At 45.8% G+C, this 144179-nt stretch overlaps 1 protein-coding gene across 1 annotated transcript; it reads left to right on the top strand.

Annotated features, from left to right (window-relative positions):
• Positions 1–48099: 48099 nt before the first annotated feature.
• Positions 48100–113940, top strand: LOC144771791 (uncharacterized). Its single transcript, XM_078656074.1, has 4 exons — positions 48100–48123; positions 111544–111639; positions 112327–112452; positions 113419–113940. Exon 4 carries the CDS (start codon positions 113454–113456, stop codon positions 113865–113867), a length of 414 nt encoding a protein of 137 aa, XP_078512200.1. The 5' UTR covers positions 48100–48123; positions 111544–111639; positions 112327–112452; positions 113419–113453; the 3' UTR covers positions 113868–113940.
• Positions 113941–144179: the final 30239 nt, after the last annotated feature.

The raw sequence follows: 144179 nt of genomic DNA, 5'->3' as shown, positions 1-144179 counted from the left end.
CAGGCTGATCGGGAACACCAAGACTCACAAGAGAGCAGTCATCTATTGCGGTCAATTGATACCTGCATAAGCCAAATTGTGGACCTCATGGGCCAGCAAACTGCTCTGTGGAGGGACTGGCTCTCCCGCGCCACACCAACACACCCTCACCCTAGTGCCCAGCGGGACCGCTCACCAACACCACCGCCACCCACACCTAAGCCCACGGATAGGGAGGTGGCCCCTGACCAACCTGCCCCCACAGCTGTCTCCGCTCCGGCTACAAGACGGAGGGGCCATCCGAGGCAGGATGCCGGTGAGAGCAGTGGTGTTGCTCCATCTACCCGCTCTAAGAGGGGGCGCCAATGACTTCACCCTTGTCTGAGCCTGCCATTTACCCTGCAAACTCTCCTGTCACACAATGCCAACCATTGCCACACGTCTGTTGGACTAGCTGGACATCACACATTGTGGTGTCTCCACGGTGTTTTCATCTGCCATGACCTTCAACTCTCACTCCCCCACCAACACTTCTTTGTAAATATGCACCAACATCAATCCTCAACCTGTAAATAAACATCACTTAAACATGAAGGGCCAGATGTAGGAGCCCTAATACCGGTCGGTAACGCCCGAATTCGGCCGTTACCGACCGGTATTAGGGTTTTCTGATGTAGGGGGCCGATATTTTACCGGTTCTGTAAATTTACCGAATCGGTAAATTTACAGAATTGGTACAATACCAAATTGGTATATTTACCGATTCGGTAAATCCATATGTAGCTGACACTCCTAAGAGTGCCACAGGCCCTTAAGAGTTGGTATTTTACCACCCAATCCTATTGGGTGGTAAAATACCGAACTCAGGTGTGCATGCACATCTGTGCATGCACGCCTATGCAATGTGACACACAGACATGCCCTTAGGGCATGTATGTGCGCCACATGTCACACATGCCTGTACTTGGGGTGCTAGAGGGTGTCAAAGTGACACCCCCTGCACTCTTGCAGGAGTCGGTATTTACCGATTCGGTAAATACCGAATCGGTATTGCCCATTGATTCCTATGGGCTTCAAGGCCCGTAGGAATCAATGGGCAATACCGAATCGGTATTTACCAATTCGGTAAATACCGAATGTTACAGATTCGGTAATTCACGCAGAGTCGCCTAGGTGGGGTGATGACAGACACAAATTTCAGCAGTACCAGGATTTGTGGGAACACCATGCCACATATACAACACAATTGTCCTCACAACACACTGACAACACAATTGTCCTTTCAGCACACTCATTTACAAGCCGATCGTAACTAAAGCTGCCAGCTATATCAAGGACACCACTGAATTTTTGCTGAAACTGGCGAACGTTCAGATTGATGACAACAATCAATACATATTATGCACGGCGGACGTCAACTCTTTATATACATCGATCCCCCATCAGGGAGGTATTGAGGCTATTGAGCAAGCCCTTCTTAATAGCAACATTGACGAATCCTTGAAAACTTTTCTGATGGAACTCATGGTATATGCCCTATACCATAGTTATTTTCAAGTTGATAATGAATGGTACCTCCAGCTATCCGGAATGGCGATGGGAAACTGCGCTGCCCCAACGTATGCGAATATTTACATGGAAAATTTCGAAAAAGTGAATATATATGGCAACATCAGCTTCTATGGGAAAATAAAAATGTACGCTAGATACATTGACAACTTGTTCATAGTCTGGACGGACTCCAAAGAATCTCTCAATCAGTCTCTTCTTGAACTCAATTCCAAGGATGAACGGATTAAACTCACATGGCAGATCAGCGACACCGAGATTACATTTCTTGACGTCAACATCAAAATCACCCAGGATGGTTTCATCACTGATCTTCACAGAAAAGCCACTGACCGCAACAATACATTACATTATAGTAGTTTCCATCAGCCATCACTTAAAAGACACCTGCCATTCTCCCAAATGCTGCGTGTCAAACGCATAGTCTCTGATGAACAAACTAGGAGTGCCCGAACCAAAGAAATGCACAATCGCTTCCTAGATAGAGGCTACCCTGCACAGATCCTCAACGAGGCAGAAACCCGAGTGGCACAAATTACCAGACAGGAGGTTCTCACCAAAAAACCCATCAAAGAACAACAACGCATTGTTCTTGTTTCTAAATATTCTACAGCAAGCCCGACCTATAAAAAGATCATACTGAAACATTGGTCAATTCTCCAAATGGAACCTGATTTTCGGGACATGTTTGTAAATCCCCCCCTGTTCGCTTACACCAGAAGTAAGAACATCAAAGAAATATTGTCTAAACCAACTACCATTGACAAACACTACAAAGGAACTCAACCCTGTCTCAACTGTAATCATTGCAACTGTGTCATAAAGGGCAACATCATCCGCTACCCTATGAAGGGCAATGCAATTAAACTTCAAGTCAATGCCACATGTGACTCCACAAATTTGATCTATGCTTTGAAATGTCCCTGCGGCAAACTATACATAGGGAAGACAGAAAGAAAAATTAAGACACGCCTGAATGAGCACAAATCCAACATACGGCTCAAAAATGAGAAATCCAACATCGCTACACATTTCCTTGAATCTCGCCATACCATTGCTCAATTACAATTCATTGTCCTGGAAACTGTGACTAAAAGAGAAGGACTTGATAACAACAAACTGCTTCTCAAAAGAGAATTGGAATGGATGTTCCGTTTACAGACACAGGAACCGTTTGGTCTTTATGATCGGACAGAATATAGTTGCTATTTATAACTTATCGTACTGCTTTACATTGTCTCTTTATGTCCTATCACTTGTCTGACCTTCCCCTAATAGTTCCGTTTTACCTCTCCAACATGGCCCCTACTCTGCCGATTCACTTTTTTAGTTTCCCACTTTTTTAGTCCTTCTACTATTTTTTTTAGCCCCAGCCTCCATTACCCGTTCCCTGCTCACTCCTCTATAGCGTTCTTGCAATGCCCCACAACTTGTGAAGTAACGCGCTGCGTTACCACGGAAGAGAAGTAAGTTATATTTTTTGTACCAGCGTCCGTTCCACCCCGCTATCCGCACACGCCTGTTTACCATTAAGCGCACATCCTTTCTAGCCCACGCATAGATGCACACCCTTTTCATTTTGTTAAACAGCACCCATTGATCGGCACTTAATTCGTTCACTCATTGGACTTCCATTTCCCAATCCTCACTCCCTCCTGTCTTCCTTACAGCACTCCTTGAGAAAGGGCTCCTGCCCGAAATGCATCGGAGTCATCTATCTTGATTATTCCTTGTTTGAAAATACATACGACAGTCATTGAATTGATATGAAAACAATATCAACATGAACTTTGTCTCAATAAATTTCTACATTTGGATGACCTACTTATGAATCTTGTTTGAGCCCGGTGTGCCTCACTTGGGGATGTAATTTGCATAGGTTATGCATACACAACCGTATATGTCTGTGAAACATGTACATCATACAAACAGGGCAAGTGCATGCAGACCACCACACATGTCATGCCATGGGACACCAGACCTCAACGGCATGTCCTGGAACCCTCAAATACAAATCAACTGGTATGTCCACCTGGTGGACATGGGTGCTACCGCTCACTCCGCTAATGACACCAACATCCAATATATGCAAAAGATACGCACCACGGATGTCACTACTGTGTCTGAGCACGAATACATGCATGCACTCACAAGTTACAGACACATACAGTCTGCTTACCGCTAGTTTGATGTTGGTCCCCTCTCAGCCGGGCGGACAGGTCAGGATGCGTCACAGCAATTATGCGGTGCATTAGAGGTGTCATGGTGCGTCTGGCAAGGCGGCCTGTTCTTGGAATGATCCCCAGTGTCATCTCCGCAACATTCTTGCTGAGCCTGGATATGTCGTCCCAGCGCTTGTGGCAGTGTGGGTGTCGTCTATTGCACACCCCCACTGCCCGTACATCACGTGCTATGGTCCTCCACACGGCTTTGCGAAGGTGCAGCTTCACCTACCAGGATGGGAGACAAGAGGGGAACGTCAGTGGACTGTTTGACATTCATAAACATTGCAAAAAAACGTGTCTTCATGCAGACATGCGCAATACAACACATGTGAAGGTCCCACAGCACACCGCCAAGCTTGCAGAAGCAAGGAGTCAGTGACCACCTCATGCCCATCAACATGTTACCCACTTCACTTACCACCTGTCCGGGGGCACCGTAGAGCCGTTCATAGTGGCTGAGCACACCGTCCCCAAGGACATCCAGCTCCGATGCGGTGAAGGGACGAGACCGGATCTCTCGCACTCTCGACATGGCAAGGTCCAGGACTGTGGCACTACAGCAGAAGTTGTTGGATAGCTCAGGAGCAGCAGGTGGAGGTGACGGTCGCAGGCAGCAGTTGTTGGATAGCTCTGGAGCAGCAGGTGGAGGTGAGGGCGCAGGCAGCAGTGGCTGGAAGCAGTGAATGTGTGCAGAACATCTTCACACATATATAGGGACCTGAGCTCATATCAGTGGCACACGTCTGCAGCAATTGGTTTTCACTGGATGCATCATTCAAAAAGAGCCAATGACTCGCATTGGTGTGGCGGTGCACGTCTTCCGCAATTTTTGAATGCGCTTATGCGCAACGCGTAACCTCTTCCCATTGGCTACATGTGCACGGACCGTCACGTTCACACACCGGCAACCGCATGTGCGCGCTACCGCGACGGTGCATCATTTGAAAATAATCACTCACTGGCGCCGCTATGGCGGTGCACGCATTCCGCGGTGGCGGTGCAAGCAAAAAGATACATTTGATGATGCAACCTGAAATGGCAGTTGAGAAACCCCCTTTCAGTGTAATTGCGGCACCCACCGCAAGTCCAGGCCGGTCACCCACCGCGAGTCCAGGTCGGTCACCCACCGCGAGTCCAGGCCGGTCACCCACCGCCAGTCCAGGCCGGTCACCCACCGCCAGTCCAGGCCAGTCACCCACCGTGAGTCCAGGCCGGTCACCCACCGCCAGTCCAGGCCGGTCACCCACCGCGAGTCCAGGCCAGTCACCCACCGCCAGTCCAGGCCGGTCACCCACTGTGAGTCCAGGCTGGTCACCCACCGTGAGTCCAGGCCGGTCACCCACCGCGAGTCCAGGCCGGTCACCCACCGCCAGTCCTGGCACCGCCCAGTCCTGGCAGGGGGTGACCGGCCTGGACTCCCAGTGGGTGACTGGCCTGGACTGGTGGTGGGTGACCGGCCTGGACTGGCGGTGGGTGACCGGCCTGGACTGGCGGTGGGTGACTGGCCTGGACTCGCGGTGGGTGACCGGCCTGGACTTGCGGTGGGTGCCGCAATTACACTGAAAGGGGGTTTCTCAACTGCCATTTCAGGTTGCATCATCAAATGTATCTTTTTGCACATGCATTTTCCTGGGTGTAATTGGGAAGGTCATTGAGCATACAGCATATGTCATGCTTAATTGCTGTGTAATCGGTCATCTTCTGTGTTGGTGGAAGGCGTACCCAGATGGCGTATGTACACACACTGCATGTCTCCGCACACATGTAATCTTCTTAGTTGTACGTGTGTGTCAGGACATGTCCGGAATGCTGGAAGAATATTGATGTGTAGTCTATGGACCGAGTCCACGTGCGACATTCATGTCCATTTGTAGCATGTGTGCTCAGACTGTAGACCTTGCCAGTGGTTAACAAAGGCTAGTGATGTGTGTCCAAGTTGCTTCAGATGTGCATGGCGACGTGTTGACGTCTTGGTCTTGGGGACACACGTTTTCATTTCTACACATCTACACAGTACCACAAGTGTGTATACACACATTCATTACCTGTTGTGAGTGTGTGGTTTGTGTGTGCAAGTAACAATGATGTGTGTGTACATGCATTCTGTGTATGCATGTCTGTTGTTGTGTGCCCATGCATGTCAGCTGAGGGGGCATTGTAGGTGTGTTCAAGGGTGCATGAAGACAAGGAGGGTGTGTTCCAATTTCATGTTGTTTGTGGACATACCATGGAAGAGAAGTAAGTTATATTTTTTTGTACCAGCGTCCGTTCCACCCCGCTATCCGCACACGCCTGTTTACCATTAAGCGCACATCCTTTCTAGCCCACGCATAGATGCACACACTTTTCATTTTGTTAAACAGCACCCATTGATTGGCACTTAATTCGTTCACTCATTGGACTTCCAATTCCCAATCCTCACTCCCTCCTGTCTTCCTTACAGCACTCCTTGAGAAAGGGCTCCTGCCCGAAATGCATCGGAGTCGTCTATCTTGATTATTCCTTGTTTGAAAATACATACGACAGTCATTGAATTGATATGAAAACAATATCAACATGAACTTTGTCTCAATAAATTTCTACATTTGGATGACCTACTTATGAATCTTGTTTGAGCCCGGTGTGCCTCACTTGGGGATGTAATTTGCATAGGTTATGCATACACAACCGTATATGATTATTGCTGGTGTTCTGGACGGAAACACTACCCACGAGTGCACCCAAAACGTTAAAGTATAACATAGTCCCCAAGTTGGGCTATACTCGCTGTGCACCACCCTTCACCCTTTAGTATCATGTTTCACAGACACCCACGGATCTATGATGTGAGGATGCGTGGTAGGGGTGGTTCGTGTACAGGATGGGTGCTACATGTCAATCGACTGTAAGGAACGGTGTGATTTTGTAACCTTTGGTACGTGAGTGTGGCACTTAGGTTAACATCTCTTCCCTCTCTCTTCCCGCTTTGGCCGAGGGCACAGACACACAGACGACGGAGATGAGTGGTGGCAATGCATCCGGATCCGATATGACACACACGCAGACTGACACTGAAGAGGGCAGCCACGGAGAGGGGGACAGAACCGTCCCTGAGGACTCACATGTGGAGACACCATCATCCTCATCCTCAGAAAGTGTTGGTGAGTCAGCAGTGTTGTCACAGACAGGGAGTGGGCAATCGACACCTTCAGTCGGGACACATCACACATGGCCCACACTGCCACCCACTGCAACATGTACTGCTCGTGCTCGCCAGAGGAGGGGGAGCAGAGTTGCCTTCGGTGCAGGCACCGCGGAGCCTGCCCCTGTGACACAAAGTGCACTTTGTGCAGAGGCTGTTGATCTGCTGCGACAGCTGTGTGTAGGGCAGACCAACATGATCAATGCATTCCAAGACCACGATAGGAAGTTGGGGCAGGTGGTGGCATTCATGGAGGGGATGCATGGCGATGTACTGGTCTACACAGAACAGTTCAGTCATTGGCAAACACTGTGTTTTCAGCCATTGTACAGTCGCATAGACAGGGTGCTACTTCTGTACCACCATCCACACCACTTGATGTTACAATGGAGAGTGAGTTATCAGACCGGGCCTCTTATTCAGGTTATTACACTAAGAGCAGCCACAGGCAGCAAGGCAGGGCACGGAGGGCACAGACACCATCCCCTAGGACTGGGATATCTTTCTCCGAAGACGACGTGAGCTACACTGGAGTTGACACACAGGATCATCAAGGGGTGTTGGGGGAAATAGATTCACATGATACATAGGCATTCCCCACAAAAGTAACTCCCAAGGCAAGGGCACAGCCAAAGTCCAGGGAAACACCCAAAGACAAGAACACTACAAAGGAAAGGGCACCTCCCAAGTGCAGGGACACTCCCAAGGACAAGGACACTACCAAGGAAAGGGCACCTCCCAAGAGCAGGGACACTCCCAAGGACAAGGACACTACCAAGGAAAGGGCACCTCCCAAGAGCAGGGACACTCCCAAGGACAAGGACACTACAAAGGAAAGGCCACCTCCCAAGAGCAGGGACACTCCCAAGGACAAGGACACGGACACTACAAAGGAAAGGCCACCTCCCAAGAGCAGGGACACTACCAAGGGCAAGGCAGCTACAAAGGAGAAGGACACTACAGTGGACAGGTCTGCACCCAGGGACAGGGCACCTCCTACGGCCAAAGCACCTCCCAGGGCCAAGGGTTCTCCCATGGAGACGAGCACCATCAAGGACAGGCATATATCACCCCTGGCTGCACTGAGGATGATGTTTAAGGAACGTACAACACATGTGTCAGTGGTGGAGTCCCCCCATACCTCTACTCCCATCCACGCCCCGCAGAAGCAGAGGAAGGAGTACACTGTTGTTGCATCCCCCATTACACATGATGCAGAGGGCAGAAGGCAGGCCCACAGCAAACGGCAGGCAGGGTCCAGCACGTCCCCAGAGAGCACACACCAGTGACACATGACCACCTCAATGTCGCTCAAGTACAGCTTTCTCCAGCTCCCAGGGCCACCCTGCCTCCTGGCCCATACAGCCCTGTGGCTCATCATTTCAGTGGTCCTAGTGGGTCAGCTGCAGTTTACTCTCATTTGTCAGATAGTGGCACTGTGTCTATTGTACGCTGTCATGCATCATGTAGTAGCACTGTGTCGGTTGTGCCCTCTCCTGTTGCAGGTACTGGCACTGTGTGTGTCCGCCACTCTCATGTGTCAGATGCAGGCATGGTATTTGTTGGTCAGTGTACAGGGACATTTCCTGGCAGTGTGTCTGGGTCTATGGCTAATGTGTCAGTCAGTAGATCTGTGGCTGTGTCTCACACTCCTGTTTCTGGTGCTGGCGGTGTGTCTGGGTCTATGGCTCATGTGTCAGTCACTACAGCTGTGGCTCTGTCTCACACTCCTGTTCCTGGTCCTGGTGGTGTGTCTGGGTCTAGGGCTCATGTGTCAGTCAGTAGATCGGTGGCTGTGTGTCACACTCCTGTTCCTGGTGCTGACGGTGTGTCTGGGTCTAGGGCTCATGTGTCAGTCAGTAGATCGGTGGCTGTGTCTCACACTCCTGTTCCTGGTGCTGGCGGTGTGTCTGGGTCTATGGCTCATGTGTCAGTCAGTAGATCTGTAGCTGTGTCTCACACTCCAGTTTCTGGTGCTGGCGGTGTGTCCGAGGCGAGTAGTTCAAGCACTCCACCAGATTCTGTGGTGTGAGGTTTAGTTGCCATCACTCACATGTCATTTTACATTGTGTGTAGATTGACGAATGTAACCACCCTGACATTAATATTGTCCTTGTGACGGGTCGCTTGACACACATACTTGGGTAGCCAGTGATGTACCTGCTCTGTTGGGCACAATGCCCTGTTGCTGTTATGTTATGTTATGTTATTCAGTTTTTGTATAGCGTACAGCTACTCACAGGGAGTGTCCCGACGCTTTCCACCCTCAACTCATAGGAGATAACACAACACAGCTAAAAACCAACAACAAACAATGCAGAAACAGTGAGAAATTAAAAACCAGACTAAGAGTTAGAAAGCCAGGTCTTCAGGCCCCTCCTAAACTGGAGCAGATTGACAGTACTCCGAAGAGAAAAAGGAAGCAGATTCCAGAGCTGGGGGGCTCTGCAGCCAAAAGACCGCCCTCCCGCACGGGCCTTTCTCACCCGTGGGACCACCGCTTTAAAAAGAGCTTCCGAGCGGAGGGAACGAGCTGGACGATAGAAAGATAATCTCTGCTGCAAATAGCCCGCTCCTGAACCATGCAGAGCTTTATGCATCAGGGTCAAGGATTTAAACTGGATCCTCTTCCTGATGGGGAGCCAATGAAGCGTCTGGAGCAGGCCAGAAGCTCGAGCTCGTCTCACTAAGCCAAAGATCGCCCGGGCAGCAGAGTTCTGCACCACCTGTAGGCGCTGGACCAGATAGTCAGGGAGGCCGAGGAAAAGAGCGTTGGCATAATCCAGCCTCGAGCCGACCAGAGCCTGCACAGTAATCCTCCTGTGCTCCTCAGATAACAAAGGCAAAAATTTGCGGAGCATTTTCAATAATCCGTAGCAAGTGCCGGCCAGGCCAAGAATGTGAGTTCGGAGCGACAGCTGATTGTCTAGCTTGACGCCCAAATTTTTGGCCACCACGGAGGACTGTGCAGGAGGACTCATGTCGGGCGGCCACCAATGCTGCCACTCTGGATCGGCAACGCAACCAAAAAATAAAATCTCGGACTTGCCAGAGTTGGCCCTCAGACCGTTCCGTTGGAACCAGTCGAAGACCAGCGCCAGGCAGTCCCGGATTCTCTCTCCCACAAACTCTTGATCTTTCCCGCATGTGAAGAGGAGTTGCGTGTCGTCGGCATAGGAGACGATCTGGGCCCCATACGCCTCCACCAAGGCGGCCAGAGGGGACATAAAGATGTTGAATAATGTGGGGCTCAACACAGAACCCTGTGGAACCCCAACTCCCAATGGCGGCATCTCGGCGGAGCTCTGGGAAACCCAGACCGTCTGGCGGCGGCCTTCCAGGAAAGAAGTAAACCACCTGAACACCGTCCCCCTCAGGCCGATGTCATAAAGCCTGGTTAGAAGCGCCTTATGGGGAACGGTGTCGAAAGCCGCCGAAAGGTCTAACATGACCAACATGGCCCTTCCGCCGACATCCAGAGTCTCCCTAATGATCTCAGTCACCTCTATCAAGGCTGTTTCCGTACTAAAATTAGGACGGAAGCCCGACTGAGATGGATGGAGCAGATTATTGGCTTCCAAAAAACTAGAGAGAACCCCATGGGCATGCTTTTCAGTCAGCTTCGCCAGTGCAGGTAGCAACGAGATTGGCCTGTAGTTCGCCAAAACTTCGGTGTCAAGGCCCGGTTTTTTTAGGAGGGGGATCACCATCGCTCTTTTCCAAGAGCTGGGGACCCGTCCCTCCCTCAGGGAGGCATTGAGGATGACGTTGACCAAAGGGTTCACCACTGCCGCCATCCCGGCCAAAAATTTAGCAGGGCAGGGGTCAAGTGGCGAACCAGATTTAAGGTTGGCCAACAGCGTAAGAGAGGCCTCACTGGAAACAGTGGGGAAGTCGGACAGCACTGCCACCGAAATCTGCGGCAGTCCACAATCCAGCCTCACACCACTACCTCCATCCGGTACCTCCGCAAAGGTGGCCTGGATGGCCTTGATCTTATTTGTGAAGAAACCAGCGAGATCGCATGCCCAAGCATCCGCCGAAGCTGGTGGGGGCGGATGGGAGCTGGGGATCGTAAACTCCCTCACAATATTAAAGATCTCTTTGCAGGAGTTCGCAGATGCCTCTATCCTCCTAGCCAGATAATCCCTCTTGGCACCGAGAATGTCCCGATGGTAAGTCTTCAACACTGCCTTATAGGCAAGTTTAGCCTCCCCATCGTACATCAGGCGCCAGGCCCTCTCGGCCACCTTGCACTGCCTACGAGCCGCACGGAGTGCCTCCGTAAACCACGGGGCCGAAAGCTGGACCACCGAGGACCGGGGGACAACCTTGGGAGCAAGATCATCCAACCGATCGGTAAGCCAACGCTGTAGAGTCTCCGTGTCACTCTCCAGGTCGCCCGAGAGAGGACAAGGGTGCTCCAGCAGCGCCTGCTCAAGCAAGGCGGGAGTTATTCTATGAAGCGCTCTCGAGGCCGGTCTAAGCGAGGTAGGCACTCTGTGAACCGGACACGCACGTTCCAGCACCAAAAAACTAATCAACCAGTGATCAGTCCAGGGCATCTGCAGAGTAGCAACCTCCAAAAGTGGAACCGATGAAAACACCTGATCCAGGGTGTGCCCCTTCTCATGTGTAGGCCCTGTCACGCATGGAATAAGACCAAGCGGAGATGTAACATCCAGCAGTTTGGCCGCATCAGGGTCATCCGCCACATCCAGGTGGAAATTAAAATCACCGGCCACAATGCTGTGCTGGGTGGACAATGCCAACTCTGAGACGGCAGTCTGTAGATCCTCCAAAAAGGAACCCACAGGACCTGGTGGTCTATAGACCAGCAGCTCCTTCAGGGCCTGGCCCGGGGACAATCTGATCATAAAGGCAATCGACTCGGCATTCCCAATAGGATTCAAAGGAAGCACCGAGCAGGAGACGCTCTTTTTCACCACGACCGCTACACCCCCTCCCCTACCCTTCGCTCTGTCCTGACGGAAGATGTTGTATTCCGGCGGGATAGCAGAGAAGACGTCCGGATGGGAGGCCTCTCCGAGCCAGGTTTCCGTCAGTAACAGGCAGAGGGGATTTTCCCTGACCAAAAGGTCGTGAATATGCAGGGCATGACGACCTACCGACCTTGTGTTCAGCAGCATACAAAGATGCCTCGCATCAGCAGTTACCTGGCGGAAAACTGAAACACAAGACAAAGCAGGCGTCCAACCGCAGGACGGGCAGCAACGTCTGCCCCTAAACCTCCCCGGGAAAACGGAGCGGCAGGAGCTAGAGTAGCCCCGCATGTCCCGCAGTGACGCAGAGGAATAGCAGATCATCGCAGCCAGAGTCGTGCCGGTCAGAGTCCCCCGCCGCCCCGCCGCCTCCGGGTCGCTGACGGGCGCAGACGGGCAGGACTCCGGCACGACTCAGGCACAGAGAAGGCGTCACCTGCGCGTCACGCTGCGCGTATGAGAGCGACTTTAAATAGGCTCTCACGTCACCCTGCACGCGCGGAGTCCGCTCTAAGATGGCGGCCGCCGCAGGATGAAGTCCCCCAACCCAAAATGGCGCCGAGAAAGATCCCCTGAGCCCGGACCCACCAAAGTGGTGGTGATTGGAGGCACAAAGTGCACTTTTTAAATGCAGTGAGGGGGCAGGAGGCAAGCGCTGAGGCAACTTGAAGCCAGAATTTAAAACAGGGTAAGTCCCACAAATTACACACACAAAGCTAAAATAAAGCGCAAAGGTTTCAGAAACGCAGCGCTAGTGCAGCGCGAGTTAAACCTGGGTGGTAGGTGATCAAGAGCCCCGTCACACAAGAGACCGCCTTAAATAGGCTCTCACGTCACCCTGCGCGCGCGGAGTCCGCTCTAAGATGGCGGCCGCCGCAGGATGAAGTCCCCCAACCCAAAATGGCGCCGAGAAAGATCCCCTGAGCCCGGACCCACCAAAGTGGTGGTGATTGGAGGCACAAAGTGCACTTTTTAAATGCAGTGAGGGGGCAGGAGGCAAGCGCTGAGGCAACTTGAAGCCAGAATTTAAAACAGGGTAAGTCCCACAAATTACACACACAAAGCTAAAATAAAGCGCAAAGGTTTCAGAAACGCAGCGCTAGTGCAGCGCGAGTTAAACCTGGGTGGTAGGCTGTTCTGATACTGCACTCTGCCCTCTCATATACTGCCAGTGATGTACCTGCTCTGTTGGGCACAATGCCCTGTTGCTGTTCTGATACTGCATTCTGCCCTCTCATATGCTGCCTCTGATGTACCTGTTCTGTGCAATGGACTGTTGATGCACTTAGCAACTCTCACGTGCGGCCTCTGCTGTACCTTTTCTGTGCACTGGACTGTTGATGCACATTGCCCCTCTCACGTGCTACCTCTGATGTACCTGTTCTGTGCAATGGACTGTTGATGCACTTAGCCCCTCTCACGAGCTGCCTCTGCTGTACCTGTTCTGTGCAATGGACTGTTGATGCACATTGCCCCTCTCACGTGCAGCCTCTGATGTACCTGTTCTGTGCAATGGACTGTTGATGCACTTAGCCCCTCTCACGTGCTGCCTCTGCTGTACCTGTTCTGTGCACTGGACTGTGGATGCACATTGCCCCTCTCACGTGCTGCCTCTGCTGTACCTGTTCTGTGCAATGTACTGTTGATGCACTTAGCCCCTCTCACGTGCTTCCTCTGCTATACCTGTTCTGTGCACTGGACTGTTGATGCACATTGCCCCTCTCACGTGCTGCCTCTGATGTACCTGTTCTGTGCAATGGACTGTTGATGCACTTAGCCCCTCTCACGTGCTTCCTCTGCTGTATCTGTTCTGTGCAATGGACTGTTGATGCACATTGCCCCTCTCACGTGCAGCCTCTGATGTACCTGTTCTGTGCAATGGACTGTTGATGCACTTAGCCCCTCTCACGTGCTGCCTCTGATGTACCTGTTCTGTGCAATGGACTGTTGATGCACATTGCCCCTCTCACGTGCAGCCTCTGATGTACCTGTTCTGTGCAATGGACTGTTGATGCACATTGCCCCTCTCACGTGCAGTCTCTGATGTACCTGTTCTGTGCAATGGACTGTTGATGCACATTGCCCCTCTCACGTGCAGCTTCTGCTGTACCTGTTCTGTGCAATGGACTATTGATGCACTTAGCCCCTCTCATTTGCTGCCTCTGATGTACCTGCTCTGTTGGCCACTATGCCCTGTTGCTGTTCTGATACTGCATTCTGCCCTCTCATATGCTGCCAGTGATGTACCTGCTCTGTCGGGCACAATGCCCTGTTGCTGTTCTGATACTGCATTCTGCCCTCTCATATGCTGCCAATGATGTACCTGCTCTGTGCAATGGACTGTTGATGCACTTAGCCCCTCTCACGTGCTGCCTCTGATGTACCTGTTCTGTGCAATGGACTGTTGATGCACTTAGCCCCTCTCACGTGCTGCCTCTGCTGTACCTGTTCTGTGCACTTGACTGTTGATGCACATTGCCCCTCTCACGTGCAGCCTCTGCTGTACCTGTTCTGTGCAATGGACTGTTGATGCACTTAGCCCCTCTCATTTGCTGCCTCTGATGTACCTGCTCTGTTGGGCACAATGCCCTGTTGCTGTTCTGATACTGCATTCTGCCCTCTCATATGCTGCCAATGATGTACCTGCTCTGTGCAATGGACTGTTGATGCACATTGCCCCTCTCATGTGCTGCCTCTGATGTACCTGTTCTGTGCAATGGACTGTTGATGCACTTAGCTCCTCTCATTTGCTGCCTCTGATGTACCTGCTCTGTTGGCCACAATGCCCTGTTGCTGTTCTGATACTGCATTCTGCCCTCTCACGTGCTGCCAGTGATGTCCATGCTCTGTTATACCCAGTGCCCATGCTCTTGAATACTCTGATATTATACAACTATTATGTTGAATAAAGCTAGTAAATCATGTTTTGTTGTTTGTCGTTATCATTCCTGGTTGTGTACTTCATTTGTGTATATATTTGTTATGTTATAAAATATTTTGTAGCAGGCTCTATTACTCACGAGTATCCTGGCGCGAGGGGGGGGTGTGCGAGGAGCAGAGAGGAGGGCAGTGGAAGCATTTAGATAGATAGGTTAAACAGATGTGTTTTTAGAACTTTCTTAAAGTGGACTATCTTCTGCATTGTGCGTAGATGGAAAGGAAGAGCATTCCAGGCTCTGGCTACCAAAACAGATATAGATTGACCGCCCAGCCTAGCTTACTTGAATCTAGGAAGGACCATCCTGCATTGGTTGACAGATCTGAGGCAGCGATTGGGAACATACAGAGCAAAACTTTTTCTCAAGTACTCTGGTCCAAGCTCATGCGTCGCTCTGAAAGAGAGAACCAGCGCTTTAAAAAGGATTCGCTGTGCCACCGGAAGCCAATGGAGACTACGCAGGTGAGAGCGGACGCTAGACCTCCTAGGAATATTAAACAGGAGTCTAGCTGCCACATTCTGAACCACCTGGAGCCGTTTAATCAAATAAGATGGTATACCGGTAAATAGGGCATTCGCGTAATCCAGCCTAGAAAGAATAAGGGTCCGCGACACTGTCTCTTTGGCATCTCTTGGCAGTAGGGGAACAAATCTACGCAGGGCTTTGAGGGTTCCAAAACAGACACCTGTGAGTTTTTTGACGTGGTCGTCGAACTTTAAATTATCTCCAAACCACATCCCCCAAGTTTTAGCTGGGCCGCCCATAGATTTAGGACAGGAAATGTCATGAGGCCATAGAAGATCTCTGAAGTTACCGGGGAAGGTTCCATAAAAAAGGACCTCTGATTTGTCCTCGTTACACTTTATGTCAGGTGTTGAAACAGATGTGCCTACACAACTAACTTTCTTGAGGACTACATCTCCCAGCAGGCTTAGGAAATCAGGGGAGGAGCTGAACTTACTTAGGTCTGTGAGTGTGCACAGGAAGTGCGCGTAATCCTGTCTCTTCTGGCTGACAAGCTGTTTGGCGGTTCAAGCCTGCAACGACCGTGATTCTTCTGGGTCCTGGAATTATTCGTTCTGGATTTCGGTGTCTGGTGGAGTGAGGCACCGCCCTTCCTCGTAGCTGCCCGGCTGGGTAGTCTGTTCTGCAGCGCCTTTTGTTTGGACTTGGTCTGTTCTTCCCGCGTTGACGTAAGCGCTGGGAAGCCTTTGGAAAAAGCCGCGCCTTGTAGAGCGCTAGGAACTCAAATTCAAACTTTGTTTGTCATTCGCGCTGAATAGCGCAAAGGGAACTTATGGGCCATTTAGCGCTGACGTAAGCGCTGGAGAGCCCCAGTACATTTTGTATATTGATCGCGCTGGAAAGCGCAGGGGAACATTTACGCTGTTAGCGCTGACGTAAGCGCTTGGGAGATCCTGCTTCTGTTTGGATTCTGCGCTGAGGTAAGCGCTGGCATTGTGGAAGTCTGTTGACTTATAGGAATTCCAAGGAAGCCGCCTTCCTATTGACTTTGGGTTTATTATTTTATTTGTGCTCTCATTTGACTTCCTTCCATGGATCTGATTTGACGGCTGTCATATCCTGCTGGGTGGTGTGGCTTCCGGAGATTGTGTGGAATTACGGGTTGCCAGAGTGTACCCGGTTGTGGGTATGTATGAATGACTTTCATGAGATTGTTGTCATTGGTGTGTAGGGAAGAGTGGTTAATCTTTCATGTTCCTTGGTTATAGAGACATCGTGTAATTGGAGAGAAATATCTCTGTAGATGACCACAGTTGAATTCCTGGGGAGTCCATTGTCCAGCAGCTAGATTCCAGGTATTAGTTCCGCTCTAGTGAGACCTTACGAGAGTAGCAGGATTAGTGTGTTGTATTTACCCTGTGTTCTTTTTTCTGTTACAGATCTCCCTCTCCCTGCGGACCCCTCCCTACACCTTTTTTCCCTCACCTGATTGCCTCATTACTCTGTGTTACATCCAGAGTTGGGGACGTCGGGAGGTGGACCCCTTTTGTGCATCATACCGAAACAAGGAGGCAAATGTGGATCTGACAGAATTACGCGCCCACGATATACCGCTTCCTTCGTTCTGTATGAGGCATAAACATGGCGTCCTTAGACGATGTCCTACAAGCCTTAGTGTTGGTGCAGCAGGAATTAGCAGCATCCAAAGCAGAAACGGCCGCACTCAGGGAAAGGGTAGACCGACAGGCTAGGAACCCGTTTGACGCTTCACAAGCAACGTCCCAAATACAAGTGAATGTGCCTCCTCCAATTCCACTGGCAAGTCCGGAGAGGTTTTCAGGGGATCCTTTAAAGGTCCAGACCTTTTTAACACAAATAATGCTTCACTTCTCCTGTAAACCCGCCTCTTTCCCCACTAATCATTCCCGGGTGGCGTTTGCTATCTCCTATATGACGGGAGATGCAGCCAATTGGGCTGTTCCTCTGGTCAAATATGATGACTCCCTCCTTACCGTTTGGGATTCTTTTCGAAGAGAATTCGAGAGGGTATTCGATAGGAGAGCTACGACTCTATCAGCTGATCGTGAACTGTTGACGCTCAGACAAGGGAAACAGGATTTGATCTCGTATTTGACTCAGTTCAACCGTTTGATAGCTGAAACGGCATGGCCTGAAGACAAGAGGATGTCTTTGTATTATCAGGGATTGCGGGATGACATGAAAGACGTGCTTGCCCAGATAGACCCGCAGCCCACTACTTATACTGCTCTAATGAACCTGACTCTCCGTTTGGATCATAGATTAGCCGAAAGGAGGGGTGAAAGGTCTTATGCCCCTACGGAAAAGACAGAGAAAGGGAACCGAAATACATCAGCCTCCTCGGAACATCAGTCAGAACCCATGGAGGTGGGGGCCATACGGGCTCCCTTATCTCGGACAGAGAGGGAGAATCGTAGGATGCTGGGTCTTTGTATGTATTGCGGTAAAAAAGGCCATTTTGTTAAGGACTGTCCCATTAAGCCCAAGAGAACAGGAAAGTTTGGCTTTACAAAAAAGGTGGCTGTTACCGCCATTCCTGTTTCTAGTCCTTGTACTGCAGAGCCTGTAGAAAGAGAAGGTCGAGCCCTTTCTCAGGGGTTGCAGTTGCCTTCTTTGGCAGGAGTCAACGATGTGACCTCAGTGTCGCACATTGTGCTTACCATGTTTCTAACGAACCATCAACAGACACATCAGGTAGGGGTTATGGTGGATTCCTTTGCCACAGGGAATTTTATAGATAGTGGCTTGGTTCAGCGTTTAGCATTAAAACGTATACTCCGAGAGACACCCGAAACGGTGTTGGCAGTAGATGGGAAGCCCCTGAAATCTGGCCCTATCACGGAAATGACAGAGGAATTGGAGTTGGTGAAACCAGGGGAATCCATGAATCATGTGGAACGGATTTCTTTAAACATCATAGAGGCACCACAATATGAGATAATCCTTGGTATGCCTTGGTTGTGGTATCACAACCCCACGATAGACTGGACTGCTAAGGAAGTGGTTTTTGAGTCGGAGCAATGTCGCAATTCTTGCAACCATTCCTTTGGCACTCACGTACTGGCTTTGGCACATAATTATCAGGTAGCTACTGCTGTAGAAAAAGAAGTGGAAGTCCCACATGAGTACGCTCAGTTCAGTGAGGTATTCAGTGAGAGTAAGGCGGAGATCCTGCCGCCTCACCGAAGCTATGATTGTGAAATAGACCTGATACCAGGGGCGGTATTGCCCTCCTGTCGGGTCTATGCACTGTCAGAACCCGAAACACAACATCTTAGAGAGTACTTAGATCATTATGTAGAGATAGGGTTCATACGACCATCCCGATCTCCTGCGGCCTCGCCTTTGTTTTTTATCAAGAAGGCCAACGGAGAATTGAGGACGTGCATTGACTTTAGAGTATTGAACAGGAACACAGTCCGGAATCGCTACCCTCTTCCACTCATCCCTGTCTTGCTGGACCAGGTTAGAGAGGCAGTCATTTACACCCGCCTTGACTTGCGAGGGGCATATCACCTGGTAAGGATGAGAGAGGGGGATGAGTGGAAGACGGCTTTTAAGACATGCTATGGGTTGTTCGAGTACCTCGTGATGCCGTTTGGGCTGTGTAATGCCCCCGCGGCATTTCAATTCTTCTTAAATGATGCCCGGAAAGAATATGTAGACAAATTTGTGGTTGTCTACATTGACGACATCTTGATTTACTCGAATAATGAAGAATTGCATGTCCATCATGTGTCTCTCATATTGCAGCGATTATTAGAACATGGACTGTTTTGCAAATTGACTAAGTGTGTGTTTCACGTGCATGAGGTGGAATTCTTGGGAGTGATTCTGAGTCCTGCAGGATTGAGTATGTCGGAAAGAAAGGTGTTGGCTGTGCAGGAGTGGCCTATTCCCAAAAATGTAAGAGATGTACAATGTTTTCTGGGGTTCTCCAATTATTATAGGAGATTCATCTCTCACTTCTCTCAGCTGGTTTCCCCTTTAACACGTCTACTGAGGAAGGGGAATCCTTTTTGCTGGGATCAGGAGGCCATGCACGCCTTTACTTACTTGAAGAGAGCATTTACATCAGCACCGATTCTATGTCATCCGCAGAGTGATGTGCCATACATAGTTGAGGCCGACGCATCCGACATAGCAGTGGGGGCTGTTCTGTCTCAACGGGATCGTCTGACGGGACAGCTACATCCTTTAGCTTTCCTCTCCAAAAAACTGAGTCCTGCAGAGCTCAATTACACTGTGTCAGAAAAAGAACTGTTGGCCATCAAGAAGGCTTTCCAAGAGTGGAGGCAGTATCTATGGGGAGCTCACCATCCGGTGACCGTCTACACCGATCACCGGAATTTGCAATTCATGAAAACAGCTAGGCACCTCACCCAACGGCAGATGAGGTGGATGCTGTTTTTTGCTGAGTTTGACTTTGTTGTCACGTTCAGGCCGGGGTCTGAGAATAAGAAAGCCGATGCCTTATCTCGGCAGGAGGAAGATCGGGAGGCTCAGCCTGTCACCCCCGAGGCCATCATCTCACCCGAGAAGGTGTTGTGTGCCGTTACTATAGAGAACTTCCTGGAAGAGGTGCAAACACAGAAGAAACCAGAACAGTGGAGAACATGGGCAAATCAGGGCTCTCACAGAACTCTCAAACATGGAATCCCTTTTTGTCAAAACCGTTTGTATCTACCATCCTTGGAGCTTCGTCTAAAGGCGTTCAATTGGTGTCATGACTCTGTATTAGCCGGTCATACTGGAGGTAACAAAACGCTCCATTTGATGCAAAGACAGTTCTGGTGGGAACACATGACGAAAGACGTCTGTCAATGGGTGCAACAATGTGACGTCTGTGCAAGGGCCAAAAATGAACATTCCAAAGCAAAAGGCAAGCTGGTTACCATGCCGTCTCCCTCTCAGCCGTGGCACACTATAAGCATGGATTTTGTTTTGGGTCTGCCTTTGGACCATGGTTGTGATGCCATCATGGTGGTGGTTGACAGTCTCACTAAGATGGGCCATTTCATACCCTGTAAGAACCTTCCTACTGCAGGGCAAACTGCACAACTGCTGTTGACACATGTGATCAGGTTGCATGGACTCCCGAGAGTCATCATCTCGGATAGAGGACCGCAGTTCATTGCGCGGTTCTGGAAGATGTGGTGTAAGACTCTTCAGATCGAGGCTGCTACATCGACCAGTTTCCATCCGCAGACTGATGGTCAGATGGAACGCCTGAACCAAACTCTGAAGACCTATTTGCGATGCTACGCAAAGGAAGCAAGCGACTCTTGGGTGTCCATGTTATGGTTGGCGGAGCTGTCATATAACAACGCCTGGCATAGTTCTATCAAGGAGTCACCTTTTAGGGCCAACCATGGATTTCATGCTAAGGTTTTGCCGTTGTCAATACCTGAGGATGTTGTGGACCAGCCTACTGTGGCGTCTCAGATGACGGCTCTTCAGGAGATGCACCGGAAGGTTCAGAGCAATCTACGGAAGGCGAAGGCTCAGTACAAGTCTTGGGCGGATCGTCATCGTCAAGAGGGTCTCGTTTATGCAGCTGTGGATCGGGTGTGGTTATCCACCAAGAACATCCGCTTTCGCTACCGTAGTGTCTTTCATCCTCGGTTCATTGGGCCGTTTGAGGTGATTCGTCCGGTCGGTACTGTGGCATACAAATTGAAGTTGCCGGCGTCCCTGCGTATTCATCCGGTGTTTCACTGCAGTCTGTTGAAGCCGGCGGGCCGGGCCAGGAGGGTGGCGGTGCCTCCGGTGGATCGCGATGGTCAGCTGGAGTATGAGGTGCGGAAGGTGTTGGACTCCAGGATGCGTCGTGGGAGGTTGTGGTATCTCATCGCCTGGAAGGGCTATTCGGCGGAGGACGATTCGTGGGAGCCCTCGGCGAACGTTCATGCTCCCAAGGCTGTTCGAGAATTCCACACACGTCACCCGGAGAAGCCTGGTTCTAGGAGGCGCTTGGGAGGTGGGCGTACTGTCAGGTGTTGAAACAGATGCGCCTACACAACTAACTTTCTTGAGGACTACATCTCCCAGCAGGCTTAGGAAATCAGGGGAGGAGCTGAACTTACTTAGGCCTGTGAGTGTGCACAGGAAGTGCGCGTAATCCTGTCTCTTCTGGCTGACAAGCTGTTTGGCGGTTCAAGCCTGCAACAACCGTGATTCTTCTGGGTCCTGGGATTATTCCGTTCTGGATTTCGGTGTCTGGTGGAGTGAGGCGCCGCCCTTCCTCGTAGCTGCCCGGCTGGGCAGTCTGTTCTGCAGTGCCTTTTGTTTGGACTTGGTCTGTCTTCCCGCGTTGACGTAAGCGCTGGGAAGCCTTTGGAAAAAGCCGCGCCTTGTAGAGCGCTAGGAACTCAAATTCCTCCCGCGCTGACGTAAGCGCTGGGAGCTCCCAAACTTTGTTTGTCATTCGCGCTGAATAGCGCAAAGGGAACTTATGGGCCATTTAGCGCTGACGTAAGCACTGGAGAGCCCCAGTACATTTTGTATATTGATCGCGCTGGAAAGCGCAGGGGAACATTTACGCTGTTAGCGCTGACGTAAGCGCTTGGGAGATCCTGCTTCTGTTTGGATTCTGCGCTGAGGTAAGCGCTGGCATTGTGGAAGTCTGTTGACTTATAGGAATACCAAGGAAGCCGCTCTTCCTATTGACTTTGGGTTTATTATTTTATTTGTGCTCTCATTTGACTTCCTTCCATGGATCTGATTTGACGGCTGTCATATCCTGCTGGGTGGTGTGGCTTCCGGAGATTGTGTGGAATTACGGGTTGCCAGAGTGTACCCGGTTGTGGGTATGTATGAATGACTTTCATGAGATTGTTGTCATTGGTGTGTAGGGAAGAGTGGTTAATCTTTCATGTTCCTTGGTTATAGAGACATCATGTAATTGGAGAGAAATATCTCTGTAGATGACCACAGTTGAATTCCTGGGGAGTCCATTGTCCAGCAGCTAGATTCCAGGTATTAGTTCCGCTCTAGTGAGACCTTAAGAGAGTAGCAGGATTAGTGTGTTGTATTTACCTTGTATTCTTTTTTCTGTTACAGTTCTCCCTCTCCCTGCGGACCCTCCCTACACCTTTTTTCCCTCACCTGATTGCCTCATTACTCTGTGTTACATCCAGAGTTGGGGACGTCGGGAGGTGGACCCCTTTTGTGCATCATACCGAAACAAGGAGGCAAATGTGGATCTGACACTTTAGTTGTGCTAGTGCCAGCCAACGGAAGACATAAGAGAGGCAGTCATGAACAGCCGACGTATCCAAATTGTCACCCGGCCAGGTAAACAAAAGTTGGGTGTCGTCGGCGTAGGCCATAATTTTAGCCCCTAAATATTCCGCCAAATAAATCAAAGGGGTCAGGTAAACATTGAACAGCAGGGGGCTGAGTGTAGACCCCTGCGGAACTCCCGTGGAGAATGTCCTGGGCTGAGATGCATGCGGTGGCATCCAGACCTGCTGCGTCCTGTTGGTCAAAAATGATGTCAGCCAATCTAGAGCTAGACCAGAAATGCCAATAGCAGAGAGTCTGGAGAGGAGGAGCCCATGGGGTACGGTGTCGAAGGCGGCTGAGAGATCCAACAAAATCAGAACTGCTCTGCCGCCTCCATCCAGGCATTCCCGGATGGCCTCCGATACCTCCACCAAAGCCGTCTCGGTGCTATAGGCTGTCCGGAACCCTGATTGAGCAGGGTGCAAGGCATGTGAGGTCTCCACGAAGTTGTCTAATTGACAGAAAGCCATTTTTTCACAGCTTTTCGCCAGGGCCATCAGTAATGATATAGGCCGGTAGCTGGACGGGGCGGCTGGATCCAACCCGGATTTTTTTAGAAGCGGCAATAATTTAGCCTGCTTCCAGCAGGTTGGGACAGTCGCAGTAGAGAAAGAGAGATTAACAATCTTAGTAACCTCCCCACATACTGTCTCGGCCACCCCCCCAAGCACCCGAGCTGGACAAGGTTCCGTTGGACACCCCGACTTCAAGGACTTTAATACTGCCAAGATGTCCGCGTCAGCAGAGGGAGAAAAAGCCACAAACTGGTCAATAGGTATGGGCACAAGCAGGGAAGGCAGCATTAATGACGACTTATGAGAATCGCAAACAGCGATCAAGTCCTCCTGAATCTTTGCAATTTTCTCAGAAAAGAAAAAAGAGAGTTCTTCACACCATTGTTTGGAGAAGGATAACAGGGGTTGTGCGGCACAAGGCGATAAGAAACTCTGAACGATGGAGAAAATGTCTTTGCTGTTATTATTCGCCTTGGCAATTCTTCCTGCGTAGTAACTGCCCTTTGCTGTCCTAATCGCAGCGTAGTAGTCTCTCTGGGCAGCTCGCAGGGTAGTTTTTGCCTCGGGCAGGTACCCTTGTCTCCATATACGTTCAAGTTCTTTACAGCCTAGCTTCAATTTCAGTAGAGCATGTGAAAACCATGGTTTAGAGGGGGAGAAACGCATTCTACAGATACGTCCCTGATTCACGGAGGCAGCCGACCCCTGTTCCACCCATGTGTTAAAATTCCTTACAGCCTCACCCACCTCTGCGGCCAATGGAGGTCGGTCCCGGGAGAGTGTGTCCACAAGAGTGGCTAGATTGATCTTCTGGGGGTGAGCATTTGAAGAGGTAACACCGGCCCCTGCAGTTTTTTTCCATGGGCCAGGTGAACCTGATTAACTTGTGATCCGACCAAATCACGCTCTCAGGACGAGACATCGCAATATTAAAATTGGAGCATACTAAATCCAATATATGGCCCCCCACCTGAGTTGGAGATTCAACCCATTGTTTGAGTTGAGCAAGGTTCAGAGTATCGCCTAAGCGTTTGGACTCCATAGAGTCAAAAGCATCGACATGGATGTTGAAATCCCCTAGGAGAAGGAACTTCGAGAATCTCAGGGCCCGAGGCACTATAACCTCCTCCAGAGCGTCTAAGAATTGACGAGCATAACCTGGAGGCCGGTACACCAATATGCCTCCCAGCGTAAAATGTGGGTTTATCCTAAGGGCAAAATGGAGCATCTCCCCATCTCCCAAATCACCAGAGGTCTTAAAGGAAAGAAGCCATTTATCCCTATAAATCACGGCAACGCCGCCACCTCGTCCTAATAGGTGATCTGCCCTCATGATTTTAAAGCCCCTGGGCACAGCCAGCTCAACCACCGGGGCGCAGGTGTCATTAAGCCATGTCTCGGTGACGAAAAAAGATCTAACTGGTTCTCCGCCAAGATCTCAAAGACATCGGCGGTGTGCTTAACCAGGGATCTGGCATTAATAAGACCTGCTCTGATCAGGGTAGAATTGGTGCTTTCAGGACCAGAGCTGCAGGCAGTAGGGTGGAAGCGGAAGTTACAAGATGGGCAATTCCTAAAGGGACAATCAGCCACCATCCGTGGACATTCTACTCCACAACTGGGTGTGTTTAGTGCAAGCAGGTCATTGCGTGTATACCTTATCCTGACGTCCCTATGCTTCGTGTGCGGATAGGCAGAGCGTCTGGCACTAGGCACGTCCGGGACACGGACGGGCACAGACGGGCCCTCCTTTGGCGCTCGCACAGACGGGCGCTCCTCTGGCGCTCCTTCGGCGTGCAGACGGCGCGCCCACTGCGCGTCCGAAGTGCCATTACTATTTATATCTCAAGCCCCTCCCCCAGCTAGACCGATGCCTACGGTCACGCCGGGATCCGGGACTCAGGTAAGATGGCGCCCGACCCTGCCCTCCACAGCAATCGGCACGGAAAAGTCGCGGTGGAACGGGGCAAAGGGATCAAAGCAAGCACAGAAAGGAGCAGTTTAAAAAGGTACAATTATTTATAAAATACACAACACAGTACTGATTCGTTTTGAAAAATTTCCAGCTGGGGTACAATAAAAGCAGAGAAGGATTCCCTCGCAGTCTGCTCGCCACACAAGCAATAAACAAGGAGCTGCCACCACCCTGTACTATCGCATCGGCCCCCAAACTTGTGATCTATTTATATCTCAAGCCCCTCCCCCAGCTGACCGCTGCCTACGGTCACGCCGGGATCCGGGACTCAGGTAAGATGGCGCCCGACCCTGCCCTCCACAGCAATCGGCACAGAAAAGCCGCGGTGGAACGGGGCAAAGGGATCAAAGCAAGCACAGAAAGGAGCAGTTTAAAAAGGTACAATTATTTATAAAATACACAACACAGTACTGATTCGTTTTTTAAACTTTCCAGCTGGGGTACAATAAAAGCAGAGAAGGATTCCCTCGCAGTCTGCTCGCCACACAAGCAATAAACAAGGAGCTGCCACCACCCTGTACTATAGCTAATATATTGGTGCGATCGTCAATGTAGTTTCTCTAACATGACACTCCACCTTCCAATGTCACAGCACTGGCAGGTACTCCCCTTCCGCCAGCAATTGGTGGGTTGGCGTACCTGCATCGTCGTCGATGATGGTTCATGACTTGCTGGTGGTGGAGCACGAAGGGAATCGGAAATGCGTGTAGCGCTGGGTCCATGACGGCGAGCTGCTTGTGGTGGGTGTCTCTGCAATGTGTTGTATCTCCGCTGTGGTGATTCCGCCGTGTTCAGGCAGGTTGTTTTTCCGCAGCGAATATATGTGTGTTTTCCGCCATCGTGATTTGGAGGACGGTCGGAGACGTCATTCCGTATGGCGGTGTGTCTGGATTGGGTTCGTCCGCCGTGGGGTCGGGTGTACTTCCGCGGCGGTGCGTGCTCTTCCGCCGCGTACGGAAAATTGACAGTGTTTCCCATCCTAATATGGCGGACGGAAAAAAGGCTTTTTCCGCCTACTCCAGGACGGCGGTCGTCATTCCGTCCGCCATCCTAATCGACCCCTAAGCTGTCTGTGGTTACTATGTGTCCGGAGAAAGTCCTGTTGAATTGATTGGTATCGAATATGACTTTTCTCCCCTCTTGCTCCTAAAAAGAACCATCGGATTGTAATACTAGAACAGGTACAGAATCCGGCCCTTTCACTTTTAATGCTTCTGTTCCTTTGTTTGAATATTCTATTACCTTGCAGGATTTTCCCATTTAGGGACTAGTCGGGGCAGGAAGTGAAGAAAGCAGCGGCCTCCTCCTTGCCCTATCCACTCTTATGTTTTGTGAACTTTATGTCAAATTCATAGGCGTTAATTGAGGAAGTGAACTGTGCTGCCAAAAGTGGGAATTTGGTGGTCTTCAGCAGTTGCACCATTTGGGTGCACCTAAAAAATTAAAACAAACAGCTTTGCTCATTCAAATCGATCAAGGCATGGAAGGTCACAGGGACAAGGATCATTGCACTTTCATGAATTTGTTGTGCCTAATGAGGATGGGATACACATTATGTCCACTGACTTGTCGGTTGGAATTTTTGCTGTAGGTAAGACCGTATTAGGTTACTATCAACAAGTCCCACAACTTGATTAATCTCTTGTACGAGAATCACAATGTTCAGAGTTTGTTTGATTAGACACCCTGATACCAGACATGATATGTCGATCTTGTACAAGGCCTTATCTGATCTCTAGGCCCCCAATTTGTTTTAGAAACTCTGAGACACATAACAACAGGTTTTACCTTCACCGGTGGTCCATGTGGTGATACAATGTATCAATGTTATTTATTGATACCCAGGAAAAGTGAAAGTAGAATCTGCCCAGTTTTCCAATGGAGCATAGTGCTTCAAATAAGGAACATCAACCGCAGTAGTATTTCCAAGAATGTTGGGAGATGTAGTCAATGAATGAGTGAAGGGTGTGGGAAATAATATGAAACACACAAAAGGTGATGGGAGGCAGCTTGCATTATTTCTGACCACTGTCAATAGCTCAGGGTAGCACTCCAACCCATTGTTCTTTTGCTCACCATGCCTCCTCAGTTCAAACCCAGCCATTTCAAAATCAGTCTTGACCCTGTTCCATATCAGAACAGTCCAGCCTAAACTGCCAAGGCAGGTCCTGCCTGAACTGAAACACAAGCAACCCAGGCCCAGTTTTTCCCTAGTTATGGGCTCATCAGCCAGGTACAGCTTGGTTCCAGTCACACAGTGAGCATGGGATCCACGTCTGGGCATGCTCATGCCTCATCACCCCAGGCAAGATTCTTGTGTCACAGTTGATGTGACATGCACCCAGGTGACTACCTTAGGTGTTCTCGCGATAACTCTTTGGGGCATTATTTATTCTACCTGCCACACCTGATCCCGCTGCTGGTCTTCCCGTGGTCTCCCTCTGCCGCCGCGGCTCTTCGACACCTCAGCGCGGCCGCAGCACGGGAGGGGACCACAACATCCAAATGCCCTTGCGGCAGGAAGCCGCCACCATCAACTCCGCGCCAGGAGGTGCTTTAAATTGTGGTCAATCCCGGTGGAGCGGGTGTTCTCGCAGTAACTCTTTGGGGCATTATTTATTCTACCAGACACACCTGATCCCGCTGCTGGTCTTCCCGTGGTCTCCCTCTGCCGCCGCCGCTCTTTGACACCTCAGCGCGGCCACAGCACGGGAAGGGACCACAACATCTGAGTGCCCTTGCGGCAGGAAGCCGCCACCGTCAACTCCGCGCCAGGAGGCGAATTAAATTGCGGTCAATCCCGCGTCGCGGGCCCGCGCGCGGGCAGCGCCGGGCTAAGCCCCGGCCAAGTGTAGGCCCGTTTGAGCCCGTTCGAGAACGGCTCGAGGACGGGACAGGGCCATTCCCCTTTGATGTCAGAGTAAGGTTAGCTGACATCCGCTATTGGGGGCACTTAACTAAAGATTTTATCACTGGAATATAGGTGACTGGCCGCCTAAGGGTCTCTCCTTTTGATTAATATTTGCAGTAATTTTATAATTATTGTTTTTTTTGCTAAATATAAAGAATATTAAGAAGGATGTCTCTAAAGGTGGTGAAAGGACAGAAAACTGCCCTACTGGCTCTATCATGGGGACGTTGGATCAATTTATTGTACGGGCTTCATCGATTGTAGCACATGAAATCGACCGTGCAGAGAAAAGGTTGTCGATTGACCTTGCCCTTAACAAAAGGTCCTCAATAGGACCGCTGGCCAGGGTAGTGTCCCCCATCACTGCCCCAGGTCTTGATGCTCCCTCCAGCGAAGGCATTGGGGTGAACCATGTTATCCACTCCGCTCTTATTCATTCAGTCCAAGGGGAGCCTGGTTACTTATGCTCGACTCAAGAAAATTTGCAGGACGCACAAAATGGTTGCACAGAACTCAGTGTTTTGATCGACCCTGTGGAGAGTACCACAAGAGAGCGTTTAACGCGTGGTGCAAAACCTGCAGAACCAACATTGGTAACTAAAAGGAAGCGCGGGGATGCAACCCATAAGGGTAGAAAAGCCAAAATAAAGAAGACAAATGCTCCTGATCAATCTCCTGGGGCCAAAGCTATATCTTCTAACACTATTGAGGTTTTGTCCCCGATGATAGCCATGGCAGATCCAGCGTTGCCACCTAGGACGGACACTCCATTGGATTGGCCACAGGAAATATGGGACAAACTTGAACATATTTTCTATAGGTCCTGCATTCCAATCTAAAATAGACTGGATGCTATTGAAAAGAGACTTACAATTCTTGAGGGTGCAGGGGCCAAGGACAAAGACATTGGTGGGTCTGTGGCTAGCATTAAGGAGTGGTCATGAGTCCGTGGGAGTCCCTGAGGCTATTCCAAATACTAACCTTTTAATGCAGCCAATACAGGTAACGGTATCAAAAAATAATACCGCCATGATCACTAGTGATCCTGCCACCCAGTCCAGCTCTAGTGTAACTAAAGGAGTACAACTTACGGGAGGAAAAGGATCAGGGGAGGGGGGTACAAATTTGGGGCTTTTTAAACCAGGCTGTAGCAAACGGGCGAACAGTGATCCATCATTGGGCTGTCTCCCACGCATAGATCTCCCCCAGCCTCTACCCCTTATGTGTGTATTCTAACGGGGTCTCATTGCTAAGACCAGGCCAACAAGAGGATTACCCAGACCTGAAAAATAAGTTTAGTTTAGTTTAGTTTAAAGGGGCTTATAAAGCGCCTGGTGACGCCTCCCGGCATGTCCCCGCGCTGTGGATAGAGCATATTATGAGGAGATAAAAGGAGTACCATTATGCAGTAAATAGAAAGGTCTTCAGCAACTTTCTAAAAGAGGCCTCATTAGTCTCTAGCCTGATGTCCGTGGGAAGGAGGTTCCAGTGCTTGGCTGCAAGAGAACGGAAGGATCTGCCTCCCATTCTGGCTTTTTTGGGGCGAGATGTTCTGAGCAGGCCCATTCCTTTAGATCTGAGGGATCTGTTCGGTTCATACAGGGATGCCAGATCCGACATATAGGCCGGCGCTTTTTGGTGGATTATCCTATGACACCATAGTAGAGCTTTGAAAACAATCCTCTTGCTAATAGGTAGCCAATGGAGGGATGCTAAAGAGGGTCTCGAGGGGGCTCTACGAGGCAGCCTTAACACCAGGCGTGCTGCAGCGTTTTGTAGAACCTGTAATCTCTTGATGTTTTTAGCAGATGTGCCCAGGAGCAGCACATTCCCGTAATCAATACGGGATGTGATCAGTGCCTGCGTCATGGTGCGTCTGGAGTTCAGAGGCAGCAAGTCAAGGGTGCGGTTGAGCGTTTTCATTACTCCAAAACATTTGCCTACTGTTTTCTTGATGTGGCTATCAAAAGACAACTTGTTGTCTACCCAGACACCTAGATTTTTTGCTTCCCGGTTAGGAGTAGGCAGAGGACCCAAACAGTTGGGCCACCATTCATTTGTCCATTTTGCCTCATTGCCCCCGATTATAATAACCTCAGTTTTAGTGCCATTTAGTTTTAGACAGTGCTCTGTCATCCAAGTGGCAAGCTTACTCATGCAAGCATTGAAGTTATCTGCTTCCAGAGAAGGGGCTTGTGACAGTGATATAAGAAGTTGCGTGTCGTCGGCGTAAGAGACAAGCTCCACGCCGAACGATTGCACCACTTCTGCCAGGGGAGCCATGTACAAATTGAACAGGGTGGGACTCAGGGCAGAGCCCTGAGGTACCCCCTGTTCTAGCATCACACTGTCAGAGAGAAAAGTCCCTCTTTGGACTTGAAAGCTCCTGTTGATCAGAAAGGCCTTCAGCCATCCCAGTGCCTTATTGATGACTCCCGCTCTGTTTAAACACTGTAGCAGGATGGAATGCGCTACAGTGTCAAACGCGGCACTGAGATCCAGCATGATGAGAGCCATGGTCTTACCCTCATCTGCTCCTTCCCGAAGGGTTTCAGTAGCCCTCAGGAGAGCTGTCTCAGTGGAAAAATTGGATCTGAAACCCGATTGAGATCTATGAAAAATATGGTGGGTTTCTAGATGACCCATGAGTTGGGCATTAGCAATTTTCTCAGCTAACTTTGCAAGATAAGGTAGCAAAGATATTGGGCGAAGATTTTCCAATATGTCTTGGCACATGTTCGGCTTTTTTTTAATCGGTAGCACTACAGCCTGTTTCCATTCCATAGGCAAGCGAGCCGTGGAGAAGGAGACTTGCAGCAAGTGTCTAAAATGGGGTTCTAGTGCAGGGAAGGCTTCAGCTAGAATTTTAGGGGGCGCAGGGTCTCGAGGAGATCCTGATTTGATGTTCTTGCACATTTTAGCCAATGCTTCAAGGGGAGGAACGTGGAATGATCCTAGGCACTCTGAAGTACTTATGAGATTGTCATTTTCAGTAAATTCAGTAGCCGGCTTTATATTAGTGGAAAAGCAGGCATATATGTTAGCGATCTTTCCTGAGAAATACTGGGCAATATTGTTACAAGTTTCCACAGAGTCGTTTTGGGGGGAGGGATTCGCGTCCACTATGGATATTTCTTTGTATATTAGGTAAGGTTCCTTAGAGGAGTTACCTGCTTCCATAATGCGGGTGTGGTAGTGAGCTGCCTTAGCCAGGCGTATAGTTTTGTTATATACTCTTTGCGCTATTTTGTACTGGGCCTTAATTTCTGGGCAAAATTTTTGGCGCCATGCTCTTTCAAGCTTTTTACAGGCCGTCTTCATGGTTTGAAGTTCTTGACTGAACCAGGGAGCAGCTTTTTTTGTTCTCCTGGCGTTGGTCGTGGTGCGAATTGGGGCTGTGATGTCAAGGGCCTTGGTGACAAAGCTATGTATATGCTTATTAGCTGTCTCTCAATCATCCCCTCTAGGAGGGCCTTCATCCTGGATAATTTTAGTGAAAGATTCTATTGAGAAGTTCTTCCATTTTCTGCGTTTATAACGTAGAGATTGTTGACGATAGTGTTCGGTTCTGTCTAGTTGAATTGTTATGGGGATGATGTAATGATCCGACCAAGGTATAGGTTGAGGAACTGAGGTATGAACTCCCTTCCAGTTGCCGAAAACCGGGTCTAATAAGTGTCCTCGTTGATGTGACGGTTCCTTATTTTTTAATTCCAGCTGTACCGAGATTAGCTCAGCTTGAATATCAGTCGCGTCAGTATCTAAGGGGTCTTCAAAATGTGCATTGAGATCTCCTAGCACTAATAAGCGGGATTTCCTTAGTGCTAGGTGGGTTATGGCTTCCATAAGGGTGGCAGTGAAGTCAAATAGCCTACCAGGTGGTCGATATATCAGGATGCCCGATATAGAGTGATTGGGGCTGGTGTTAATCGTGAAAGAGCCAGCTTCACTATGGTCAACCAGGATGGGAGATATGGTGCATATTAGAGGGGCTTTCGTTGCGATGGCAATGCCACCACCTCTGCCGTCTTTCCTATCTAGTCTGGATAGGGCGTATCTGGGGGGAAGGGCCTGAATAATATCCGGATCAGAGTGGTCATTCAGCCAAGTTTCCGTCAGGAATAAGATGTTAAGGTTCTGGTCCTCAAGTAAATGGAAAATTTCTGTGCGGTGCTTACGTAAGGATCTGCAGTTAAGCAAGGCTGCTTTGATGGTGTGACCCGTGTTGGTGGCTGGGACATGACTGATAGGAACAAAAGTACATAAGGTGCATTTATTTAACGACAGGGCATGCAAGGAGTGTTTGCAGCCTGCTAACGTGTCAGGTTGGAGGGCAAGCAATTCCTGTCTGCCATACCTGATAGTGGTTGTAGTAAGGGTGCCAGGGGTGGTGGCCCCGCGCCCCGTCCGTCCGCGGACGGACGCAGACGGGCTTGACTTTGGCTCGACTTCGGCGCGCTTCCGGCGCGCCCGCTGCGCCAGCCCGCTGCGCCGTCTAGGGGGATGACACATGATATAGGAAGGAGGAGGGTGGGAGGCCGGCCCGACTTGAGCGCTGACCTCGCCTTCCTCACTCAAGATGGCGCCCACCGCCGAGTGATGTACAATACAAAGCGGGTTGAGCTGAAATAAAGGAAGTGAAGGTGTGTAGAGTGTCAGAGTGCCTGTCTACTCAATTCCCCTTAATGTAACAGCCCCCATAGTGAAAATGCGGCGGAATTTATAAAAACATTAAAAGCGCTCCAAATTATATTTTATAAAGGCTAAAAGCAATGCGCATAAGATCGTAGTTTCTCCTGTCTCCTCAGCAGCTCGCAGCCCCAGTTCCCCTTGCTAGGGAGAGCTTCTGTAAGTGTATACATTGGCTCAACGCTAATCGGTCCCTTCCCCCTGGGATGTCGGCCGAAATCCTATTTGCAAGAAGGGTGGATTAGGTTGGGTCGAGATGTAAAAATATAAAGGGGGATAGTATAATTATCAACTTTAGAGAATCCAGAGTTGTTGATCATATTTGTAGCTGGGATTACCAGGGTATGGACTCTTGCATTAAGCCATTCCCGCTAACTTATTTCTACCCAGTTATCTCCCAAGGTTCCTTGAACGGTCAGGGAGGAAGGAGTGGGCTTGTGCAAGGTCCTGAGGGTGGGTTTGGTGTCCATACAGAGAATAGGTACAATGTTCTATCTGGCCTAGAGGAGTGCGATTGACATCAAGCCGACCCTAGCTACCAAAGCCCAGTATGTGACAAGAAAGCTTTAACCCACTTAACTTTGGTCAAAAATCGGGTGGTCTGGGGGACGTTGTATCTAGTCCTATTAATACTCCGCTAAGTGGGTATACATTGTGTACAGTCCCTGTGGATGGGAGCCCAACATCCCCTAGTGGCACAGGGGTTAAGGGATTGCTACCGACTATGGAGCTGACCTTGAGACCTGGTCCGCCCCTTATCCAGGAAGGCTGTCTGGAGCCGGTCGACTGTGGGATTCATAGGGCCGCTAGCGCGATGCTACTATCCTGGAATGTCGCAGGATTGAGCTCTAAGGTAGTACTTCCTAAATGGTCAGATTTTATTGAAGCCCACAATATATGTCTCTTGTAAGAGACATGGGCGGTAGCACCCGTGTTTCGACTAGGGTATCTTACATTTCAAGTTCCTGCGGTAAAACAAGCAAAGGGCCGAGCAATGGGGGGCTTGACGGTTTGGGTACGGCAGACATTGTGCTGCAAAGTATCTCAGGTTCCAACCAACAATATTGATATACTTGCGATAAGAATTACCCCAGAGCAGGGCCCTAACTTGTGTATCTTTAACGTTTATGCAAGAGGCCTCAAAGGTGGGAGAAGTTCAGAGGTTGTAGCGGACTTGGAGGTGTTGCTGGATGGTGTGCCGAGGCACGCTGGTGCGATAGTCGTGGGGGACTTTAACACCACGTTTGAACCACTAGGGCTGGAGGATCAGTGCCTCACGGAGAATGAAGATGCAAAATGGCGCATACCTACCCTAGAGATTGAGCCAATTAAGAAATGGACGGAGGCGGACGTCCAATTGAAGAGGATGTGTCTAGGCCAGCAGTTGAGGGCCGTAAAAGGGCGACCATTGTCAGATAAGCGGGGGGCCGACACTTTTAATAACGGGCTCAGGTCGAGTCGTATTGATTATGTGCTTGTAAATCTACCATTGTGGCAGTTTGTAAGGGACATAGTCGTTACTACTCGTGCTGAAAGCGATCATGACCCGCTTATAGTTACGGTAACCGGTCTGTTTGGAGAAGTCATACCATCTAGGGTAGAGGTAGGGGGTAGTGAACTGGCACTAACTAATGATATGCGACATCTGAAATGGAAAAATGTTTCTGATTCCCCAGATGCTTTGTTAGCCATGAACAAGGAGGTGGACAGGGTAGTGGAAGAGTGGGGAACTGGCGAGGGCAGCCAGTCCTCGCTGTCTAAGGTTACTGAGACACACACTATCCTCTTTGACCGGTTAAAACTATTTTTTTTTAAACCCACTAATACTAACAAAGCTAAGCATACGAAAGTGGAAGGGTGGTTTAATGAGAAATGTCGCCTTGCGCGGAGGATACTAGGGACAGCACTAGGTACCACGGATTCCGCAAGAGTAAGGTTGGCGCGGAACTCCTATAGGAAGGTAGTCAAAGAAGCTAAAAAGCTCTGGGACCAGGCAAGATGGCAGGAGCTTAAGGAGGCATGTGCGTCCTGGAATCATAAAATATTTTGGGACATGTATAAGTGGGACGGGGGGGTATCCAGATCCCCTGCAAAACAATGTTGCCCATCACTCATGGGTTGAACATTTTGAACCCCAGTACGCTTCTTTGGGGGATGAGGTGAATAGTGACCCGTATGTCCATTCCTATTTTTCTTGTGGGATATTCACATTAGCGGACGTGGATAGGGCAGTAGATTCTATAACACCAGGACGTGCCCCTGGAGTGGATAGTATCCCTGCGGACTTTTTTTAAGCTATAAACCTTCTTGGCGATTGTATATTAGATACCTAGCAAATGCAATTGCCTGTGGTGCCCCAATCCTGGCCTCCTAGAAAGGGGCAGAGATAATCCCAGTATTTAAGAAGGGGGATAAATCCATAGCAGCAATTTATAGACCAATTAGTCTCATAGATTCCATCCAAAAAATTATGGGTCGACTGATTTTGCAAATCCAGGTATGGATGGAAGATGAGCAAATCCTAACTCCATTGCAGGCGTGCTTCCGACCCCTTACTAGTACCATCGACCAGGTCTTCCGTTTTATTGACATCTATTGGAAGACAATTGTTCTGGGGAAAGGGGCCCTGTACGCGGTTTTTGTGGATTTGAAGGCAGCCTTCGATCTAGTGCCTCGACATAGGCTGTGGTGTGTCTTGAGAGAAATGGGGATGTCTCCTGACTTATTATCTCTGATCGTCCGCTTACATGAGGGTAACCATGCACGGGTACGGTGGGGGGCACGGGTGGAGGTCACAGAGTCATTTCCCGTGGACAGGGGAGTGCGCCAGGGTTGTGTGCTTGCACCAACCCTGTTTTCCTCTCCGTGGTCCCCCTGGATGCCTCGATGCTGGTGGGGGAACATATTCCTATCCTCATGTTCGCGGACGATACTTTAATCATCTCCAAGACCCCCAGTGGTCTGCAGAAAGCCTTAAGTAGGTTTGAGGATTTTTGTCTTATGCGGGGTCTCACCATTAACACGGAAAAAGCAAAGTTTATGTCTTTCAATGAGCATAGGTCATTCTGGGGCAAGGTATATATGAATAACGCCCCCCCTTGAAAAGGTTGATGATTTTATTTACCTAGGAGTGATGCTGCAGGCAAATATGGGGTGGTCCAAACAAATTGATATTGCCACTTTAAAGCATAAGCAACAGGCCGGGATCCTTGCAGCTAAGTTTAGATCTTCCTTGTCCAAACCAATCATCCCACTGATGGAGATCTATGGTATGAAGGAGCTAAACTCAGCGCTGTATGGAGCAGAGCTCTGAGGGTTTACGAATTAATCAACCCTATCAGTGGCTGAAAATTCCTTTCTCCGAAAGGCTACTAGTGTCCCGAAAAGTATATCAATGTACCCACTGCTGCTAGATTTGGGTAGAAAAGCAGTAACTGATTTGGCGAAACTTCGTCCTCTTTTATACTGGCGAAGACTGTGGTGTACGGCTGAGCTTTCTCACTATGATAAGGGTCTCAAAGATGTAATGGATACTGATCGATTTCACAAGATTAGATGGCTGAGAGAGATCAGGGCGTTGCTGGAGAACCTATGTCTGAATGAACTGTGGGCCAATCCCCTTAATGCTTCATTTCCTTCTAAGAAGATCCTGAAGGAGATGTATTGGAATATGGTCATGGTCACAGCATGCACAAACGGCTCAGCAAGGCATTTGACTGGCCGGTTCCTTGAAATCAAGACAAGGCCTGCTCTAGAACAGTACTGGGATGTTATTGAGAAACCATTTGACAGGAAGTTGTATTTTCAACTGAGAGTCGGTACACTACCTGTCAGGTCATTTACCAGTAAATGGACAGGGGTCGTTGAGAAGGTGTGTCCAAAATGTTATGATAAGCAGGAAACAGTCAGTCATCTGTTGTTTTTTTGCCCCCTATATAAGAAACCCCGTGCTATGTGGGTAATACCTATTTGCAAACTACTAGGCTTTAGTAAGCATGGAGAGGCACTGAGAGTCTTAACAACGGACCCATCGCTACTAATAGCAACTGCAGTAGCCACATTTTTGGGTTGGGCCTGGTTTTTAGGGCTGTCTACTGATCTATTTTTTTTAATGTCACTCTGAATCCCATTATTTGCAATGAACTGGAGTTTCAAAATATCTGAGGATCATCGTTGAATTTATGGAGTTGTGTATTTTTTTATTAATTTTAAAAAGAGCCATTTATCCGGCAGTATCATGAGGTTTAATATTTTCTTAAATTGTTTTTAAGAGCTGTAATATTTATTGTTTTTAAATTGTGTGTATCTGTATGTTGTGCTTTTATGACAAAACTGTTGAATAAAGCTATTTGAACTGACTACCTTAGAGTTTGCCCACATGGTTGCTGCAGCCTTTCTTGTGCCCTGGCTGACCCCACAAGAGCTGCTGCTGCCAAGACAGGAATCTCACCCCTTGCCAGAAGGTGTGAACTCTCCTGAGAGAGAGAAACAGTGTCATGGACGGGAAACAGGTCACACCTCCCCCTGATAGGATCGCTAGTGAAGTTGCCCAACAAAGCAGTGAGCTTCCAAGCTATCACCACCTTTGATATGTATCCAGACTACCTACCAGAGAAGCGCAAAGCACATTTTCACCCAGGCAGGCAGGAAAATAAGGCATTCAGGAGGTGTACACCCCCGGAAGGCTAGCACCACTCCTAGTGTGGGCAACCTGGTCTGTACAGCCAAGGAAGGTTTCTGCCATTTTTTTAAATGGCAGAATAGAGGGTTCTGGGAAGAAAAGGTGCCCCCCTGAATGTGGTCACCTCTGGGCCAGATTAGCCACTGGGGCCAGTAGCCCATTTTTCACATGCACCCATTCCCCTAATGCCCCAAAATCTAGGATTTAAGGGGCATCCCTGCCACCAGAACCTCAGTTATGATTTGAATAGCAACAAAGGACAAAGGTGAGACCCGAGTCTGCGACTAAGGTAGCTGCATAAAACAAAGGCGTAATAACATGTGCCTGTGGGAACCATCCAGATACTGTACTACTGCAACTCGTTCAGGACCAAAGACCAGTTCCCACAGACAGAGGCATCCCTTTGAAAGCCAAAGTCAACTTCAGACTCTCTTGGGCACTCCTCCTCGTCAGTCCACAGGTAAAAATAGTGTCCTGGATCCAAAGAATCGCTAGCCATCTGGCCCTCTTAGGGAATCACCCAAAAGTAAATGGTCTGGTGCATTGTGGAAATGTAGTTCTGACCTTCAGTAAGTATCAGGTGGCTATTGGATTCTCCAGGACCTTTGGATGTCGAAGAATTGTCTCGCTCACCTTACTGCTGCCAAGGCTTGTTGGTGGCAAGTCGGGCTACCACTACCTTCCTTTATTGTGCAACACAAGGGAACTTGGCAGCACCTTCAACCAATCACCACAGGAGCCCCGTTGATGACTTTTTGCATGTGCTTACTCACCATATAAGTAGTAAAACCAGCTCCCACTTCAGCAAAAGGGGCAGCCAGAGTGACTTTGCACCCGGTTCCTATGAGCCAGGAAAAATTCAACTTACTGTTGTGTCTTCTCCTAGGACCCCCACCACCTTACCCCCTTGTGGGTTCCACGCAACTCGACCTGCAAGTGACCGGTTGCCACTAGTGCTTTACCATTCGCCACAATGCTAACATTTTGCAGTAATGGTTTGCACTCATTTATTTTTCCTTCTAAAATCTATAATTCCAGCTATACTTATCTAATTGTTTCAATTTTGGTGTCAAAATGTATAAAAAAATTCTCTTTTTTTGTTAAATTGGTGTCAGATTTCTTTTGAGTCATCTCAATTACCTATTGTCCATGTTGGCTCTGTGAAATGCTTAACACATGTTCCTCTAGTAAAGACTCACTCCTCTTTGCCACACTACCAGGACTGAGCTAAGGATTTATTATTGTGAATCCAACCATCATCTTTGGGGTAATGTGAGAGTATTACATAGTGAAGCCTAACCAACCTCACTGCATAATACTACACTTTCCTACATTGGTGTTAAAGCAGCGGGATCCTGAACTTGTATTTCACAGTGCCACTTGATCATGAGTGATTTTTGCACAAGAAATACACTATTGACTTTAGACCCCAATTGTTTTGGGGGGGGGGGGATTTCTTTTAATGGAACATCAGGGACATGTTTTTCCCATACAGAGAGGGCAACTCCAGACTCTCTTGGACTAGTGGTACCAGTCTGCAGGTAAAAACAACATGCCAGACCAAAGAATCACTGGCCCTCAAGCCCTTCGAGGAATTGCCCAAAAGTAGATAGTCCAGTGTATTTTAGGAAACATAGTCCTGACCTCCAGCAAGTTTCAGGTGGCTACCTGTTTCCACTGGACCTCTGAACATCATAACAACTTCTCGCTGACTGTACCACTGCCAGGGATGTTGGTGGCCAGTCCGCTACTACTATCTTTACTCGACTCTGCAACATAAAAGAACTCTGTAGCACCTTCAACTGACCAGTGCAGAAGCCCAGTTATTGACTTTTTGCAGCTGTTTCCTCGCCAGCATCATCTCCAGCTCCCCCATGTCTCCTGCTTCAACACCAGGAGCAACCAAAGCAACTCTGCACCCGGGCCCAATAAGCCAGGTGAAATGTAACTGACTATCATGGCCTTGTCCTTGGAACACAAACTCGTCTTGCCTTTTACCATTCATCTCAATGCTAAAGTTTTGCAGCATTGATTTGCACTGATTTATTTTTTCTTCTAAAATCCATAACTCTGGTTACACTTATCTGATTATCTTTATTTTGGAGTCTAATTTTGCATAAAAACCTGTTTTATTTTTTATAAATTGGGGTTGGGTTTTCTTTTGAGTGTTGTCAATTAATTATCATCTATGTTGATACCCTAAAAGTACATTTTCCTCTAGTAAAGAGGCTCTTTGTCACACTACCAGGACTGAGCTAAGGATTTTATTATTGCAAATCCGAGGACCATCTTTGGGGTATTGTGAGAGTATTACATAGTGAAGCCTAACGAGCCTCACTACATAACACTACATTTTCCTACTTTATCACTTTAAAAGTGTCTAAGACAGTCCAATGCAGAGCCTGCGTGTGTAGTTTTGAACTGCTATTTTGACATTGCCAAATTTTGGGCAGGCCTAAATCTTCCATTTTAATGCACATACATCACCCTTAGGGTTGTCCCTCGACAGCCCAGAGGGCAGGGTGCAATGTATTTAAAAAGCCAAGCATGTTCTTTCAAGTTTTACATGTCGTGGTAGTGAAAAACTCTTACATATGTTTTCATTACTGGAAGGCCTACCTCTCTTATAGGATAACATTGGATTTACCTTATTTTATTTAATAAGTGTAATGTACAAATGGGAATAGGTAATTGGTTCATATTTGGTGTTTCCCCAATCACAATTTAAAATCCTAACTTATGGTGAAGTCAGATTTTAAATTGCGATTCTGCAAATGCCACTTTTAGAAAGTTGGCATTGTCTTGCCATAGCCATTTGGTGCCTGCAGCCTGTCTCTGGGTACCATGGCTGGGTTTAGCTGACAGATTGGATGTGTGTATTCCTTCCCAGACAGCCACACACAATGGAGAGCTTAGGTGTGACTGGATGGGCCAGAGGGTAGGAGAAGCCGGGTCTAGCCCCCCTACACTCGAAAAGGCTTTATTCTGTCTTCACATAAATTGCTGCATACCCCCTATGGTTAATCTGAAATCAGTGCCAGGAAGGCAGAGTATCCTTGTACTTCAAAGGCATGCCTCTAGAAGCTTCTAACTGTGTATAAATAGTGGAACTCAGACACCAACTCTTCAGTACACTTCTGGTCCAGTGGATACTCTGCCAGGGAGAAGCTGCAACAAGGACTGCCACTCTGCTGGACTGCTGCTCTAGAGGAACTGCTGCCCTTCTGCCCTCTTGCCTGCGGAAGGATATCTAGACCTGCAACGTCATTTTGTACCCAGGACCCCAGAGTAACTCCCAAGGCTAGTCTGCTGGCCTCCTGATCTGAGCCTCAGAACTATAAAGGCTCCCCAACTTCCTGAGCCAGCCCCTAGACTTGGCTGCAGTGAGTTCCTGATCCCCAAGTGGTGCCTCTCAGGCCCTGCACCCTTAGGGTTGATTATAATGGTGGGCGGTTCGCCACCTCCGCGCCGGCGATTCGCCCGGCATCCCAACTTGATTTACCCCCACCATATTATCATGGCGGGGGTACCACGGCTGATAGAAAGTCCGGCTGCTGATTTTCCGCCGGTCGGCAATCGTTACAATTGCCGGTCGGGCGGAGCTGGGGCATACTCACCCATAATATGATGCCTGGTTGAAAAGGCCTTTCCATGGCGGTAATGCTGTCATGGAAAGGTTCATGGGGATGTGCTTTTGGGGCCCGTTAAGGGCCCCCAGGGGGCTGCACTTGGGGGGCACCCATGGTACCCCCTGGAATCCCATGCACAAGGTGGCAGGCACAGCGCAGTGCCTGCCATGTTGTGCATGGGAATGCACAACTTGTCAATTTTGCTTGCGGTGGGTGCTGCTGTAAGCAGCACCCATTGCAATGTCAAATATGTGGACTGCAACCTCCAGGGTGGCGGTCACATCCTAATCAGCGGTGCGGGACCACGGCACGTATGGCAGCAGGCCCCAGCACCGCTTGGATGGCAGGCAGATTGAAGTCCACCCACCATCCTAATGGGCCCCTTAGTGTGCCAAATGGGCACTGAAATCAATCTTTTAGGCTCTTCAGGACCGCTCACTCGTCGCTCGCAGTGCAAATCATTGCGAAGCTCCATCAGCCCAACTCTTCGCACTCCAGCATCAACCACTCATAGAGACCACCACCGCCTGCTGAGTCTTTGCTTTTCTGCAACAGTTTCCCACGACACTCTCCATGCACTTCATGGCCCTCTGCAACATGAACGGGACTCTTGACACGAACTTGAGCAGCTCAACTTTAGTGGGCCTAACCTAATGACTTTATACGACTTGAGCTCCATCACTGTCAGCCTCAAAGTGTGACTTTTGACCCGTCCATCGCGACCAGATGTCCCGCATTGGCACTTTGTGTTTTTGACACTATTTTCACTAAAGTTTTAAAAATTCATATATCCAAATGTATTGTATGGATGTTTTTCATTTTGGTGTTGTTTTAGTCATTACATTTTCACTTTACTCTATTTTTCTAATACCCCAATCAACCAGTAACCCAATTTCTTATTGGGAGCAGTATCCATTGTGAACAAAGCATTATCCTATCCACAAAAGTTGATGGTCCAAGTACAAAATTTAAGGCTGGGAGGCCAGTCCAAAACACAGTTCATCTACTAGATTCCATTACAAGCAAGGTGCCAAAACAAGCGGAAGCTGAAACATAAGTTAAAACCTATCAACCCTTCAAATACTACAGTGCAATGCAGATGAGGGCATACTTCCTTGGTTACCAGCTGCTTTCTGTGGCTACACATAATTGACATCAATGGCTTATTACAGCCGTTTCACGTAAAAAGCCAGAAACAATAACTTTTGCAGTATTCCTAGTTTTGGATTCTGAGCTGCACCCTCAGAGCAACACTTTCTGCCATTGGGAATTACTAATTTTCAACCATTCCTAAAAATACTTGGGGAATATTAATCTTTCCCCAAAAATTTCCAGGACTGGAGTTAAAATACTCAATAAGCCTCCTAGAATATTTTGTGGGGAAAGTTTCTGTTTGGCCAAATGTACTAGGACTGGAGTTAGAAGAGTAACTTTGACCTTCCAGTGTTCGCCACATCCACTGCTGCCCTGAGGGCGAGCTGATGTTGCTAAAAAACTTAAAGATCATGTCCAGTTGGATTTTCAGAATGACTCTTAGATGTGAAAATAAGCTACACTGAACATAGTAATATGTCAATTTGCCTCATGCACGTGCACTGTCGATATGCTACAAACTTGTGCTAGATTTTACTATTAGGTGGGTCCGTGAGAGCACCCTTTTCCTATGTAGAGTGTCTTGGGACTCTGACGAACAAGTGCACATTCCATCAAACCTTTGAAAAAATGTCAGTAAGAGGCGCTAGCAAGGTTGCTTACTAAAACAAAATAACCAGAAACGAAAATACTGTTCAATGAAATACGTTTTTAAGCAGGACTATTTTCTAATTGGAGTTAGAATTGCCATTTTAGATCATATTTCTCACGTAACTAGGGGCATATTACCAAGGCAGGTAAAATGAAATTATCGCCGCTTTGCGGCCGTTTTTGGCCCCAAAGCGGCGATAATTTCATTGCCCTATTAGTAAGCTGTTGCTAACATCAGTTAGCAACAGCTTTTAGGTGATAGCGAGCGGTTTGGGGCCCGTTTTGCATGTTAGCGATGTTTATCGCTAATGACATGCAAAGTGGGCGTACCAAACCTGTTAGCGACTGAAAGCAGTCGCTAACATCACTATCGCCTATTATCAACTTAGACGTAGAGATTAAAATATTCGCGCAAACATATCACCAAATCCTAATGCCTGTTCAGACCACTTCTTAGCCTGTATATCCAATGGGAGGTGGATATTCAGGTTAAGTCCCTATTAGCGATAATACCTGAATATCGCTGAATTTCCAGCGATATTGACGCATTTCGCCGCTATCACCGGATATTTTTTCGCATTGGAGATAAACGTTGCTAATAGCACGTTATCTCTGCAGTAAAATCCGGCGATGCGCGGCGATAAAAAAAATTTCGCTAAGCTTATTTAGCGATAAATATCGCTAGTTGTTGATAATATGCCCCTAGGTTAGTTTGTGTTTGGATCCCGTGTAGGACATCTGACGTTTTCAATTCATTAGATAAACATTTGCATTTGACAATGGTGCCTGCTGTGTGATGCAACTACACCTGTCCGAACAGTGTGCCCCCAAACCGACAGAAGTGTGCTAATAGCTGCGGTCGGTGTAAAAGAGTAGTCCAGTGGCCCCAGAGGAATTCCTTCTCAAACTAGATACTTTCAAATATTATAATTTGCCTAATAGCCTAATTTATTAAGCAGATCATACTTGTTTCAAATAGAGCCTCATTACAGAGAAGCAACATTGTTATGTGTTTGAAAAAGTAATTTCATTTCCATAGCATGAATATTTATACAGCAGCTCAAAGCTAAAAGCCTAGCATTTAGATGATGTAGCGATCTGATTTACTTAGTGGTGACTATTCTTTCTTAGATTTGTGTTTCGATTTGTTATCTGAGGGGAAATTCAAGAAGGATAGAAAGATGCCTTCTTTGGTAAACAAGAAAGAACAAGGGTCTCTATGATCTAAGAAAACATATTGGGCTCACCTAGAGCAGTAAACACAGGATAGAGATGATTCAATGTTGGCTGTCAGTGCAGCACCCTACTAGGCATTCTGTCTCATCCTACATTTGAAGGGTGCCAGTCTTAGGAGGGTTTGAGCCAAGACCCAACTAGGGCTCATCTGACTAGAAATATCCACCTTTGGGAACACGACAGAGGCCTGGAGTAACGACCCCAGCTAAAATGTTTGCCTGCTTAGCCGTAGAAGCAATAAGTAACATATGGATTGCGTAGTTTTTGCCCAGGTTGAAAAACTTAGTTGCTCTTCCACTTCTTTCATTGTTTAATTCGTGTATCTGTACAGCAGTAGGCAGTATTCCTGCAATTAAAACTCTTTATGCTTTCTGCCCATTCCACCACCTCTAAATCTTGTCCATTTAGCATCATTTTGGTGATTTCTCATCATCTCGCCTTGTGTATATTGCCATCTGAATTAATGTGGTTTCTCTTATTATCCTTTTTTATGTACAATTAAAAAGCACCTGCTAGGATCTTGTGTTTAGTTGTGTGTATTAGTAAGGTCCACTATCACCCACGAAGGTATCCTGGTGCTGAGCAGCTGTGTGTACCTAGATCTGCCTGGGGTAGGTTGGTTAATTGAAAAGCTGAGTCTTCAACTTCTTGTAAAATTCAAGAAGAGAGGAGGAGGCTATAATGTGGAGTGGGATATTGTTCCATGCTTTAGAAGTGAAGTAAGAAAGTGCCTGTCCTCCTAATCTGGTTCTGTGCACGTGTGGGATGTAGGCAACTAGAATTCCTGCAGAGTGGATGTGTCTGGGTAATTGGTGGGAAGAGATGTGACTCTTCAGGTAAGTGATGCCTAAGTTGTAGAGTGCCTTTTAATATGTGTGTGAGGAGTTAGAAATGAGTGTGTTCACATATCGGGAGCCAGAGAAGCTCACTGAGCAGTGGTATGATGTGAGTTCTGTGTGGGAGGTTGACAATGACTGGCTGCTTTGTTCCAGATGGTATGCAGCCATCTGGTGATTTGCCTGGAGATACCAGCATAGCGGGTGTTCTTGAAGTCTAACTTGCTTTGATTAAGATTTCGTGTTGTTTTTTCTGGTGTTGCTGATAGTCCCATGTAGCCACATGTATGTTTTATCCCACATAGTGACCCCAATCAAACTACTTACTCCTGTAATGCAGATCATCCATGTACACCTATTCCCTTTTCCCTTGCCTCTTTTGCCTCTTCTTCACCCTCAACCTGACCAGATTTTGCAAAACTTCAAAGTATGGTTGTTGAAATTGGTAGAGAGAGCATGAGCCATGAAAAAATAGCATAAGAGAAACCATGAAGTATAAAAATAACCACAAGCTAATTACAATTAGAATGTGTGTATCTACCTCTCATGCAATTTCCATCACATTGCCAGACACTGTTCCAAAAGACACGATAAGACCACCTCTCTAGTCACACATACAAGAAACCAACATTCTTTCCAAATAAGAATTAAGAACACAACAATGCAAGACTTTGTCAACCTCTCACTACCCCACAGTGTAGCGTTCTACTGTCCGATAACACTATATAAATAATACAAGACCACAAAAAGTAGGTTGGGAATCTCCACCTGTGCATCAATTAATAGCCATTTTACTGTCTACAATGCCAATGTACTTAAGATGCACTGAGACCAGAAACATCAGATGTGTCCAATGTGGGCCGTAGAGTGTTTGATCCATCTCAGATTTTCTGGGTTACCACCGACTTTGGACATGAGTTCCATTTAGATTCAGTGCATGTAAATCCAGCCTATCTGGATGTCCTCAAAATCTGGCATGGATACAGCTCTCAGGGACCCATTACTGACGTCCTAAGCTTTTGTGTTAGCAAGCTCACTATGGCCCTGTGAAATTTGTTCAGAAGAAATACTTAATAAAACTTATTTTAAAAAGTACAGACACATGCTACCTAAATTCCTTTGATAAATGCTGCGATCCCCAAAGTATGTTGCTTACCTGAAAAAAAACGCTACTTCTATATGATCTGACACTGTTGAGCAGCTACCAATGACTGATTAAAAACGTTTTATGCTGTTGACACTTGTCTCACAGGAATCGGTTGTGGGTACCCATGTATTGCAGCCTAGAATTTCTCTTTACCCAGTTGTGCATCTTTAACAATCAGCAACAACAGTGATTTAAATTGTTGCTATGTCTTAGGATGCCTGCTTGGATATTGACATGAATTGAGACATCATTGACCGGATGGTCCCTTAAAGAATGAGTGCAATATCAACGTTCATTACATTTCCATATTAAGTGCTTTGGCCTTGGTCATAACAATATTAAAATATTCAACATTGAAAAATCTCTGTACATCGATTTTAAAACAACCTTATATTGTTTTAATATATAAAATGTAACAAAAACAAAATGCAGGTACACGTTCAATCATAATACAAAGTATACATAATGGAAAGTGTCATCAATGTGTCCCTTTGCTTACAGATTATCCAGCCTATATAATACACGATTAATTTACTAAACAACACTCATTCTATATTTGTATATGGCAAACATCAGTCCCACACCCCTCTCTTTGAGATGAAAACAATTGGAATATGACATTGTCAATATAGTGCAGTCCAACATTCACCCCAGTCATTATAGTCTGCAAATATGGGACACAAAACAATTATCTTGTGTTTATGACTTTGATGTTTTAGCTGACCTGCCTATTCTATAAGATGTTTCATAGATCCCAATTAAGAATGCAAATTGGAGAAGATGGTTTGATACAGTGCTCTCAGTGGCTAAGATGTGTGCATTGAAGAAATGGAAATCATGAAAGCCACAATGACATAAAACACGCTTACAAAAGTGATGCAGATGACCTTCCATGAAAAACTCATACAGACACAAAGGCCAGATTCTGAGAGATTTTAATGTGACTTAGTCTTGTACTCCACGAGTAAACCAGATGTAAGCCATAAATACTCATGAGGCTGATGAGAAAGCGAGGAGAACTACAACAATAGGCCACACTTACTCAAACGCCAATTTTTGTGAATCGAGCTCTAAATGACGTCAGTGTTATTCAAGTCTGGGGTCATTTTGTGAGGGCGGAAGTATGCCTTCTTCCTGAAATGACAGAAATATTAAGTTACTATATACATATGTAATGATATATTTCTGTGTGCACCACACACACAGGTTTAGTCAGACACTTTGAAAGTTCTTCTAAATTATAATATGTCCTATGAAGAAAATCGTTCCCAAGCCAGGAAAATTACAGATGTGGTTTTGGATTAGCCATTATTTTATGTCGAGCAGTTCTTATTTATTCACTTTTATTCTTTCTATTTTCGTAATCTTTCTCTTCACACTAAATTTATTTTATTTAGGAGGATTCTGCACCAGACATGTTGCTCATTTTACACGCTCTCTCCCTTCCCTTTTGCAATCCTAAACCTATCAGTTGCTATTTTGATATACTTTGACTTACCTTATATTGTTATGTGTATTACACAGGTAGTGCCAGCACCTGTGTAGTTATGGGTAGGTCAGACTTTCATCTAAACAGGATTTTTTTGTTTTGCTAATACCTTAAGCAATGTTCAACGGATCTGCACAAAACTGTGTGTGCAGAAACGCAGAACTCTGCTTGTGGGAACAGCTGCGGGGGCCGCCCTGCTGAAACTGTGTGAGGGACTGTGACGGGGGTCGTAGCGCAAGAGGATGCCACCTTATCCCGCGCCCCCTGCCTTTGCAGTGAATCACTTGCCAGTAGGACTACGAGTCCCAGCATCACCCGGGAACGCCTGAAGGGAGCACCTGAGGCTCGTTAGACTCCTCCTACCATCATCATATTAACGGCGGTGGCCCACGCAACGTGGGACGCGCTCGGGCGGGGGATGGGCGAAGCCCGGGCCAAGGGTTGGCCAGTCTGAGCCCGTCCAAGACTGAACGTGGCTGGGCTGGGTCGACCCTCTTGGTTATAACTTTTATCATCCAGCCTCCATACTTGGACTAAGGGGTTAAGGAAGGGGTTAAGGAATTGAATTGTTCAAGAGCCCTGGAGGTAAGCCCCATCTGAACTCTTCCTACTTTGGATTGAACACGCAAGATATTATTATTAACTTGTGACACCGTCCTTTCATTTATTGAATGTAATTGACTACTGTGTATAGTAATTTCTAAAGCTTTATTTTTTCGTATCCTGGTAATACCTTTTAACCTTATTATTCAACATGTATTTTTTTAAATGGCACGGCGTAAGGGAAGTAAAACCCCAATAGAAGTTGTCAACTCCACTATCGACAATTACCTTGTTAGGGCTGTGAGTGCCATTAATGGGCAGATTAGTAGAACTGAACGGCGATATTCGCTTGATTTTAGCAGTCCACCTGTATTACCCCTAACGCAGTTGGCAGTTGAAGATGAAAACAGGGAAAATGCAGGTTTATACCTGTCCCCGCACATTAGTATAGTTGAACCATCCATTGTATCAATTAGTTCTCCCATTTTGTATTCCTCGGATTTACCCGCACCGAGAACTAGAAGGGGCTGTAGGAAAGTACCATGTAAGCGAGGCTCAACTACACAAGGTAAGAGTTCAAAAAGGCCAGTTGGGACTGTTCAGGGCACAGACGAGCTTCCAGGCAACACTAGCTTAGTAACATTAAATAACACTCAGTTTGAGAGTCTAGTGAACCTGTTTGTAGCTAAACTAGAAGGATCTATCAAACCTTTATCAGATAGATTGGATAACCTTTGTAGTGAGGTTAAGCGATTAGGGGGGGAGATTGCTGCACAAAAGGATTTGTCTAAAATTTGTTTGGACAAATTGGAAAAATTTGGGTGTTAAGACTGTACAAAGTGAAGTGACTAAACCTACTACTAAAAGTAATGAGGGAAAACCTCAACGACATAGTACTGAACCTCCAAGACTAACCACCGATGCAGGGGAAAAGAAGGCTGTCCCTGGAACTAGGGGGGAATTAGTACAACATAATGTCCAGCGAAGTAGGGCAATCAACTTACCACCTGATTGTGCGCCATATGTGGCAGTCTTAACCAACGTCCCCCCTGTAAGGGATAACATGCATTTAAGCCAGCCAGAGTCTCATGAATCACTTAAAAATAAAACCATTTCATGGCTAAACCGGGAGTGCTGGTTCCCGGTGGCATTTTCCGATCAGATTCTAACCACTAAGAGCCAGATGTAGGTGGCCAATTACCGGCCGGTAACGGCCGAATTCGGCCGTTACCGACCGGTAATTGGATTTTGAGATGTAGGGGGAAAAAAACAGGCATTTTCGGTAATTTTACTGAATCGGTAAATATACCGGTCGGTAAAATTACCGAAAATGCATTTTCGGTATGTAGGTGCCAAGTTGCACATTGACACGGGGCTTTGAAAATCGGTATTTTACCATGCAATACAATTGCATGGTAAAATACCGATGCAGGTGTACATGCACATCTGTGCATGTACACCTGTGCCATGTGGCACACATACATGCCACATGGCACACAAGCCTAAAACAGGGGTGCCAGAGGGTGTCAAAGTGACACCCCCTGCACCCTTGCTAAAATCGGTATTTACCGATTCTGTAATTACAGAATCGGTATTGCCCATTGATTCCTATGGGCTTCACAGCCCATAGGAATCAATAGGAAATACCAATTCGGTATTTCCAGATTCGGTAAATACCGAATCTTAACGATTCGGTATTTCCACATCTGGAAATACCTACATCTCCCCTCCTCTTTTTTACCACTTCTTAAATACCGATTCGGTATGAATCGGTATTTAAGAAGTGGTAAAAAAGATTTACCTACATCGGGCCCTAGAAGAGTTAACTGGATAGGCAGAACCCATAAAAATATTAGTGGTGATTGTGTTATCATAAAGTTCAAAAATCCACATTTCGCCACTACATCACGGATAAGAGCCTCTTAACTACCCTATAATGATCAGGGAATAACACTACGGCCTTTGGGCTATTTTTATAGCCATTTAATTCATCAGCCAAACGGTGAACCCAAAAGGGACAGAGGTAATAGCATTGATATGCCAAATCATTATGAGGTCGCAACATCCAATCGATATCAACCTCTGAGCGGCCTAGATTCTAATGATTGACTTGAACAGGACCATCTTCATATGGGTGTGGAGGCTATTCCTCTGAGGGTTGGAGCGGAGAAAGATGAATCAGGAAAGCTAGCGACCGAGTGTGGATTTGGAAATTATAACATTGTAGCTAATTTTGGGGATACTCCAGGAGATTATAGTAATGATGAGGAGGATGAGGCCAAGCCTGCTGCTACCCATAGAACTGAGAACGAGGTAACAGGGCAGACTGTATCCGGTCAAATAACTACCTTGTTCGATAGAGCTAATCAGTCCCGCCTTGCTCAATCCCCAGCTGGAATATTGCAAGCTTAGCGGCCGAAGAGATACCCTGGGGTGGACAGAGTTTATTAATTTATTTGATATTATCTGTCTCCAGGAAACCTGGTGTAAGGAAATGATTAGTTATACTGGTTATGTCTCATTTAACCTACCTGCGATGGCATCACCATCCGGTAGAGCTAAGGGAGGGCTTTTGTTACTGTTCTCTGTAAAACTCCCCATTACTGTGAAAAGATATTTATCGGTTGGGGCCCACTCTCAGATTCTGTGGCTACACCAGAACCAGGGACGTAATATTCTTTTAATCAATTTTTATAATAATGTTTTCGATAGCACAAGGTGGTAAATGACTTGGAGATCGCTCTAGATGATTACATTTCTGGGGCAAATGTTGTTTTTGATTTTATTTGGGTAGGGGATTTTAATACTCCCGTTTGATCTAGTTCTACCCAAGGGGTCTGTAGGGGTCAAAAACTACCTTGGGGAAGATGACCTGCACTTTCCGCATAACCAGTATGGGGAGTCTTTGAAAAAATTATTGGCCTCATATGACATGGAAATATTGGTTAATGCGAAGGATGAACAAGGTGATACGATTCCCACATTTACGGGAAGGAATGCCAACACAATGATTGATTATATTTGTATGTCATCTAACATTATCTCATGGTGTAAGGCTCCCAAGGTTGTTGATAACATGCTAAGTGACCATAACTGTATCACCATTGAGACCACCATCTGGAAAGATAGGTCCTTACCAAATGTGTGTTCCGTTGTAAATATTGAACCCCATCACCTAACAGAGTAAGAATAAGATGGAAGGGTGAAAAAGCAGATATGGTACTAAACTCTATTGTTAAAGGCTGTTTAGGAGAAATCACCGCTATCCTTGAGAGTGTTCATGATGCCGCTGATATTGTCAGGAACTTTATCAAAATTAATTACACCGCTGATAGTAAGTTTACTAAAACTGTCAAGGGAAAATAAGTTCTTAACAAGGGGTTGTTTGATCATGCTTGTACCGCCTCGTTAAAGGAGTTAAAGCTGGCTCTGGCAGCTAGGCCCAGAGACAAGAGTGTGGTAACCCAATTAAGGTATGAATACAAGGTAGCGGTCAATCGTAGGAAGATTGAGCTACAGCAAGAGGCATGGGAAAAGCTGGCGCAGGCTTCAGAAACTTCCAACTGTGCATTATTTTGGGCAACAGTTAATTGCCCCTTCCTTAAAGATGATTTGGTCCCAGAATTAACATCGAATGTCAACATGGTAACTTGGGTAACCCACTTTTCTACCATTTTTAACTCTGATAAGCCACAGGGGGATAACAGCGGACTTTGGTCCATTGTACCGCTGGATATCACCATTTCTGAGGTTATACAATGTATCAGTGTTAGTAAAGGGGGTAAGGCCCAGGGACCCGATGGGGTGCCCATCGATGTATATAAATCCGTCCCTGAGCTTTGGGGACCCATACTAGCTAAGGTTTTTTTTTTTTTTTTTAAACCTTTATTAAGGCAAACAGAGCAATACAGGCGCAGGCCTACAACCACAGGGGCCGGCCGCAAAATCAGGAGATAAAGACAGGGCATTGTAAATGTGTACGATCAAAGGAGGAAGCACGTTATAATCGTAATACGTGGTCGTAGCACAGTGAAGCACAAGGATAGAAGAGGTTTCATTTTTATAATATTGAGAAGGAGGCAGCGGCTATATCAACAGAGGCATCACACTACGCAATAGACAAAAAGAGACGGGAGGGGTATACCCCTCCATGCAATTAGAAATCGATGATAAGCAATAAGGCCGAAAACACCCTACGCCCGCCTAAGGCAGGCCAGGAGTAAAGGTCAAACAATGGCAAGCAATTTAGCAAAATTTCGTGTAGAAAACCCACCCGTACAAGACAGAAAGAAAGACAAGTGCAGATGCCCAACAGGAAAAGGATGGAAGAAGAAGATATAGCCAACCCCCTTGGGAAGAAAGAGAGGAAGGGACCATAGAACAAAACAAACTAAAATAACAAAACCCCCCCAGCACCCGCCACCCTACATCACCGTAATGGCTATGGCCTACCCCACTAACAGCGTGCCTGTCGCCCCAGAGTCACCCTAAAGAAATGAAATAAGGAGAAAAAGAAGAGGACTATAAAGAAAAAGAATGAGGAGAGGAGCCGGCGATTTAGATACCCGGTCCCCCCCACCCCCGCAACTAAAATCGTAGAGACCGAGGCCATAGAAAGTACAGAGATCAGCGAACGCACAAAACACAATCAATAACAGCCCTACAAGACGTGTCCTTGAATCACCATTAACCAGCAACAAGTCCCTCCAAGACCCAAGCGAGGTCACCCCTGGCCACTTCTGTGAATAGTAGAACTGCTAAACAGCCTTGCAGTCAGGAGACAGGTCGATACAAAAAGTCCAATCCTTCCAGGCGGAGCAGGCAGCGCCTTCGCACAACATCGCCCCAGCCACCAAGAAACAGCCAACGATACATGGCGGCGGCCAGAATGCAACAATACTCCGACCACCAACGAGACCAAGTCCAAAAACAGGTCTGCCAAGCACGGAAAGGAAAACATAGGATGCGGGAAGCACCGCAGCACAGGAGCCAGATCCATTCGCACCCTCAAAATTGTAGATTCATCCGGGGACCCCGGCACAGCGATCGAAGGAGATTCAGCGGCACCAACTCGGGGGAAAGCCACTACGCCACAAAATGGCGGATCGGCAATGGCAGCGATCCGTACCTCCAAGTCCCGGGATTTCCGGAGCAGAGCAGTCCGCAGGGTAACCAGTGCAACCAGCACGTGACTACGCGTAAGCATCTCCCCATGTAGCCGAAGTCCGGGGGTCTCAAATGCAGCGGTGTCTCCGTCTCCGGGAGGGGTGCACTCCAAGGGGCCATCCGCCATCTTAGCCACTTCGTTCTCCGCCACTTCCCCTCCACCTCCGAGTCCAGTCCGACCACCAGAGGCAACAGGTCTCACGGCTGATCGTCGGCGGTCGACGCCTGGTGCGGAAAGGAGAGTCACCGAAAGGCCAGGTGCGCTCCCCCCAGCTCTCCGGGAGCCAACCGCCGGTTCCCGGACGGGACTATTAACATGGGCGGGCGTCACACCCAAGGGGAACCAGGCGACATGGCTTCTCTCCGGCTCGTCAACAGCTCGGGCATACGGGGCAACCCACTATTGGGAGTGGGTCAGCACCATCTCTCCCGGCTCGCGGCTCCCAGGCTCCCACTGACCGGCTTCTCATCCAAACCAGGGTCGCCAACACTACGAACACTGCCGGGCGGCCTCTGCACTCGAGGCACCGGCGTCAGCGCCAAGAAGGCCAGCAAGCAGACGAGGGCAGTTCTCCGGATCTACTGCATGGTGGAGCCCCAAAAATAGATGGTAAGTGAGCACTTTTCTCTAACAACATAGATCATAAAGCCTCGCTCAGGATTATCAACAGGATAGACGTGCGGGGAGGAAGGGACCTCAGAGCGAAGCGTTCATGCGACTGTTCCGATCGCCATCTTGGCTCCTCCCCCCCCAGCTAAGGTTTTTAATGCTGCAGTATGCAACGGAGTACCACCGACCTGGGAGGAATCTATTATAATACTGATTCATAAGAAAGGAGATTAAAATTTCTTTTTGCACGACACAATTCTGACATTTTTAATTGTAGGAACATTATCACCAACTCACCCCACAAACACAACCAGCTCCGCAGTAAATCTGGCATTAAAGCACACCGGGGAGGCACTCGGCCTCTCCCGGTGGGGCCCTATGGTGAAGCATGTCGCCAACAAGTGGTGAGTGAGGGCTTTTAATACAAACCTAGTTGGTTTTGTACTCCCATCTATCTCTTTCTCATGCGCTTTAAGTTGTGATTATAGTAATTACACTCTTCTGTTGTTGTAAATACTGACCGGGGAATAAGAGGGTAGTATCTACATTTTTCCATCCCTCTCCTTTTGATTATTGATATTCACCAATACCCACAGCAAACTTTCTCTTGCTCATGCTGAAGAATGTGTGCAACAGGGGTAGGATGCCTGCAAGGGGTTGGGTACAAGGCTTAGGCTCTGGGCTAGGCCCTGTGCCAACCCCTAGTGCCCATAGCCGAAGGCCATTTGCAACAGGGTTCAGCTGCCCATGGAGGGTTCGGTATAGAGCTTGGTAGAGGCCAGGCCCTACAGCCATTTGGCAGAGCACACAATGCTAAATGGGATGCACAATGGGAGATGGTCGGAGGGTTACTTCCAACTGCTGCTGCACATGGCCCACAGTAGGCTAATACCCGTTAGAAACTCTGTCACCAGTTTCTTACTTTCTCAATCACCCAATGTCTCTCCCCTCACACCCATCTATAGTTTTTCTTACTCTCAGTCACTATCACTCTCTCTTTCACAGTCACCTACTCATGCACTATCACTCATTTACTCACACTCACACTCTCTCACTCACTCTTTTACTCACCCATCTCTCATCCTGTCATCAATTTCACTCAATCTCACCCACTCTCATCCAAAACAAACCACATATTTCTTTCTTTTTTAAACCATTAGAAGTGGTTCTGCAAAGAACTGTTTTGCTTTGTAAAAAACATGTTTATTTTTCTGTATTTTTACTTTTTTGGGGGAAACAAAACAATAATATACGGTGAAACATGAGAAACATCTAGGTTAAAAAGGAAAAAGAACTTTGCAACTTTTCTGATGAAGGTGCATGTGATTTTTGTGTACACGCCCACGTTGCTCTCCACATGGGATGGCCCTGCCACACACCAACCAATGTAATCTCACAATTTTCAACAGGGAACAATTTCTTCTTCCTCCTCCTGATGACATGCATAGAGAAGATTTGATGTGGCAGCCTCTTCAATGTCTCTCTTTCTCTGCATTTTCTTGGCAATAAACTGCTGTTCTTTCAGTGCATTGGGATGCTTTGCATCAACAATTTTCCAAAGCAGTATTTTGTTTGACTGTCCTTTCTCAGTTTCTTGTCGTCCAAAGCGCATTTCAAGTATTTAGATGATAACTGTGTTTTTTCACCTGGTAGAATGATAAAACAGTTCCAGACAATGGATTCTAATGCAGACTGGGAATCCTCAGACTGAAAAATTCCAGTTGTTGCATTGCCTTCTCCTCCTTCTTCTAGATTTCTCATATCCTGTTATTTTTGTCCAGAAGCAATCAGAAAAGTAGAAAAGGTGTTGCTTCCCCCCAAAAAGTACAACAAAATAACTCTTCAGTTGCCTTTACTGCACAACTGCCCTGAGGCAAGAAGTGCTATGATCCTTACAAGAAAGTCAAGAACTGTTTGAATGAGGTCAGGAACCAATGAAGCCCCTGCAATGGTCCATAAGAATTCACAAATGTGTCAACTGGTAGATCTGGCCACTATAGCCAGGACTTGGAAATTCATAGGGTAGTTCATGAGTCGCTTCGGACTGCCCTACGTAAGTGTGTAGTGACTATGGATGCACTTCCTGTCTTCACTGATCGTGAGCCTTTATCTGCATCACCTGAGGGGGGCAGTGGATGCTTATGTTGGCCACCTTGTGCTAAATCATGGCTAAATCCAAACTAAACAACTTTTATCCTCTGGAGGTAATATGGAGAGGCAGCCAGAGAGTCAAGTTGCTGCTAATCCTTTGTGTCAGGTGTAATCCACTCTGCAGAAGAATGAAGTGAAATCCGATGCAATTCTAAAAGCCATATTACATACCAAACGTTCTCTGGAAACAAAAATAAATGCAGTGTCACTCAAAGTGAAATTTGCTCAGGGATGACCATAAAAATCTAAATGAAAGGGTTGATGACAATGAATCCACGATAACCTTGATGCACCCCACTATGAAAGAGGTACAAGTCCAACTACAGACATTGAACTCCAAAGTATGTGAGCTAAAGTAAAAAGGTGACATTCAGAAATGCGTCTAGGGCTCGTCTCATAAGGTTGGTTGGGTTCTCGGAGCACCCTGAGGATTGGAACATGCAGTTGTTTCTTGAGGTGTGATTGACGGAAACGGTATTGGCCAGAAGGGTCCCGCAGTATTTTCCTCACTAGAGAGGGCACATTGAATCCCAAGGTGCCCTCCTCCTACTGGGGCTTTCCCATGCCCTATTATTTGCAGGTTGCTCAATTTTAGAGAGACAGAGACCTCATCTTGCAGTAATTCAGAACCAAGGGCCAATGCATGAATAACGGTAACACTGTAAATATCTGCCCAGATCATATGGTGGAGGTCCAGAGGAGACGCAGCTCACTTCTGGGTGTAAAACAACAACTATGTACCATTGGCATGAAGTCTGCCCTCCTGTTTCTTGTGAAGCTCAGAGTGATATAGGGTGATAAGACCCACTTTTCCCAGTCCCCAGAGGAGGCCTAGTTATGGTTGCAGATGGTGGGGTGCGATGATCCTGGTTGAAAGAATGAATCTGCAGGGGCTGGCAGCGGCATCGAAGTAGGGGGCAATGTGGAACAAGGATGCATGGCCATCCCACAGAAGAACAGGCAGCCATTGAATGGGCATACGTGGTATCTGATGGTCCGCAGCACAGTAAAAATCTGTTTGAGGCATTCGCAGAGAACATATCACAGAGAGGAGTCTGGAGCTCAGGGCTTGCTAGATTTGGTCATGAAACAGGTATGGTGTCATGACATCACACCCAGGGCAGCAGATGTTATTATTTGGCTCATGATTATGGTTATGGGGGAGTGCTCGGGGCTCCTGGGAGGGTGGTATCACAATACTCAATGCATACAGCTTCTGGAGACCTTGTCTACACTTCCGCCCATTATGCAGGGGCCTGACTAACTCAAGCCCTGGGGGTTTCTGAGTCTGACCCAATTGGGCTACATAGCCCCTAGCTTGGTTGGCTATGCTGTACAGTTTTGGACATGATTTATTGTTGTGCTTTATGAAGAGTTATGTTGGTAGGACAAATGTAGTATTTCTCACCGTGGTCTGGGAGTTGGGGATTTGTGTTACAGTTTATAAGAGTACATGTCGAATTGAAAGATACGAAGTTGCTGGTACACGTGCAGTGCATCACATTGGGCTCTTAGTATTGGAAGACTGCTTTGTTGGGCTCCAGGTTCAAGACACGGGAAGAATCACTTACTAAATCAAACGTAATTACTTGAAAAGTGAGGGGTATGGAGGCGACTCCCCCCAAGCGAAACTGCATTTCTACATTTGGAAAGAGCCACATAGGATTTGTTCAGGAAAAGCATCTGATATCAGAGGAAATACGAGGGCTAACCAGATGGTGGTGGAAAGTTATACGTAGAACTTAATCGGCATATGCCCGAGGTCTCGTCTTATGGATATTGCAGGAGCCCCCTTTGTTGTTATGTGCACATGCATTCCCTGCGTGATCGAGCAATTGATGAATTGGCTCCTGGACCAGCAGCTCGTGACCCAAGCGAAACATGAATTGTGACCGTTCACACTTTTCGTGAGCTTCATGTTTTTTCCCCAGGTACCCCTATTTGTTAAAAATATTTTTGACGGCGACTCTTTCAGTTCACTTTTCGAACGTGGATTTTTCCCATGCAATTTTTAATTTATTTACTGAAAGATATGCTTAGATTATGGGCCATTTCCGTTTATGCAAAACGAATAATTTCTCATGAGGTTCGTCATCAGTTGATGTGGCTACAGCAGAAAATATATCATGACAGACGACGTCATGTGAATCATAGGCGCATTGCTTATTATAGCACAAGGCAGAGAACTGTAAAACCAATTATTGTCAATGCATGGAGAAAGTAAACGTACACCAGATGTGTTGATGGGAATAGTAAATTATTCCCTACCTAAGCTAGTAATGGTGGCTTTCTGAATTCTGACTTAATTTATTGCAATTTTCGGCTTTTTCTCTTTCTTCTACTGCGTGAGAAAATGGTATTTACTTGTTTTTGGGAATACTTACAGGCTTTACTTGATTCGTGAGTGAAAAACTGCTCTTTTTGGCTGGATTTACAACTGAGCAACCTTCATTGATCCCTTCACAAACAGGAAACCAGTATTAACCAGATGCCCAGATAGTATTTTTAATATTACCGAAGCTGGCCACACCCGTCTCCAACTTTGTTTTGCTGAAGGATTTCGACCCAAGACTGGTTTCTGTAGGTCAATTTCAGCGCCGTATTCATCAGACACACTTTATCTTCTGGTTTTGTCACGCCATCTCAGATATCTTGACCATAACTTGTTATTCTGTTATTAGTACAACAATCAACATCAGCCTTAAAAATTTAGGGGCATTTTTATGACTTTTGTGTTGCAGGGCAGCACAACAAGTGCGCTGCACTGTCCTGCCTAACAGGGAACGGCCCGAATGCACCATATTTATCCAATATGGCTAATTTCTGTCTTTTTCCCTTGCACTGGTGCCGTTTAGGCAGCCTAGCTCCAATAGCGGCACCATTGCACCATGGTGCAAGGGTGCCTGTGTTGTAGGCAGGACTGTTTTTGCGAAGGAAGGGGCACCTTCCTGCACAAAAAAACATTCCTATGTGGCTTTTTAGGATTCACCTGCACAGTGCTTATCCTACCTTCACTTTTTATTGGTCCGTATGCTTGCAAGTTTACTTTCCTCCATTTCTATTGGTTGTAGGCTGTTCTCCCTTCTGTGTTTTTCTTATCAGTTTCCAATGACTTAACTACTCATTCCCATCCGTGTTGGTTGTTGGAACTTTTTGTTTTTCATTACTAACCCCCTTCAGCTGTCCATTCTTTTATTTATCAATTTAATAGCGGTATCAGAGCGCTTTACGTGAGCACCAGTTGACTTAAGTGATTTGCCCTGGATTACAGGATGTTGAGGCTCCCATCTAGACTGGAACCCTGTTCCCCAGCTTCAAGGTTGGCACTCAAGCCCTTACGCTACATTTTCGACTTGAATCAAGAAGATCAGCATATAAAATGGCTGGCACTCCTTTGGAATGCACAATTAAACTGCATTCCCATTATCCATTTCAAAGCAGCACCAGCCATCTTTTTTGGTATCACACTTTTTAACTGCGGAAGCTAGAACTCTCTTGTGACAGTATAAATGAGCAGGACCACTTAATTGGTTAAATAGCTATTTACTCCTTCTACTTCTCCCTAATCGACTACATCACTAAGAGTTTGGTTTCATTTTTATTCAATGCCCCGGGTTTATTGGCTTACACTTGTAAACCTAAAAACTGGTTTGAACTCAACAGCATGTGTCAAGCGTTTGTGTGTTCAATTGCAACATGTGGGTAGAGTGTTGGTTGCAAGGTGTGCACTTGAGTGTCTTTGGATGAGAGCGCCTAGAAGAGTCAGCACAGGTGATGATGTGCTAAGCCACATACACATATGTTCTACTGCCTGTTCACTCTCTTTCACTTTTTCTCACTTTTTCATCCTTTACTATCATCATCTCTGACGTTCTTCTCTCCCTCACCAAGAGGTATATTATCAAGGAACGGCGTTAAAATTGTCGCCGCTTTAGCGGCAGGAAACTGCCGCTAAAACGGCGATAATGGGCTTGATAATATCCCGTAGAGAATTCCAATAGAAGCCCATGTTAACACCAGAACATGGGCTTGTATTGGAATTCTCAAGGGCATATTATAAAGCCCATTATCGCCGCTTTAGCAGCAGTTTCCTGCCGCTAAAGCGGCGATAATTGTAACTCCGTTCCTTGATAATGTGCCCCCAAGTTTCACACTACTGAGTATACCAGTAGTAAACTCTTTGAAACATGTTAGAGAGAAGAAGATTTAAAACACAGCCATCGAATTGCATAACAAAAAATATGGGAACCGTGACCGGAGTACAATTTGTGTGCGGTCTGAGATGTAGCTCAAAAAGAACACCCTACAACTGTTTCACTTGCAGGTAACTCAATGGAAAATATAATGCACACCCCCCAGCGGGTCCCAATCTGTGCCCCGCAGCAACCCGGTGAGCCATGAAAAGTAGCCTGGAGTGCCGCGAAAAGATGCGCAGAGATAACAGCGTCGTATTCCCTCAGTTGCATTATAGCTATCTTCCAACATGATGTTTGAGGGGCTCCAAGTTAATCCCACGCTGAGATATCCAATAAGGCAGCTGATTAACAGTCACAAAATGGATTGTGACAAGTGACAAAAGTGCTGATCTGCTGCTTCTGCCGTTATGGCAATTGGAGGGTGGGGAGCAGTGTCTCCGATTTGTGAACAAAAGGATAGGGATCTGTCCCACTGATGATGTCTTAGAGAAGCAGATGAGCATAAAATGATGTCAAATAGGTGGATGAGAAATAGGGACAGCGTAAAGACGCCATTCAGTAGCTTGACAGCACTATTATCACTGTTTAGAAATGTAAATCAATCCCTTTGATTGTGGGAGAGGATGTGACGTAGCAGCCAGGGTTCGCTGCTTTGGGGCGGCATCAGTGTGCTCTGCGATTCTGGGCAAACCACTTAGGGGGAGATTTACCCATAGTACCCACACCGTCATCCGCTCCCACCCAACATCGTACACATTTTATGCATATGATTACGCTGGACACATTGTTTCTGGGTGAGAACTGCTGCAGGTTTATTTTCATACAACAAGTGTATGACATTTGATGGGTTATCTTACGGACGATCCAAGGCAGGCAGCCCCTCGCTGTCCCGCCTGCCTAATGAGCCAGCCAGCACGGTGAGTCGATGCTGGGACAGTGCAGCACCTTGTAGATCCTTATCTTACACTCCCGCCCCCCCGTCAGGGCGGAGCGGTATGGCACACCCCCGGTCGGTTAAGGCCCCCCGACCGCCCGAAGGACTAACGGGGCACCGTTGCTGTTTCCCGGAACCTCCTGCGGCTCCATGTCCTTGGCTCAGGCACCCTTACTGTGCCAGGCAGAGGTACCCTTACTGTACCAGTCTGCCGCAGAGGTACCCTTACTGTACCCGTCTGCCTCCAGATCGCCCTGTAACTCCGCCTGCACCACAAGAAAAAAAATTAAAATTATTCAACATGTCCGCGCAGCCTGTCCAGCCGCTGGGTACGAGGATAGGGTGGGTGCAGCGCTCAGGCGGGCGGACAGGAAACCGAAGCAGGAAAGAGGCAGAGCTAGGGGCGGCCGGAGCTTAAGTACCTGGCCCACCCCACAGGCCCACTGGTAATCCCCCCCCTGGCCGTGCATCATCGGGACCCCGGGGAGCGGCAGACTAGGCTAGCCGCGCCTCCTACGAAGCCCTGGACAGGGGGATGGGGAGCTGCGACTAGTGGCCACTAAGGTGGCTTCCCTGCCAATGTCCCCGTGCGTGGGACGCGGGCAGCGGCATAGTACCCACACCGTCATCCGCTCCCACCCAACATCGTACACATTTTACGCATATAATGATTATGCTGGACACATTGTTTCTGGGTGAGAACTGCTGCAGGCTTATTTTCATACAACAAGCGTATGACATTTGATGGGTTATCTTACGGACCATCCAAGGCAGGCAGCCCCTCGCTGGCCCGCCTGCTAATGAGCCAGCCAGCACGGTGAGTCGATGCTCGGACAGTGCAGCACCTTGTAGATCCTTATCTTACACTCCCGCCCCCCCTGTCGGGCAGAGCGGTATGGCACACCCCAGGTCGGTTCAGGCCCCCCGACCGCCCGAAGGACTAACGGGGCACCATTGCGGTTTCTCGGAACCTCCTGCGGCTCCAGGTCCTTGGCTCAGGCACCCTTACTGTGCCAGGCAGAGGTACCCTTACTGTACCAGTCTGCCGCAGAGGTACCCTTACTGTACCCATCTGCCTCCAGATCTCCCTGTAACTCCGCCACAGCTCTGGAGGAGGCTACCGTCGATGACGGAGACCCCCACCTCCGAGCTCCCTACCTCCATCTTGCAGCTTACCGTGCCTTCGTATATCCAGGAGAAACATATCCATCCTGACTTTGGACAGTGCACGCCATCTTTTGATCATAGCCTTCCACTCTTGCCTGCACTAGTGCCTCTGCGTCGCCCCCTTGAGCCCTTTTGTATGAATGCTCTCCCGCAGCTGAGGACTTGGCACCCCGCCGTTCCTTACTTGGGCAATACTGACCACCACAGCTCGCATGGCCCCAATTATTGCTGATAGCCTCCTATATAACTTTGCATGGCCTTCAGGAGTGCCCTCCCCCCCCATGGTTACTAGACCTTGCCCCATGCATGGGAAACCAGGACAAGGGAGGGGGTTCCCTAAAGGGAGCTGGTGTTCGCCTGCTATTCCATTCCGACCCGGGGTAGCCCACATACAACGGCGCTATGTCAACCTGGCAGCATACGAGTGTTCCCGCAGCCCCACCTGACACCTGATGAGTAAAAGGCCATCCAGTCACCACTGGTGTAGATGTTCGTGAACACTGCGCACCTTAGTTATTGTTCCATTACTAATACTCACAAATTGCTGCTCGTTGTACCCAAGGAGGACCATGTGCCTACCGCGGTGCCGCCCTACCCACGGAAGTGGAGTCCTGCCAGGTCAAATTGATGATGGAGGAGAACACTCCCCCTCCAAAGATTGTCGCAGTTGCTATCGCAAGCTGTTCCAGCACACCACCTTAATTTGTTAGCAAATCTCACACCACCTCACATGACCGATGGTCCTGGAAACTATGGAGTGCTAGGTTGCTGAACCCCCTATTACGCTACCTTTGTCATGACAGTGCATTGGGCTGGTGAGATCCTCGGAAATTTTACACGCACAAATAGCCTCCGCCTTAATATTGTCCCAGCCTGGTGTTCCCTCGCCATCTGCCAGCAGGCCATAGCTGCTGGGTCACCTTGTTCGTAACCGAACTCTGGAGTGTAACGCCCTGCGCCACATCACTGCTCGTGTATACCAGGAAGAAGGTAGTGGGAAGTGACAGACCTATACACCCTTCCTCTTACTGCCGCCTAGCAGCACGCACTGGTGACGGTGTCTTATTGCAACGACTGCCCCCCCTAGACGGGTCAAGGTTAGCAGTGCTGAAGGTGTGTGGTTACCTCTCCTCAGTGTAGGATGAACATATAGCCTGTGCCCCAACAGCCCAAAATGTGTGATGTAGTTCATGTGTAGTAGGACCCAATCGCAGCGGATAACACCCCGTACCATCATAATTTGCTTTTGATGATCACTCAATGGTACTATTTTTATAAGATTCTTGAGTGTAACCAGCCTGCCCCCACATCCTTATGCAGCGCTCAGGCGGGTGGACAGGAAACCGAAGCAGGAAAGAGGCAGAGCTAGGGGCGGCCGGAGCTTAAGTACCCGGCCCAGGCCCACTGGTAAGCCCCCCCCCCCTGGCCCTGCATCATCGGGACCCCGGGGAGCGGCAGACGAGGCTAGCTGCACCTCCTATGAAGCCCTGGACAGGGGGATGGGGAGCTGCGACTAGTGGCCACTAAGGTGGCTGCCCTGCCAATGTCCACCTGCGTGGGACGCGGGCAGCAGCAAAAGTCGTGCAAAAGCCTTGTGCGGGGCTGCGCTGTGTTGCACAACAGGGAGGGAGCAGGAGAGTGCCATAGTTTTAAAGATATGGCTCTCTCCTCCCCTTTTCCCTTCGCCAGCGTTGATTTCAGCAGCTGTGTGCCTTGCATACACCTTAGCGCCACAGCGCTAGGGTTAAGGTGTGTGCATGAGTGTAGCATAGGTTTTGTACAGGCAGGGTACCCTTCCTGTACCCTTCCTGTACAAAATACTATACCAGACACGAGGGAAAGCTTTTCCCACTTTGTATGCATGCTGCACAGTGTACCACTTGGAAAAGGAAGGAGAAATTAAAGCATTTCTCCTTCCTTCCGCCTAGTTGAAAAGGACGCAGTTTTCTCATGGTAAACCCAATCTACTGTTTTTGGTAAATTGGGTATAGCGTGAGAAAGCTTGGGTGGTTGCATGGGAATGCCCATGCAACACCCTTGGCACGCCCCCACAGCGCAAAGTAATGCGAAGATGAGCAATGTGCTGCTTCGCATTACTTTTACGTTATATCCAGCACTAAATAAGTTTAGTACTGGGAAGTTTATCAGGAAAAAAATGTTGCACCATTTTGCGTCACTTTTGTGACACAAACACGGTGCAAAATCTTAGTGAATCCCCCCTAATCTCATTGTGCCTACCAAAATGAATGTGTGCTTGTGTAATGTAACTCGTGCTCATGCAAAGCGCTCCAGTACCTTCGGGTAGAGTTTGCGCTATATAAAATCTGCAAAAAAGATAATGTCTATGAAGAATTTAGCATGTTTTCCAACTCAGGTGGTGGGTAATGGGATGTATGGTTGTGTAAATAACTACTATTTAAGCTAATGCTAGGGAAAGAGCAAATACATTTATAGTATGGTGCCTGATTTAGTATGTTTTTAAAAGCCAGCAGTGCTCTCTTATTAGAAATAATGACACTATTACGCTTGGAAGTCATTACAGCTACAAGTCACCACAACTCTATTAATTATGACAGATTAATGAAAACGGAACACGTACCAAAAAAGTGACAATAATTGCCTCTTAGCAGTTTCCTTAAAAAAAATAATCGAGGGGTATGTGTTACATCCTGTGTCTCCTAGTTCCTTGCTGCTCAGCTTGTGTGAGTGTGATGTAATAGAATGTTCATGAGTGCATGGTTTGAATGAGTGGTCAGTTGGAATGAGTGGGGCTGAGCAGCAGAATGCTGTTCCCGGTGGGACCTGTACCATTTTACCTGTAACTGAATAAACCTACATAATCTAGACTACTGGCTACTGGACTGATTACCTAAAAGGATCTTACGTCATTTATGAAAGTGGCGACAATTTTGAAAACAACCACACTTGAAGAGCCAAGAAAGTACACTAGAAACTAGAAGAAGATTGTCAGAAGATCAGAAATGAAGCCTGAGCGACGCCCCACTGGTGTCTTCCACAACAGACAGCTTACACATTGGACATTTTGGGCGCAGGACGTTGAGTGGCTTAGAACCAACCAGCTTCTGACAGTGTTAGACCTGTCTGCTTCTGAGAGTCCCCTCACCACTATGATTTCTTTTGTTCCCCCGTACCTCCCAAAATCTGTCGCTTTTCTTTGTCTACCAGGACTTTTTATGTGCTGTTTCATGGGGCTAGATGTTCCTTGATGCCCAGTTGCTCGCAAGGTGCCCGATGGAACCTGTGACATTACAAACTGGGGTTGTCGACCTGTATGAGTGGTCCTAAAATGGTGGACACCCTTTTCCCTCAGGTGAGTGACTCCCATTGGAGCCTCAATGAACTCTGGCCTTTTGAGGTTTTGGCGCCTTTTGGTTTAACGCACATTCCTGACAGGAATCCCATTGTTTCCCTCAGATACACAAAATGGCTGCTCTAGAGCCGCAGTACGGTGGCTGCTAGTGACCTAGATACCCCTCAAAAGTGCCAAGTCATTGTCACAGCCAGAGAAGGTTCTAGAACCTTCTGGCTCGTGCCAGCACCCCAGGGCACTGGCTATAAAAGGCCCAGTCCCTGGCGGCCATTTTGGATAAGATAAGAGATAAGAGAAGGAGATTCCAGACTTGACACCAGATTGACACCTGCCCTGTTGACCCCCCTGAGGTGGCTGGTAGCGTGGGCGGTAGAGTAGCAAAGGTTGCTGGCGTTGTTCCTGACTGGCGTTCCAGTCAGCTGCGTGAGAAGTGACCTACCGCCTACAGCGCCTGCCCGGCAAGTGCCTTATTGCCCCAAAGACTGTGGCCATACTTGTATTGCCCCCCCCCCAGTGAAGATATCGTGACTGATACTGCGTGTCGCGAGGCGAGAGCAAGTTCGCCGCAACCGCGATCTTCAGAAGTGCCCCCTTCGCGACAGGCGCCTCCAGGGAGGAGTTCGGACGTCTCCGAGCCCTTCCGCCGTAGAGCGCTTCCTGTGTGGACTGAAGGTGAGGTGGTGCGCAGGGGTGGGGAAAGGCCGGCCTTCATTGGGAAAGACTAGCGTCTCTGCCCCACCCCAGTGAGCTGGAAGCAGTAGCTGTGGGCGGGATCCACCCCGTATGAGAAAGTCGGAGGGAGGACCGTGGAGCCCCTGAAAACCCTGTCACTGGCATGAGGAGTGCTGTGGCCTGACTGAATCGCTTTCCGATTGCAGCTGATGTGAGGTGGGCCCGTTTCTTCAGATAGGGTGCAGCGTTGTGAAGGAACTGTGAACCGGCATTCATTTGACAGAGCGCGAAGGTTGTGTGACCCCTCCGGCAGCCCGTTCGTCAGTCTAAAGACTTTGAACTGGTGCCGCCTGTGTTCGAGTGGTGATAAAGCCCGTAGGCGCCCATAGACTCCACCGGCAAGCAGAGATCTCATCCTGGTGGCAGCGGAGTGCGAATGTTGTATTCACTATGTTTCCTTGCCTTCTAGATACACACGCTTGACTCCCTGAGTGAACCCTAAAGAGTCTAAAGTTGTTTTGTGCCTAGGGAAGCCCGTACTCATAATCCTTGAAACCAACATAAACTGTAAGAGTTATCTTTCCCATTTGAAACGTTTTGCAAATGTGATCTTCCTAAAGTATTTAAGTGGTGGCAGCGATACCAGAAGGAACATGTGGTTATTTATTTAAATGAACCCGTATTTATTCTGATATTTATTGTGATGTTTATTTGTGATATTTATTCGTGATATTTATCCTATTTATCTTGCTATTTATTCCCATAGATCTTTTTATTGTATTTATAATAATTATGTCAATAACTGAATCCCAGAAAAGCAAATGTGCTTTCCTAACTGAATCCTATTTACAAGAAGAGAATTTTTACATAAAGGAATCGTATTTTTCTACAGCAGTGGTGTGGTGTTCTTCTTTTTGGTGTGGCTGTGCAGGGAGTTATTATTGGGTCAAAGCCGGCTTAACACTACAGCCTTCACTTGCCTTGTCACTTGAGCCAAGCTACCCCCTTTGTGCTGGGCTTGCCCATCGCAGGTCCAACATAAAATTGGTGCTCAGCGGGTGGGATTACGAGCCGTGCTTGTTTTGTACCCCATAATAATTCAGTGTGCACCACAGGTACACACCCGGAGCTTTCTCCTAGCGGCCCTCTAATTCAACAGTTTGCTTTTTCTAACTTCTTTCCTGGAGGTGGGTGGAGGTGACCCTCAGAGTTCCTATCCTTGTAACCTACTTCGGGGTGGTTGTCCACACTTTTCACTGACAAGATGGAATTCGAAATGTCAGAGCTGGAGACCTATACTGTGGCACAGCTCAAGGATTTCTGTCAGGAAAGGGGAGTGTTCATTAGGCAAGGGGCCAAAAGAGAGGAGCTCCGTACTAGTCTGCGAGCCTGGGTGGAAGCGCACATGGAGGGAACGGTGGAGTAGGAGGAGTCAGACAGAGGTACTGTCATTGATGGGACTGCGGAATGTCTCCATGGGGTGGTTGAAATATCAATCAGCCCCAAGGTAACCTCACGGGAGGGCAGCAGTGTGTCATCGAGAGGGTTGTCCGAGACCGAGTTAGCCGACAGGAGAGAGGAAAGACTGTTAAGGTGGGAAATAGCAAAAATGGAGATGGAAGAAAGGAGGGAGGGGAGGAGGATGGAACACGAGTTCAAGCTATGAGAACTCGACCTCCAGGCCCATAACATCACTCCGAAGGGTGTCGAGTCAAAGGAATTTGCCAGGGAGCCCAGGCCCCATTTACCCAAGGACGTGGTTGCCAGTTATACAGCTGGAGACGACATAGCCAAGTGGCTGGCAGCCTATGAGGTCTCCTTAAGAGCCCATGGGATCCATGAGAAGCATTGGGGTGGTGGATTATAACGGTACATGCCTCCGACAGGTAGGGATGCCCTATTGGCCCTAGACCGGGAGGAACAGGTAAATTACCCCGCCATGAAGGTGGCACTCATCAGAAAGTTTGGGTTGACCCCAGAGAAATACCGGCAAAGGTTTAGGGGCAGCCACAAACTGAGCTCACAGAATTGGGTTGACTTCCTGGATTATGCCAAGAAAGCCCTGGATGGGTGGGTCCAAGGTAATGAGGTGGAGGACTATCGAGAGTTGTACGACCTAATACTCAAGGAACATCTACTCGAGAAATGTCTTCCCGAGCTGAGGCAGCACCTGGTAGACAGCAAACTTACTTGCCCCCGTAAGCTTGCTGAGGAGGCGGACATTTGGGCAAGTACCCGAGTGTCCACGAAGGGGACGGGAGGAGATTCTCAGAAGTCCGGACAGGGCGCTCCCCAAAAAAAAGAGGGGGGAGATAACAAGAAACAGGAGTTCTCCAAGGGCCCCCAAAATAACTTTAAGGGGAAAAGTTTATTTTCCAATTCTAAGGCTAACCCGCAGAAGAACCCTAATCCTGGCCAGAGTCAGCAGCCAAGGGTTATCCATTGCTTTGAGTGCGGTGGTATTGGACATTATAAGGGAGACGTGAAATGCCCAAAGAAACCACCCCCTCCCACTGGAGGAAAGACCCTGGGAGTCGCTAGTGTAACGCTCTGGGAGGAGATGCCCTTAGTTAAGGGAAGGGAGTGGGTGGGTGTCACCTTAGTGTCCCTGGTTGATTGGGAGATGGTTCCAAAGATCCAGGTGCCTTCAAATACTACCAAGTATGGGCAATGGGTCACCATCAATGGCCATAGAGGGGAAGCTCTGAGAGATACAGGAGCCAGTATGACTATGGTAAGGAGTCATCTGGTGTCCTCAGAGCAGGTGATTCCAGGCGTACTTCATCCAGTCGCGATGGCTGACGGCAGAATGGGCCACTATCCTGTGGCCGAGGTTCCCTTTGAGTGGGGAGGGGTTGCAGGTTCACTTCGAGTTGCCGTAAGCCCCGCCGTGCCAGTTGATTGATTGAAAAAGCTTTATTCGAGTTATACACTCATAAAAGCACACACATATAAATTACATACATTTCTTAAAAACATCAAACAATCTATAACAATTAGTTTATAGTTAAAAATACATAATACACAAACATAAAAAATTATTTATCAATTGGGATTAAAATAAGCTTTTTCATAATGTGCGGAAACTAAATGCATGTTACAATGTAGAAACCTCCGCGTTACGGACCATTCCCGGGTTTACACAATAAAACTCATACCATACATGTTAACCGCATTTGGAAGTTAAAATTCATATATATCTCCCAGTTGCTATCTGCAAGTAGAAATCGTACATAAGAAATTGGGAAAATGTAGAATTCAGAAGACACCGGTAGCTAGAGCCCTCCTCCTTAAGGACCATGCCCACCCCAAATATTTGGCAGTTCCGACTACAATGAACATTTCAGTGGAGGAACAAATAATTCTTAGCCCCTCAACACCACTTAGGACACCGAGATTCCTACAAACTGGGGCCAGCCAAGATTTCCTTGGGTTTACATAAGCCACACATAAAAAAAGAAAATGTGCGATGCTTTCATTGGGGGCCCCACATGACGGACAACACGCGCTACCTCCAGTTTTCCACCTGGACGTCATACACCTCAAGGGGAGAGAGCCTGCCCTTAACTGGAAAAATAATTTCCTATCTGTTGGGATAGTTATAGTGTCCCAATACTTTTCTAAGGATGGCTTATGTTTAATTTCCATGAATCTACCCCCCAAGGATTCCGAGGTTACGCTTCTCCAAAGTTTTTGATCAATGTGGTTCCAATATAGTTCTTTAATACTGGATTTACTAGGGAATACTTCCCCAAGGGGGTTTTCCCACAGTTTGGAGAGCCCAAGCTCAACAAGAGCATCCCTTAACATTTTTAGCCATGTGATTTTATGAAAAACATCAAGTTTGGCTAATGCTAAGAACCCCTCGGCGTAGTGTCTTGTTTCCACGGTTGTCCATAAACGTCTCCAATAAAGGATATGCCTCAATCGGGCACGGTCACTAAGCGATCTTCTACCTAAATCTAAACCAAGCGGTATAAGTGGGGTGCTTTGAGGGAGACTAGTTATCCCTCTCACAAACCTGTTCTCAGATCTTTGAAGGGTGGTAAGACTCTCAAAGCCCCAGACTTCAGCCCCGTAAAGGGCTGCGCCCAGGGCTTTTGCGTCATAAACCATGAGAACAGGTTTTATGGGCCTGGTTTTAGATTTTATTTGCTCAACCCTGAGTGCACCAGAAATCTGCTGGTGTTTCAACACCGCCTTCTCTATGTGTCGTGACCAACCCGGTTTACTTGATATCTCGACCCCAAGATACGTAAAAACATTTACCAACTCAAGATTGATATTGTTCAAAGATACATTGGGTCGAGAATGGCACTTTTGCCCAAAGGCCATCAACTTAGTTTTGTTTACATTAACCTCGAGACCCCGTTCTTTGCAGAATGAGTCGAAAATGTTCAAGGCTCTCTGGAGGCCCGACGGGGTTTTAGACACGATCAAGGTGTCGTCAGCGAACATCAGAATTGGAACTCTGATGCCCGCTAACGAAGGTGCGTCGACCATTGCGTCCAATATCCTATCTACAATGCCATTAATGAACAGGGAGAACAGCAGGGGTGCCATAGCACATCCCTGCCGGACCCCCCGCTCAACTGGGAAGTTAGTGGTGGATTCCCCATTCCTCCCCCACTGGACCTTTGCATAATTACTTTCATGCAGACGCATTATCAGCGTGAGCAAATCAGGTGGGACCCCTATTTTAAACAGAACCTCCCACAGCGTGCGCCTGGGCACCAGATCAAAGGCGGCCCTGAGATCTACAAATGCTACATAGAGCCTGCCTTTGCCCAGGAGTACAGTCCCCCACCGCAGCATGGTGAAGCGAAAAATTTGGTCGACCGTACTAGTTGCACGTCTGAATCCTGCCTGGAAGGGGGATAACGCATTGTTATCATCTACCCAGGCCATAAGTTTGTCAACCAACATCTTCCCCACCACTTTTTGCATGGTGGCCAACAAACTTATTGGTCTATAATTTGCCGGGAGTGACCGATCGCCTTTCTTAAAGATCGGTATTATTATTGCCCCCTTCCATATATTTGGGATTTTAGCCCCTTTCGCTAGGCCATTTCCCAACAGGGTCGCGTATTTTGCCCACTGGGCCTTGTCGTGCTTAAAAATATCTGAGGGGATTCCATCTAGCCCAGGGGCTTTCCCCCCCTGCAAACTTGCTATTACGAGTTCCGCGTCCTTGCATGAAAATAAATCACCCTTGCAGAATACCATAGGGATTGGTTCTATGGCCATTAGATCCCTACTCTCAGCATACTGGGGTTTAAAATACTCGACCCACAATGCCTCATCGACATTGTTGTCGGGTTTGTTCGGGGCGCCCCCTCTTCCCCATTTCACGATTTTCCAGAAAAGTCTGGAATCCTTCTGCCCTGAAGCATCGAGTAGCTCCTCCCAATAATCCTCGTCCCACAACTTCTTGGCCATACGGATACTGTCATTATAGTGTTTCCTACTGGCGCTAATCGTGGCCTTGACTCTGCTTTTGAGTGCTCTGCCCAACTCCAGTCTGGCTACCCTGCACTGCTTGTTGAACCAGGTCGCCATAGTGATTGTCACTTTTCTGTTAGACTTTGATGGCTTGGTAAAGTGCGGTTTTATCACAGAGAAGAAGGTGTCGTGTATATCAGTTAATTCGACCGAGTCTGGTATTACAGGGTCTACTTTTGTCATGGCAGCAATAGCATTGTCTGTCTCCAATTTAATGGACTCCAAGGTGGACAAATTGGCCAGGACATATGGCCATCTCACCCGTCTTGAGTCATTAGTCATAACAGGTACGTTCCCACTACCTGAAACTAAGTTAGTTCGTGCGGACCTCCACCATGAGTGGGAGACACAGAGGGGGTTGTGATCACTTTCTACTCTCCCCACAATTTCCATGTCACCCACGCCACACCATAACTCAAAACTACAGATGACGTAGTCGATCCTACTTTTGTTATGTCCATTATCGAATGTACAATTGCCACCTTGGTCGCTTTTTGTCCTGCCATTGAGAGCCCTCAAACCATACTCTAGACATAACGCATTCAACAATAGAATGTCTTTTGACCACCGCTTCACAGGTACGAGGTTTAAATTTGGGATGCCCCAGAGGGCATCTTCCTCCATTCCTATTGGGTATGCAGTATTTTCTAGAGGCTCAAATGTCCTATTCAAATCACCAGCCAAAATTACTCTGTTTCCAAGTGACTGGGAATCAAGGGAGGCGGATAAGACCTCTAGGGTGGCAGAATTACCAAGACTCATGCCCCTGGCATATATATTATAAATGTCTATCACGCCACCCTTTCCTACAGATAATCTTAATAATTGTATGTCCTTGCACCCTAGATCAATCACTTTTATTTTAACCTTTGAATTTTGCTTGATCCAAATTGCGAGGCCGCCCATGGGTCTACCCCTGGGGCCTCTCGTAGCTGGTATACAAAAATTTAAGTAACCTGGGAAGTATATTGGGTCGCAAGCCCACGTCTCTTGGAATAGGCACATTTCGAACCCACTTACAAAATCAATCCATTGCTGTGACAATAATCTAGCCCCCAGCCCCGCTATGTTCCATGACAGAAAGCTCTCCAGGGTATTTTCAATACAAGTCCCCTTTTCAATAGATACCATGGGCAACAAATCAACCAGCGTCCTACAATCACAATCCTCTCCAACGACAGTGTTTATGCAATTAGCGACTATTCCCTCCTTGGTGCTAATAGTGGTTGGGATAGCTAGTTCACCCACATAGCCCACAGGGCTTGCAATAATACTCCCATCACCCATATTCTCTGTTTCCAATGTTAAACTCGTTTCATCTTCATTATTTATCATTTTTCCAGCAAGGTTACTTCCCCCAACCATTTCCCCCACCAGATGCAATTGTTCATCTGAGCTCTGTCAATATCCCCACCTCATCTGTCCCTGCCCATTCTGCGGGGTAAATGCCGGTATATAATAATTGTTTGTTCTTACAGTGGGCACAGCAATGGGACCAGCCTCTACCCCAATGCAGAGACTAGATCTCGATTGCTCCCTACAACCCCCTAACTGGGTAACAGGTCTCGGGTAGAAGAAAGTTAGGTCCACAACCCCAATCCCTCCAATACTAATATTCCATCCTGGTCCCGTTATCAGCCCCACAACCCTTGGATCCTGAAAATTAATTATGATACACTCACCCCCCTGCTTTTTTAGGGTATTCCCTATCCAATTGACTCTTCTTACCCCAATTATCAGGCCGTCCACTCCCCCTGGCAGAGGTCTATTGACACGAAGCCAATGCATGGCTTTGTTTTTTAGCATGTCAAAAGTTTCTTTTTGGCCCTCCATTAGGGGTGGGACATTAGTGAGTATGGCCACATATGGGTAGGAGTCCGGGGTGAGCTGTACTGGAGGGATCCTAGTCAGAAATTTAGTTATATGTGGTTTTGTGGATGCTTGCTCTGGGGGAACACGGCAATGTGTGAGGATGTTTTCCACTGCCACAACGGTATTGGTCCTATTCCCAATACTAGGGGCATCCCTCGTGGGACCACCACCCACTACTATATTAGTCGTAGGCCCCACCTTGTTCCCAGTGCCATTACTAGAAGGGAGTTTATCATTTCCTGGCCTTTTGGCCATAGTTTTCCCCGGCCCGATCGGCAAAAGTGTGGTATTTTTACTAGTTGTGGTGGGTGGGTTTTTTACACTAACCTTGCAACCCCCATTGGTAGTATTAAAGGATTTAGAGTTCCCACTGTTAGTAATAATTTTAGAGGGAATTGGATTAGATACATTCTTACTGTTCTCCCCTTTGGTTTCCTGAACAGGAGTAACACTTGCAGGCGGGGATTGCAAGTCTACCAACACGACTCCCTGGTCTTTATTAGCTATCTGTGAGTGTTTCCCATTCTCACCCAATCTATTGCCAGACTTGATTAAAGATTTAATAGAAAAAAAATTATCCAAGCTAGCTTGTTCTAGATGGTCAAGTTGTTCGGCTAGCTTTTGCAGTCTAAGCTCTACAGGGTGTAGAAGGGAACGCATTATTTTTCCCACTTCTACCAGGAAATCATGATTAGGAGAGGATAACCCCGGGGGTTCTGAAAGAATTGGATCATTGACTGAAGCTGCCGATGTTGAAGGAGGCACCAAAATTATTGAGTCCACTTTTAGTTGGACTGCTACATCCTCCCCCATCGGCATTACTACTTCATTCTTTGCAGGGACATGGCTTAGGAATGATTTAGAACCCAACTTCCTATGCTTTCTCACAGGTTTTTGTGGTTGCGCTTTTTTAGCAGTAACTCCCCATTTCCTTTTAACACCAGGCTTGGGTTTAAGCGTTTCCAAATGCACACAGGATTTTTCTAGAACTCCAATTTCTTTAGATGAATGACTGAGTGCATCAGAATGCTCAACAGATAAACCAGTTCCTACAGTGACTGATGAAGAAGTATCAACTAGCTCAATCAGGGGGGGTATATCAAATAATAAGTCCTGGGTGACTGGTAGAACAATAGATGACAGTGGTGTAACCAGCGCAGGAAAGTTCAGACCTTGGTTTTTTTCAGGCGGGTTTTTCAAGAGCTCAATCGAGAGCCTACGCCCAGCTCGTCTTTCCGCCAGGGCAATCTCTTTGTCAATATCCTGTGGCAAGCGTTTGAAATAAGAGTCAAGAGGGCCCATGACAGCCGGTTCTGACTCTGACATTGATGGCAGTAATGTAGAAGTACTTGTTGTGCCAGCCATAGTATAAAGAACCCCCCTACAAATGAATCCTCAAGTCACGTATCAACTAGTATATCAAACAGTAGAACGATACCTGGGATCTAGATGTTAATGGGGTGGCCCAGCCCAGCCTCCAGCGGCCCCGGACGGCCACAGACGGTCCCGCCCTTGTCCCGGGCTTCTCCCGGCGCGCTCCCGCGCGCTCGCGCGCAGCGGGATACGGTATGTGCACAAATAGGTGACGAGGGGGGAGGGGTCGGGGAGAGCGGCCCAGGTGTAACAGATCAGGCAGGCAGGCGGGCGCTCCTGGGATATGCAGTCCCAGTTGAGCGCGCGCACTCACTCGCAGCCCCGGCAAATGTCCTCCCCTCAGCGTCCCCTTTGGAAAAAGCAGCAGGCAGCACTCTTAACGCAGCGGGACCCGCGGAGCGGGTTCCGCAAGAAGTGGGCTGGTGGCAAACTCCAAACTCCAAGCAGGTAACAGCAAAATGCAGATAGGCGTCCCACTTGCCAGGTCCAGAGATGCAGTTAATAAGCACTCGATGAAAGGGGGGAGGGGTCGGGGAGAGCGGCCCAGGTGTAACAGATCAGGCAGGCAGGCGGGCGCTCCTGGGATATGCAGTCCCAGTTGAGCGCGCGCACTCACTCGCAGCCCCGGCAAATGTCCTCCCCTCAGCGTCCCCTTTGGAAAAAGTAGCAGGCAGCACTCTTAACGCAGCGGGACCCGCGGAGCGGGTTCCGCAAGAAGTGGGCTGGTGGCAAACTCCAAACTCCAAGCAGGTAACAGCAAAATGCAGATAGGCGTCCCACTTGCCAGGTCCAGAGATGCAGTTAATAAGCACTCGATGAAAGGGGGGAGGGGTCGGGGAGAGCGGCCCAGGTGTAACAGATCAGGCAGGCAGGCGGGCGCTCCTGGGATATGCAGTCCCAGTTGAGCGCGCGCACTCACTCGCAGCCCCGGCAAATGTCCTCCCCTCAGCGTCCCCTTTGGAAAAAGCAGCAGGCAGCACTCTTAACGCAGCGGGACCCGCGGAGCGGGTTCCGCAAGAAGTGGGCTGGTGGCAAACTCCAAACTCCAAGCAGGTAACAGCAAAATGCAGATAGGCGTCCCACTTGCCAGGTCCAGAGATGCAGTTAATAAGCACTCGATGAAAGGGGGGAGGGGTCGGGGAGAGCGGCCCAGGTGTAACAGATCAGGCAGGCAGGCGGGCGCTCCTGGGATATGCAGTCCCAGTTGAGCGCGCGCACTCACTCGCAGCCCCGGCAAATGTCCTCCCCTCAGCGTCCCCTTTGGAAAAAGCAGCAGGCAGCACTCTTAACGCAGCGGGACCCGCGGAGCGGGTTCCGCAAGAAGTGGGCTGGTGGCAAACTCCAAACTCCAAGCAGGTAACAGCAAAATGCAGATTGTCTGCTGGGTAATGATACGGAGCACAATGCTTGGAAGGTGGTGGAATACCGGACTCATACTGAGATGCTGGGTACACCTGATTGGGCCTGTGTGAGTACCAGGTCTGCGGCTGCTCGGGAGGAGAAGTCTCATGGGTTGGAGCCTGGAACAATGGCCCACCCAGCTGCTGATGAGGGAGCATCTCGAGGACAGGAAGAGCCTGCCTCGATGTCCGTGCCCCGTGTGACGGATAGGCCACCTGCGGAGGTGGACCCGGAGTCTGCGGAGGAGGACATGGTTCCGTTGGAGGACTTGCCTATCCCCGCTGAGTGGCGAGTGGAGGGGTATGGCACTATCGTGGCACCCCTTACAGAACTCACGGCCAAGAAGCAACCCAGGAGAGTCATCTGGACGGAGGCTTGTCAGCGAGCCTTCGACACTCTGAAACAAGCATTGTGTAAAGCTCCAGTCCTGAAGGCTCCAGATTTCACGAAGGAATTCATTGTCCAGACAGATGCATCCGACATTGGCATTGGGGCGGTGCTATCGCAACTCAATGAAGAGGGTCTGGATCAACCCGTGGTCTTTCTGTCACGAAGACTGCTTCCCCGGGAACAGAGGTGGAGTACCATCGAGCGGGAAGCCTTTGCGGTGGTCTGGGCACTGAAGAAGCTGCGACCATACTTGTTTGGTTCACACTTCCTTGTTCAGACAGACCACCGACTCCTTCGTTGGCTCATGCAAATGAAGGGGGAAAACCCCAAACTGTTGAGGTGGTCTATCTCCCTACAGGGAATGGACTTTCGGGTGGAACACCGGCCCGGAGTTGACCACGCCAATGCAGACGGTCTCTCCAGGTATTTCCGCCTTAGTGTTGAGAACTCCCAAGGGGTTGGGTAGCTCTCCCCACTTTCAGCTGGGGGGACGCGTGTTAGACCTGTCTGCTTCTGAGAGTCCCCTCACCACTATGATTTCTTTTGTTCCCCCGTACCTCCCTAAATGTGTCGCTTTTCTTTGCCTACCAGGACTTTTTATGTGCTGTTTCATGGGGCTAGATGTTCTTTGACGCCCAGTTGCTCGCAAGGTGCCCGATGGAACCTGTGACATTACAAACTGGGGTTGTCAACCTGTATGAGTGGTCCTAAAATGGTGGACACCCTTTTCCCTCAGGTGAGTGACTCCCATTGGAGCCTCCCTGAACTCTGGCCTTTTGAGGTTTTGGCGCCTTTTGGTTTAACGCACATTCCTGACAGGAATCCCTTTGTTTCCCTCAGATACACAAAATGGCTGCTCTAGAGCTGCAGTACGGTGGCTGCTAGTGACCTAGATACCCATCAAAAGTGCCAAGTCATTGTCACAGCCAGAGAAGGTTCTAGAACCTTCTGGCTCGTGCCAGCACCCCAGGGCACTGGCTATAAAAGGCCCAGTCCCTGGCGGCCATTTTGGATAAGATAAGAGATAAGAGAAGGAGATTCCAGACTTGACACCAGATTGACACCTGCCCTGTTGACCCATCCTGAGGTGGCTGGTAGCGTGGGCGGTAGAGTAGCAAAGGTTGCTGGCGTTGTTCCTGACTGGCGTTCCAGTCAGCTGCCTGAGAAGTGACCTAGCGCCTACAGCGCCTGCCCGGCAAGTGCCTTATTGCCCCAAAGACTGTGGCCATACTTGTATTGCCCCCCCGGTGAAGATATCGTGACTGATACTGCGTGTCGCGAGGCGAGAGCAAGTTCGCCGCGACCGCGATCTTCAGAAGTGCCCCCTTCGCGACAGGCGCCTCCAGGGAGGAGTTCGGACGTCTCCGAGCCCTTCCGCCGTAGAGCGCTTCCTGTGTGGACTGAAGGTGAGGTGGTGCGCCGGGGCGGGGAAAGGCCGGCCTTCATTGGGCGAGACTAGCGTCTCTGCCCCACCCCAGTGAGCTGGAAGCGGTAGCTGTGGGCGGGATCCACCCTGTATGAGAAAGTCGGAGGGAGGACCGTGGAGCCCCTGAAAACCCTGTCACTGGCGTGAGGAGTGCTGTGGCCTGACTGAATCGCTTTCCGATTGCAGCCGATGTGAGGTGGGCCCGTTTCTTCAGATAGGGTGCAGCGTTGTGAAGGAACTATGAACCGGCATTCATTTGACGGAGCGCGAAGGTTGTGTGACCCCTCCGGCAGCCCATTCGTCAGTCTAAAGACTTTGAACTGGTGCCGCCTGTGTTCTAGCTGTGATAAAGCCCGTAGGCGCGCATATACTCCACCGGCAAGCAGAGATCTCATCCTGGTGGCAGCGGAGTGCGAATGTTGTATTCACTGTGTTTCCTTGCCTTCTAGATACACACGCTTGACTCCCTGAGTGAACCCTAAAGAGTCTAAAGTTGTTTTGTGCCTAGGGAAGCCCGTACTCATAATCCTTGAAACCAACGTAAACTGTAAGAGTTATCTTTCCCATTTGAAACGTATTGCAAATGTGATCTTCCTAAAGTATTTAAGTAGTGGCAGCGATACCAGAAGGAACATGTGGTTATTTATTTAAATGAACCCGTATTTATTCTGATATTTATTGTGATATTTATATGTGATATTTATTCGTGATATTTATCCTATTTATCTCGCTATTTATTCCTGAAGATCTATTTATTGTTTTTATAATATTTATGTCAATAACTGAATCCCAGAAATGCAAATGTGCTTTCCTAACTGAATCCTATTTACAAGAAAATAATTTTTACATAAAGGAATCGTATTTTTCTACAGCAGTGGTGTGGTGTCCTTCTTTTTGGTGTGGCTGTGCAGGGAGTTATTATTGGGTCAAAGCCGGCTTAACACTACAGCCTTCACTTGCCTTGTCACTTGAGCCAAGCTACCCCCTTTGTGCTGGGCTTGCCCATCGCAGGTCCAACAGACAGCATACATGATTGAAGATTTGATGTGTGACCTGATGCTTGAAACCTGACAATTTACATATTTGGAATATTGGGCATTTAATATTATGAGCTTGAGCTCAGAGCAGGCGACAGTCATCTGGATTTGGAAAGTCAGTTGAAGGCATGTATGCAGTGCGTTGTTGGCTTCACTTCTAACGATCATTTGGAAAGAACTGGCAGCATTTGCCATCTGCAATTTTAAGGCAGAATGAGACATTTGGAACTATTTTGCAGTCTGATTGGATTGTGCTGCTGTAAAACTTGTGAATTAAACCTATTTCGATATGGCGATGAACAGCTGGCAATGTGGCTATACAGCAGTGCAACTGAGGAGGAGAGCCGGGGAGCCAGTAAGCCAGTAATTTGGAATGTATTGAAGAAAGTCTTTATCCATTACTATTTTTTTGAAGTAAGACATTGGTGTGAATGACAGTTGTGTCCCTTTAGAAAATGTGAAGAATGCACTCGCTGGTCCTTCAACGGCAACGTCGCAGCCACGTGATCCTGCTGTGAGCTGAGAAGTGACCATTTTGGATAAAGCACAGTGAGAACATCGTCGCATCTGGATGATTCTGATTATACGTCAGAGCAGCCTTGCTTGAAATTGCATTGTGGGCGGAACCCTGCTATGACGTTGGTGCATTCCTTGTCAAAGCACATGGTTACTGAGGCCGCATAAGATGATCATGACTTGATAGCCTTGCAACGCTTATTATATCGGCCACGTTTTTTTTTCTGCTCCAAGTTATGGCACGGCACAGATGTTTTGAGGCATGGTCAATAAGAGAAATGTTGTCTCAAGCCCGGGGGCACACCACACCATATCAAACATGTATTTATGTAATGTATTCCCTGTACTGACTTGCCGGTTGCTACATCAGCGCATTCATTCATTACACAACATTGGTTTGAGTCGGCGCAAGACTAACGCGACACAGTGCAAAGAAAAACGGGTTTGTATTAAAAATGTAGGGGCAGATTTACAACATGTGACGCATCCCTGCATATCAGCAGGGATGCGCCACTTATTGTGCGCCGCAGCTCCGCCACCATTGGTGCGCCGCATTTACAATGCGGCGCACCATGGGGCAGAAATGTCCAGGTGCGTCCCGCATCCGTGCCGTAAAGGGGGCGCATTGCTGGAGTTGCGTCGCAAGTGCGACGCAGCTCCAGCAATACTCTGGGGGGCCCTATCTGGCTAATGCTATGTCAATCCTTACGCCTGCTTTAAGCATGGGCACAAAAGTGACTGAGTAAAATCTTTGTAGATTTCACTCAGCCACTTTTAGAAGGCGTTCCTGCGCCGGAATGCCCCCTCCACGCAGGAACGCCTACTTCTGGCGCAGGACTTTACAACGTGACGCATCTCCCTAGATGCGTCACGTTCTAAATACCCCGCACATGGCTCATCTTTTGCGCCACTGCTGCGTCACAAAAGTGACACAACGGCGGCGCAAAAGAGGCGCAAGGGGCTTGTAAATCTGCCCGCAATGATTTCTTAAAAAAATCTCCTTGGGCGGTGCTAGAGCAAAACAAACGAGTAAGACACCGGCTGCACTCAGGCAAAGATGGCACGATAAATGGGTAAACCGCAATTCAACATTTTCAACTTAAGCCAGCAAAATCCATGAGCGGACCGTGCAGGTAATAGTGGTGTGCAAGTTGGGCCGGGTTGGGGGTGGGTTCGACAGATTACCACGAGCGAAAATGAAATAAATCATTCATTTTCCCTCATTGCCGTCTTTCGAAATCCCACCCCACCCGGCCCCACTGCTCTTACCTGTACGGGCCGCCGCTGGCAAAATCAACTGCGAGGAAATAGGAAAAATGTATAGTGCAGGGAGACCAATGAAAGTCCAAGATTGTGTCAACCAGGTCGGGTTTTCACAACTTCCTATAATTTTAATGCACGCATATTTGTCTCATATGGCTGCCCTAATAATCTGGCCCACGTCAAGCTCTCCTCGTTCTATGTTTCAGGTTTCTTGTTTAGTAATATACTCAATGTTGTCCTTTTTGAATTTTTCCATCTTTTGGACCACTTGACAGTTTACCACATGCTTACACTGTGAACGTTTATTTTAACATAGAAGCGGAGCCAAAGATGTAACATGCCAAAAGCTGTGAGAGGGTTCAACCTCCTTTTACTAAGTGTGAAGTCTTATAGCATAAGCAGTAGAAATGTATGACACACAGTATAAGATAGTCTACATTCAATAAAAGATAAGGTGATGCAAAATATGCAAAAAGATTCAGGGCCATATATACGAAAGTTTTTTGCAGTTGCAAAAGGAAATCGGCCCAATTTCGACAGCAAAGTAGGTCAGCCCTATGTACAAGTCCTTGTTTGCGAGTCAGTAACCTATTACCGACTCACAAAATAGGGGTTGCAATGCGCTATTATAAAGGGGCGTGCCAAGGGCGTCCCTTCCTAATAGCGAGTCATACTTCAATGTACAATTGTTTTGCGGCTGCAATTGCGGCTACCTAACACTCGCAGTTTACCACCCATTTCAAAAAGGTATTAAGCCACTTGCAAATGGTAAGTGGTTCCCAGGGGACCCCCCTTCCCCTTTTTGACTGGCAGCAAAAATATTTTTTAAGAGCACGGAGTGGTCCCAGGGACCAAAGCCTACTCTTAAAACATTAAACAGAAACATTTAATTTTTCTTTTTTAAATGCATCACATTTTCCTTTAAGGAAAACGGGCAGCATTAAAAAAAAAAAAAAAACTGTTTTATTGAAAAAGCAGTCACAGACATGGTGGTCTGCTGACTCCAACAGGCAAACATCCCTGGCAGTGCAAGCCATTCCCAATGGGTTGCAAATTGCAACCTGCCCCATGAATATTAATGAGGCAGGCAATTTGCGACCCCATTAGGATTCGCAAACAATGTCTGAGACACTGTTGTAAATTCCATTTTGCAAATTGCAGTTCTAATTAGTTATAATCATCCATTTGACAGTATAAATGAGCAGCTCTATTCTTAACTGGCTAAAAAGCTAATCATTCCTTCTACTTCTCTATAATTGGCCAGGTAAGTAAGAGTTTGGTTTCAGTTATACTCAACACCCCGTGTTTATCGTCCCACACTTTTAAACCTACAAATGGGTTTGATCTCAACAGCATGTGTCAAGCGTTTGCATGTTCAATTGAAACATATGTGTAGCATGTTGGGTGCGAGGTATGAGCTTGAGTGTCCATGAATGAGAGCACCTAGAAGAGTCAGCACAGAGAGGCGGTGTGCTTAGCAAGATACATAAATAAGGGATCTAGGCAAAATAAGACAAGTGCAGTCAGCACTGTAACTTGCAGTTTGTTTAAGGTGAGGTGGTGATCTTTTACTTACTGAAACACGCTTTTAATAACTGGAAGTGAGGAATTTTGAGGAAATACCTGTATTAGAAAACCTAACACCCATACATCCCCAACTCAAACCAAAGATATGCACAATTGGCCGTGGTTGCCACCACTTGACACTTTGCACCGCAAGAACCCTCTTACTGGAGTTCGCCATCATCTGATGCACGCTGGTGCACCGAATAACTTCTGTTGTCTCCGTACAACCAGGTTATATATGTCGGTGAGCTGCATCTTTGATTTAAAAAAAAAAGCATTGGCAAAGCCATAGGTTTCGCCTATGCAAAATCTATTGGGTTTGTCAATATTGGCCACATCATAGTTTTTTTGTCTACTTTAGGCCATGATGCTCAGCAGATCAACTGCTAGTCAACATGTAAAATAAAACATTGACAAAGCCAATAGATCTTGCATAGGCAAAACCTATTGGTTTTGCCAATGCTTGTTCCTCTTTCCATGTGTGCTGCAAAATGCAGCACACATAGAAAGAGGAAAATGAGGAGAAATAAAGATATTTCTCCTCATTCTACCTCTCCTGGGGAAGCGTATCTTTTTGGCACATTCCCAGGTTTACCTGCTCTTTTAAATCTGGGAATGCATCAAAATCCATGGATGTTGCGCTGGGAACCAACGCAACACTGATGGAAATGCTTCCCTAGCACACAGTAATGCAACACAGTGATTTGCGCTGCACTACATTACTCGAGATTTATGAATCCAAGCAGGATCACGCAAGGTGGCTTTGCGTGCCTTGATAAATCTCATTTTACATTTGCATCATTGGAGCAAGCGCGACGTAAAGGGGCTCATAAATATGTCCCCTTGTCTATTGACTTCAACCACTTCTCAATTGTAGGTGGCCTTGGGTTGAGACGCTTTATGCTAAATTCTCTTGTAGCCAGGTGAATCATACAGAAATGTAATTTCTTGTCTGAAGATTGTAAGTTGGCATTTAATAAGCTATCCATACCAAAAAAGGATGTATGTTGTTACTACACATGCTTTTACAACGCATGCCTTTACCACGCAACTTTTACAACGGAAGTCGTTACAACGACTTGCGTTGGGGGGCGCTGGATAGTGAATAGTTGAATTTACTTTTCCAACTCCAGTCCCCGTGGATAGTAGGGAATGTTTTGGATAGTAAATTAAACTATTCCCTATCCTACAGCGCCCCCCAGCGCAAGTCGTTTGGTAAAGGTAGTGCGTGGTAAAAGTTGCGTTGTAAACGCTGTTTACCCCAAAAAATATAAAAGATCGGCACACCTTGAGTTCAATGACAAGAACTTCTGATATAATTATACTCACTGTATAGCAGAATTTCTTGTCACCAGCCTCCGACTTTCCACATCTTTTACAATAGGGAGATTCCCATTTGGAGAACTTTGATAGCTTCTGTGCAGTTCAATACATTTTGTGTACAGTGTAAAAATGATTTATTTTTGTTTGGTGGGTATAACAGTAGAATAAAGAAGATTCCAATATACTTGCCATAGGTTGTCTAGGTCTGGCATTGGCAAATAATCTTCTCACATATGGTAAAGATTCTGTGACTTCTATTCTTCTACCTTTATGAGCTCCCAATAGCAGACTGAGATTCATGTTAAGTGGCTATTGACTTCGAATCCACTCTTTATAATCCCAGTCTATTCTGATTTCCTGATTTTGAGTTAACCACAGTGATGTCAGCTGAAGGTATTTATTACATGTGAGTGTTCCTTCGGTGGTTTCAACTAATGTATCCCTTGATATCAGGTTGTTTCCATATTTTAATTGTCCCCAGACGCAGATGCCCACTTCTGTCAATAGTAGACATATTCTATCTTTCATGAACGATGGTGCACCAGGTGAACTCCAGTTTGGGGCTGTTCTGGTCTAGTATCCAATACCAAATATTCTCCTGAGTCTGTACTATAGGCTTAGATTAGCTTTGATTACTTTTAGGTAGACTATTTTGAAGAGTAGAGTTGTGGTGCTCCAAATATGTGCATAGATTTTGCGTACTCTACTTCTCTTAGCATAGCAGTATGTGAATCCCCCCTATTTGAGTTGTCTGGGATGGCCAGTAGCATTCTACAGTTTTAAACTGGAATGAATAACAGTAAAGTTGGATGTCTGGAAGCTTTGGCACTCCTTTCTTTAGCTTCCTGAGATTCTTCCAGGAATGCCTGGCTCCTTTAGTCTATCTTCCCCATGACCTTTAAGATACTGTCCCTTGCAAAAGTCAGTGGTATTGAATTAAAAAGATCAATTCGGTTTGGTAAAATATTTATTTTAACAATGTTAGTCCATCCATATGTTGTTATTGGTAGATTACTTTTTAGGTAGGCTGTCAACCTTGTTTTTTTTACTCAGATATCTCTTTGTTATCCTCTTATCTTTGTGTAGTGGTGACTTCCAAGTATCTAATCTCAGAGCAGATTTACCATCCAGTATAGTCTAAATTCCAACAGATTATCTTGTTTTTGTTTTAATATGATAACCTGAGAATTCCCCAAATTCATCTGTTACCTCTTGGACTTGCAGAATTGTCTTGCTATGGTGAGCTGTGGAGCAGAGTAATGTAGGCACCACCCTTATACGTCACAAGAATTATTATTATTATTATTATTATTATTATTAACGAGTTTTATATAGCGCCTGGTTACCCTTGCAATTATATACATGCACCTGACATTATATTCATTATGTGCTTTAATCTTATTTACACGTGTGACAGATTTGATCGCATTTCTGAAAAGTATTAACTAAAGAACTAAGAGACTTGTAAATGTGTGTGCTAATATTTATTTTAAAACATGAGTCATGTGTTCTTTATTTACGATTTACACTTATACTTCAAGTGATAGTTGCATATTTAAACTTGTATTCTTTTGTTCACGTTTTGCAGTTTTTTAAAAGCTATGCTTGTGCATGTATAACCATGTAATGTAACACATTAAAAGCACAATTAAACAAGCCTTACTACATGCCTCAGTTGAAATGTATTTTCCTGTTAGCATGCTTTTTCCTTCTTTTACAGGTTTATTATTTTGTGTAGTTATTGAAAGGCTCATTGTCTGTATTTGACAACTGATTGAGAGGCCTGAGAGAGATTCGGCATTGAACATTGAGCAGCAATTTGTCTAAAAAACTTGTATTCAATGTATGCCACATGGAGAAGCAATTGTTCTAAAGAAACTTCTATTCAATGTATGCCAGGATGGCAAGATATTCAACGCTGAGAACAGAAGGCATACTTTGATGAATTGGGAATTCACAGCGGTTACAGAAGTATATGAACAGCATTCTTATTGGATGCTGTTGGTGTGAACTAAGATAGTAGAAAGTGGGTGAAGGTGCACACCATGTTTTTTCAAATACTCAGAGATGTTGTCTTAACTAGTGACACTGGGGCTATGCTACTGATTCTGCAGTCAATTCAGATGCCTGGTTATGAATACGTAACAAGCAGCAGGGAGACCTGCTGATACCATGCACTGTTCAATGGGTTCGTCAAGCAAAACCCCCTTATTAAACAAAATTAATCCAGAACATAAACAAGTTTACACTGTAACATTTGTGTGCAGTATCTTAAATTCTCTGAAGCATATTGCAATCATATGCATATAACACGTATGTCACATTCTTTGTGAAACCCAACAATAATCATACTTAAATGATAAACATCATGCAAATTAAATACACTGTTATAATGAATAATAATACACATGAAAATCTTCTTCCATTTTAGTTTGGTGCCCGATGCATTTCGGGACGGTGGGGTCCCTTCTTCAAGGGAAAACCTACAACAAATATATTTAAATTATACATTTTGAAATAAACATTATGGTGGAATATATATACACTCAACAGGTATGTATTTATAATTCTATCGAAATATAGATATAAATTGACACACCTATATGAAAACAAAATTAAATATAAAAGAGTACACCGAAAAAATGTGTCTGTGCTCAGAAGACCAACAATGAAATTGAATTGAAAGAGCCACCAAAAAGAGTATGTCTAATAAAACCCCTGTGGAGAAAACCTCCTGTGAGAGAAATGAAGGACAAAAAATGTTAATCTCACCATGGAGAAAATAATCTGTGTGTTCCTACTAGGATACAGAAAAAACGAACCTATAAAGAAAACATGGGTACAAAAGACTGAATGAATCTAAAACCCTTTATTATGAGCTAAGAGAAATGTAAATTACATTTCAAAAGACTTACCTCAATATCGGAAATGATATATGCAGTAACGACAACATTTTCAATAAGTAAACACGGAAATCTGCAAAATAACATGAGCATCTAGTGAGCTCAAAGGTGTACCAAGCTGAAGTGTGTCTAAGAGCAACTTATTCATTCTCCGGTGTTATTACAACTGTCTATGGACCCAGTTGTAATCAGAAAAATCAAACAAAGTGAGGCTTACCCAGAACGCTGTCGCTGTAGGTGAAACGGTTGGGTGTTAATGGACAGTTCCGCAAATGTGTGCTCCAATATATCTGAGGATATAAATAAGCAACCCGTAAGTTTAACCGGGAGATAGAAGAATATAACCATAAAGTATCATATAAACAATGCTTATGGTCTAAAACTGAGTAACGGGCGGTATGGTAAAAGGTGTAGCAAATACAAACAAGAAGGAAGCTAGACTCCTGAGTTGCAAATAATACTGGACTGCCTCTGGAAGAAAAAGGAATCAAAAAAGAACCATGGCTTACCAAAATAATGCTGGCATACACGTCGAGTGCAAAACGGCAAGAGGCTAAACTGCTGCAATAATGTTGAAGACGCCATATAGTGCTCTAAGAGGTTTAATCGGCGTGCCGACTGGAAGCATCCGTGTCACGTGACGGGGATAAAGATAAATAAAGGACTACGTTTAGTTCTGCAGCACAGAAACTACATACTCCCTCAATGAAAGCCGCTGGATGGAAATGAACTCAAATAAAGATGATCAATGACAAACGAGCCAAATGCTCGTAATCCCAGTTTAGAGGCTAGATACTAATCAAAACGAAAAAGTAAGACAATACAAAGTCACATATGGTGTCCTAGTTACATAACAATAAAAAGAAAAAGACTGTTGGTAGTTCCGAAAAATGGAAACTACAGGTTTACTTAATAAAAACCACTCGGTGACAATGAACTAAGAATGGAAATGTCCAGTAAAATAGTCCAAAGCTCGCAATCCCAGTATAAAGTCTAGTTACTGATCAATGCAAAAGAGAGGAATAATGCAATATCTGAGTCACTGATATGAGCTACTAACAGACTGTAAACACGCTTGAAAAATCCAGAAAAATACTGGCTATCTGTTCAGAGAAAAAAAACTCAAGAAAAAAGTCGGAGCTCAAAAAACCATACAAGTACAACCGAAGGGGTACTTGGCAAATGAAGAACTGGCAACAAACAATTTGCCGGACTCGGTGATAACCAAGAAATAGAGTAGTGGCAGATAGAAAAGAACCTCCACCAGAGATAGATATATGTCCTAATATATCACATGATTCATGACTGACAAACAATAATCAATGATACACGCTATGAGTTCTTGACTGTATCCCTCATAGTAACTAACGTATTTCAAAGATCAAAAATGGGTAACTGAATGTATGAATTGTTTTAAATGAAGCAACTCATGTCCAATGGGTCATTAAGACCTGAAGGCATCATAGTGTTTAGAAATTTAATCCAAAATATCTCCCTTTGGAGAAGTTTTTGGGTATTATCTAGCCGGGGGTGTTTCTGAACTATTCTATAATTTGAAACCTCAATTGAGAGATAGCATGTCTCGCTTCATTCCAATGTATAGCTAAAGGGAATGCTTGACTACGGTTTCTGATCTTGCTCTTGTGTTCTGTAATTCTAATTTAGATTTTTCTTTCTGTTTTCCCAATGTAAGCCATGCCACACTGGCATTTAATGCAGTATATGATATTCTGTGTGTTACAATCACGTGTGTTTCAAACTGATTTTTTTGCTAGTCAGTGGATGTGTGAGTATATTGCCTTGAATAACATTATTGCAATGGATGCAATTATTGCCTTTGATAGTTCCTTTAAATTGAACACCTGTTGTGCTGGTAGCTGGTGATGATAGCAATGTTCGGAGGTTTGTAGCTCTAGGATATGCGTACAGTGGTTTCTTTGAGAAAATGCCATTGAAATCGGTTTCATGTTCAAGCATTTGCCATCTGGCATTGATGATTTGTTTAACAGATTTAGAGGCTATGGAGTATTTGGAGACAAAAACAAGTCTTTTTTTCTTCCTGTTTGAAAGAAGGTTGTAACAAATCCTTCCGATTTTGCAATTGTGCACGTCGTAAACAATCATCCAGGATATAATCTGGATAGCCCCGAGCTTTAAACCGTTGAATGTATTCTTGTTCTTTTTCAACTGTAGTTTCTGGATGCGTGCAGATGCGCCGTACTCTGATCAGTTGAGAATATGGAAGATTTTTCAAAAGGTATCTGGGATGGAAACTCGAGTAAAACAGTGTGCTGTTTCGATACGTTGGTTTTTGGAACACAGTTGTTTCAAACTTGTGATTATCAGTAGATTTGGAAATTAGCACGTCTAGAAAGTGTATACTATGACTCTGGATATTATGCATAAATTGAATCCAAGGATCAATTGTATTCAGTGTGTCAATCAAGAACTTAAGTTTATTATCGGAATCTGACCAGATGATAAAGATGTCATCAATATATCTGCAGTACAATTTGATGTTATTCCACCAGTCTGAGTTAGACATGATGTTCTCAAATTCAAATAGGGCCATGAATGTGTTAGCATATGCTGGTGCTCCTGAAAAGCCCATAGAGGCACCAGTAAGTTGGGCATAGATGTGACCCTGCCACTCAAAGTAACTATGATTCAAGCAAAAATGCAGAAGTTTCAGGATGAACAACTTTTCCATGTCAATGTTTTCTGTGCGCAGTAATGCCCACTCAACTGCTTCAAGTCCGCCTTGGTGTGAAATAGATGTATATAGAGCGGTAACATCAATTGAGCATAATGTATATTGTGAGATGTCAGTACCGACAAATTTTTCCAACTTTTGAAGAAAATGAGTAGTATCCTTTATGTATGAAGACCAGTGTTGAACAAATTGTTGCATGTAGTAGTCCAAGAACTTGCCCAAGGGGTCGAATAGCGACCTGCAACCCGACACAATTGGACAGAAAGGTGGATCCAGAGCAATCTTATGTATCTTGGGTATCATGTACAATTTGGGTCTTCTTGGGTTTTCGGTTGTGAGGTATGTTTTAATTTGATCAGTAATCCACTCTTGATCTACTGCTTCATTCAATATGTCTGCAAGCATGTTAAGCAGTTGAGTTGTTGGATCTCCTTGGAAACACATATAGGTGTTGGTATCCATAACATGAGTGTTGACTTTAGCAATGTAATATGATGTATCCTACTAATTTAGGATAAAAAAGTTTTTTTCTGGATTTTTCAAGCGTGTTTACAGTCTGTTAATAGCCAATATCAGTGACTCAGATATTCCATTATTCCTCTATTTTGCATTGATCAGTAACTAGACTTTATACTGGGATTGCGAACTTTGGACTATTTTACTGGACATTTCCATTCTTAGTTCATTGTCACCGTGTGGTTTTTATTAAGTAAACCTGTAGTTTCCGTTTTTCAAAACTACCACCAGTCTTTATTTTTATCAGCATGTAACTAGGACACCATATGTGACTTTGAATTGTCTTACTTTTTCGTTTTGATTAGTATCTAGCCTCTAATCTGGGATTATGAGTATTTGGCTCATTTGTCATTGATCATCTTTATTTGAGTTCATTTCCATTCAGCGGCTTTCATCGAGGGAATATGTAGTTTCTGATCTGCAGAACTACACGTAGTCCTTTATTTATCTTTATTCCCGTCATGTGACATGGATACTTCCGGTTGGCACGCCGTTTAAACCTCTTAGCACACTATATGGCGTCTTCAGCATTATCACAGCAGTTTAGCCTCTTGCTCTTTTACACTTGACGTGTATGCCAGCATTATTTTCGTAAGTCATGGTTCTTTTTTGATTCCTTTTTGTTCCAGAGGCAGTCCAGTATTATTTGCAACTTTGGAGTCAAGCTTCCTTCTTGTTTGTATTTGCTACACCTTTTACCGTCCCGCCCGTTACTCAGTTTTAGACCATAAGCATTGTTTATATTATGCTTTCTGGTTATATTCTTCCATCTCCCGGTTAAACTTACGGGTTGCTTATTTGTATCCTCAGATATATTGGAGCACACATTTGCGGAACTGTCCATTAATACCCAAGCATTTCACCTATAGCATTCTGGGTAAGCCTCCCTTTGTTTGATTTTTCTGATTACAACTGGGTCCATAGACAGTAGTAATAACACCGGAGAATTAATAAGTTGTTCTTAGACACACTTCAGCTTGGTACACCTTCGAGCTCACTAGATGCTCATGTTATTTTGCAGATTTCCCTGTTTACTTATTGAAAATTTCGTTGTTACTGCATATCTCATTTCCGATATTGAGGTAAGCCTTTTGAAATGTAATTTACATTTCTCTTCGCTCATGATAAAGGGTTTTAGATTCATACAGTCTTTTGTACCCATGTTTTCTTTATACGTTCATTTTTTCTGTATCCTAGTAGGAACACACAGATTCTTTTCTCCATGGTGAGATTAACATTTTTTTCCCATCATTTCTCTCCCAGGAGGTTTTCTCCACAGTGGTTTTCTTAGAGATACTCTTTTTGGTGGAACTTTCAATTCAATTTCATTGTTGGTCTTCTGAGCACAGACAATTTTTTTCGGTGTACCCTTTTATCTTTAATTTTGTTTTTATATAGGTGTGTCAATTTATATCTATATTTCGATAGAAATATAAATACAAACCTGTTGATTGTATATATTCCACCATAATGTTTATTTCAAAATGTATAATTAAAATATATTTGTTGTAGGTTTTCCCCTGAAGAAGACCCCACCGTCCCGAAATGCATCGGGCACCAAACTAAAATGGATGAATATTTGTATGCGTATTATTATTCATTATAACAGTGTATTTAATTTGCATGATGTTCGCAAGAATATGTGACGTACGTTTTATATGCATATGATTGCAATATGCTTCAGAGAATTTAAGATACTGCACATAAATGTTACAGTGTAAACTTGTTTATGTTCTTGATTAATTTTGTATAATAAGGGGGTTTTGCTTGTGGAACCCATTGAACAATGCATGGTACCAGCAGGTCTCCTTGCTGCTTGTGAACTAAGATAACACACATTTCAAGCTCATGTTTCTTTTACATTGGTGTTCACAGAATTTTTCTAGTGTGTGCTGTTGGAGTTAGGCCTGGAGAGATACAGGCCTCTTTTTTTCCCTCTCCTTATTAGAGTGAGGGTTCATGCCAAATAATTATTTCCTTTTCTTTTGGACTTCTACTGGTGTCTGATCATGCTGACATCTTCTGCTTATATGCTCCCGAACTATCAACCTTAGAAGATGATCCTATCTTTGACCCATTTAAGAGTAGAGAAGGGAAGTTTTGTTATGGAACAAAGTTAGACCTGGCATCATTGGTGTTAGGCTCCCTTCCATTTGTTACTGATTACCTCCTTTGTTTTTGATCTGTTTTGCTGTTTAGATGCTTTGGGCACTGTGCCACTGCTATTCAGTGCCACAGTGCAAGTGCTCCCTATGTTAAATTAATGTATTGATTAGTGACTCCATGATTGGGTTATTTGATTTACTTGTCAGACCCTAGTACAGTGCACCATGTGTGCCCAGGGCTTGTAAATCAAATGCTGCTGGTGGGCTTGCAAACACAACAGTGATGGACAGAATGTGGATCAATGTCACACATTCACCCCAGTCCAAAGATCTGGGCCCAAATCCATCGTTTTTCCACTCCACACCACCCTGGGTTAGACAATGGCGATATGCAAATCAGCGCTGACCCTGTGCCCCATGGGAACAGTCCAGTCCGAACTCCAAAAGCCATGTCCTTCCCAGAACGGAATCAAGCATCCGAGGACCGGCCCGGTTTCGAGGTAACACCTCTCATCAGCCCGGCTAGCTTGACTCCCGTGGTGTGGAGTGCCTGGGACTCATGTCTGAGCATCCCCAGTACACTTAGAGCGGTAATTGCAAACACAACAGTGATGGACAGAATGTGGATCAATGTCACACATTCACCCCAGTCCAAAGATCTGGGCCCAAATCCATCGTTTTTCCACTCCACACCACCCTGGGTTAGACAATGGCGATATGCAAATCAGCGCTGACCCTGTGCCCCATGGGAACAGTCCAGTCCGAACTACAAAAGCCATGTCCTTCCCAGACCGGAATCAAGCATCCGAGGACCGGCCCGGTTTCGAGGTAACACCTCTCATCAGCCCGGCTAGCTTGACTCCAGTGGTGTGGAGTGCCTGGGACTCACGTCTGAGCATCCTCAGTACACTTAGAGCGGTAATTGCAAACACAACAGTGATGGACAGAATGTGGATCAATGTCACACATTCACCCCAGTCCAAAGATCTGGGCCCAAATCCATCGTTTTTCCACTCCACACCACCCTGGGTTAGACAATGGCGATATGCAAATCAGCGCTGACCCTGTGCCCCATGGGAAAAGTCCAGTCCGAACTACAAAAGCCATGTCCTTCCCAGAACGGAATCCAGCATCCGAGGACCGGCCCGGTTTCGAGGTAACACCTCTCATCAGCCCGGCTAGCTTGACTCCAGTGGTGTGGAGTGCCTGGGACTCACGTCTGAGCATCCCCAGTACACTTAGAGCGGTAATTGCAGACACAACAGTGATGGACAGAATGTGGATCAATGTCACACATTCACCCCAGTCCAAAGATCTGGGCCCAAATCCATCGTTTTTCCACTCCACACCACCCTGGGTTAGACAATGGCGATATGCAAATCAGCGCTGACCCTGTGCCCCATGGGAACAGTCCAGTCCGAACTACAAAAGCCATGTCCTTCCCAGAACGGAATCAAGCATCCGAGGACCGGCCCGGTTTCGAGGTAACACCTCTCATCAGCCCGGCTAGCTTGACTCCAGTGGTGTGGAGTGCCTGGGACTCACGTCTGAGCATCCCCAGTACACTTAGAGCGGTAATTGCAAACACAACAGTGATGGACAGAATGTGGATCAATGTCACACATTCACCCCAGTCCAAAGATCTGGGCCCAAATCCATCGTTTTTCCACTCCACACCACCCTGGGTTAGACAATGGCGATATGCAAATCAGTGCTGACCCTGTGCCCCATGGGAACAGTCCAGTCCGAACTACAAAAGCCATGTCCTTCCCAGAACGGAATCAAGCATCCGAGGACCGGCCCGGTTTTGAGGTAACACCTCTCATCAGCCCGGCTAGCTTGACTCCAGTGGTGTGGAGTGCCTGGGACTCACGTCTGAGCATCCCCAGTACACTTAGAGCGGTAATTGCAAACACAACAGTGATGGACAGAATGTGGATCAATGTCACACATTCACCCCAGTCCAAAGATCTGGGCCCAAATCCATCGTTTTTCCACTCCACACCACCCTGGGTTAGACAATGGCGATATGCAAATCAGCGCTGACCCTGTGCCCCATGGGAACAGTCCAGTCCGAACTACAAAAGCCATGTACTTCCCAGAACGGAATCAAGCATCCGAGGACCGGCCCGGTTTTGAGGTAACACCTCTCATCAGCCCGGCTAGCTTGACTCCAGTGGTGTGGAGTGCCTGGGACTCACGTCTGAGCATCCCCAGTACACTTGGAGCGGTAATTGCAAACACAACAGTGATGGACAGAATGTGGATCAATGTCACACATTCACCCCAGTCCAAAGATCTGGGCCCAAATCCATCGTTTTTCCACTCCACACCACCCTGGGTTAGACAATGGCGATATGCAAGTCAGCGCTGACCCTGTGCCCCATGGGAACAGTCCAGTCCGAACTACAAAAGCCATGTCCTTCCCAGAACGGAATCAAGCATCCGAGGACCGGCCCGGTTTCGAGGTAACACCTCATCAGCCCGGCTAGCTTGACTCCAGTGGTGTGGAGTGCCTGGGACTCACGTCTGAGCATCCCCAGTACACTTAGAGCGGTAATTGCAAACACAACAGTGATGGACAGAATGTGGATCAATGTCACACATTCACCCCAGTCCAAAGATCTGGGCCCAAATCCATCGTTTTTGCACTCCACACCACCCTGGGTTAGACAATGGCGATATGCAAATCAGCGCTGACCCTGTGCCCCATGGGAACAGTCCAGTCCGAACTACAATTGCAATTACCGCTCTAAGTGTACTGGGGATGCTCAGACGTGGGTCCCAGGCACTCCACACCACTGGAATCAAGCTAGCCGGCTGATGAGAGGTGTTACCTCGAAACCGGGCCGGTCCTCGGATGCTTGTTTCCGTTCTGGGAAGGACATGGCTTTTGTAGTTCGGACTGGACTGCTCCCATGGGGCACAGGGTCAGCGCTGATTTGCATATCGCCATTGTCTAACCCAGGGTGGTGTGGAGTGGAAAAACGATGGATTTGGGCCCAGATCTTTGGACTGGGGTGAATGTGTGACATTGATCCACATTCTGTCCATCACTGTTGTGTTTGCAATTACCGCTGATGGGCTCGCAGCACTGGTTGTGCCACCCACAGAAGCAGCTTGTAAAGTGTGCCTCGGGCCTGCCATTGCATAGCCTGTGTGCAGTCTAGAACTACCATGTCTACTTGGTAAGTGCACCCTCTTGCCAGTCCCTAAGCCTTCCCTTTTGTGTGTGGCATGTCCTAATAGTGAATTACAGCCATTTTCGTTTTTTCACTATTGCAAGGCTGCCTGTTCTCCATAGGCCAGAATGGGCAGTTTGATTGTAACATCTTATAATCCTAACTGACTCAGGGAACTAGGTAGAAATTTGAGTTTAGTATGCTTGAACTCAGGATGATAAAATACATCTTTAGTGAAGTTGGTTTTAACATTCTGTGTTTGAAAATACTACTTTTAGAAAGTAGGTATTTTCTTGCCTAACTACCCAAGCCTGCCTTTGCTAGGTTCTGTATTCCTTGTCTGGAGTTTGAGTGACAGGGCCTGGGGAATTCCAGGAGACAGGGTGAGTCAGCACAGGGCGGAATAGAGAGATCTGCATGTAGATGGGTGGGAGGAGTTGCACCTGGGACATGAATAGGGCTGTGCCTTCCCTCCACAATGCTGGCTCCACATCCTGTGGTGCGTCTGATGTCCCTGGCCTACACTGTGAAATGAAAGCAGGAGTCTTGTCAACAAAGTGCTCCAAGACTGACCGGAACTGGTTTGGACTAGGCAAAGGCCGCTCTGCCTTCAGAGAACAAAGAGAATATAAGTATACCCTAAGACTTTAGATCCCTTCTGGAACAACAAAACAAACATTTGCCAAGGAGAAGAAACAAGGAAGCTGCAGGAGTTTGGACTGTCCCCCTGCCAGTGTGCTGTGTTGCTGGGTTGGCCTGCAGTGGTTTCTTGCCCAGGAAAAGAGAAGGAACTTTCAAAGAACTTTCATCATCTTGCCAAATATTACTCCAAGGGCTTGAACTTGTGCTTGCCTCCTGCTGAAGTCTCAGGGACAAAAGACTTTACCACCAGCTCCCCTCTGATTTCCTTGCTAGGAAATCTGTCTAGAGAAAGCTGCGTATCGCTGGAAGCTGGAAGCATCGAGAAGAAGCGTGTCGCAGCCACAGCTGTTGCCGTCACATCACCGGAGAAGCATGTCACCGCCGCCGAGGTTGCCGCCACATCACCAGAAAAGCATGCCTTCGTCAAAGCTATTACCCGATGCATCACTGGAGAAGCGTGTTGCCGCCGCAAGGTCGCCATTGCATCACCGGAGTAGCGTGTCACCAGGCCTGTCGCAGCTCGAAAGCTACAGAGTTCGCCACATGGCTGCGGGGCGTGCATGTATCATCTTCACGTTGTCGCATCAAGGGCGCCATCTTATCGCATCGCACTGAATCGTCGCATCGCATCGAGGTGCCATCTTGTCGCATCTGAACCGGAACGTATCAGTAGAATCTACGCATCACTTCCTCTCCGGTAAGGACCGAGATGCATCCCCCTATTCTGCGCAAGCATTGAGGCGCGATGCATCATCTCCCCAAAAGGAAGGAACCAACGCATCTCCCTTCCTGCGAACCTTTTGTTTGTTTTGTTGCGATACGCATCCAGGTAATTTTGTGAGAACTTTGTTGCATTAATCATCAACTTGAATTAGGTAACTTCTACCATCTTTAAGTCTATTTTAAGTCCAGTATTGTGGATTTTTTTTGTTTGTGGTCTTGTGTTAAGTCTATATAAAGAATACTTATTTTTATAAAACCTTTGTGGTGTCCATCTGTAATGTTTTCACTGTATTACCTTGTGTATTCACAAATGCTTAACACACTGCCTCTGAGATAAGCCTGTCTGCTCGTGCCAAGCTACCAAGGGGGTGAGTAGGGGTTATCCAGGAATGTAATCCCCTTTCCCTGACTTAGAAGCAAGGATCCCTATTTGGTCAAAGGTGTATACCATTGCCAACTAAGACCCCCAGTTCTAACAAACACCTGCTTGCTTTTATTTTCTATTATATGACTGTGGCTGTCGCAAATCTGTATGTTGTTCTACGACACCTTAACCTGCTTAGATATTTTACTTTGCCTATTGTACTAATGTACTTATTGCATTTACATAGGCTTTGCGTTTTAACTTGATTTATTGGTAATCCAAATAAAACCCATTAAATATATTAATTGATTCTTGATCCTCCTTGTGGAGTCTCATGGGCTTCACAAGTTAAATTATATTGTTGATGTTTTCTCCCTTTCAATACTTCATGCCAGCTATAACGATCCAATACATTTATGAGTACAATCTTCAATGACTGGCCTAAAAGAGAAAACATTTGTAAGGCCCAGGGCGCTTCAGCAAGATGGTAGCTTGTCAGATGGTTAGCTACTGAACCAAAGGGAGTTTGTGCATCTCTTGGAGATTTTTTAGACTTGCCCAAACCCAGCCCCAACCCTTAGGGCCCATGTCCCGGTTAGGAAGAGCAGCGTAGTCCCAGCAGTTCGTAAAAGAGTTGTAATAGGGGAGGAGTGAGTATTAATAGGGTTGCACATTGTAATTGTTAATGTCAAGTTTGCAGTATTTTGTTGAGATTGTGTGGTGTGATGCGATGATGATTTAGTTGTGGTATAGACGGGAATACACTCAATGTTGAGAAGTTTAAGTTGTTCTCAAGCTTGACATAGCCTAATATCCTGAGACAGATAAGTGTAGAATACACTGTATTGTAATTTGTCTGCTAAGTCTGGTGGGGCTAGACCCAAGATGTTGTTGGCTGCACAACTTAGAGTGGGATTTAATCTTTGTGTGAGAGTAGTGTATGGTTGGTGTAGGGAATCCTATGCAAACAAGGAGAACCTGCTCTGATCTGGGTGATTCCAGCTGGTCAAGATTTCACTCGCGTGTGTTTCTGATTAGGTCGGAAAGTATCGCTCCAAACCATTTCTTGTGTGATTGAAAAGTTATTTCTTGAAATTGCTTTGAGTGTTGTTTTGCATGTTTAGTATTTAGAAGAGAGTACATTTGTGAAAATTGTAAAGAAGGATGAACCACTTTGAGGAGTAGGAACTATGTCATAGTTTGCCGTACTGAGATGAATTTGTTGACATTTGTGCTGTGCTGTCATTGCTTGATACACCACTAAGTATTGCTCTGCCATTGGTTGTTGACGTTGAATGAGAATTATGGGTACAGAAATTATTTACTGGATCGAGACAAGAACTTTAGATGTGACGGTTAATATTATTGTTGGGAAATGAAATTCTTCAAGGGGATGTGAGATCTGTTTAGAAGAGACGTGAGAGTCTTTGTTAGAAAAGGAGAAGAAGCTCAGCCAGAAGGCATATCAGGTCATCATATGGTTATAAATGTGGGGTTCCACACGTGCATCTGGTTGAGTCGATGGAGTAATGTCAGAAATGGGGTCTCTAGTTGTCAAAGGTATGCACTCTGTCCAAGTAGAGACCACCACTCTAGCCAGGGAAAGTTAGATACACACCCTTAATTTAACCTGTGCTCAACCACTGGCTAGTGGTGTGGTGAGCAAAATAACGATGGATTAAACCCAGATCTGTGACTGGGGGTGAATGTTTTGCCATTGTGCAACATTCTGTCCATCAATTGTTGTTTTTGCATTCGTCACCCCAAGTGGGACGGGTATGCTCAGACGTGAGTCCCGTGGTCTCCATGCAACTGGAATCAAGCTATCCTGGCTGATGATGGCTGAAAGCTAGAAACCGGTCCTAGGATGCTTGATTCCAGTCCAGGGAAGAAATGGCTTGGCAGTTCGGGTTGGACTGTTCCCATGAGGCACAGAGTCAAGACTGATTTGCATATGGCCATGTCTGAACTGGGGTGGTGTGGTGAGCAAAATAACGATGGATTAAACCCAGATCTGTGACTGGGGGTGAATGTTTTGCCATTGTGCAACATTCCGTCCATCAATTGTTGTTTTTGCATCTGGCTAGTACAGAGCAGTCAGGCTTAACTTAAGGGGCAATGTGTAAAGTATTCGTGCAACACTTATTACAGTAAAAAAAACACCACAAATAAAATCTGCACTAGGTTAGAGATATAGAGCCCAATCTAATGGACAAAACAAGACCAAAACGACAAAAATTTAATAAGTAGCACCGGAGTTATGAATGTATGTCTTGGAATATTGTACTTAAAGTCATAAAGCTCCAACCTTGACTATCTGGTCATGCTGGACCAGGTCAACTCTGAAAAGTAAAGCCAACCGCGATGGAACATGGGTCAGACACAGAAGCCACGCAGGCCCAGCTGAAACAGTTCCATCTCTGACCAAATATGTAGACATTAAGGAGCAGCTGGGAGGAGCGGAGGAGGCGATGCGTCATCGTCGATCCGAAGGATTGTTGGTGATGCGTCAAATCCGAGTTACGCAGTCGGTAGTGCGTCGCCATCGAGCTCTGGGTAATTTAGGCAATGCGTTGTTGTTGAGCCACGCATTCAGGTCCCATGTTGTCCTAAAGCTCCAGGCATTGAAGGCAAAGCATTGTTGCAGGGATGCACTGTTGACACATTGGAGTTCTCGCGGTGTCAATACATCGACGTTGAAGGCAAATGTCTCAGTTATGACCTGCAATGGCAGGCCTGAGGCATGTTTTAAAGGGCTACTGATGTGGGTGGCACAATCAGTGCTACAGACCCACTAGTAGCACTTAATTTACAGACACTGGGCACATGTAGTACACTTAACTAGGGACTTATAAGTAAATTAAATACGCCAAATGTGGATAAACCAATGCTACCATATTTTTAGGGAAAGAGCAACTGAATTTTGGCATTGGTCAGCATTGGTGAAGTGTACAGAACTCTAAAGCCAGAAAAATGAAGTCAACACAACAGGAGGTCAGAGGGCAAAAATTCAGAGAGAAAACATGCCAAGGATGCCAGATCTAACACATATGATCACTGAAAAAGAAGGTGCCTTGATGTTTGCACGCTATGGCAAATTTAATTTGAGAATTATTGAAAATTTGAGAAGGATATTATATGAGATGAGGCCACCTCCTAGACCTCCACAATTCAAAGCCCTTAATGGTTGGCGACATATAGCTCATACCTGAGAGAAAGAGAAATATCAGGATAGATACAAAAAGGTGGTACATACCTGTTCTAAAGCTAGGAGGGATGCAGGACATCAAAGATGGAGAACTGTCATGATTGAAGGAGCTAGATTATACCCTGCATGAATGAGTGAGGATCTTCAGAAAGCGAAAGATAAGAAGAAAAAAAGGATAAGGTAGAAAGTGCAGAGGGAACAGACAAGGATAGTGATAGCCATTCTGATGATGAATTTTTGGAAATGTTATTGTCAACCCGTCCACCACCATATAATGAGAAGCAACCTGCAGGAATGAATGGTGCTATTACCGGTGGACCCAGAAGGACACAACACCCCAGCAAATAGAAGTGAGAATCCGATGGGAGAGAGTTCATGATTGCAATACCTGTTCTGGTTCATATTGGTCCCTCAATTCATTTGTACAACTATGAGTCTTCAAGAACCACAACACATGCTTTGATGGTTTACTGGAGTAAATATGTCAACTAATGTTCCTTTTGTTGTCAAATGGGGAGATTTGGACAGAATTCATTTGGTTCCAAATATGGCGACCTCAACATATGTTGCTCCTTAACCATCAATAGTAAATCAGACAGGACAGACCCCTGGGGGAGAGGGGTGCCTTCTTAGAGGTCACAAATGTATCACACGTCAAGTTTGGAATTCACCTCAGTATATCACAAGCAGTAGTCCCTAAGTAGTGGTTACGCCAAATACTTCAGAAGTCCAAAATGGTATTCATTCGCAGGGATTAGAGGATTTGATCAGATTTTTTAATGGGTCTCCACAAGAAGCTGAGAGTTCAGGATTGAGCAGAAACATTCAATCTCTGGGAGGGGAGAATGCAATAGATGTGGTCAAATTAAAGTTAGAATTGGATTATATGATTTCAGGGTATCTTTATTTTACTAGATTGGATACCTATCGAGAGAATGGGCGCATATACATGTGTAAATATGTTACCAAACATGCAGGACGAGCTCATAATACATTGCCTGAATTAGCTCACAAGAATGAGGGAGATTTAAGTAGGACTAAATCCTTGCAGAACAGTTACTATGTATGTTTTTATGAAAATGACATAAACCATATGAGGACATCTGGAATGGAATTACAAATTAGAGAATTAAGTGGTAGCATTTGAAAATGGAATGAATTAGACAAGTGGGAAAGTAGATAGGCAAGGAAAAAGGACCCAAAGAAAGTGAAAAGAGAGCCACCTCCGGTTTCACATATTTGGAAGGTACTTCAATGTTTCCGTTGATGGAAGTGCCTGGTGGAGGTTATGTTCATGTACCATGGAGCAGGAGTGATCTTGCATCATTCACAAATGATTTTCCAAACTGAAAGATAAACCAGTGGAATGGTACACCAATTTTGATCAGTTTGGAAAGATTTTACAGATATTGTAGATAGATTTGAACACCCTTTTTGACATTGCAGTGCCAAGTGATTTATGGGTAGATTCTAATGTAGTTGTACAGTGGATGGAGAAGGAGCCACATAGAAATCGGATATCATGCCCTGTCACCGGTGATCAAAACTTATCAACAGTTAATTACTTTTTTGATAGAAATGATACCTGCGAAGGAAATTGATTGGGTTAAGTTTGACAGAACAACACAAGAGCCTAAAGAGACTGGGCAATCCTTTTATTAGAGATTGTTGCAGGTGTTCAAACAACACAGTGGAATGGAGAATCTTGAATCCAAAGATATGGGAAGTTTTGTGTCCAGATTTCTGATAGGATTGAGACCTGCGGTTAGCACGATGATTCAACAGCATTTGATTGGTTGGCAGAATAAGTCAATTGCTGACATGCTGAGATACTCAAAATATTGCAGTGATGAATTGGAAAGAAAAGAGAAGCTGTTGAAGGAGAAATTGATGTTGGTGCAGATGAATGCAGCACAGAGAGAAAATCAGGATCAACCTTATGTAGGGAATGTCAGTGCTAGTGTCTATCTGCAAGGAGTTCCTATGATGCAAGGTGGAAATGGTTATCCACAACATGGTAGAGGAGGAGATGTCCTGATTTAGCAGAGTACTGAAATTGATGTTGCCACACTAAAGAAAATGAATTCATGTAATGATTTGAGCAAATTATGGTATTGGAAGAGGGAATGTCGTCTAAATCCCAACAGGATAATATTTGATAATTAAGCTCAAAATTCAAGGATTGCAGAGACACAAGTTAATAACACCGCTCATCAAAAAATGGTGCCCAAACCAAGAATCAAAAGTCCTAGTTTGCAATTAACGAGTTCCTCAAGCCCTGAATCCACTGCAAAATGTAAATGTCCCCAGATTAAATTCTAGTCAGGTCCTGAATTTTCAGCAGAACCCCTCCTAGAACCAAAACCTGTTTCAGCAGTTTCCCAAACTGGTGGGTTACGGTTCAGAGCAGTCATTATGATGGTGCCTGAGGGGGAAGATTGCATTCTTGGTGCAGTCTTAGAGGTAGACCAGAGATATCCATTTGTGAGAGTGAGGTGAATAGCCACCCTGTAACATTATTGATTGATACTGGTGCTACCCATTCCATGTTAGAACAGCTGATGTTCCAGACCTACCCCTCCCAGGAAATGGAATCCAAGCTGTATGAGTTTCAAATAAACAAATCACAAATCCATTAACAAGAGAATAGCCTGTTAAAATAATGTTGTTTGAAGAAATACACCAGATCCTAGTGTGTGATTCTAGTTTATGATGTGATTTATTGTGCAAGTTAAATTGCACTATTATTTTCATTCATTTTACACATTATTTCTGTCGTAAACTGTAATAGTCACAGTTTAAATTTACAATACATAACATTTACATATAATACATTCAGGTAAAAAAAAGCATAGTATATCTTTACAAGTATCCAAAATCAGAATCATGAATATTACTATATTAGGGGGGTGCTGTAATTGCACCCCAAAGTGAGTGGCGTTTCAAATGTGTGCTGAAGATGTCACCTTTAAATTAGCAAGTCAAGGGCCAACTGTTGGATTGTACCCTTTGATAACAAATGATTATTTGCCACTGGATCTCAGAGATACAGTGAAGCCTGATACTTTTCAGAAAGAATATTGGCCTTATTAAAGGAGTCGAGCCAGTCCCCATCACTGTCAAACGAAACGCTGAGTACTCGAGGACTCCACAGTACAATTCGACTCCAGAAATGATTGCTGGGCTTACACCAGTGATTGAGTCAATGATACAACAAGGCATTTTGAAGGAGCTAATGGGAAGCCTGTGTAAATCGCCTATTATAGGCTTGTAGCAGTCTAGTAGTGCATGACCTCAGAATGATTGGTTCCGAATTCAGCTGTGATTTTATTTAAAATTTAATGTGAAGCTGAGTGATTCATTGTGATTGATTAGTGTCAGGCCTTTTTCTCTGTTCACTTGCATGAAGACAGACACTACCTTTTCACCTTCCAGCTCCAAAACTCGAGCGGCAGAAAACTACAGCTCGCACTGTGCAAGATGCCGTTTTCAATGATTGCACAGTGCCGGATGCTTGTTCGCACTGTGCAATCATTGAAAATGCATCTTGCACAGTGCGAACATGCTACTACGCAGCTCGCGTAGTGCTACGTGAAGTTCTCGTAGTGCGAAGTGCACTTCACGTAGCTTTGCGTACCGCTACTTCGCGAACTACGCCCACCCTTAATTTTCACTAAAATCTGATATTAACATTGGTCAGATATTTGTAGTTGATAGGATTCTGATTTGATGTGTATTTTATAGTTCTTTTTTGTATGGTATGTTTAAGAGTATAATTGATGAGAATGTAAGCTGGGAATGTTGAGATGATGGTCTTGTCTAGGGGTGTTTCTAATATTAATGCTTTTTCTTATTAATGTTGTTCTAATGTATTGCACAATGTTTAACTGATGTTCAATAATGCCTTTATGATATATATACAAAAGAACTGCAAAAAGACAATTTTGATATGTATAATATATAATAATCTATGTAAAAAAAATACTAAAGAAGTAACCACGTATAAAGAATTCTTTGCTTATGGGGAAAATTTCAATTTTGTGAGTACTTACCACAGCTAAAATAACGATAGGTCAGATAAGGGGTATGTTTTTTTTTACCTTTTTGGATGAGGCCAATTCCAACCTTTTATTAAAAACAGCTAATACTTGGGAGGAGGTTTAGAGATTACAGAAGGAAGTGTAAGAATCAGAACAACAAAGTTGGGTCAGAGCAGGCTGTGTCATAAGAAATGATGACATTTGGGTTTCAACAGATGAAAAACCTGTGTTGCCAGATAGCTTGTTTTTTATAATCGCTAGACGTTTGCATGGTCCACTTAGGTAGGGAGAGATCCCATGGTCAGGCTGTTTTGACAGACATGGTTGAGCCCCAGATTTAGGATAACGGCTGAAGGATTGTGCCACAGATGCGATGTGTGTTAGCAGGTGAACATAGGAAAAATAACCACAGTGACACTGAGCCACATAGGATGATCAGATGGAAAATTCAACAGGAAGCAGTTGGACTTTGTCGAGATGCCTGTGTGCAATGGGCTGAGATATGTCCTTGTGACTGTTTGGATCTATTCAAATTGGGTTGAAGCTTACCCGACAAGAAGAAATTACAGTCTCACAGAGGCTACGTTGATGTTGAAAGAACTGATGCCCAGGTTTGTTTTCCCAACTTTGCTGGAGTCCGACCAAGGGACTCATTTCAATAATGAGATCCTGAAAATGTTATTTGCAGCATTTCAAGTGGAGCAAAGACTACATTGCAGTTAGCAACCTGAAGCTTCCAGTAGAGTAGAGCAGGTCAATGGTACTTTAAAATCCTGACTGGTTAACGTGTGTACTTCAACATCTCTGAAGTGGCCGGATGCTTTGCCACTTGTGTTAATGAGTCTTTGCAGCATTTCTAATTGAAGGACAGGAACATCCACCCTTGAGATCCTCATGGGTAGAGCAATGAGACAGCTGTGCCTGCAAATGCGCTTGTGAACATTACAGATGACATGATTCACGATTACTGCATAGAACTAGCTGACCGTGCATTCTGTGTCTCATCATGTTGGATCTGCTACCGCCTCACCACATCAGGAGCAGTGCCATAATCTTAGTCCCAGCGACTGGGTCCTAGTGAAAAAACATGCCCGAAAAACATGTCTGTAGCCTTGATGGCATGGTCTTTACCAAGTAATCCTCATTACGAACGCTGCTGTTAAATGTTGGGAGGTCTCCCCAACTGGATTCACGCAGCCCACACTCGAACAGTAGAGTGTCCCCTCAATGATGTGACAGCACGTCTCCCAAAGTGCAAGCTGCAACCAAGGGTCAGCAGGAGGAAGTTGAGCGAGTCACAGAGAATCAGCAAGAGCCTGAAAAAGCACATGCTTAGCCTGAGGGGACTCTCAATGAGTCAGCATTTGAGATTGAGACAGGAGGGTCTCTGCCCCTGGCACTGACTGAGCCAGATTCAGACCCTGAAGAAGGGCCTAGTGCTGTTGTATGTTGAGTGACAGCTAGAGATTGTTGGCCAAGAGGCAGAAGAGAGAGAGAGACTGAGATTGCCTACAGAACATGTTCCCCGCACTATCGCAAGGGATACTGAGGATTCTGGTCTGAGTGACAGTGAAGATGAAAGGTCTGTGCTCAGGAGGTGAAAGAGAGCTTGAGTACCCTGTCAGATGTACTCATCCCCTGAATGCACATACTTTGCTGCAAATGACCAGGAGAAAGCTTTGGGACTTCGAAAATAAAAGTGCAATTCCAGTTGAATCTCTGTTAATTTAGACTTGTGCTGAACTGCGTCTAGATTTTACTTTGCCAGATTACCACGAATTATAAATAGTTTGATTTCTAGACTGAACTTTGAGATGCACTTTCGAATATAGACAATTAAATAGACTTTGTTAAAAGAAGTAAGAAGACTATCTTGGCCCTGGGATGCGGAAGGAGAATAAGGGTGTCATTTTAGAAGAAAACGAAGTAGGGTTAAGGAAGAATCATGAAGACTTGTAAATTATTGTATCACCCAATTTATGAACTTTGTTTTGTTATCTCCATAAGTAAAAGCACACTGAAGAAAACTCTTTGCTGCAACTCTCTGCTTAATGGTCTGATTCTAGAGGAGTCTTGGAAACTGACAATCATAATAAGCGTAGGTTCATAAAACAGCTGTAATATAGTACTAATCATTTTACTTGTAGGAATATGCTCACTTGTGAGTCCTACCTCAGTTGAGATTAAATCCCGAGCTACCCCTAGAACCCCGCTTCCTACTGATAATAGTATACACACACCTGATCTTAAAGCGTTGCATGTAGATTCATCAAGAAAAGATTTTCGGTCAAACGCTTATTTTAAATTGCTTTATGAATCCATTAACATTAGGGATGCAAAGAACTGTTACATTTGTACATTTACAGGCACCATCTGCAGATGGCATCATGTACCATCATATTCCTCTTACATATAGTGTTACTTATAGTTTTTAATTGCATCTTTTGAATGGAAAGGATCATTTTAAATATTATCTTTCAAATTATGATGTTGTTTTCTCAGAAATTCCCTTGTTTAAACATTTAAATCATCACCTCAAATTCAAAGAGATGGAGACAGTTGATAGCCTTTTCAAACCCACAATGACATTAGATATTGCTTATACCCAGAAGAACAACCTGACTTGTTCATTGATAGATGTTTAGAAGAATATTTTAGATTTAGTTAAAGACAGGAGGAGAGCAACGGATGCTAGATCAAAATCAGGAAAATATCAGAAGTAAAAAAACAAATGGGCTAAAGAAAAAGTAGAGCACCAAGAGTTTGGAAACATGGCTGCAATGACACTAGATAGAAAACACAAAGGGAAATTATGTGCGTCAGAGGTAAATCAGTAACACATACTAAATGTATGAGAAATGTGACTGTGATTGTCATTTTTGAAAATGGAGGAAATTTGCCATTATTCATGGGAGGTCAGGATCCTGTTATTCCTGGAGTTTGCTATGTTTGTGGAGATCATGCTTACTATACATTACCCTGAGGTTGGTGTGGTTCATGTTATTTAGGAGCAGCCTTCCCAATGATTTATCACATTCTGCAGCACACATAGAAAGAGGACAACACCTCTTGTCAATATTTTTGTGCAGAAGCAAGCATCCATATATTGCAGACACCCTTGCACCATGGCGCAAGGGTGCCTGCATTGGTGCATGGCAACCCATTGTGCACCAGGGCAGGGGAAAAGGACACGAATGTGCCATTATCTTGTAGATACAGTGCATTCCTGCCCTTTTCATTTGACGCATGGCAGCACTGCAGGAAGGCTTGCTGCACTTCCGTACATCAAGATATTGTAAATGAGGCCCTAGGAACCTTAGTAGATTATCCTATCTTTGATCCATGTATGAGTAGAGAAGAGAAGTTCCTCTATGGAACACCTGTTTGCTCTTATTTGCTATTATATGACTGTGGCTGTCACAATCCTCTATGTTGCTCTACAGCACCTCAACCAGCTGAGATATTTTACTTTGCCTATTATACTAATGTACTTATTGCATTTACAATTTCTGACTGGATTGATTGTTAATCCAAATAGACCCTTTAAATATATTTATGGAATTCCGGTCCTCCTTATGGAGTCACATGGGTTTTGCAATTACATTATATTGTTGATGTTTTCTCCCTTTCAGTGCTTCATGCCAGCTATACAGATCCAAGAAATTTATGAGCACAATGTTCAATATCTGGACAGAAAGAGACAACATTTGTAAGTCCCAGGGCGCTCCATCATCTCTGTACAACATAACATTGCCAGGGAAAATGAGATCTTGTTTTAAAATCCCTGGGTGGGAAGGTGATAATCTGATTGTCTCCTCTTGGGGCCTGAGCAAGGGACTCAGGGGCATACTCACAAGGAGCTATCGCGGAATTAACAGCACTTTATCGCAGCCAAAGTTGTGATAAATTTACCCCACCAATCACAGCACCAGTTTTCCCGCATTAGCAGCCGCAAAAAACATCGCCACAGGGGACCCCCACAACTATCGCTAATGAGTTGCAGAGTAGGCGTTCCCGTGAAAAGCCGCGATAACACCACACCTCAACGTTCACAACAACGAGCCAGATCTGCAATAAGAATACGAAACACACGATAAGGCGCGTTAGCAGCAGGAAATTTACACCTGCTCTGACCTGGTGTAAAGTCGGACCATAGCCTGCACCACAAAAGGGAGCTCAGCCCAGAGCCATGCCTGAAGACAAACAAAAGCCAAGGAGCTATTGATCATGCAGCTCAGACACCCAAAAGGGCCACAACACCCCCCAGCAGCCCCCCCGGACCACCAAAGAGGCAGCACAGACAAAGACAACGGCCCACCAGGAAACCCACCTGCCTCACAGTCACAGCTCCTGACAATGTCACTGTCCACCACAGGCTGAAAGGGACAACCAACCTACACATCCTGGCCATCATCACCCAAAAGGCAAACTGCACCAACACAGCGGACAACCAACATCCCACCCCACACCAAGCCGCTGGTCGTGCTGCACCTGTTGGCCCCTGGCACACCCCAACCAACACCTGCCAGAGTCGGCGGAGTCTCACAGTCCGCCACATCCAAATCCCCCACACCTGTCATGGACATCACCATCACCCAGGCACCCCAGGCCACTTATGGCCAATACAATGCACATGAACCGCTGGAGACCAAGCAAGGACCATTTGCCATAGCCGGATGCACACACGTGTTGGGGGCAATACACTGCACACATGTTCCACCTGTGCCCCCTGGTGACACAGCACACAATCAGCGCAACAGTAAGCACATGTCACACATCTATGTGCAGGCAACATCAGATTCAGAACACCGTGGGACCTACACCAATGTTGCATCCAAATACACAGCCAGTGTGCATGATCCCTTCTCCTTCCGACATTCCATCTGCAACCAGCCTTCCCAGGATGGTACCCAGGGAAATGCACAGCTCCTTGGCAAGTTCCCAATTAACACTCCACTCACCTCAACTCCACAACCATGCAATCCACAAATCTGGCAATGCACATGTCACAAGTTCACAACCAACATGCACGACAACAACATGCCCACCCACCAGACACGATTGAACAACTTACAGTGGTAACCTGGGCAAGCCGTGAACATGACCAATCAACGTCAATGGCAATTCAGCCACACAATAGACAAATGTGGAGAGAGTAGGCAAGCAGTCATGTGTGAAGGATGCAGTAGAACCATGATTGGGGAAAGTACACAATGCCAAGAGTTGTGGCTAAGTGCTGGACAGACCGCATTATGCAGAACACACCCCTAGCCATGGCGATATACACCTCTGGTGTATGGAGTATAGTAGACAGTGGACGCAACCATGTCACCCCAGCCAGTGGGTGTCCTTGCAGAAATGTTGCCTGTTATACCCCCGTAAGCATGAGCAGAGTGGGATGGGCCAGTGACGCCAGGCCAGCGTAGGGGTGTGAATAAAAAGCACATAGCCCTGGGCGGGGTCCTCTTCCCGAAAGCACATCATCCCTTCCAGGGTGGCGCCTCCCACCCCGCCACGAGGTCAATGCCATCCTCATTAGTGGAGTAGCCTGAGATCCTGTGCGCCTGCCGTACCCTGGCACCCTGGAGCACGAACCCGTCAGGGCCAACCCTGCTAATCCAGGCCACACTGATCAGCATCAGACACAGGCGACGTGCCAGTGTAACCTCCAAGCCCGAGGGCCATGACCCGGACAGCTTTTCAGACCACCCCTGTACCCCCGACGTTGTCCCACATTACTCCTTTCTCATTTACATATTCTACTGGTGTCCTCTGCAGCCCAGTGAGTCCCATATGTGAAAGCTTGTCCTGGCTAATGTATGGCAGTGACCCCAAATCCGGGCCAGCGGCCACAGCACCAGACCCCCTTCGATCACTGAGGCATAGTTCCATATGCGCATCTTGTGACATGTGCTGCCACAAACCCTGTTCAATGCCAGCTGGCGACACATGCTGCGACAAACCCTGTTCAATGCCAGCCGGCAAAACGTGCTGCCACAAACCCTGTTGAACGCCAGCAGGCGACACGTGCTGCCACAAACCCTGTTCAACGCCTACCGGCGACATGTGCTGCCACAAACCCTGTTCAATACCAGCCAGCAACACGTGGATGAGGGACCGGGACTACCCTGCAGACCAGTAGGTCTCACATTCAGCATCTAGTCGAGATTCAAGAATGGCAGAGTCCACACCAGTGGTCGCACGGAGAGGTGTGAGAGGAAGATGAGGCTCAGTCTGGACGTATGCCGGGTCACAGTCATGGAGGTGACCGAACACGTGGTGCCACTGCTAAGTGCTTTAAGTTTTGCAAACAACAACAACAACTGCCCTGCCCCAACTGACAGTAATGAAGGCTGGCACCTGCTTGTCTGCTCCCTTTCCTTTTTGTTGCAATGTAAAATTTTTTTAACAGGATGCAATGGCATACTTTTAACTATTCTGTGACTGTCAGAGCAGGGTCACACAATAGTTGCAAGTAGGCAACCGGATTCTGGAGGGCCCCTTCAGGAAGCACTACAGGGAAATGGTTACAAATGATGAGCTCGAACTTTTGCACCTGCTCGTTGGTTTTGCTTTTGCAAAACTCGCTTTTCGGTAATTTCGCCCTATTCGCGAGGCGCGGCGTCGTGCGAAATCGACCGTGGAAGCCGCGAACGCAGGGGGGTGGGGGGGTGGGTGGCGGTCAGGCAGCTGTGCGCCTCGCAAAAGTGCCTGCGTGAAATCTACAAGATTTAACGCAGGCACTTCCGCGACGCTGCTACGTCAATTCTTTATGCCTGCTTGCTTGAAGCAGGCGTAAGGACTGATGTGGTATGTTGAGTATTGGGCAGCCCTGAGCATTGCTAGAGTTGCATCGCGCCTGCGACGCGACTCTAGAGATGCGCCCCTCTTTCGTCACGAGATGCGTCACGCATCTGCCTACCCTTGTGCCAGGGTTTGCCGCATTGTAATTGCGGCGCATCTGCCGTGACGCAAGGTTAGTTTTGCGTTACGCATTTGTTCTGGTGCACCTCTGAGTAGAGGCTCAGGTGCAGTTCTTCCTTTGTAGCCCTCTTTTTGGCTGAAATAGTTGGTTCTTGTTCTTTCTAAATGTTTGATTTGGTTGACAAGGACATCGACAAGCAGCAATCATCAATGTTTTCTGTTCTTTTTTTCATGTTGTACGTCAGGTCCGCCCAGGGGCAAGCGGACGGAAAAGGAGGATGCTGTGGCTCCAAAGGAGGAGGATGCAGGCCAGGGCGGCGAGTGCTCCTTTGCTGGCCCCAGTAAGTTTTCATTTAAATATAGAGGACCTATTGTTGTCCAACCGTTCCTAATTTAATTTTTTTGAGATAGTGTTTAGATAGGAGCAAAATCCATAATACTACTGTTGCAGGGACAATTCTCCACAAACCGAACTATGGACACCAAAAACCAGAGTAATAATATTTCAGATTGGCGTGTTTGGCACACTGTATAAACCTGGTAGTGTCAGCGGCACGGACTCCTCCTTGCAAAAATTGCAAAACCTTTCGCTCAGTCACTCGAGTCTGGAGGACCAAAAACCACAGAGTCTATTCAAGTTTAAAAGCTTTATTAAAAGTAAACACATATATTAAAATAAAGTTAGCTGGAAATGGAAAAGTGCTTGGTGCTGAGTTGATGAGTAATGGAACACATTTCTTGTGGTCGAGCCGAGCTTTCACCTGGTTTGAAGTTGATGTTGCTCTTGTCCTTAGAAGTCCAGCTTCTGTCTGTTCAGAGAAAAATGGTGTGTGTTAAAATTAAGCAAGCATTCATCAATTGTGACAAAAAAGTGCAGCAAGACAACAGCCTTCCTTGGAAGGAGGGACATTTTTACTTTAGACTAGAGTAGACAGTCAATTACTTTTTCTGTTGTTTTCACATTTCTTCATTCCTAGACCAAATACTAGTGAGTGGTGTAATCTAACATTCTTAAATCTACTTTGTAGGTGGAACATCTGGTGGCGGGGTCAGCTCGGATGTGGTGGTGGTGATAGACTCCGAGGACAGCTCTGGGGAGGAGGCGGCGCAAGAACAGACTGTGAGGAAGCAGACAGTGGTGGTGGCGGGTACAGGTAAGCTGGATCATGGTACTATCTGACTCTTAGATAGCATATAATGTGTATCTACAGAGAGTAGACGGTCACTGGATGAACTACGAGCATACTATGAAATGTTTCCAGGGGGGGGTGCAACATCATCACCATCTCCTGAGTCCTACTCCTGACATGATTGAGCACAAGTATTAAATACATTTTTTTTAAATCTAACACGACATAGAGCTTAAATAAACAAAGAACCCCATAGGGAGAAGAGAAAAATCTTGTGCGGCACCACAGCAGACGACCTGGCAACTAAATTAAAACAGAGGGAAAACAAAAAATGCCAGAAAAAAAAAATTCAATCTAAATCAGGAGGATGTGGTTATAGAGCATGGGTCCTCACAAACTTTCTCTCGGGGCCAAATTGATAGTGTGGTTTGTGGCCAAGGGCCGCATCGAAGGGGGCAGGGTCAGTGGGGGAGGGGGGTGGATCTAGAGCAACAACAAAAAAATATGACCATGAAATTGAACTCATGCCCCTGCAGCGGATGCCTTCGTCCACTGAGCCACCAGACCTGGCATACACATTACACACACCTTTCTTTCTCTCTCCCCCTCCCTCTCTCTCTGTCTCCCTCCCTCATCCTCCCTCTGTCACCCTCTGGCTCCCTCCCTCTCTCTCTCTCTCTCTCCTTCTGTCTTCCTCTCTCTCTGTCTCTGCCTCTATCTGTCTGTCGGTCCCAGCCTGCTGTAATTACCATATTGTAATTTGTCACTGGGCCAGCACTGGATGGACCTGCGATCCAGGGGGGGGGGGCAATCGCGCCCTCTCTTGCCCATCCCTGCGGACGCCCATGATATTGGCCTGAATAGTTTCTTTTGTACTGTGCTGGCTAGTTGCTAGTTGTACTGTGACACAACTTCCTGCTGAATCATTTTGTGTTAATCATATTCTTAAAGAGCATTGGTTACAGATTATGTCTTTCTTTCTTCATATAGTTGGTCATACTAAAACAACAAAACCAACAAGGAGTATGCAGGCTGTACTGGCCCGGCAACGGAGGCTGGATGCAACTGTTGCCCAATATCGGCGGCTGGTGGAACTGGAGGGGGACGACACGCAGTCCAGTACTTCGAATGTGACATCTGCATCCTCCTCCGTGACCCCACGTTCTGCCGGTCAGCGCAGTGCTCCAGCCAAACGGAGCCGTGCTGGCAGACGCCACCGCCGAGCAGCAAAGGCTGCACCTCACAGTACTGTAAAGGCTCGCTTGCGCCGTGCAATCCGCAGAGTGTCGGACCTGGAGGCGGAGGTCCGGAAATGGAAAGAATATCAGAATTTGTTGGAGGGCCTCCGTTTAGATCACGCCACCCTCCGGGAGCAGTATGATGCCCTGGCCCTAAGGCATGATGCCCTGGAGGCCAAAGTCAACACCATGCATCCCTAGAGTGTCCCTTGCCCCTTTTTTAGAGACTTTTGGGGGGTGGGAATTGGGAGTTGGGTTTTTTGGGGACTTTTGAGGGACTATTTATTTGTTGGGGTTTGGGAGGGTCTTGCGGGAGATTATTTTGTTAGGGATATAAAAATATACTTTTTCAAACTTTATCTGAGCATATCTTTTTTTTTTTACTACTTTTGAGCCTGGTGGGTGGTGGTTTTGCAGTAAGTTCGTTTTACTGAACACTGTCATCGTGTTGGTTCACGTGTAATTGGCCAAATGTTTTCCAAAGTAAATGCCTGTCACAGAGTTTGTTAATTGAAGAGTCCTGGGACTTTACTACTAGTACCACTGTCACTCTCTCGCCTCTCCTAATACTCCATTATACTACCTCCCATCCAAACGCTTATCTTACCTGTAATTTGTGTTTGAGGGCTGGCTCCACCTGGAATTCACAGTGTCCTAAAGCGTTCTGCAGCAGGGCCCCAACTGGAGTTTCCCGGCGTGGATTTTCTGCAAAACAAAAGCAATCAACATTAGAAATATGGCAGCGGTGCTCACAGACCCCAAAATCCTAGAAGCCCCACAGACAGCACCCCTAAGACAGGCAAGCGAGCAATAATAACGCCTAAACGTTCACGTGTAATAGGCCAAATGTTTTCCAAAGTAAATGCCTAACCAATTTCATCCCTTAATAGACCTTGCCAGCAATGGCCCAGCCAAGACCCGTAAACCCAAACGCAAAAAAGTCACACTTAGCAAAATGTATTTAAATGAGGACTCACTACTTCCAGGCAGTCCCTCTTTAAGGGACTCGTCAACGTAAGTTTCTTCATTGTGCAGAATCCAGGCATCAGCATTACGGGAAATGGATAGGGTGAGTCTGGAGGAGGAGGATAGACGACCAGGACTGAGTTCTTGTCAACTAACTGTTGTGAACCTGAGGAATGCTGCGGCATCAAAATCAAGACAGTTCTGTTGATGGGCTTGTTGTTTGATTGGGTGATTACAGTTTTGTTGTGAATGTGATGAAGCACTTGCTAAAGAAAGAAAGACAGACACACAGGAATAAAAGTGAATAAGGACTAATATTAAAGTTAATGAATCATTGACTCATTTTCAGAACTCGCTGTCAGGGAAGCAGAGCTCGTCCTCAAACTCTGCAAATTGAGTCGGTAGTACTTCTGGTAACTGAGGAGAACTTTCCTCAGGTAGGTCGGTGTCCTCTTCTTCCTGCGTGCATTCTCGTACTTTGTAATCTGGTGGTATGAAGTGCTGGTTCATCTTTATCATGGTGAGCCGCTCCACATTTGCGGGCAAGAGGCGGGACCTTTTGCAAGTCACAATGCCACCAGCAGAACTAAAAACACGTTCTGAAGACACGCTTGCGAGTGGGCAAGACAAGTAATTGATAGCCAGGTTGGTGAGCTCTCGCCATATGTTTCTTTTCCCATGCCAATACGCCAATGGGTCCTCAGTAATATTGACCGCTGTTGAGTCATCCAGATAGGCCTGCACCATTGAAAGGATGTCCTCCCGGATTCCTGTACTTTGCACTTCTGTGTCCTTTCTGGGACAAGGAAACCCTAGCTCACTTAGCCAATCCGCTTCAGACATATCGCCTGGGCCTGGTGCAGATGATACGGTTGCTGGTGTGGTTAACGGCTCAAAGGAAAAGTCACTCACTTCTGCCACAGGCACAGATGCAGAAGTGTTTTTTTGGGACGCCTGATGGCCTGCTGATTCACTAGTAGTACTGTCTTCTCCTACAGTTTCCTTCCGCTCTCTTTCAAAACGAATGGCTGACTGAGCTAGCCAACCTTTGTACTCTGTAACATCTGATGTTTCAAAAGGAATTATTACTTTGCCAAACAATGGCTTTTTGTAACGTGGATACAGAATAGTAGCACAAATGTAGTGCTGTTGTTTCTTGATATTTACAAGCCGTTTATTGCTAACTAGGCGTTGTAATAATCTCTGCGCCAACTCATATGCTTCATTCTTTCCAGCATCTTTTAATTCTGAAGACACCACCTTGACTTGGTGCTTGAGCTTCAGCAACAATGGGATAGCTTTGCTCAAAGAACAGTCCTCCCTGCTGACGTCACGCGTGAAGACCTCAAAAGGACGAAGCATGTCTGTCAGGCTTTTAACTAGCTGCCATTGCTCCACCGCTAGCATCATTTCTGTCGTATCACCACCCAGGTTGTAGAAATACTCATTGACTACTGGAAACAGCTCATGCAGACGCTCAAGCATGTAGAAGGTTGAGTTCCAACGTGTTGCCACCTCCTGGATAAGTGCTTTCACTGGCATTCTACGTACATTTTGCTGGCGCCTCAGCTCCTTTCGGGCCTTAAAAGAATGGTTGAAATGTGTGCATATTCTTCTGCAGATGGTCAGTATTTTGTTGACTGCAAGTTCTTTTTTCAAGAACTTTTGCACGACAAGGTTCATACAGTGCGCCAAACACGGCACTCTGAAATAGTAACCGTTCTCCATGGCCTTAACTACATTGCTGCCATTATCAGTAGAAACATAACCAACCTTGCAATTTCTTGGGGGCAGCCATTGCGAGACCTTTTTGTTAAAGTCATCCAAAATGTTGGCTGCAGTATGACTTTTCTCCATGCCAAACATGGCTAATGTTGCATGTTTACGAGCACCCTTAAAAATCTCGACCAAGTCACCACCTGCATTTATCTGTTTTGCAACCCCTGAAAAAGAGACCCAGTGTGCAGTGATGCACATGTAATCAAGGGCTTGGCAACTGGTCCACATGTCTGTTGTCAGGTGTATAGTGTGAACAGCACTCTTCTGCAAAGCTGCCCCAACCAACTCAAGCACCTCTTTATGTAGTGCTGGAACAGCAACCCTGGCAAAATAGAACCGGCTAGGAACCTTCCATTTAGGGGCCAGTGTTGCCACGAGTTCAAGAAAACACACACCTTCGACAAACGAAAAAGGGAGAAGGTCCACCGCTAGCATTTTAGCCAGCTTAGTGTTATACAGGCGTACAATTGGGTGGTTGCGTTGAAATTGCGCATCTGAAGAGAACATGGCTGAAATGGTGCGCTGGACAAATTTACTGGATGATGCTGATGCCTTCTTCGACCCACTTCTGCTCAGTGTTGACATTTTCCGCATTGGTGTGTCTCCCAGACTCTCAGTATGCCTCCTATGTGTTCCGGAGGGTGTGGTGCTGCCAGGGGTACTGGGTGCAACCGGACAAATGTCTGACGCTTCTTCTACCTCCCCGTCTTCTTCAGATGAAACACCTAGTATGGGTATATTTTGGCCAATTGCCCTTTGGGATTGCTTTCCCTTGATGTTTGCTAGGTGCGCAAACCATTCGACAGCGTGCCTTCTTTTAAGATGACCTATCTGGCCTCCGGTTCCATAGTTGGTACCAGTCTTACCACGGCTAACTCTAGTCTTACAAATGTAACAAACGGCTATGTTATCATACTTTGCATGGACACTAAAAAAGTTCCAAACTGGGGACTGGAAACTTCTGGTTTTGCCGCACGAGATGATACTGCCAATGCCAGATGAAGCAGTGGTGGATGAGCCTTGCAGACATCTACTGGGTTGTGCAATTATTGCAGCAACCCTACTTGAGGGAGTCGAGCTGGATGGAGTCCCCCTCTGGGGAGAAAATATGGGAGCTGTAGGTTTTGTTGAACTTGTTGTACTACTTGACTGCGTTGGTGGTGCTACCAGTGCCACGTCGCCAGGGTCACGCTCAGCATGACGTCGGGATAGGGTATAAATGTCTGTCTGCTGCATGGCCGGTGTGGCTGGAATGACATGTGTGATGACTAGGTCATTGCTGTCATCCTGTTCAACAACATCAGAATGCACCACTTCATCAAGTCCGACGTTCGGATCCATAAGTATGAGCTTTCCGGGGCCCTTCCTTTTAACATTTGATACCTTTTGCAGCTCATGGTGTGCCTCCCTCTCAGACGTCGGAGATGGTTGCCAATCTAGATCCAGATCATCATCTGATGGAGCGGGGCTTGAAGAGGAACTTCTACACACACTCCTTGATATTTTCCTTGGTGGGGAGCTGGGAGAAAATGAATCATCAGGAGGAATGCCTTCGTCTTCCTGACATGATACCCCGGCTCCAAAGTCAATTTCCTCCTGTGCCCCTACTTCTGGAAGAACAACCATTGTGGGCACTTGCACCGCTCCATGCGCCGCTACATGGGCCTCTTCACTGACCTCTACTTGCAACTCTCCATGGACCTCTCCTTCTAGGCCTTCTCCTTCTCGGCCAGCTCCTTCTCGGCCAGCTCCTTCTCGGCCAGCTCCTTCTCGGCCAGCTCCTTCTTGGCCAGCTCCTTCTCGGCCAGCTCCTTGCGCATGTACTTGTGCTTGTACTAGTAGCCCATGCAGTTGTTGTTGCGGCTTTGGTTGTTGAATAGTACTTGTGAGATGAGTTACAACCTGTGTTGATGGTGTGCTGCTACTTTCTTGCGATGAGCCAACATCACTGGTCGTTGGTGATTGAACCACTAAACAGGCTACCTGTGCAGCACTCATGGTGGACCTTTGTTTTTTTCACAAAAATTTAGTGGTCGAGCCACCAGTCTCCTTGGTAAGTGGTGCCACTTGCTTCTTCTTCTCCTTAGTAGAGACATCTTTCTTGCAAGAGGAGCTACGGGCACCTCTTTTTGGAGCCATCTTCTTCAGTTGTCGGAACAACAGGCCGCAGCAGGACTTCTTCCTGGCACTGATGCTCAACGATGATGCGGAGTTATTGACTTTGTGCACCTAAAAGCAAACAAAGACAGAGGAACATCAGTAAATATATGTTGCATATGTAGCGCTTCAATAAATAGTTTGCAAGTAGGCATTTATGAATACACACGTGCACACCACACAATATGGAAATTTCAAAATTAGGAATTGCTAAATGTTTGGGAAACAGGAATTTAACATTGATCCAAGAGAGCACACACAGAGAGGGTTATAGTTTCATGTACCACTGACTCCCCCTGGGCACAATGGGTGAAAGCAAGGCAAAATGGGTGCAGGCCTATGGCACAAAGCTCACTGCCTGCCTTCAAAATGGCCGCTTGACCCCCGTCCACATGGCCAGGACCATGCCTCAAAATGGCCCCCACCAACATAGCCAGCCCCCAACCCCTACTCCAAAAAGTCAAAAAACACAACACCAATCAAATCACCACAATCCAATGCCATCCATCAAGTTTCAGAAGGTTTAGGCTGCCTGCTGGTGGTTTTCTGGTGCAGAATTGCAATTTTTGCAATTTCGCGAGTGCGAGATTGTTGCTTCACGACGCGAACGTGGCGACAAACCAGCAAAATCCGCCAACAGACGGATTCTGGGCCCCCTGGGCATGATAAAATCACAGCACACTGGGTGCAGGCCTATGGCACAAAGCACACAAACTGGCTTAAAAATGGCCCCTAGACCCCCACCCACACGGGACCAGGCAATAAACTGGCCCCCACCCACATAGCAAGCCCCCAACACCACCCCAAAAAGTCGTAAAACACACAAAAATCACAACAATCCAATGCCATCCATGCCCTGGCCAGAATAATGTTAAAATTAAAGAAAACAGTTGTATCATGCATGCACCCATATCTAAGCCTGGTAGTTTTCAATTCATGTGCAGAATTGTAATTTTTACAATTTCGCGAGTGCGAGATTGTTGCTGCGCGGGACGCGAGCAGTGCGAACACAGGCAAAATTTTTTTTTTTAAATCCGATTTTCGAGTAATCCGCGGGAGTTCGAGGCCCCCTGGGCATAATGAAAGCAATCATAGCAGACTGGGTGGGCCTAGGGCACAAAGCACACTGCCTGACTTCAAAATGGCCGATTGACCCCATCCACATGGCCAGGACCTGCAGGACCAAGCCTCAAAATGGCCTCCCACACATAGCCAGCCCCCAAACCCACCCCAAAAAGTCGAAAAACACACACAAAAATCACCACAAACAAACAACATCAACTTATCAACTTACTTGTAAATCAAATTTCTAATCAAAAAGTAATCCAAAAGGCCTCAAAGCCAAATCTCCAGCAGCATCCACAAAAAGTAATCCTTCCCAGTCAAGATCGAATGCAAAGTGGCCAGGAAATGGACTAAGCAATGGGAGGAGCTTGCTGGACAGGAAGAGGAAGTTGGAGACTGGGTCACTTCCTTCACCCCTCCCCAATTGTAATTTTTGTAATTTCGCGAGTGCGAGATTGTTGCTGCCCGCGCCGCGGCTCGCGAGCAGTGCGAACACAAGCAAAAAATCCGCAGCGCGCGGATTTGCGTATTTCCGCCACATCCGCGAGAGTTCGCGGATTGCGGATTTACTGAAAATCCGAAAAATCCGCGAGCGGAACGGATTTTGCGCCCATAGTTAAATTGAATGAGTTAATTCTTGAATCTGTCTATATCCAACACAAACCTTTTTTAATCTTTATGTATGAGTTTAGATGCACTTTTAGAAGCCTTTTAGCAAGTACAACAGTAAATGCTTTACAATCGCTGTTCAATAGTGATATTGGTCAGTATGAGTCAAGTTTTTTGTGTGTTTGTTTGGATTTAGTATCAGGACACTTATCACTTCCTTCCAAGTGTGAGGCATTTCAAAGTTATTTAGATAAATTAGGTTAAACATTTCCATCCAGAATGGGATTATAGTGTTTTGTAACTTCTTGTAAAGTTCTATTTGGATGCCATCTGGCCCTGCAGCTTTCTCACTTTTAAGTTTTTTTTGTTGCTCTGTGATTTATTCTACAGAAATCTATTTTGAGTTGGATTGTTTTTGCTCTTCTGAGAAGACTGGGAGCTGCCAGTTCTTCAATTAGGTTCTTATTTTAGAGATATCAGATTTATTGCTCTGAGTGTATAGATAATCGCACATTGTAAGTAAACATTCTTCCAGATCCTTTGCTTTATTTGATATATTGGCTATACCATCTACTATTAATTGACTCCTATGATTTCTTGTTGTTTCTGCCCTAATTTTCCACACTAACTAAAAGGGCTCTGCTTCTTCCCCGTATTCAAAAAGCCTAAATATTAGCCACTGAATGCACTCGTCCTTTTTCCTTCCCCTGGGATCTGAATGCTTCCTAAATGTGTTCTAGCTTTAGTTTGAGAGTGTATGTGACACCCTTAGGGTGGCCAGTTTGGAGCTCTACCTCAATATGATGTATTTACTGGTCTAAGTCTCTCTCTTTTTGTTGTACTTATTTACTTTGAATATTGATTCACTCAGTATGATCACTTGGATGAATGCCTTAACAGCACCAACAGACCATGACAAACAAATTAGTACCCTTTATTGAAATCAAAATATTCACAACTCTCTCTATTTAACATTTGAGTGATTTAAGAATCCTGTAACAAAGTGTGGTGTATGGTCCACCTACATTGCTCTCTCATATCAGGGAGCTTTATGGTCAAGAAAACTGAGGGTGATCTGAAAGATGCACAGGTATTTTTTTTATCTCCTTCACTTTACCTGACAGAGTATTGGTCAGAAAATATAATCTATTCTAGAGGAATTGCCATGTCATTTACTGAGGAAAGTATATCCTCTTTGAGACCTCATCTTTCTATGACAAATATCACATGGACCAAAGTCTTGTACGAATTCTTTAATGCATTGCTGACGTTTGAGGTATTTATACAATGTTGCCTGATCTATTGAAGACCATATTGAGAAGAGTATTGAAATCCCTCAATCAGAATGGGTTTAGGGAACTCCAAAAGATTTACCACAAGAGTATTTAGAAATGTATTATCATCACAGTTTGGGCCATAGTAGCCATTGCATGTGAAATTTACATTGTTAAATTTCGGATTACGAAATATCCATCTACCCAATCTATCGATCTATTTCATAATCATGAGATCTAACTCTGAATTCTCTTGAATGTTTAGGGCTACTAACTTTGAGGTACCTATGTGGTCTGTGCTTGACAATTGCTATAGCCATCCCTGTTTATCAAATAACACCTTGGATTCAGAATGGATCAAGCTAGTTTCTTGCAGTATAAGATTTTATGGTTCAAAATCTTGACGATACTGCACTGCGGATCTCTTCTTTCTTTTCACTGAAAGGTCTTTCACATTCCATGTTATGAGTCTTATTAGTCTAGTCTTATCATTTTACATCCTATTGAGTAGAGTTGCTGAAATGGGCACAACATCTTTGCCTATCTTCAATAAGCATGAATGACATGGGGAAGATTTTTTATTTTTTCACCCCAATGCTTTCTATCCAGTGTATCCCCAAAGGGAACTCTTCCTTTATTCTCAGGCATGTCTGTATGCCTATCAGAGTTTCCTACCAACTGGGGTGGACCCTATATTGTGCAGAGAAAAAAAAAGATAAATATATATCCATTTACTCCCACCATCCTCCATCCTTTTTAATCATGAAAAGGTGCTACAACGGAGGTAGTATGTGCTCTTTTGAACAGTCTTTATTAATTCATCTGCAGCTTCAGTTTTTTGATTCCTCCGCATTATTCCCACCATAGCTGGGAATCTTAACTGTGCTTTTGTGCCTATCTTTTGGAGTTCCTCCATCCTGTTTCCCAGCTCCCACTGTAGTTGTTCTGTTGTCTTGCATATGTCAGATCTGACGACATAAGTGATGTCCTTACCAGATAGAGTTTGTTTCTTTAAGTGCATACCCAAGGACATGGTCCTTTATTCTGTCAGTATTTCCTGGTTTCTTCTGATTTGGGCTATATTTAAAGGGGTCCCTATGTATTCTCTGAATCTCAGTCTGACCCTTCTGGAACTTTAAGAATTTTCAAATTGCTGAGCCTGAAATTATTTTCCAGTCTCTCATCAGATGATATTTGTAACTATTACTTTTTTACCATGCCCTGGTTAACTTTGTCATACAGACTTCTAATGTTCAAATTGCTGAGCCTGGAATTATTTTCCAGTCTCTCATCAGATGATGTTTGTCACTATTACTTTTTTACCAAGTCCTTGTTAACTTTGTCATACAGACTTCTAATACTTTATCCTTTCAGCCACATCATCTAACTCTGGGATTTTTGTTGCCAATGGGTCATTCTTCTGTAGCCTCCTGTTATGCCCTCTTGCCATTTAATATTTTCTTTTTGGCCAGTTTGATGACCAGTTTGATGTTCAGACTCCGACTCATTAGGGTGTCTGTCTTGTGTGCAATTGTTGATATTAGAATATATCTCAAATGTATTTGAGATCGGAATATCAAGCTGTCTTTCTTGCTTCTAAATCTTTATATGATTCTACAACTGAACCTGTTTCCCCGGTAGGATGTGTGTCTGCGCGCACGTGCATCAGGCACTTCTCCCACGCAGAGGATCATTTCAGGAGCGCACATCAAGAGAAAGACTACCTGAGGTCTTGTTTCTTTGAAAAATGCAGTAGCATGAAAGGAAGATTTCCCTTGGTGTTTGCGATGAAAATGAGAAGGGAATCAGTGAGCAGTACTCCTGCTGCATAACAGCTTTGATGGGACTGCTAGAGGGGGGGTAGTGTAACTTCAGGAGCAAGCAGTAGTTTGCAATGCCGCCTCCTCCTCTGCTGGGGGGAAGTGCATTGTTATGTTAATGCAGCTATCACCTTCCCAAGTTCTTTGGCTCGTTTCAGTATTGCAGTGTGATACTTGCTAGTTTGAAAGCACTTGAAATGGTGTTAGGTGCTGTAAGAGGACCAGACCTGCCAGTGCTCAGACCCAACAGTAATTAAAAAAGGACTTTGAAGCAATTCTCTACTGTGCCCTAAATGTATGCCCTTAAATTTACAAGCAAAATGACTGATCTATTTATCAACAATAACTATTAAAACCCTGAAAGCAATCCATGCTTTCAAAGCAGCCCCTGTCTGCATTGCACATTTTGCTTCAACTTGCATTTCCTGAGAGTATTCCATTTTTCTCGGTGTTGTGTTTCCATAGTTTTTTACACAACATTTCATTCTTGTATAACACATACTGTAATGTGAGTGCCTTCTAGTGACTTGGGTAGTTTCTACGTATGGATAGGTGCTCATCCATGACACGATTGAAAGCTCTAGATTAGAAATTACAGAAGTCTGACTTTCTCTCAGTGCCTATTGTGGGATCATACAGCTATTCATATTTCATAGCCATCCAATCCTTGGCCTATCTGCAGAGTGCACAGAGCATTGGGCATAAATGTGCCAATTGTAATTACACTTTAATGTGAAAATGTGTGATGAAGGTGTATACACCTGTACATTTACTGTGCCAGAGGAAAAGAAAATGCTATGTTTACAGGTGAGGAGAGTGAATGAATGGGAAGTGAAAGTATACACAGAGGTATAGCCTGGAAAGACAGTGAGTGAGACAGATGATGTGTAAGATATGCAGAAGGAAAGAGGTGGGGAGACAAAGGACATAGGAATCTAACAAAGGAGTTTGTAGAAGAGAGTGGTGTGAAAGGGAGAATGGAGGTGGCTGGGGTACCCAAAAGACCACTATCCCTTCTTCATGCCTTAGTAATGCTTCATTTAGTCTCATACTTGCACTATTTAAACAATTTCAATTCTAATAAATCTCCCCAATATCATTGTTGTTTACATATTTATCTGATACTACTAATTAGCACTGTCAAAGCCAACAGGCCTGGCTTATTTATGTTCAAGAATGTTGTATGCTATACCTTAATACAGTGACAGAAAACACAAAGAGGTGCCAAATATTGGTGAGTGAGAACACTGGGTGAAGCACAGGATCACAGTTCACATGTTTTAAGGCAAGCCTTTCATTTAATAGGTCTGTCACTTTAAAACCTCAGCAGACTGAAGGTGAAATGTGCCTGTATGTCTATGGTTCAACTCCATTTCAGATTAATAATTTACACTGTGGAGACATGCCAACATTTTCCCAGGTATGGTTTGTGTTGTGACAGAGGGCCAGATTAATGCCAGCAATTTGGACTTCAGGTGAGGGTGGTGTAAGGTGGCGGAAAGTGGGAGCAAATCGTGTACATGTTGTGACTTGTAAATCATGAAGTTATTTTGAGGCTTTGCAACGAGGAAAAAGGTTTCATTTTGCCTTGTTTTTCCTACTTTGCATGTGCTGCATTCTACAGCATTCAAAGTGGGAAAAGTATTAAAGCATCATTTTTGTACTTGAAGGGACCAATTCTAGGGTAAAGTCTATTTTCAGTGGACACAGACAAGCTTGCACTATGGGGCAAGTGTGCCTGCAGTGGTACATTGTTGCCAAAAACGTGACAGGACTGGTTAGAAAAACATGTGTCCTATTTAAGTGGATATGTCACGTTCTTTCTCTCTCCCTTTATTTAATGCAGGGCAGCGCAGCAACTTTGGCCAGCATTGCCTTGCGTCAAATAGTAGAAAATCAGGGCCTAACTTAGAAACAGACTCAGTTTAATGTGGGTAGTACCGTAAAACATTCTGGACAAAGACCCACCAAGAAGGTGTGCAATTCAGATACAAACGCCCAACCTCCACCACTAGATGTCGTACTGTGCAAAAGGTTTGCACTAGGAGACTTAAGGGTTTCTCCTGGCGTTACCACTTTGCCAATAATGCTGGCTGTGAACTGTGTATTAAAAGTCTGGACAGGTTCCATAACACAAGGCATTTCTTTGGTGAAAGTAGTCACTGAGTCTTACTCTCATAATCACACACCACTCGTGTAAGGAGCAAGATGGAAACTATGGAACCTGAAAACATGTTTTGTATTAATCATGCCTTCTCTTGTGAGAAATTGGGTGATCTTAAGCAATAACTTTTGCAACACATTTCTCCGCTTTTGTATAGTGGTAGAAATTATTTGAATCAAACTAAACGCTGGTAGTAAGACTGTGATAAGAAAACAGGACTGTAACACTCATTAGATTTTATCCATGGAGAGAGAACATCCAGTCTCTGTCCCCGCAGTAAAATGTGTGTAGTGAGAATGTAAAGGCCTTGAAACAAGGAGTCCTGCACTGTTGTTTTGGGACTCCTGATTCATCAGATGAATTGATCCTGGTCACATCATGTATCTCTCCATCTCTTTGTTTGTTTTACTCTTTCTATTAATTCTCTCATAAGTAGCTTTTCTCTTTTAATCTTGCCATTGCTCCAGTTTCAATCTCTCCTCTTTTTAAGACTTCTTAATCATTTAACAACCTTTTTTTCTATCCTCTTTGTCATTCCCTCTCTTCCTTAGACCTAATCCTTTTCTTTATAGCACCAATGATTCTAGAACTGTTCCTCCACAATCTCTGCTGATAGACCTCAGTTTTGTGTCACATCATCCTTTCTAGTGGATAAGAGGGTACCTTCCATGTGAAGTTTTGTTTTGTATTACCAACAGTTTTGGAAGATAGGAAATCTTTTATATGCTATTCAGATATGGACAGTTTACTAACAACACTGGAAGTGCACTTCTTTTGTGCTTTCAAAACCCCATGCTACAGAGGACAGTATGCCATTATTTTCAAGTTTATACATCAATGGCAAAAACAAAACTACAAGACAGTCAATTCACAGGGCTTTTAACTGAAAGGCCTCAGGCTTAAGATGCTGCATGTATATTTCTATAGTGATATTCAGATATTGTGTGTCATTCTTCGTGATTCTGAACTTCAGTGGACACAGACAGTTTGTCACTTGCCTTATTGAGTTGCATTGTTGAATTGTGTCTCAGGTCAAAAGGACTCTGATTTACATCTTAATACTAGGTTTCCAATGTCTCAGTTTGAACACTGTAGTCCCCCACATTGGTCACTGATTCAGAATTCAAACTGAACAAAACTTCATCCTCTGTAGCATTATCCACTTTAACCCGTAAGTACCAACCATCAGCCAGACCGCACTCCCTCCCCAGTGCGTCTGTCGACCATTGGCCAACACTGGGGAGAGCTATAAAGGAATCTGGAAGCATATTTTTTTGTAGATATATATATATATTTTTAAAGTTTTTATGAGTTTTCCATACATAATACATACATTTGTTATATGGGTTTTCCACCGCTGGCATAGTCCTAGTATAAAGTAACATTTTGGGCGGGTCTCCCTCTGCTGGCTATACTTTTTTTAGAGAGGTAGGTCTAAGATAGGAAAGTACAGGAAAGTTAGGAATAAGTGGAGGAGAAGGATAGGACAGGCGAACAACTAGATATACCATTCTGACTTGGTAATATACTGCTTTAGTCACCAAAATGCCCATTGCATGGTAGGTACTGCCTGGCAAACAAGCGAGTGAGGGACAGTTTCTTATGGCAGATCGTAGGGGACCAGGGCTTTGTCCAGGACTCCCCACAAGCCCCTGAAAGACGCTTTCCAGGGAGAGTATTGCAACGCCAGATTGTCTGCTCCTCTGAGGTGGGTGACCCAGTTGAGCCAGCCTTTGTAGGTGGTCTTGGAGGTGTACTTCCAGTTCGTTAGCACCAGTTTGACCGCCGCTGTCAGGAGTAGATCCATTAGTTCCTTCTCACCCTCTGCGTGCAGGTCGGATCGAATAAAAGCCAAGGTGAGTGAGGCAAAGTCTCTTATAATCTTGAACCTAAAGACGTTGTCTATGAAGTTAAACACCCTACCCCATAAACCCTTGAGTGTTGGGCAGTGGAAGATGAGATGTTCTAGGTCACCCTTCCCTGTGTTGCATTTCCAGCAGAGAGGGCTATCCCTGAGGCCTAATGTGTGTAAGCGGGCTGGGGTCCAGAATGTTTTGTGGAGCAGCAGAGTTTAGTTTGCGCTAAGATTGGGGTGATCTTATTTCAGGTGGCTACGGACCACAGGTTATTCCACTCCTGTTCGTTTAAGGGGGGGGGTGTAAGTTTGTCCCAGTAACCCTTCGTTTTGTTGTTGAGTTTGGACTTTTGGGTCGGAGTATTTTATATAGTTGAGATGCTTGGTGGCCTATTTTATTTATGTTTGGTACGCACTGGAAGATCGAGGGTTTGGTATCTGATGTTTTTGATTTTGATAGGGCTGTTTTTATCTTTAGGAATCTATACAGGTTTACGTCATCTAGTTGGTGGGATGTTTTCAGGTCAGAGAATGTAGTTGGTGATGTTTATTTTACTAGTTGGTGTGGGTGTGAAATGCCCTTTACAATCCACGTGTCGAATCTGAGCGTTTTCCCCTTGTATTTGATATTGTTATTCAACCATAGTGCTTCTGATTTGGATCCTTTGATGCTGACCTCCATTGTTTTGTTCAGTTTTAGGAGCGCTATCTTGCTATTCTTCAAGATTGGGTTATTCGCGTGTGGGTATGCGCTTGATGTTAGTAGGGGTAGTGGGTTCAGGTTGTTCAGAATGGCATTTTTCTACCCGGATCCACACTGGTGTGTATTCTGGTATCTGGGCAACCCACTGTGTACCTTGTTTAGCTAGGAAGGCTAGTTGAAAGAGCTTAAAATCTGCTAGGTTCACGCCCCCCTTGCATTTTCGGAAGTCTTAGGGCCAGATGTAGGTCACCAAATACCGGTTGGTAACGGCCGATTTCGGCCGTTACCGACCGGTATTTGGTGATTGAGATGTAGGGGGCCTTAAATGTACCGATTCAGTATATTTACAGAATCGGTAAATTTACAGATTCTGTAAATTACCGAATCAGTAAATTTACCGAATCTCAAATTTGTGATGTAGGTGGCACTGAAAACAGTGCCACCGGCCCTTAAGAATTAGTTATTTACCATGACATACTATGTCATGGTAAATAACGAATTCATGTGTGCATGCATATCTGTGCATGTACACCTGTGCCATGTGGCACACATACATGCCCTTAGGGCATGTATGTGTGCCACATGGCACACAAGCCAGAATCAGGGGTGCAACAGGGTGTCAAAGTGACAACTTGTCCCCCTTGCAAATTCGGTAATTTTACCGAATCGGTATTTACCGATTCGGTAATTGACATTGATTCCTATAGGCCTCAAGACCCATAGGAATCAATGGCAATTACAGAATCGGTAAATACCGATTCATTAATTACCGAATCATACCGATTCGGTAATTAATTTGGTAAAATTATCTACATCCCGATGGTCAGTTCTTAAATACCGAATCAGTATGATTCGGTATTTAAGAATCGGTAATCTGGGATTACCTACATCGGGCCCTTAATTTCTTAATACTAATCCTCGCCTTCTTGTCTCGCCAAAGGAATTTGATGCACATTTTATCTATCTTTTGGTGGAAGTCATCTGTTAGGAGGATTAGGAGCATGCCTGACAAGTAGTTTATCAGAGGCGTAATCATCATTTTTAATGTTTCGATTCGTCCCCACCATGTCATGAATTTAGGCGTCCCACTAGACCGCCTAATAGTCCTCCTGCCATTACCGCCCCTCCAGCTCCCATGTAGCACTATAGAACATGTGCTCCAAACTCAATCTCAAAGAAGCATGGAGACTACAACACCCCGTCACGAGAGATTACACTTTCTACTCGAACCCTCATAAGTCATTCACAAGGATAGACTATATTCTAATCTCAGTCACACACACTTTATCGAACCAATCCGCGATCTCTGACCACTCAGCCATGAACCTAAAACTAAGTGGCTGTCACAGTGAAGCAATCCCCAGACGGTGGCGCTTCAGAAATGACATCATCTCAGACCCGTGCAACAAAAAGGAAATTGAGAAAGCCATAGACGAATACATAACCAACAATGACAACCGGGAGGTTAGCACTAATACACTATGGGAGGCGCTATAAGCAACAATTCGGGCAAAATAATGACCATTAAGGCAAGAATAAACAAGAAAAGGGATCTCAGGATGACCCAACTAGAGGAGGAGATACAAAAGTTAGAACTCAAGCACATGAACTCCAAACACGACATCGAAATTCTATTCACCCTGATACAATAAAAGTACGAATACAATAAAATCATAAGCGACAGAGCAGAAATGTGGTTCAACAAATGCAAAGCCCTTAACCTCTGCGAGTCTAATAGAGCAGGGAATCTTTTGGCCTTGTACCTGAAGCACAAACGTAACCAAGAAGCGATCTCAACAATCACAGACTCACACAACAAAACACACACAAGACACAAAGAAATCCTCAGGACGTTCAAAGACTTCTACTCAAAACTATACAAAACAGATAAGATAATCGACAAAGAGGAATGCACAAGATATCTAGACAGACTGAGACTCCCTAAGCTTGACCATGCAGACACAGAAAGACCAGGACAAGAAGTTAAGTCCTTAAAAAAAAAAAAAAAGCCCCCGGCATAGACGGATACACTGCCGACTTTTATAAAGCATTCCTACCCCAACTAGCCTCAACCATGAAAAAGGTTTTCAACCAAGCTGCAACCGCAGGGAAGGTCCCGCTATCCATGAAGCAACAATATTAGTTATCCCAAAAGAAGGCAAAGACCACCAACTACCCAAAAAATATAGACCCATATCGCTCATCAATGTAGGCTGTAAAATCTACGCCAATAAGTATCTACCCAAGCTAATAAGCAACACCCAAGTCAGTTTTATGCGAAGTCGTATAGCTAGCGACAAGACAATACACCCTTATTCTACCACCTACTAGAACAAGTCGCAACAAGACCGAAACCAGCAATTGGCATAGCACTAGACGCAGAGAAAGCCTTTGACAAAGTATCCCGGGCATCCCAAGAGCAATGCATGCATGCCTTTAAGCTAGGGGAAGACTACATCAGGATGACAATTGCCCTTTACCCAACTTCGGAGGCTCGCATCATGGTAAATGGGACACTCTCTGACCCATTCAAGCGCCAACAAGGAACGAAACAAGGGTGCCCGCTCTCGCCATCACTCTTCCTCCTGGCACTCGAACCCCTAATTCAGGACATAAAACTTAACGCAGAATAAAAGGGGTCGACTTTAATGGAAAGGTAGTAAAATTGCCCGCCTACGTAGATGATATTCTGATAATGCCAGAACAACCAAAGACTTCAATAAAAGCACTAATGTCCACAATAAAGGGATACTCAGAACTTTCAGGGTACAACCGTAACAATGTAAAATCAGAATGTATACCGTTAATATGTCTACTGCTCTAGAGACATGCTGGGAGATTCAGGGCTGGCCTGGCAGACAGGTCACATCAAATACTTAAGAATATTCTTTGGCAATGACCTTTGTAGATTTTTGCTCTGGCTATTTGGGAAGAGCTTCCAGAGCAGCCTGGGCTTTTTTTTGTAATGACGATCAGCCCACAGGGCACATTGACGTCATTACATTCAAAAGTGAAAGTAAAATGAGCCAAAGGGCTCATTTCACTTTCACTGCATCAATGCTCTGGGACATATCTCAGCCTCCCAAGCATTGTTTGCCCAGTGAATCCCTGCTCGAGGATTACCACAGGAGAGCTATCCTGAAGCAGAGATCCACCCACTAGACCAGGGAGCTGGTGAGCGGCTTCTTAGGCAATGGTTTGTGCTCCTCCACCCCACCTAATATTTAAGTCTTTCTGCCCCCCCCCCGGGGGCAGTTGGGGTCGATTACCCCCAATCTGCCCCCAGGAGGGGCAAAAGCGCACTAGATGCCAGAGAAAATAAAATAAATAAATATAGGGGTGGGGCTTCCCACCATGCCCCCACAGCACACAGGCCTCAACAGTCTTTATGCGATTACCCCCAATATGCTCCCCGGGGCAGAAAGCCCTATAGACTCCAGGGAAAATACAATTAAAAAAACATAAGGCTGGGAGGTGCCCACCAGGAGTATAGCTATTCCCACCCCAGAAAGGACTCAGTCTTTCTGAATTAGTGCCGGAGCTTTCAGATGCACTTTTTTATCAGGGCTATTGAATTTTTCTCCCCAGTGAGATGAGCCCAATAATTATTAAAAAGAAATGTATCTACCTGTCCTGTGTCTGCTTCCTTCCATTCGGATTCATGTCTTGCCTGGTATGTCTTCAAAGGATGGCCCACCCAGGTCCAGGTATGTCAGTAGTGCATGCCTGCCTTTTCAAGGAGCATTTTCTTTCGCATTGGTTAATAATTACGATTGAAGGCGGGCTGATAGGTGAGCTGGGGCAAGGCAGGCTGGGTCATGGAAAGTTCCAGTCTCTGCAATAAACTTAATGCAACATTGTCGGAGTATTTAAAAAGTGTGTGTAGCTGCTTTCTGTTAACAACTCGCACGCACTGAAATGAAAACACAGCAGAAGCAGGCCATAAATTATTCATTTTGACTTGTAATTTGCATTGCATGCTAATGCTCTTGGCCTGGCCGAGGGCCCACTAAAACACATTATTTGCCAGCGATCTAATGGAGCCAGTGCCAAGCAGACTGCAGGTCACAGGTAAGAGAGTAGTAGATAGTACTTCAACAAGTCGCTATTAAGTAATCTGAAGCAGATTTACTATTGTGTATCCTTTTTACCAATTTCTTTGCAGCAAATAAATGTATAAGTTAACTGTCATCTCTGCTTTTTCAAGCTCAGCGCCTCATGACTCCACGGCCCTTTCCTCTGCCACACCCGACCTCCCAATTTATGGGTTCCCAGAGTAAACTGCCAGTGCCAGTGCTTTTCCAGATATGTAAACCGGCACATTTTTCTTGCAGTGCAAGTTTTAGGTAGAACCCACTGACACACGTATGGACAGAAGTTCCTGCAGGTTATCTATGTTGGTGTTTCTAGCACAAATTGATCCACTGTAGGACCCCTGGCTCAAGCATCCCCATTCTTGTAGTAACCCTAGATTTAATCACACAGTTGAATTATTATCAGAGAGGCCTTGTGTCACGTTTCACATGGCAGTTTCCATCTGCACTGCTTCCCCGCCAATACAAAGCAACATCAAATGAATAATACACTCTTCAGGCAAGCTGCTTGGAGAACCTCCAGGCTCCAGGGCTCATGACGACTGATGGAGTTAAAATTAGATTGACTTTTTCCAAAAACAAGGGGTAGTTTCACATTGAAAAATTGTTCTTTTGAGCTTTAAACTAATTTAAACAGCAGAATGTAAACCATGCATGCTATATTATTTGTGTTTTGGCCCAATAAATAAATACCACTATCACTCTCGCAAGCACATTTTTTGCACACACCTTGAGCAGTTTTCAAGTAATTCACACTAGCGCACCCACAGCTATCTTCTGGCTGCTTGGCCACTTCATCATTCGGCAAAGGGATAAATTAGCACTTTTTCAGTTTGAAGTAATTTGCGGCTGCTTAACTTGGGAATTTCTCAGGAGGCTGGAAGGGAGAGAGTTGGTTTGCTGTTGCCTTGAACATTCATCACCACTTTTTCTCACAGTTTACCCGATTTGAAGCTTAGGATTGTTAGAGGTGACTGGAGTGTTTTGTTTATGTCCATATGGAGTAATGCTAAACAAAACAGGACATTGTGTGTTGATGAACAATTTAGAAGACCTTATTAAGTAGGAAATTAAATATTAGCAGCAATTGCAAAAAGCCTCAACTGCTACTTTTGTCCATGAAGTATTGGTGCGGCTCACCTAAAAATCATAGATTGTATAATATTATATATAATATCGCAATGAATCACGTCTTGTTCTCTGTGGTGGGGCTGAGGCTGCTGCTGTATTTGGGGAGCAGAGGTTGCAAGACGTTACGTTATGATCGGATATTGCGACTGCAAGCTTGCGTTCCTGCGAGTGCATTGCATTGATTGATGCTTCTTTTTTGGAGGTACCGGTCCAGTTGCAGCTAGGAAGAAGGGGTGGGGCAGTCAGGAGTGAGTAAGTGACATTCCAGAATAAGCATCTTCAGAAAGAAACAGCAGGGCTTTAATTTCAGAGTTTACCCGGGTCCGCTCGCTGCCAGCACTGGACTCCAGATAGCAGTCTGTCCTTCACATGGCTCTCTACCCACTGCTGGACACCTGCAGGGGTTCTGCAAGTCATATTCTGACAGCCAGTGTATACCGAAGCTAATGGGGCCTTGGTGGGCTTCCTGTGATACAGGGATGTGGAGGGGAGATGTCATGGATGCGTAGTGCTCAGTCTTCCACTTCTCTAGGTGGATGTGTGGTGTTTTCAGATTTATAACCCTGTGGGTGACTGGCACCTCCTCAGGATCTTGCTGTGCCACAGCCTGGCCCATCTGTGCTTACATGACACGAGGCTAGTGACTGACCCTTAGCCACAGGTGCACAGTACGGGGCATAGCCTGTCCTGTCGTGCATTCTTATGGCCATGCACATGGGTAATTTCCTGACCTTATAACCTGGAGATTTTGGTTCTAACCCCTGTTATGGCACGTTCAGCAATACTAGTTCTGGATGTGGGTGGGTGGAGCCAATAGAGGAAGTGGATGGAGTCAGTGGAGAGAGTGGGTAGAGCCAGGGGTGTGTGGGCATGGCCTCCCTAAAACATTTGAGCACCTGTACTTAATATTTTACAAATTAAGCACTGTCTGACTCCCAGGGGTGTTTGGGGGTTCTTTCTTGTGATCTACCCCCCCCCCCCCAGGGGCCAGAGAGCCTTTGGACACCAGGGGAAATAAAATGAATATAGGGGTGGAGGCTACCCAGCATGGGCATAACCATGCCCCCAACACAAACAAGACTCAACACTCTTTTTGAGCCTACTAGGTAGGCTGTTGGAGGGGATCACACTAGCCTACTAGACACCAGTGAATAGATATATAGAAAAAAACATCGGGTGGAGACTGCCCCTATGGGCATAGCCATGACCTCACCCCAAAAAGGACTCAGGTTCAGGTTTCAAGTCTTTATTTCGATTTTTAACAAATCATAAAAGACACATTATAATACATTAAAAAACAACAAGTTAAAAAAATATTTTCCAAAGAAAAAGATACAAAGCATTAATAAGCAAAGGCTATATACATGTAAGGCAAACCATATGAACCAGACAATAATAACCTAAGATCAAATAAATTTGAAGAATTTTTACAAAAGTATTAAACATCTAAGGTAAGAAACCTGATTAAAATATAAAGGTTTAATAATACATATCGAGTCATGTCAAAAGGGAAACTATTTCATGCTTAAAGTGCAAAAAGTGCAAATAGTAGAGAACGGGTGTTTAAGCAATAAACAGAATAAGTCACTTTATGAAGCACAATTAACGAGCTCTGGTAACTTGGACCTGTATTTTAACCTTATGAGCCAGGCCCACCCCAAATATTTGGCTAAGCTCACTACGAAGACCTCAGAGGTATTCGTTTTTAGCGCCCAGATGGCATCGGCAGATTTTCTAAATGGTAAACGCTGGAACAGTGGTTTTAACCATTTCTTTCGCGGCACTGAATAGCTGGGGCACGCAAAAAGAAAATGGCCCTCTGATTCTTTCTGGCCCAGACAGCCTTTACAGAGATTTGATACCCCCGTGGACCATTTGTTTACAAAAGTATTCAAAGGCAGTGCACCCACTCTGAACTGATGATACAGTTTCTTGTCCAGAGATTTGGTAATAATATCCCAATAGGGCTCACAGGACATGTCCAGCTTGAATGTGAGAAACCTGTCCGTGAGGCTGATATTACTAGAAAGTGAAACTCGATTTTGGCGAACAGAAGCCCAATACAGGGCTTTAAACTCCTGTTTAGAGGGAAAAGCATTGGATAAAGGAGATATCCAAAGCTGTTCTAAGCCCATATCTTTGAGGATGTTTTTTACAGCTTGGAGCCATGGAATTTTTCCAGATCCACTGATTGACCTGACTTCTGCTAGTTCTTTCGCGAATAGAGACAGGTCAGGGGAGGTCCATATTCGCCTCCACAGGGCCACCATCCTAAATCTGGCCATCTCATTGATCGGTAAGCACCCTAAATCCAGGCAAAGGGGGATTGATGGAGTCGACTGTGGTAAGCCTACCAGGTTCCGTAGGAACTTACATTGGGTTTTAAAGAGATTAAGGAGATCCATATGGCCCCAAAGATCTGCGCCATATAGGATAGCAGTAGTAATTTTGGCGTCATAGATCTTGAGAGCTGGGAGGACCCGCTTAGTGATGGAACTCTTTTGCTCTTTTATAAGACAGCCCGTTAACCGTGCAAGCTTGAGATGTTGTGTGTTAATTTGATCTTTCCATCTCAAGCGGCTGTCAAGGGTAACCCCCAGGTAGGTCATAGTCTCGACTTGCTCGAGGTTGACTCCATTCAGGCTCACAGAGCTCCGGACAGGATGATTTCTAGAAAAAACCACGAGCTTTGTTTTTCCCACATTCACCGCAAGATTGTTAATGGCACAAAACTCCTCAAAGCGGTCCAAGGCCCGCTGCAGCCCGCTGCGTGTTCTAGAGAGGAGTAGGGTGTCATCGGCGAAAATGAGCAGTGGGAATCTCGTCCCAGCCAACATTGGGGCATCAGTGGGGGTGTCCATGAAAAATTTCACCACTTGATCGATAAATAGGAGGAAGAGTGTAGGTGCCAGGACGCACCCCTGACGAACACCTCTAGTTACGGGAAATGTTTCCGTCACTTGTCCCTGGCCTCCCCGCCTCACCCTCGCATAGTTATCCTCATGGAGTTTTATTATGAGGTCAAGTAGTTCTGGTGGACAACCCAAGTTTTCCATCACTCCCCACAGTTTGTCCCTTGGCACTAGGTCGAAGGCGGACTTTAGATCGATAAATGCAGCAAAGATGGTTCCGCCGCCGAGCAGGACCACTTTCCAATAGATCAGGCATAGTCTGAACACCTGATCAATGGTGCTTATACCCGATCTAAAGCCCGCCTGCATAGGAGATAATATGTCCTCAGATTCAATCCAGTCCTGGACCCGTCCCAAGACCATACGTGCGATGATTTTTTGTATGGAATCAATGAGACTGATAGGGCGGTAATTCCCTGGTTTGGACCTATCGCCTTTTTTGAATATTGGAATTATCTCGGCTCCCTTCCATGATTTTGGGATCGTGGCTCCTTTAGCTAATGAGTTAGCAACCATGGTTATGTAGGGGAGCCACAAGGCTGGGTTTGATTTAAACAGGTCCGCTGGTATAAGATCCATGCCCGGAGCTTTCCCTCGAAGGGTCAAGCCCAAGGCCCGCTCGGCCTCTGATACTGAAAAAATGAGTTTCTCCCCATGGTTGTGTAACGGGGGTGTCGTATCCGGGATTTTTAAAGGTTTGGAATTATCAGCTCTGAATTGGGCAGAATAGAATGTTACCCACTCTTCTTGGGGCACATGATTAGCCGGGGTACTCGAGTCTGGATCCTTCCCCCACTTAACTAAATCCCAGAACTTTTTCTGATTATTCGTGGTGGAGGCATCCAAGAGATCTGACCAAAACCTGTCCTCCCACTCCCGTTTAGATTCCCACTGGGTTATTCTATAATGAAGCCTAGCCGCTTTGACTGCACCCATGTCTCGAGATTTAATAGTTTTGATAAGATCAGTGTGGGCCTCCCTACATTTTTTGTTATACCATTTCTGGGGAAGGGAATTGGCTTTAATGGGAGCACTCCGGCAAGGGAGAGAAAGTAGGGACTTTAGATGGTCAAAGCAACTGATGTGGAGATTAATAACATTGTTTGCCAGGTCCAAACATCCCCCCAACAAGTCAATTTTTAACATGTCATTATACACATTTTTGGCCATAGTGTTGACATTGTCCCATAAGGATTCATCCTCCATAATCCTGGACCATTTCAACCTCCTCCTGTCATTGGTTAACACAAAATCCCCTGTTTGTGAGATAGTAGGCTCCTCTAGTCTCTTTATATCTGGCAGTTTCAATAATAATAACAGCGGATTGTGATCACTTTCTGGGCGCTGTTTTACTACCATGTCCACTAGTGAGGACCAGTATTCCAATTTTAACAAAACATAGTCAATGCGGCTCCGCCTTAGGCCATTATCAAAGGCACAATTGGCTTCTTTATCCGAACTTGTGCGGCCATTACAAGCTCGGAATCCCCTATTTAGACAAAGGGCCATCCAGTTCACTGCCGCCTCAGTTGCTTTGGCCATTTTGTCAACCACCAGACCAGGAATGTCCCAAACAGCATCCTCAGCCGAGCTCCAACTGTCCCCCATATCAAACAATGGCTCTATGGTGCAGTTTAAGTCTCCAGCTATGAGGGTAACATTCCCACTACCCATTTCAGCAAGTTTATGATCAATAACGTTCAGCAACGGCGGGCTGCGGCCACCTGGCATACCTCTGGCATACATATTAAAGATATACAGATCCCGTTGGTTAGCCTTACTCAGTTTGATTAAAAGAAGATCCGGGTGCTGAACAGGACTCAGTCTTTCTGACCCCTCTGGTGGCGGTTGGGGCTGATTGCCCCAATCAACTCCCCCCTCCCCCCAGGGGGACAGAAATTCCATTAGACACTAGTGAAAATATTATTAAAAAAATCAATATAAGGGTGGTAGCTGGCCAGCATGGGCATGACCATACCCCATCCAATAAAGAGCTCAGCAGTATTTCACCCCCCCCTGTGGGTTGGTTGGGGATGATTACCCCCAATGCCACCCAGGGGCAGAAAGGTCACTGGACACTTGGGACTACTGTAAAAATAAACATAGGTGTGGGGGCTGGCCACCACGGGCATCAGGGATGGGGGAGTGGCCAATGCCAGAGTAAAATCCTGCACGATTTTCTTGTCTCAAAGGCAAAATCCCTGGTGTCAGGTGAACTTTCTACCCACGGGGCAAGTTTGGGAAAACCTCCCCATTTCAGACAAACCTATCTGCTCCCAATGTAGCGGAAAGACACTATTGCCCCTTCTAGGGCAAGGATATGGTTCAATGCCAGATTAGGCTACACCCTCCTTTTCTTGTTTTGGCTCCATTTTGAATTCTTCAGTGTGTAAAGAGTTTTTTCCTCTCATGGACTAGCATTGCACTTTGGTTGATCTGTTCCTGTCATGGGCATTAGTTAAAGCCACACATGTGGTGCAGTGTTTGTATCGGCACAAGTGGGGTAAAGCTTAATGGTAGGAATTTTGTGGATTCCTGCAGATTCCGAAAAGCTTCCATCACTGAAATGTAAAGAAAACGTGTGATTTCAGGCAAAGTTAGAGATTAGTATGACAATATGGGTAAGAAAACCTCATGGGATCCACAAAAGGCACATCAACCTGAAATTCCCTGGTTATCTAGATTTCATAATTGTCTGTGGTTCATAGGTTTGATGGTTGGCATTGCAGCATGGCCCTAAATACTGCAGCAACCCCGATTGCTTATCTCTCAATGTAGAGCTTTATGAGTCATTATCTCATGGCCCACCCACACAAGCGGACGACCGTTCATTGGGATAAGTGGGAACTCAGGGTGGTTGGAAATATGTGGCTCCCTGCAGACTCCAGAACATTCTGTCACAGAAATGTGAGAAAAATGTGTGGTTTTTTTTACCAAAGTATGACGTTTGCAAGGGCTTCTTAGTAAAATTACTTAGTGAGAGTCACACAAGTCATGCACCCCTATACTCTCCTGATTGTCTAGTTTAAAAAAAATTGCTGATCTGCTAGGTTTTCCAAGGTGCCCGCTGAGCCAGGGTCCAAAATCCACAGCTACCTACTTTTCAATTAAAGAGTCAGTTTTGAGTAGAAAAATGTGATGTATCCATGTTGTGTTTTTGGTCATTTCCTGTTACAGGCACTAGGCCTACCCACACAAGTGAGGTACCATTTTTATCGAGAGACGTGGGGCAATTCTGGATGGAAAAAAGTTTGTTGATTCCCACAGAGTCCTGAAATTTCCATCCCAGAAATATGAGGTAAATGTGTTTATTTAGTCAAAGTTTGAGGTTTGCAAGGCATTCTGGGTAAAAGAACCTGGAGAGAGCCATGCAAGTCACTCCAGCCTGGATTCCCCTAGGTGTCTAGCTTTCAAACATTTTCAAGTTTCCTAAATTTCCCTAGGTGCCAGTTGAGATAAGGCCCAAAATCCCCAGTTTCCTGCTTTGCAAAAAAGGGTTTGTTTTAAGTGGAATAATGTGATGTGTCCATTTAGTGTTTTGGGCTGTTTCCTGTTGCGGACACAAGGCCTACCCACACAAATGAGGAACCGTTTTATCAGGAGGCTTAGTTGAATGCTGGGTGGAAGGAAGTTTGTGGCTCCCTACAGATTCCGGAACTTTCCATCTCAGAAATCTGAGGAAAATGTGTTTTTATAGTCAAAGTATGAGGTTTGCAAGGCATTCTGGGTAAAATAACCTGGTGAGAACCATGAAAGTCACCCCCACCCTCAATTCCCCAGGTGTCTAGTTTTCAAATTTGTGCAACTTTGCTAGTTTTCCCAAGGTGACAGCTGAGTTAAAGCTCAAAATCCACAGGTACCTACTTTGGAAAAAAGGGTCAGTTTAGAGTGGAAAAATAAGATGTATCCATGTTGCATTTTGGGCCATTTCACGTTGTGGGAACTAAACTGACCCACACATGTGCAGTACCATTTTTATCACATGAGAGCATAGAATAGTAGAACATTTTTTATTAGCAATCTGGTTTTGTTGCATTGTCTCTTCCAAATGTACCCCAGTGTGTAAGAAAGAATACATTTGGAAAAACACCCTCTGAATCATATGCTAGGACTGGTATCCATAAATTCAGAGATGTTCAAAACACCACTACTCCTAAACTCCATATTTTGTGCCCGTTTAAAAAAAAATGCATACTTTTTCTTCATACCCCTTTTTCACTCTACATATTTCACCGTATGAATTGGTCTATACATGGTACACAATGAAAAATCATTGTACGGTGCAGCTCAGTTGTTGTCTCTGGGTAACACGGTTCTTGGAGAACCTACAAACCGTATATATCCTCACAGACAGGAGGGTCTAGCTTATGTAATGGTATATTGTTTTCATAAATCGACCATTGTGACAAAACGTAATCCATGAAAACGTAGTTACAAAAGTCTGTTTTTTCCTACTCATTGTCAATACTTCCTTATTTCAACAGTTATTTTTAAGAAACCCTTGAGGATTCTACACATAAGACTCTTTGCTGAATTTGAAATGGTGTCTACATTATAGAAATCTACAGTTTTCCTGGATCATCCATGGGTTACACACTGGTTCCCACCATAAACTGGAAATAGGTTGAGAGCACAAAAATAGTAAAAATAGGATACCTCTTTATAAAATGCCAAAAGTGTCACAAAAATTAGTTTTTATAATTAATATCTGCATATTCCTGAAAGCTAGGAAGATGGTGACTGTAGCACAGCAAACTGTTCATGCCATTTTAGGAAAGGCACCAGACACTTTTATCCAGAACACTTTTTTTTTTTTTACCCCCAAAAAATCAAAAATTTGCTATACTTTGCCTATGTTCTCGGTCCCCACCATGGGAGTCCACACATCCTGGGTACCTTTAGAATCCCCAGAATGTTGGAAACAATATGCACATTTTGTGTTGATATCTTATGTGAAGAAAATAGTTATTCATCCCTAAGCACAAACTACCCAAAAGAGCCAAAAAAGGGCTCAGCACTGGGATGGAAACAGCTCAGCACTTAAAGAGTTAATGATTAATATTTAGTTCATGCTAAAATGTTTTAATGCGTGGACATTGCACATCAATACAGAGATGATCAGAGTGGCAAAGCATTAGGGAGAACCATTTTCCATGCATGTTATGCAGTCATCAGTGATCTATTTCATGTACCTAAAATTGAGTCCAAAAAATGCATCCTTTTGTTTTAATTTGCAAACAAATATTTGTTTTGGTAAATATCACTGGTACTTGTAGTTGGCTTGCATAGTGAGTTCTCACATGTATCCAAAGCACATGGTCTTGCCTGCAGTGCACAGAAAGCATTTACTGCTGCACACAGAGAAAACCAATAGAGGGAACATTGCCTTGGACTACCATTAGACTGTTTCTCCTGTGACAATGACCACCAGTTTTCTGGGGAGCTCTAAATTCTTTTATGCCATAATTTTGAAAATTAGTTTAATGAGGTAGGCATTTTAGAATGTTGGAAGGGATTAGTGGACTCTTTTGTTGCCCCTTTCCTAGCTGGACCTCTAGACTTAGTTTTGGCCTGTTTTTTCAGGAGAGGAGAAATGCAATATTTTCATGAGATTTTCAGCTTATTAACCTTTTTAACTGTTTTTTTTTTATTTCGACCCTCCCACGCACTATCCGAATCTACATTAAAGACCTGGGCATCATTTGTCATTACCAATGCTAATGACGTTTTGTAATCACTAAACTTCTCCCATACCTTCTCGGTGTCTGCATATCTACATTTCCTCTGACTAAGCTTTACCTCTACTTGCCGCTTAACACCTCTACAGCACTTTGAAGAAGGTGTACATCTAATGTTTGGATTGAAGCTAAAGCCATGCTCGCCTGATGTCACTGTATGTGTGTCTCTCCCCCTTTGTGCTGGCTTTGCTATGTGGGATGTGTGTCATTGATTTGCTGCCACATTTGAGCTGAAGGGCAGTGTCGTTCCTGTGGCAGTATAACTTCATGGAGGTGGTAAGCGGGGCATCCGAATTTAGGATTGCCCTTAGCCCTACAATGTAGTGCTAGAGAGATTTCACCTCAATTTGAGGCGAGGGATAGGGGGCGGGAGCACATTGTCCCGTGCCCCCAATGGCCAGAGCTCATGGCCGCCATTTCAGCTGCCTGCCATGTTCTCCCTTGGAAGTATTAGCTTTTCTACAGAGATGACGCTTCTTTTTCTTTAAATAGCTCTGAGAGTCGTCCAGATAGTTGAACAAGGCATCTCCTTAAAGAACCTATTCAGGTGATGTGCCTAATTCGAGGGAAACATTGAATTGAAAAAATAACATGAAAATATAGAGGGGTACAGATTGCAGTGTTCAAGTCAGGTACCTGTTGCTGACAGATAATCTAGGACCGTCGCTGCACGTGTTAAATCTTTCTCTGGCCTCCTCTTGGTAACTATTTTTTACAATCAAATATATGACTCTTTGATGTTGTTAGAGCACCAGTTTTGCTCTTGCATTTGAAGGAGTGCATCATAATCATGGGTAGTCCACACCTATACATAATGCTTTACTGTATTAATTCAGGCCATTTGAATGTGAACTGTAAAAACATGAAAGGTGATGTGCTAGGAATATTTTCAATGTGAATATGAAGGGATTAACATTGTAATTGTGTGTGTCTAGTCGAAAACATTAACGTGCAGAATTTGTACGTGTCGCTGACAAGTAATCACACAATTGATGTGCTTATGTAACATGTTAACCTAGATGTGCTGAGTAATAATGTTAATTTTATATGTGTAATTTCATGAGACCTTTTGCTATTTCTTATGTTGACCGATTTCTGTAGGCCTGAACTGTATTGTTCCCCTGAAAGCTCTCACATAAGATTTACTAGTGAATATCATGTGCATGTTGGATTTTTTCTTTCTCACGTTTCTCTTGAAGGTGGAGAATTTATCCTTGTTAGCTAGAACAATGCCTTTGTTTTAGGAGTTAGGCTTGGGGGGAGAGGAAACATTGCACAAAGATACTGATAGTGAGGAACTGTTGTATTTTTTCATCGGAGTAAGCCTGGGAATCAAGGTCATCTCACCAAAGTCTGGGAGCATCACTTCCATGTGGAAAGTTACCTACAAGGGGGTGGCTTGCCTGAATGGCGTGATGTCGCAATACATTTTAGGTTACTCTTGCAGACTGCAGTATCTAAGTTAGGGACAGTGTCCGGGGGACTTCTGCATTTGCCTTGAGAGAGAGAGCATATGACAACAAGCTCTTTATCTTTATGTTACTTGGCCCATCTACACGTGAAGAGACTTCCTAGGAAGACTTCATGTGCTGGCACCTTTATGGATCTTGCCTTGGGAAATGCTAAGTAGGGATGTCACCTTAGTGGTAGTGTAGGGATAGATTAATGCTTTATACCTGCGAACCTCCAATGAAGGGGAATCTCGACGTTGGGGCCATAATCTTCTGTATCCTGATTCTTGTACTAGTCATTCTGTGCATGCTGCACCACCTTAACGACACCCATAGGTTCGGCTTTGCATTAGTTCCAATGTATTTCTACACCCTCATTTTGAGGTGTTTCTATGTCCAACTGTTCTTGGCTTGGTAATAAACGAACTAAATTTAATTGGGAGTCCGTCATTCTTGGGAGTCATAGTTCATTGGAACTGTAATGATTGATTGGCTAACGATTTTCCTCCCCTCCATGCTTTCATGCTGACAAAAAGAGATATCGACCTGGGGTACTAGAGTTGATCTAGAATGTGGAACCCGGCTCCTTCAATGTTTCTAACTGACAGTTAATAAGGTTAACCAGAAGTACGTAAATCAGAATTCCCTTCCAGGACCTCAAGTAGCAAACACAACACCACTACATAAATGTTGGAAATCATAAATTGTTATTGTTTTGTACTGTACTCATGCAAGGTACACCAATTAGTTATGAACCAACACAGTCTAAGAACCTCAGCCTGTACCTCACACAAT

The sequence above is a fragment of the Lissotriton helveticus genome, chromosome 8 (genome assembly GCF_964261635.1).
Source record: "Lissotriton helveticus chromosome 8, aLisHel1.1, whole genome shotgun sequence".
NCBI lineage: Eukaryota > Metazoa > Chordata > Amphibia > Caudata > Salamandridae > Lissotriton > Lissotriton helveticus.
The sequence above is the reverse complement of the archived record's forward strand: the minus strand, read 5'-3'. Positions and strand labels throughout refer to the sequence as shown.

Bases quoted from the DNA above. Each gene is read 5' to 3' on its own strand.
- LOC144771791 (XM_078656074.1), top strand. From the start codon at position 113,454: ATGCAGGCTGTACTGGCCCGGCAACGGAGGCTGGATGCAACTGTTGCC.